Below are 142,727 nucleotides of genomic sequence, written 5' to 3'. Positions count from 1 at the left end.
TGTGAACTTGACAGAAGTTCTTCATTGTCTGTGAAAATTTGTGTTGGCAGTGCAGACAGAAATTCAAGTTCAGCATATTTATTTTGGGAAGGACTACAGAAAATGAAAGGAAGTAGGAATGACATGAGTGAAGAGAGCAGAATTTGACACTACACATTTAGAAAAGGAATTCTTCAAACTGATTTGGAAATAGAAAAGATGTCTTGTGCTAATGAGAATTTAGATTTCATCTTAGAAGTTTTACCAAAAGTTGCCTAAGGAGGTATTCTGACCCTGATTTTCCATTGTCCTGCATAGCTGTAAAAGTCAATACAAGAAACAAACTAGGTATGAAATACCCAGTCAGTGTCCCTTTGGTTTGAACAGTAATAAGCTCTATATTCCCTACTCCAAGTCAATTAAATTGCACATCTGATTCAGTGAAAAATAACTTTTCCTGAGATTCAGAATGGCAGGATCTTGATGCTGAGATACAAAATCTTTTGCAGAGTTAAAGGAAAAGCTTATCCCTTATTTATGGATTTGTAAAAAATATCTGAAGTCAGTGCAAGTTCCTAGAACAAAAATGGAGACACCAGGATGATACTGCAGTTTTAAATTCTGCAATTAAACTCTAAATATATTAATATTTTAAAAGTTTTTTTCAAGTGTGTCTACTACAGAAGTAATTTTGAGCTTGCTTCCTTCTTGTATTAAAGCTTGCACTATACATGAGGCTTTTGTCTAGAAATACTATCTTTGGTTATGACTGTTAACTAAGTTGTTTCCTGAAGAAACAAAACTTGCAGTCATGCTATCTATGTTCCTTGATGTCCCTCCCCAAAAACTTTCCAACCCAAGAACACATTCTGACCAACTCCAATGGGCAGAGAGGTCTCCATGATATAGAATTCCCACAGCCTTAGGAAAATGGATGACCAGAGAGACAAGAGAGAGAGTGAGAAAGAGCAAACCTTTGTCAGTGCCCCAGTAGAGATCAAAGCTGCAACATAAACTCACCATCAGGGACACAAATGCTCTTGGACTCCTTTCAGACTCCACATAGAAGCACATTCTTGCAAGACAGACGCACACAGAGTCAGACTTTATCAGCTCCTCTGTTAAAGGAACTGCTTGTTCCACCCCTGCAGTTCTGACAGTAGTAACCCTCGATGATTTCTACACCCAAATAATTGTAGTTACAGAAAACAGGCCAGGAGGTGGAGGGATCAAACCACTTTCACTTGGAAGTGATATAATGCTAAGGTGGTTTCCACTGCACTGGTGGCAAGCCCGTTTGGATTACAAGGCAGTTCTACGCAGCGGCTGACATCAAGGAGATGAAAAAATGAAAATCAGAATAATCCAACAGGAAAATTCACCATGTGCATTCTGGCTTTCCTGGCTATATTTGAGCAGAAGCTACCCAATCACAATAATGCCATGTCCCACCCACTTGATCTAAGTATTAGGTGCCAACAACCTCGCTGGCAAGCAGAGGGCCATCAGGGTCATTGCAGAAGTGCTTTTGTCCAAGGTAGTTTAGCACAGGATTGTTTTAAGTATGCGTTGCATTGCATTAAGTTTGTGATGCAGAAAAAAAAGTGGGCCTTTTCCCCCATAGTCACAGGCTCAGCTTTGAAAGCATCTCCACGCAAGCTGATTCTGAGTTTCCATCAGAACTTTGCTGAAACCGGCAGAGCTCTGCATAGGAGATGGCTGTTCAGCTTGGACTGCAAGACTGGGACTGAAACTCATGTAAAGCAAGAGGGAAAAATAGTGACTCTTAAAACATGTGATTAAGTCTAAGCATTTACTGGATAATAAATTATTTGCTAAAACCCTAAGACAAACTGAAGCTTTATCATGATTTTACTGTTAATTCAATCATTCTGAGGTACTTGAAGTTAAGTTAATTAATTGTTGTTGGCATAATTATAAAATATCTTCAGTTTTATAATGGGTATAAAGTTCTGAAATATAAATTGAAGATACTTCACATTTTTAATAGTTGTTCCTTAACCTTTAAGGCATTTAGTTTTGTGTGGTCAATGAAGTCAATGTGAGCTTTTTTCTATTACACAGAGGACATTATCTGAGATATTATTTATCAGGCAACTGAACAGGTAGTGTTTGTGTTCTTACTTTTCCAGGTTTGTCCCTCTGTGATACTTCCATACTGCACACACATCTATCATAGATCATCCCATTTTGACACTCAGCCAATACACTGAGTATGGTCTTCGTTTAATCTCTTTTGCCCTTTTTCAGTTTACGTAGAGTAACCTTTCATAAAAGCTGCAGGACAACTGCCACTCAGTGGTCCAGGAGGTGCACTGGTCTCATTCCAAACATATGCCACAGCATTGTCTAAATAGGTTCTTGCAAACCGACAGAGATAATACAACCCCTTATTCCAGTAACACCTACGAGCTGGAGAAATCATGCTAGAACAAAACAGGGTAATGATGCTTTTGATCTTGCCTCTAGGACCATTACAGCCCACCTCAGGGCAGCGTACAGCTCTGCTATTCCTTTCAGTGTGCCCTCTATCTTGCTGGAAAGGCACAGGCAGCCAGCTGCATCACACAGGCGCCTCTGCCAAACTGTTGCAATAGTGTCTTACAAGAAAGTAGTCAGATTGGCTTCCAGGCAGTTATCAGGTCTTGGTAACATCTCAGTAGCAGTTAGACAGCCTGAATGTATCTCTCTCAGTGCTTTCTATGAGATGCCGCTTCATTCTTGTTGTGGTTGTACCAGTACCTGGAACATGTGCTCAAAAGCCAATTGTTATGGATGGGCCTCCCAAACCACCCATCTCCACCTCACAATGACCACACTAGGGTTCAGAGGCATTCTCCCCACTCTCCTTCCACAATGGTGCTACGATAATTATTTACTCATGAGCAGATCATTTTTCCCTAACCAACTCAGAGCATTGTCAACTTCTTGCTTTATTGCGAGGCACTCCACAACCCTCTGGGGACCCAGTCTTGTTTCTGAAAATCTTGCCACCGTAACGCCACACACCCCTGAAGGAATTGTTCTTCAAGGAACTGAAAGGTTCATAAAAAACTATGAAATCATACTGAGTAATAAGAAACCTGCAGATAGGAGTAGAACATGAGTTAATGAGACCACAAGCTCAAGGAAATACTGACTTTTTCACAGTAAGTGAGAAATTATAACAACCAGTGATTCTGAGGGTTGGTTTCTCTGCTTCTCCTGTTCACTCAGCAGAATGTCAGACAAAACTAATTCTCAAGGTGTTTCTTGCCACCCTGCACCTTCCAGACAATAAATCACATCTTTGGGATCCTTTCCCAAAACATACACTATTCTAGGGATACAATCTCCCCAGTGTGACCCCTGAGAGCTACATTCAGAGCTCAACTTCTCCCTCAAGGGTTTCCTGTAATCCATAAGCTTGTTGTTTAATTGAAAAGTAATGAAGATATCCATGCTTAGCATTTCCCCCAAGACTGTTGACTGCTACAGTAAAGCTTTTTCCTAGACATGTAAAGAATGCTTAAGAGTGCTTATGTCCCTTGGGTGTTGCCAGGCAGCTTTGTTTACTGGCTGTCCAGGAAATAACTCTATCAGTCAGAGGTGGCTGCAGAATCTAAAAACCTGGACGGTACTTAACTTGACTATAAAAAAAATTATTTATCCATTCTCCCTTCAGATCAGCAGGGATGGATTTAAGTCTCAGCTCAGCATATGAGCTAGAAAAAAAATCACATTTTATACAATCATATAAAAGAGAGCAATGAACACAGCTCATTACTACTTTTTGACAGGGCTTGGTACATCAGCAACCAAATCAATGTGAGAAGTATAACATTTTGGAGTAAAAGACACCAAAACCTGTCTGGATTGATTTGAAGGGCAGTGTGCTACGATATAACAAAGAATCAGCTCCCTGTGATAACTGCCATATTAAAAATAAATAAATTTCATAGTAGGTCCTAGTAGCACCACTTCCACAGTTTAACTTCAGCAAGACAATGTCTCTGCACTTCTCACCCAGAACTTATCGTTAAGTGCCATGCAAAAGAGTGCATCCAGACTTCTCACCTATTGCTGTTGTTCAGCTTTCTTTTCAAGCTTCAAGCATAGTGAAGGATGTCCTTGGATAAGCTTTGACTACAAGCTGCCCCTTATCACAGTGTTCTTACCACATATCAAGAAAATATGGCATATTTTATGAGTCTGATCCCCCCTCACCTGTGGTTAGCTTGTCTTACAGCAAAGGCATTACATTTGTCAGTGTCACCTTCCAGGCATCTCACACCAATACAAAGTCCTATGCTGTTGTTTCTTCCAATACTTAAAATAAATGTTGAACAGAGATCATCTTTCTAATGAAAAGCAAAAAGCCAAGAGAGATGGGCTTTCCTGTTCCTATTTTCTCCTGAGCACGCTAAGCCTTAGGCCCACTTCTGGGTGTGTTAACCACCTCATCTGTCCGAGAGAAACACCAGCCAGTAGCACCATTAAAGCATTGTCCCCTCACACACTGAAATTCATTACAAAGTGATGTTAAGTAGAATGTCTTTAGGATTGATGCTGGGTTTTTTTCACTGCCAGGACAGGAACATAGTCTGTTCTAGGTCACAAATAAAAGAAAAATGTATAGACTTTCATCAAATTATTTTTGTCTTCCCCCCTCCAGCTACAGAATATTCTCAAGATCACAATTAGTAGCAAGAGATCTGAGGTATTTTCCTTTCATCCATGCATCTCCGTCTCCATCCATCACTGGCAACAAAGTCACAAGGTTCCATTAGCCAAAGATATCAGTGCATTGATGAGGCTGTGGTAAACTATTCTTTACTGAAAGCTGGTGAGACTGGCTTTTCTGACTATGGAAAGCAATACATTGTATCCTCTTCATGCTTAAGCATCATTAAAAGTAGATAAAAACATACTATCAAACCAATTTTATAATTGCAGAAAAGAATATGACATGGACTAATCAATAAACCTCACAAGATACACAGGGAGATGATGGAGAGAAAGCCATCAACTACAGAAGAGTTGAGGTTGTTCAGCCTGAGGAGGCTAAACTGGAAGTGGGACATAACAGTCATGAAATATATTAAAATTTTGCTGCAGACAGGGAAGGAACAACTTGTTCTCCACTTTCACAGTGGATAAGCCAAGAAAGAATGGCTATAAACTGCAAGGAGAGAAAAAAAGCTTAGATGAAAAAGCTTTCTAATGGGAAGGATGATGAAGCCATCCAACCGATCACCTGGACAGGCTGTGAAGCCTCCAGAAAGGGCCATCTCTGAACTCTAACTGAACAGACATCTGTCAGGAATAACAGAAGTATCGCTGAGCTGAGAAATGGAGAAGGCTGCTTTTAGCGATCCCTTCTGCTCTGTTTTTCTACAGTTTCTGTGGTCAGTTCAGGAATGTAGCTGGGGTAAAACCCATGGCAGTGAAAGGGGGAAATCCTCTGCCTTTTTTAGGGAAGGAATCTGCAGTGCAGCTGTGTCCCAGTGCTGTGCCTATTCTGTGTAGAGGGTATGACACTACAAATAAAGTCTAACAAGACCTAACATTAGTACTTCATCTTAAAGTTGAGAGAACACGCCATTCAAATTTGGATGCCAAATGCTCACCCTAGTTTATCTCAAATACTCTACTGGAAGCTGTATAGCTACTTAGCAAAGACAATTTCTGCTTACAATCTATGCTGAAAGAGACAAGTGGGGAATGGATACACAGCAGGGTAATTGGATATACCCTGGGACACAGGCAGCTAGGTAAGACCTCAGGTCTCTTTTCAATAGGCCATATTCAGGGGAAGAGGACTACAGAGGTTTGTTTCATCCAAGAAGGTAACCGTGACTATTTAACCTGTTCTGTGCACCATATAGCATGTCATGATACATTTTCCTCATGGTGACCTCTACAGGAGCTTCACTGTTTTTTCATTTGAAAATTTGTTTTGTGTCCAAGTACCAAGGCTGTGGCACAGCTGTTGGCTCTTGGAAGTGCCAGAAGGGCAAAGGTAAGATTAGTGTTGATTGACGTCCAGACATTTATAGTTTTCTCATGCCATCACAGCACAGCCACTGGCTCAGGTGTACACACGTATTTTCTGGGTTGCAAATAGCTCAGTGAAAAGACTGTATCTAATTACCCCTAGCCTTGTATTTGTACAGCACCGAGCACAACACTGCCAAGACCATAACTAGCTTTCTCGATGGTAATCTTTAACAGAAATGTGAAATACCAAGTTAAGTGAAGAAGCAAGCATTTAAAGGAAACCTGTGACTGCCAGAAGCTGTAATTTGATAGTATATACATTTAGTGCTCTGTTCATTTAATTACATTTAATAGTCAACGTTTCTGGATGGGAATCACTGGCAAAAGATGTTTGGGGACCCATATGAAGACCTTTTTAGATCTGTGTCAAAGAAACAAGTCAGGCAACAAAAATATCTCCTCCACAGGAAATGTTTATTAAAACCTCTTTGGGGAGTTTGAAGGGCCCATTTTATGAGGCTTCCAGGTCAAGGCTCAGAAGAGAAGCAAATTTTTAAAATGCTAAGTAGGCAGAGTTGTCCATTTGACTATTTGGTTCAAGAAAGTTCAGAGGTTGCTCTTGTGACGCACTAGGCCGAGGCTATCACAGAAACCATGATAAATGTGTTTTCCAATGAACTGACCTGGACGTTAGCATATTTTTTTGCTGAACATTATGGGGTACTTTGCCTACTATATAATTGATTTTCCAGTAAAGCTTAGACTCCTTTCAGATTCCAACAGAAGTCTGCAAACCGTTTTCTTTATTATTATCATTCAGCACTGGGGCAGGGCTGGGGGGTGGTGGGTATGGTGGGTGGGGGAAGCACATTCTGAAAATCCAGCAGCGTTACAGAGTACTACTTTAGTAGCTCTGAGAATAACCTGTTGAGTCCTTTGTGTGAGTGCACACACTCACATATTCACCTGATCAAGGAAATCTGCAAATCCTTAGAGGTCTTTGCAAGCACAACTGGATGTGCCCCAGCACTTACTCAAGTATTCAAAAACATTGGAATGAGACCTGATTAAAACTCACAGCTGATACTTCTTTTTTCTGTTCTATGTATGTTCGTTTTTTCCCTTTATCCTCTCACTTCCAGCACAAATATGTTTTCAATTTTTAGAATCTTTCTGCACAAAGCTATTTTTTATTCCTCCCAAGTTCTTCTCAAAATTGAACCCAAACTATCAAAGCTCTTAAGAGTAAATAAAAATAAATAAAAAGTTTTAAAAATCAAGGAACCTTGGTATATTTATTTGTTTTTTGAAACATATGAAAGACATAATTTGGAAAAAGATCTCAGGGCACACAATAGGGAAATATAGCATGTACAATCCAACTTACTTAACAAATGCCACATACAGTTATGCAGTGTGTCACCTGCCTGTAATTAGATCATCTACCATATGTAAAGTTTCCCATATAATATATACTATAACCTAGGTCACACTGATAAAGAACTCTACCTCCTATTTGATATATTCAGGCTGCAGAATCTGCTATTTCAAGAGTGCTTTCACCCTAGGCACTAATACCTATATTCATCCTGCTGCCCTTTTAGGGCAGATGCCCTCTTCAGGCATTCAGAGAGAACTTAAGACTGCCAAACCAAAAGAAAGGTGCTAAGTGTAATGTCAGCCTGCCAGTTGTCGGATTTCTTTGCAAAGCGTCATCAAAAGCTAACTGGCTGCCTTCTGGCCTCACACGTACATCCCTCTACTCGCACAAGCCCACATACCGTTTCTGTGACAGTATCTAGATATGCAAGACTACCCCGTTCTAGTAAAGGGACACAGTGCTGATCAAGGAAGTGGCCCTCAGTGCTCAATGAAGGCTTGCTTGTCACTGCTAGTAGTACACCACTAGCATGATGGGAGCCATGAGGCATACAGAAATGCAGCTGGTTTGCACTCTTATTCTTTGAAGAGTGGGTCCAATTACTGCAGCACTTAAAATGCAGCCTGCAGAAAGTAAACAACAGCCACTAACACTAAAACTGCAACAGGGGTACATGGCAACAAATCAAGGCACCTTCCCATTTCATTAGCCTGCTCAACCCTCAGGCTGACCTACCCATGCTAACCGATGCTTTTTCCCTTAGGATAGTCTGAATTAAAACTATCCCCCAATGTAAAAGCCCATCAACATTTTTACTTCTTTCCCCTCTGTAATAATTTACTTTGCAATCATGCTTTTCTCAAAAAGACCATAATGTACATGGGAAAAAATGAGCATATGAACAGCAGTAATATGCGAAGAAGGTGAGAAGAACACACCAAGTGCATCAGTGCATCTGTGGGCTTGCCAGAGTCCCATTTCTAAAAAGGTTCATCATATTCCAGCAGCAATGGCTTTGACTGTTTTAATTCAGCAGTATGTGTCCAGGGGCTAAGGCCGCCTTGTCATTGATACACTTGACTGGCAGGCATGGATCTTCCCTGTCAAAATACCGAAGTGTTTAAGTAATGACTAGTGCCACTTGAGTGGAAAAAACTAGGCGAGCTGTCAATACAATGGGTGTCAGAAGCACATTGTTACTCATCCTAATCACAGTAATTGTACACAGGGACAGGCAGGGAAGAAAAGGAAATGAATGCCTATCTGCTGGCAACAATGCAACTTCATTTAACCTTAACAGACCAGGCATTGATATCATTTCTTCCTGGCACTCTCTGCGATCCTGATGTCAAAACAGCTTCTCATTTGCAATGTATGACAATTTCCTCACATCTGAAAAGACACTGCTGCAAGTCAATAGACTATAAATTGCACTTGGAAATGGGATCATCTTAACTAAAGCCTGCCTGCTTTCCCCAGGAGGCCCAAGCCCACTCCCCCCTCCTTTTAATAATTTGTATGTTTAGGTGTTCGGTCAATTTACTCTACACTTGTAATGTCTTATAGCCAAGACCATCAATCAGATTCGGTGTGACAAAAATATCCTGCTACGATATTACAGGTTATTAAAGGGATGATGGGAGAAGGCTGCATGCATTTACTGGCCCCCTTTTTTCTCATCTCGGGAAACCTGTCACAGACCTAAGCTGGTGATTCATCTTCTCTTCACTATCAACAGGTAGCAGTCAAGAGTGGACTTTGATGAGCTGCTTTTACTACTCTTTTCGCCCCAACCTCCATCCTCCTCTAGCTACCCGCCCCCACCCGCCTGCATCACATTTTTGCCCATTCCTGAAGGAATGCATGGGCCAATTGCTCCTGTGAAGCCCAAATGGGTAATTAACTCGCAGCTTCCAACAAGGCCAGTGAAGAGCCCCAGGAAAGGTCAGTGCCCATTGAAGGGCTTTCAGGAAGGCACCTGTCAGAGCCTGGAGCACCATATTTTTTCAGTGAGCTAGATTCACCCTGCAAACATTTTGCATAAAGCTCTAAACCAAACGTTGATTAAATGCTACCATTCAGACACTCTTCTTAAAGATTTTAAAAGAAAAAATAAGCTAGATTATATATAATATTCTTACAGATGATAAAATATATACATAATTCTATTTATTAGGACTCATGCCATTTTTTCTGAGCTTTACAGCCTAGGACAAAGCAGGGAGGAGTGGAAGGGCAACAGCTTGATTTCCCAGACTACTAACTGTCTGCACGCAGGGTGTCTATTTATGACACTGCACATCACCACCAGAGCCACATGTCAATCCCCAAATTGAAAAAGATAGGGCTGAAATAAAGTAATAAGCACAAAGAACAACGTGAGGCCTACACACTACCCTGGGATTTCTACAAGTGACAGCCTGGGTCAGCAAGGGTCTGAAGGATGCAGCAGCCAGCACACAGATGCTGAAGAGGGATATGTGATCTCTCTTCCCATGTTTAGTTCAGTGGGAGAGAGTGTCACCCTGACTGTTTGTGATATACCAGCAGTCTTAACATTTTAAGCCAAGGGTCTTATTCCAATATCATAACATTTCCTGTCTTCCTTTGGAATAAAGATGATACTATACACCTGACCCATAACATCAGCGCAGCATCTCCATGCTGGCCCATCTGACACACGGAGAATCTCTGGGCAAAACAGCTGTTTATTTTCTGCACCACATCTGTGCTGTGGTAATGAATGGAGACAGTGTTACTCTCACAATAAAATACATGACTGAACTGGTAAAGCTCTGCTGAAAAGCAAGATATGCACAGTCCACCTGACCTGTGTATTAAAGTATGATTATTATGTACATACAGAAATATTTAAGTTAAGAGATCAGCTTAGGCCCCATTGCCTTTCCTCATGCTTTGCCATATTCTGTTCCTCTTTAATAACCTCAGGCTCCCATCAACTGATCACACATAAAAGCTCCAAGCCACGAAGGAAGAACTGTAGCTGCACCCAGTGAGTGATCAAACTGCAGAAATCTAAGGGAGACACACTGGTACTAGTCCTCCAGGTTTTGGCACACTAGAAGAACACTGTCATCATGAGATACAATCTGGCTTAGTACCTAGGAAACATGCTAGGCAATCAGAAACCTTTTAGTCTTAAAATCTTTTGGGGCCTTTCTGGACATGGTGTCTATTAAATGTTTGCCAGTTTCTCTGAGGGACCTGATACAGTGATGCCCATGATCCTTAAAACCCTGTATTCCTCTCTCCTATAATCTTTAAGAAATCCAGGACTGCTTTTGGAACTTATAATTATATCTTGTTTATAATTCCATTATTGTTCTCTATTCTAATTTAAGTATTGTCTTCTTAAAATCAATTTATCCATTTGGGTTGGTTTTTTTTTTAGCACTAGCTGTCCTGCAAGTGTGCAGAAACATTTAGGGAACATACACAGCATTAACCCCAAAGACTTTCACTGCACTTCTGACCACTGACCAAAATGGCATCATTGACTGGCTGTGAACAGTTCGTGAGGTGGCACGATTGCACTCAGCTGAACCTATGCTATCAAGCATTGGATCAGGCTGCCTAGGGAGGTGGTGGAAACACCATTCCTGGAGGTGTTTAAAAAAACTCATAGATGTGGTGCTTAGGGACACGGTTTAGTGATGGACTTGGCAGTCCTGGGTTAACAGTTGGACATGGTGATCTTAGAAGGCTTTTCCAACCTAAATGATTCTCTGATTCTGTGATCCTATGGCAGGAAACCGTGGGTTTCCATGGGCTGGTCTGCTGCTTATTCATATTTTCAAGAGGCAAATGCCTACTAATAGCAGTCACACAGCTAAATTAATGTAATAAAAGCATAAAAAAACCCAGTTACATCGTTTCACCACATTTAAGCCTTTCAGTCTCAGATGGCTGTTTTACTGCGTGCCCATGACTCAGATTCTTCCGCAGATAGCACTGTTTGTGTAAGAAAGAGGGCACTGGACTAGAGTTTGAAAAGGATATGTTTCTTACCTCCCTGCCCTCCCACCCTGCATGCAGGTTGAAAACCTGCTAGTCAGCCTGCTCTGAAATGCAGTTTCCTACCAAAGAAACGGCAAGGAAACATTTCTCCTGAGCTGTACAGGGCTGGAAGGACTTTTACATGGTCTAATACAGACTAAGACGATGATCATATCATCAGACAGAAAAGTTAGCAGTTTACCTGCAAAGAGGTGGAGCAATCAGTCCAAGAAAGGCCATTAAACAAGTAATGCATGAGTGTGCAAGTTGCACCTAAAGCTTTATGTGGAACGAGTGAGGAAGGAAAGACTGGGAAAAAAATAAGTTGCTGGAAAGACCACAGGGCTCTGCCGATGGCATTGGGAAGGAGTCGGTAGCGCATTCTTACCTTCAAGAAGGTGTTTCAGTTGCAGGACACCAGCTACCTCCCATGTGAGCTGAGCTGGCTGCACCGCCAGCAGGGGCTCTGTGAGACTTCCACAGGCTGGCTGGCAGGGTGGGGGTCACAGCACAGGGGCCCCCCTAGCCAAGAGCCCATGCTGGCTTTCTGCGCATTATGGGCAACTGATGTCAGCAGGGTTTTACTTCCCAGAGGGGAAAAATGTAAAGAGTAGGACAGGCAACAAGAAAAGAAAAGTGAGCCTAGAGCTAAAAAGTGATGGGGACACAGGCCTGTGTTCTTACCTGGGTGCCTGTCAGTGCTGAGGCTGCCTGGCATGAGCTCCCTCTGTGCCCCCCAAGGTTAGCTGGTGGCATCCTGGGGCACACGGGCCAGCTCTGATACGTCCCAGCCGCATCACTATAACTCAGGGTGTCTCAGAAGAGCTGTGGAAAATCCGCAGAGGGATAGGAAAGGTGAAGCATGACTGTTAGAAGACAGGACACAAGAAGAAAAACAGCAACACAAAAAACGTTTACAACACTAGAGGAAGAAAGCCCATGGAGACTGGCCAGGGGTGGGTGCTGCCAGGACTGGCCTTATGGGGCCAAGCACTGACAGCATCCTCCCTTGCCTGCCCCAGGCCCATCTGGCCAGCAGTGCCCTTCCAGGGCATTGCCAGCTGCTATGTTTTGCCTTGCGAGCTGATGAAGCATTTGGGTTATATTGTGAGGCAGAGCCCCTGCAGCAGGGATGCTTCCCCCATCTTTCCTCCCTGGCTGGCAAAGCCACCTGCTAATCCAACGGTGTTTTCACACCTACATACTTTTTTTCTTCCATACTCATCATCATCATTATCAAAAAAGGTTGCTTGTTTTTGTGCTTGTTAAGAGTGCAGTTCTAAGCATGGTTGGGTTTTGTGTACTGTTTATTAAGAGAAAAGGTCACAGTGATTTTGCTTTGCAAGCCATTAAGGGGGATATACATAAGGCTCTGATACTCAGCACAAATTAATAAAGCTCTCAAACAACCCTCGGCTTCACATTTGCTTTTCCTTAGCACCAGCCTTTTCCATAATTTAGGCAGCGCCCCTGCCCCCCCCCCCCCCCCCCCCCCAAATTGGGCTGCAGGGCAACAGCTTTATCTGGAAGGCTGAGAAGGAGGGGGGATGGATATAGTGAGTGCATTTTTTTTTTGAGCAGTGACGAATTTAAAAGAAGCAAAATAGCACTCCCAAAATTACAGGCAATTTCACTAATTTACTATTACCTAGTGTAGCAGAATTTTGACAGCAACGGCCACAGTATGAGTTACTGCAAGGCATGTTGTAAGATGCTGTGATCTTTGCACAGCCAGCCCATTTTTTTTGTATTGAACTTTGAACACTCTGTAGCGTCTGCGCCTGTGGAGAGATGGCCCAGGAAACAGCTAGAATATTAAGTACCCAGTTATATGTCTCCCAAAGGAGGCTGCTGCTAATATTATACATTACAACAACATTGCCTGAATGGTTTATTAATGGTAGCAAAACAGAGTGAATACGACATACAATGATAATAACAATAAATGTTATTTATACGGTGCCTATCTGCGACAGCGCTCTAGAGGCCTCACAAAAATACACTTAAAATGCTAGCATTGCAGTATTAAAATGTGCCCAAAGCCTCAGCAAATAAAATGGATTTGATGTTTAAAATGTGATTTACTTATACGCAGCGTCCTTAGCAGAAAATTTACATTTTAGATGGACAGATAGACATTTCTAAAAACCACTGATGGTTGTGTTTACCCAAGTGTCTGGAAGCCATCTTATGCTGATATAAAAAGATTTTGAGCCCAAGCCATCTGCACGTTCCTTTTAGGACTCAGAGCAGATTACATGGAAAGTGAAGCTCCTGAAGCAACCAGTTACATTGGATTATGTGTGCATGCAATTATAACTGCTAGGTAAATGTAAATGAACCTGGTTTTAAAATGTAGCTAAAGCGCAAGACAGCCAAGATAAACCAAAATGCCCCTGGGGTCTTTGATCCTTCTTTTATATTGCTAGATAAACAGTGCTGCATATCTGACAGTCCTTCTCGACTTCCTGTGCTTTTCCAGCTTGGGAAACACCTTTCTCATGAGCTTATTATGTGTGTTGGGATTTCCCTCCTCAAGCAGTCTGCTGCTACCTGAGCAGACAAGGTTGTGCTGCAGCTTGTCATAGCTGCCTCCTGGCCTCTGAGCTCAGCCTGGCTTTCCACAAGGGGCTGGAGCTGGTATGTTATCTCATACCCGCACCACCCTGGCTCTCCTTCCAGTGTCCAAAGCCTTTCCTCAACACCATGACTTTGACCTCAAGTATATAAAACACAGCAGATTCTCAGGTGCTGGCATCGGTGTCAAAATGAGCAATGTCTAGAGGAGCAGCAAGTCCCAAACTGCAAAGCCAACGATTTCCAGAGCTCACATCCCTTCCAGGATTACAGGGTCTTTCTTTTCAGTAACTGTAACTTCAAAATTTACCAGCAAAGAATAAAGGCTATAGCTGCCAGAAAGCTCTGCAGACTAGCTTGGGGAAAGCAACTTGGCAGCAGGGGACAGAGACTTTAAGTTAATTCCTTTATTTATACTTGGTGAGGATAGCTGAGTTAACTGACAAATTCAAACCTGACTCTTCATTCTTAAATGCTTTAACTGATCAAATAGCCAAAATCACGTTCCACCATTTTGTCTAGTATGCCATTACAGAGCCATCTTCTATTTCATTTTACGGTGTTACATAGCCCAGTTACCTGACCACACTTGAAAGGTGTAAGGAGACTGACCAGTGCGCCATGTATCTGATAAAAGCCTTTCCATATGCACTTCTGACAGCATCACAGCATAGCTAAAAGGATCCAGATTTACTGTGGAAAAGGCACAACTGCAGGGAAAATCCATTACTTTGACCTTAATGTTACCATTGATAAATAAAGGTTATTAACATTTATATACTTTAAATATACTTAAGTGTATGGTTTTATTTTTCTGGAAAAAATAAAAATCTGAGGTCACCTAGAGGGAAAAGATCTCAGACTCCATGGAACAGAATCTGGCAAATGGGCACAACCTGAGGGTAAAAAAATAAAAATTAAAAAAATAATCAATCAGTAAAATTTCAGTGGTTTGCAAGCATTTTAAACCACCAGAAAACTTGGTCCCAAATTCTCCATAGAGAGTATATAAATAATTACAGCAAAACTGTTCTTAGTCCCAGGGCTTCTCTCTGACCACACAAGGGTCTTTCACCATCCCACTCCACGTAGTACGCACAGTCTCTTTCTTTAACTGTGAACAATGACAATTTCTGCATTATCAAAGAACCCAGGGGAGAAAAATCGTCTTGTCTTTGCATAAAACTCAGCACGTTTTTAAGCTTTATATAAAATAATAATGAATGTGGAAGGATCGCTAAGTTCCAAATCAATCACAGTCTTTTGATGTTATTATTAACTGCACATACTCCATTCTTGTGGTTTATGGTATCATCAGAACCCCTCAATTGATTTATACCCTGGTGATCTAGTTGTCTCTATTCATTATCCCATATTTAATTAATATATGCCTCAGAAGGAGTTGTCAAAAGGCAAAGTTAATTATAGCAGAAAAAAAAATCTAGTTGAAATCACATGTCATATTTTAGTTTAGTGACAGCTCCCACAAAAGATCATTTTAGCTGCTTCTGTAATTTTTCTGCTTCTCTGAATAAATACTATTGTATTTTCCCACCCAAGTAATAAAGACTTGTCTCTACTATTTACAAGGCACTTTAGACTGCAAAAAGGGTTCTTACATAATTAATCTTTTACTAAATATTTGCAATTTTTGAGCTACACTTAAAAACCTGATCCTGAAGAATGCAGAATTTGGCAACAGATTATTAATCTTACTCATCAGGCTCATATAGCATCCTTTATGAGGGAAAGCAAGTATTATACAACCTGTAGGCAAATACATCAGAATTTTTATTCAAAATTATTCCAGCTGTGTGGGCAACCTTTTTTGAGGTGCTTTCACCATGTTCAAACAAATGACTCCTTCTGGAGGAATGTTTGTAGAAACAGTACTTTTTAAGTTCATGTTGGAAAATATTGATATAAAATGAACATTTTAAGTCTTAAGTATAAATCTTCACTGGGGGAATTTGATTCAAAGCTTTACACTCATCCAATCAGAGGTGTGAGGCTCACATATCCAAAAAGAAGTTATTCTGCTTGTCTTGAGTTAGGTATATTTGAAATTGTATCAGTCAGAGCCTACTTACAAATAATACTGATTTCAAGACACGTTTGCAGAATTTTAGTGAATTTAAAAAAAATTGTAATATATTGAGGAGATCCTATCTATTCCCAGGTATAACTTACTAAAAGAAATAACAAATATTAATCATAGTAAGCTGGGGATGAATGCTGCTATGTACACAGCACTTGCACTCTTTACGTTATATATGCTGACACAAGGAAACTATTAAACCAATACTTTTTAATACTTGTTGTATAGGATTCTATTCTCATATATCTGTGTTCATTCTGCTTTCATTCTGACCTTTTACTTGAGGTCTAATAGTAGAATCTCAGAGGGATGGCAAAGTTAGAAATATAAAACATGTAAAAAAATTATCTAAAACTATTCCACCCATTTACAACTCCTTTATTCCATATGCTCATACCTTCCATTACACAGAATTTTACTGTATACAGCACCTGCCTAGATTCCTTTATAGAAATCCTTTTACACGACTTCACCAGACAGCTGATGTTCCTTCACTACAAAGATTCACAGATGTTTTAGACTGATGATTGCTGTCACCCCCCAGATTTTCTCCACCACCAGCACTATTGCTTAGAAATCTGTGATTATATATATTCCAGGTTACAGGTCTGGAGACATGTAACTATAGACCACTTATCATGACCTTATGGACTGCAGACTACCATTTATGAACCAGGGCTTTGAGACTCATCTTCCAGCTGTATGGAATAAATAGTATTGCTGCAAAGCATTTGAGGACACCCACATCAAGAGGCACAACTCTGCTCTCGATTACAGCCCATATGTATAAAACCACTGTAACATACCTATTTTATTTCCTGAAAGCTTTCAGGGGAAAATTTTGTCATCAGCAGATTCTTAAAGTGGAATTTCAGACTTCAGTTTTTCCCCATCAGAACTGACTGCAATGTTTCTGGCTGCCATTCTGCAACACTGTCATTCCGGAGTAACACAATCCTTCCTTCGGAGTCCCGAAATTTTCAGAACTCTTCTGAACGCTGTTTCTGATTTGGAACCTGTAACATTAGCATCCATAACAGTCACAGTGCACTGGACTGTGAAGTTGAACAGTATCTGTGCCTGTGAGCAACAGCAACAATTAGCCCATCAAGCAGGAAAACACACCCTAGCAGCCTCATTGTCCTCTGCAAGATTAACACTGCTTTACCAGCCACCTGAACAGCATCATGTCCCAACCAGGGACACGGCAAGCATGTACTATTAATGAAGACCTGACATTCCTCAGCCTCTAAAGCTAAAATTTTCAAAACTGAGTGGACAAAACTGAATTCCTGGGTCAACACTTCAATACTGAATGTTTTGATCTTGCAAAACACGTACTCATATTCTTTTCTGTTTGGCAGTATATTTCACCTCAAGAGGACCGCTGCTCTACATACAAAGTTGATCAGAGTTTTCAATGCTTTGCTAAATTTCAAAAAATTGATCTAAGGATACTACTGCAGGACGTCTGTGCAGGACCCACAGAGCCTCCACCCAGCTCCCTATTGTTACAGTATCCCTAAAAGGCATCATCTTGCCCATCCCCTGCCACCTGCAAATCCTAGGCGATGCCATTTCTGGAGAAACTATGAATGTCTAACAGAGCTGGTCAACTTGTTCTCTGTGAGTTTTCCAGCAAACCGGGTGACATTATGTTGGTTCATTAACCATTTCTGAGCAGATTTCAACTCTTTACCTATCCATTTACTGTTTGTAGCCATATAACGCAGCTAATGCAAGTTTTAGCAAGCAAGTATCTAAGCCTCACTGCTTATTTAGATTTCTTGAATGTGACTTAAAGCATTTGAAATAATGAACACAAATAAAGAACATAAGAAACAAGTATAGAACATAAATATGGATATATTCTTCTATATAATATTTAGCTTAAATAACTAAAATAAATCTATAAATATTGTTTCTATACCTAAAATAATACCAATATATAACAAATAACAAAAGTCTATATACAAATAAAGAACATAAAAATCAAGCTAGACCGTATTAAGTATCAAAAAAGGAGGTGTATCACGAACAAGTAATTCAGAAAGAAATATACTTTTGCAACATTTGCAATATGTGACCCACTATAATTTCTAAGAGCGAGACTGACCATAGAATACCACAGTTTATAACCATTCAACCTACATAAATATATTTATGAACTTTCAAGCTTATCTTAATTTTTACCATCATACAATACTTTTTGCCTTAATAAGCATGCATTCACAGGTTTGGGATTTTCTATTACAGCTGTTTAAGCTGGCTAATTGGCATATATCAGTGAAGAAAGTATTGTGCCCTTTAAATTATATCTCAGCTGAGACAGTATAGCGACCAGAATCAGAGAGCTTGTCTGTCAGGGAAATTATATCTTGGCTGAGACAGTATAGTGACCAGAATCAGAGAGCTTGTCTGTCAGGGTGGGGAGCAAACATCTCCCATCACCTTCCCAGAGGCAGTCCCTGCTCCAGCAACTGTATATTTAAGGACAGAATATGATTTTCTTGCAGTACTCTTTTCAAGTTACGCACGAATACACACTGGCACTCAGGTACAGTGATAATGGATATAGGCTGAGGAAAAAAGAAAAACCTGTGTAGGATGGAGGGTATAGATGTTCTTTCATCAATACAAGGACACTAAAAACACACCTAAAAAAGCTTCATCAGACCACCTCTGTGCATTCTTGCCACAAATCACCACTGTTCTCATGAATTTACAGAGGAACCTAGTAAGTAAATACCTCTTCTTCACTTGTATAGTAAAAATGGTAGGGAAAAAAAAAAAAAAAAGGTTGTAAAGTGTCTGCTTGGGAGTATATACAAACTAAATCAAAGGTATTGTTCAAAATTTACAGCAGGTCATCTCTTCTTTTTTCCTGTTTCTTTTCAATATCGAATGAAGGGCTGACCAGCAAGGTCAAACTTTCCTTATTAATGAGGCATTGCTAGAGCTTTGTCTCATTAGGGCACTCAGAACTATGCATTTACTGCAATTTGCAGCACTTAATAGAGAAAGGTCAGAGCGGGTTACGTTCAATTTCCACTTGGCAGAGGGAGGGAAAATGGAAGCAATTCATTTGCACAAATTTGAATAATTCTTCTCAGTCTCCTTTTCTTTATCTATGTCTAGATAATTCGTGCATCTTAGCCCACTCACAATCATCCCAAACCTGCCAACAGCCAGCTTTCTATAAAAACTGTAATGGAGCTGACAGATTCTATGAATCCAGGTGTCAAAATAAAGCCATTCAGCTCGCCCCCCCCTGCCCCGCACACAACAGGGAATAGGAGCTGCCTCTAGTGAGCTCTTAAACTTATCATAAATGTATCAAGATTGCTGTGGGCCATGAAACAGCTGTAGACAATTAATCTTTCCACAATTCTTCGGCATAAGAATTGCTTTCCCCGTGAAGTAACATCTGCCATGCTGAGGTGATTATTCATGGGCAATGGGCGCCACCATAGTTTTATGCATAGAGCCATCAGTGGCAATGAAGCAAAATTTATAGTTTTCCCTGGTTCAGTAAAAATAACATTTCAGCTGCATTAAAATGTCATCCATCAGCATTGTCCCAGAGCACAGGGCCCCATCTCATCCAGAGAAATTAAAAAGTATTCATTTTAATGGTAACTTGCGAAGCTTGCAGTGACATTGCGCTTCCCCCCCCCCCCCCCATCTTTTTTGTAAGCAATATTGAGGAGGAGGAGGACTGAAGGAAAAGGTTATGTGGTGCAGCGAAGCTGAGGATTAAATGTGCTACTAGGGAGTAATGATATACCAATTACTGGGCTGCTGGTTCTTATTTATTCATAACCCCTGAACGTTTAATCAAAAATCCTTGAATCAAATTGAACAACTAAAGAAGGAAAGTTATTTCACAGAGATAATGTAATTCTTCAACTTAAAAAAAAAAATGGAGAAAGAGAGAGCGCCAAATGGATGTAAAGGCAAGACATGGCTCTTGCCAGAATGACAGTGTTAGTCTTTTAAAACATTAGCTTAAAGGAGTAGGGAAATTTAAGCCGGAAATGTAATGGTCGTAATTTACAAGTGAGTTTCTATTCTAACTCCTAGAGTAAAGCTGATTAATGTCTGCTTTGGCAGCATGCTCAAGAGAGAAGTGTGCAAAAACTTACTGTGTGAGTTTAAAGTGCTCTGTGTTGCTCACGTGTCATGGACAGACCCCAACCATCAGGCCGTTCTGGCAGCACCTTGCTCTAGCAAGCACTGACAAGTCAAGGACTGCTTAGGAACTGGGGTGCCATTCACGTAAGCAAAGACAACACAGCCCAGATTTAAGACTATTTGGACACTTACATGGATGAAAAACATTTTTCCTTGGTACAGAAGTGACTGAAACAAAGAGCGGACCACATCTGCACCTCTTGGAACTGGATCTGGACATACGGGCTCCACAGCCCCCTCTCAGGTATTTTTTTCCATAGCATTTCTGTAGAGAAAAGCTTTCCCTGAGGGTTCAAATCCTCTGGTTTGTGTTTCTCTGTCTTATAACCCACCTCATTAAGACATAAGGGCCCAAAACAGAAATTCAGGCTTGGACCAGGAGACAGATCTCAAATCCTTCAGAAAGTTAAGTGGTACCAAAATATATGCTGCTGAGTCTGGAACACCTTTAATTTCAATAGAACAACTATAGCAAGTAGATGGACATTTATCTGTGAAAGTATAGCTTATTCTAATAAAAATACCTCCTTCTCTCTTCTGAGAGTCTCTAAAAAATACCAAATGCACAGTGAGAGGCAAATTCCCAGTCTAGTGCCTTTATCTGAGAAGGCAATGAATTATGGTCTAAAAGAAAAACTACATTTCCTTAAGTGAGAGACAGGGCTCTCAGGAGCTGAGTGGTGGTGAGCAACTCCAATGAGGAACAAGCAGGCTTGTGCTAAATTGTTACCTGAAATGTTTGGGTTTAGCTTCATTCTTCCGTTTGCTGTGCAGTAGGAGGACTGACTCAAGGCCCACATCTAGGTTGAAGGAGGCTTGAGCTGATCTCTAATGGATCCTACACTTTTTACTGTTTGCTGCAGGAAAAAAAAAAATTGTGACGCTATGAGACCTATCCCCAACAGGAGAACAAACAAAATCATTTTGATGGTTTGCATAAATTGTTTCAATCCCGCTGCTGATTCATTGGAAAGGACAGGTTCAGCTCTTGGGTCCTGACCAGACCTCCCTTGAATTATGAGGGGCCTTGGCTGGAAAAAATATTACTGTTGGCAAGATCAGAAAACAGTAACAGTGCCTGCCAGGCCCTCTTGAGACTTCAGCGATCAGCTTAAGTGGCATGCTGAAGGACAAGACTCAAGAGCAAAGAAAATACTGAAGGGGAATTACAAGTAACAAATCCTGTATGGATTCAGAGAGAGAAGGTAACAGCTAGCGGGAAATTATCTAAGAAATAAATTTGACTTAAGGAGAAAATACAGATCGATTCATCAGTGTGGTAAGGAAAAGATACCCAGTGTTTACTAGACTCCTTTGTTGAGGGAGAAAGATGAAGTTTAAGGAGGCAAAAGAAACCCCTATGAGAAGAAGCCAGAGAATAAAAGCAGAGGGAAAGGCTCTGGGAAAGTTGGGAAGACAAGGTATAAAATTAGGGACCAAAAAAATAATTAAAAAAAAAATCACATGAAGAACAATAAAGATAAAAAAGTAGCAGAGAAAGCATGCACCTGATACAGTGAATTCCCAGCAGCCAAGGCTCTACAGTCTGCAACCTTACACTCAACTTAAGAAATTCCATTTAGGAAGCACTGATCAAGATCCCTCCCAGTTTCCACAAGTAATCTGAACTTTCCTGGATTCAGCCTATGCACAGAAATAGCAACCTTTGGGTCCCGCTGCAGCTGAGAAAGCACAGTCATCCAGAGGAAGTACACACTTTGCTTTTTCATAGAAATTTTACTTTCATGTGATCTTGGACTGCATTCCTTATCTTAAAAAATACAGGGTTTGGCTTATGAATATGCAGCTCTTTATGAACAGAAAAAGTCCACAGACTGTGGATGACTACCTTTAAAATAATACAAAAAAAAAAAAAAAAAGAAAAAAGAAAAAAAAATACAAACTCCTCCTCTTTTATTTTTTTCAGTCAGAGAGGTAAGGATAAAACAACGCAGAAACTTCAACAAACAAAGAAGTCTGCTAAGTTTCATATGCTTAACTCCTAGAAGAAAAATAAAGCAACCTTTATTTTGTGTGCTGTGGAGCTGCCTGGAGGCTTATATCAAACTGTTTAGTTACAAGGTTAGAATTGAGTTTCACAGGTACTAAGAACAGACTCAAGATCCATTCAGTACTGCACCTCTCTCTGACAGCTACAAGTAGCAGACTCCTCAGGAAGCTGCATAAGATCAAGACGGAGTATTTGTTCTCCTGGGTGTTATTCCCAGTTTCCAGCAATGAATATTTCAGGGATCTCCTGTACCACAGGCTGCCTCTTCTACATCACTTGTAATAGCCAATCCTGCTCAACAGTATAATTGTGCTTTCGATGAACAGTTTCAAGCAGCTCTGGAGAGCTGCCCTTAACTCAGTGCTATGCCTTCCCCTTCCCACTACCTCTCACTTCTGGAGAAGGGCGTTAAGACAGATGTTGGTCAGCGCTACTGGCAATGGCCCAGGCAGATGAGCATCATGTCAAGGACTCACAGAAACCAGGTCTCTTGTGCATTCAGAGGAGAGACAGAATCCTTTGAGCCTCAAGTAGGGAAATTGGCCGAGGTGTTCAAGTAGGTGAACCCTCTCCTGGAAGTTAGCAATACAAGGATGAGTTGGCTTTCAATTTAAAAATGTTTCAACTCAAATGGTAAGCCACAAGGCTTTTAAAATTTGGCTCTTTTTTAAGCTGTACAATTACCCTTCCCAAGAAATGTTAGGACAAGACAATTAACCATGTTATTGATTTTCTAAAATAGCAATCTTACTGTGACTTCATCAGGAAATCTGCTGATGCCTGGCCATAACTGCATTCACTGGCCACACCAAGCTGTCTTTTCCAATTGGGAAGGTCTCCCTCACCTTGAAGATGCCTGGGTTTCACCATGACACAGGCTGGATATTTTTAGGGATTCATGAAGGAGTTTCAACTATCATTTATCACCTGAGGCCCAGAAAGCCCAATGGAAGCTTATGCTCATAACAGAAATCTGCACAGCATTATCCAACATCCCTGTACTAACTCGCTCTAACAGAATAAAAATGTGCAAGGAAGCACCGATGTCATAAGCTGCAGCACACACTCACAGCCCGAGTATGTACCCAGGGTGTCGAGGGAACCGGCATCTGAGTCGCTCAGCCAGGATGAAACCGAATCTCTGTTCTCCCATCTGAGGTCAGTCATGTATTGGATTTAACTCACCAGGCTCCACAAAAAAGTACAACTGTACTTCCCTTTTGCTGGGCAAATTTACCAGTGCAATTAGGAACAGTGTGTCAGCTTCAGCCAGAGGAGTCACCCATAGGCAAAAAATAGGGAAACCCTGGCAGGTAAGTACTGTTAGCCACTTGACAGGTAAGGTGATGAGGAAATTACAGACAATCTGCTTAAAGTCATGTAAGATTGCAACCAACCTGGGAACTGTCCTCAGATCTGCAGTCATACTCATCCATCAAGTATTCCTTCACACTCATCTTTTTTCTTGGTACATGGCGAGATGTACTACCGTCCAGCAATTTCTCAGCAGCTATGCCCATGTGCACTGAAAGAAGCAATTTAAGGCGAGCTGAGGGTCTTCTGTTAATTTAGCAAACCACCATTTTTTCTATCCTACCAAAGTCATAGCAAGGAGAGAATCTGCAGTGAGAAGGAACAACATGTTTCTGCAACATCAACTCTCAGCCAACAGCACCCATTCATTCACTTTCTAGCAATAACAAAAAATATGAGGTGCTCACATTTGGAGCCAAGGAGAGAGCAAATTAAATCTTTTCTCTTATTCTTCCCATAGAGCTAAACACCTTTTTTTTTTTTTTTTTAAATGTGGTTATTTACTATAACTTTACTTCATTAGTGTTAAAGACATTATTTCATGTTAAATGTTGTGGGTCTTTTAAAATAGAAGATACTGGGAAAAAATGGAGGGTTGCTTTATCAAACACATTAAACTCTATCTCTATCTGATTTTAAAAAATTGTGAAGCACAAATTATCCAGAGCTTAGCACTCAGTGTCTCTTCCTTGGCCTATAAAGTCAGCAGTTATGGTGTTAAAGTTTAATCAATCCCATAAAATGTTACTCAGAAAGTGACCCTGGTGTTATGGCTGAAGTACATCTCCTACATTAAAAAGCACTTTCGTGGAAGCCAGAGCAGTGTTATTGAAAGAGAGAGCTAATAGGTATCTAGATGAGGTTATGAAAGGGAGGTGGAAGTAAAGGGGAGTGTTGGGAAAGGCAGTGGAAGGAAGAAAGTAAGAGGAGAGGGAGGAGAAAATTCTTTTTTTCCAAGTGGTTCCCCACATAGCTAAATGTAAATATGTCAATGTTCTGGTTAGAAGGATAAGAAGTTCTTCTGACCATTGCTCAAAAGCAGAGTTCTTCATGAATTTCATAGTAAAGATGGATGCAATTTTCACAGTCAACATGGGAAGATTACAGCAAACAAGACCGATGGTTACATCACTGTAGACAGATGACAGGTCATGACTAATTTCTGCAAATAATAGGGTTTTGGATAGTGTTAAGATGAGGTTAATAAAACTATAACTTCATTGGAACATTATTTTTGTTGGCAAAAAAATAAAGTCAGATCACTAATTATGGTCTATGAACACCCTTTTTCATCATTATTGTCCTGACTATTGATTCATTTCCTGACATGCAGATATATTCCGCTGCAAATGTAAGCACTAGGTAGGATATAATAGGTCTTCCCACATGTTCTAATTAATTTATGTTTTGGGTCAGAACAGCCATCATCCTTTGATACTTATATCACAGCGCATGATAACTCTGTTTGGATATTGTCATCGATGAAGAAAATGAAAGCACATAAACACTTCTGAAGGAGGTAATACGGCTTAAAATCAGAACAGTTAAGCCTACCAAGAAGTTCAAAACTGCAGAGTGTGCTGCCAGATCTCTGTATTTCACCCAGCAGATTTTAGACTCCATCATTCACCAATAGATTTTCATAAAATTCTATCAGACTTCAGGTCAAGATTATTAACCATGCTGGTGCAAGATATCATGTCTTCTAGACCCATGTCCAAGCACATGCAAACAACTAAGATTATCAGAGGCATTCAGAAACTACTTAAGTCAGTACCTTACCAGAAATAGTCCCCTCTGTTAGATGCTATGCAAGAAGAACTAAACAGAGACAGATTCTGAGGACAACTCAATTTTAAGAAGCAGCTGAACAAAAACTATTTTAAGATGGAAAAAAATATTCCTCTTTCAAAGGACTCTGTCTCTAAATTACCTGCTGGTGATTAGCAGGGTATTCCCAAACCCTAAAGAAAACAACATTTGTTTGCTTCGTACCTATGAGAAATTTCAAGTGACTTTTTTTCTCAAGGCTATGGGTGAGGAGAGGGCCATATTGTAAAGATCATTTGAAGTTAGTTATACCCTGAAGTGTGAACGTCATCTGCAGCATCATAACATAGGAATGTGCTAGTGTTCTAGCCTATTTTTACTACAGTAGCTAGTACTTGCTATTTTATTAAAAGATTATCCAAGCCTGACCTGGGGTGGATTCCAGTACTGCTTATTCCAGAGTGTCTTTAACTGCAGTAAGGATTAGCATGTAGTTCTGAAGAGGAAAACAGGAAAGCTCTCATCTTAAGGACAGAAAAAAATTAATGTAAGAATCACCACTGCAAAATTCATGTAGAAAACATCGCTGGACAGCTCCCTCAGCCTGCTGGGCCCTCCAAGACAAACCAGTTGGCAGCCAGCCTTCCTGCTGCGGCTGTTTTCCTCTAGAACGTGTTACAACATCTGAAAGGAAACATTCTCCAAACCGATTTGAGTTAAATCTCAAATAACCATATGTTCATTATCAAGTGAATAATTTACAAGGAAGTAGATACCTGCAATGACTTAAACAGAAGATGAAGATTGACTCTGAGGGCTTTGTAGATTAGACTGAATCTCAGAAACAAGACCACAACCTAAGGAGTAAATGACGACAAGTTATTCACAATTCCTACATGTTCACAGTTCTGCGCAAACTAATCTGTAAAGGCTATTATATGCTAGAGCTCACTGAACAAACTTAAATGTACAAAGGCATCAGAATGTATTGTCCAGGCTCAAACCAAATGATATTATTCTGAATTTCACTTTGAACCTCTCGGTTCACACAATGTGGAATTCATTCAAGTTTTTTAGTGTTTAGAGCTGAGGCTTTGACTATTTTAATCTTGGAATGTATTGCAATGCAAGAAATATTTTAATAAATGTAGTCCTTTAATCAGAAGGGAAATTATAGTAAGAATTCAATTGTCATTCCTAAGCAGCACTCACAACTCAAACATGGAGGCATTCTGTACAGTTTTATACCTAACTATGCCAAAACCTGTCTTTGACATAACCATTCTGACTGCAAGGCAAAGGTATTGAATAAAATTATGAGAAAACCCACCTTATTAACTCAAAGACCTTGAACTGTTCAGGTGAAATTTGCGAACATGCAGAAGTTGACATCAATCAAACACAATTTCTAAAGTCCTCAACTTGCTAATTGGTCCAGATCTCCAGAATGACCAAAGCTGCAAGCACAAAAGACTGGTTAACTTACTGTATTAATCTTCCAGTCTTCTGGGGCAATTGATGTGCATTTTGACGCCCAGGCTATTTTTAAACAGCTTTGACCACAGGCTTTCCTCCCTGCTGAGAGACTACTGCAAAGCCATGGCTGCCACCAAAGTTTTCCTTCAGTATTTAAACTAAACATTTTGCCCACCTTTTCATCTTGCTGCTCTGATTTTCTATGTCCTGTATACAATACATAATTCCTTTCCCTTTTTCAATTTTTTTCTGATGAAAAATATTTATAGACAATGATTTCTTGCTCAAAATTGAGATGTTTGTAAGGCAAACAGTAATTAATTTGTCTCCCTGCCATGCCTCAGAATAACAAAAATCAAATTGAATTTCTCTCTAAATAATTTCACACAAAAATAAAGCTCTTTATCATCATCTTGACTCGAAACATATTGCTAGTGAACACACGTATAATCTGCAATGGGAGGAAGGTCTAGTATTTAGCAGAGATACAATAAATTATGAATAAATAAATATAAGCATGTCTTGACTACAAAGTTTCAATACAGATTAGTGTTTGAATCTCCCCAGCACAGAGGAAGGGTTGCTATTTCAGTATTCTTCTGACCAGTCTATTCAAATTATGAGCTAAAAAGGGCTTCTTTTTTTAGTTCCCTTAAATAACTTATTAGTTAAAAGGATGTGAATTAACTTAGAATGAATGTTCAATTCATATAGTAGAATCGCCATCATCATTATTACAGGAAGCTCTAATCATTACGCAGCCACTAATATAAGACATTCTGCTAGCTTGCCTTTAATGAACATGACTCACATTTCACTTTAATGATTCCTGCACCCGTCTCCTCTGTGCCTTCTCCTTCTACACAACCATGGGGGGAAGGGTGGCCTACATAGCTTTTTAAAGATGAAAGGCTACCTTTTAAGAAGAGAGTCACTTCCAGTACCTTTATTTTATAGGAGCTCACACTGCAAAGCCTTGGAGAAATCTGACATCCAGAGAGTACTCGGAGCCATCTCCTTTCAAGGAGTCTCCAACCAGGCCACCCAAAATGATGGCACGCCGCAGGAGTGACCTCCTCAAGGGGGCTGAACAGTCGGCAGCACTTCCTCCAGAAAAGTCACCTTCTCATCTTGCCCAGTCAATTCACTATTTTCTACAAGAGAATACAGCAACTTCTGCAGAGCAGAGCTCAAAGAGAAGGGGCTTGCAGAGGTGGCAAAACAGAGACACAGGTGCATTGTGTTAAGGACATGCAACTCCAAAGAGTCTGCAGGAATATTCCAAAAAGCAGCCCAGCACCTCACACCCTCCTTCCTCACCCAAATCTAGCCTCACTGTAAAAATCAGGTTTTGACATACTGAAGCTTCAGATGGCTAAAACAACCCATGTGATCCACTTACTTCTACCTCCTAGGGCCTTAAATATCTTCACAGCATAAATCATTTCTCAAAAATCAATCAGATCACAGTCAGAAATACCTCTGTGGCACCCATAAACTATTGTTTGAGAAGCACTACTAATAACAGCCAGGGACAATCACAAAGTTAGCTCTTCACGTCTGCTACAAAAATACCCCACCCAACTGCATTCATGGAAACCCACCCAACTGCATTCATGGAATGAGGGATAAATAAAACCGCTAATTTTCACAGGATTTACATTACATTCCTTCCAGTTTTGTGGCCAGTAGTTACACAATTGAACCGCAGAATTAATTTCACTACAAAGCCCATAATTTAAACAGAATCCTACTCCTATTACCCTGACTGCTAGAGCCAATTCTATGCCATGTGTTATCACAGCCTTCCCAAAGGATAAGACTTTAATAGTTTGATGCAGTCAGGTTCTGGTTTTATGGGTGGTGGTTACAGGTGTAAATAAATTACTTCTTTACACACCAAGAAATTCTCCTCAGCCAGATAGACTAAATAGACTAAAACATTTTACAGCATTCCTGGGAACCAGATAAAGGAAAAGCAGAGATTATTTCACAGAAGTTTTCCCACATCCACCCCATCCAGGTGTGATGTCTGGCACAGACCCACAAAGCCCCCAGCCATGTGAGGCCAGGGCTGCACAATACTACAGCCACTTAAAACACTGACGTTAGTCTAGGGAGGAATGATGTCATTACTAAAACTGGCTGAAAAGTTTAACATTAGTGTGCTTCCCTTTATTTGGCAGTCTTTAGGTTTTTTAACTTTTACACACACCAATTCCTTTCCTCTTATCACTAAATTTACAAAGTCTGGCAAAGTTAAATCTAAGTTTCTTAAATTATTTTAACTGTCCAGAACCTGTTTAATATCCAGTCTTACAGGCAGCACCATACAGGAATAAGGTTTGATCCACTCACTCCTGACTTAGAGGCTCCAAAGTATAACTGTCATTCAAACTCCACAGGGTGCTCCTAGCAAGGGACACGGAAGGGGCACAGAGTGCAGTTCCCATGTCAAGAGGCTTGATTGCAAGCAGGGGGGACATAACATTTTAGGAACAGCACATTGAGCAAAAAGGGCCCCTGATCCTAAACTAAAGCAACAAGGCACCCCCTTCTAATTACCAAAAAAAAAAGACAAGATACTGCCTTTTCCCAACAGTCTTTGGCTACCGCCATATGTGACACACGCCCATGCCTAGCTCCTCAGTTTCATTCATTATCTGTCTACAGCACATCCCTTTATGCCCAGCACTCTTAAGAGATGCACAACTTTCTTCCATTTTGGTTTTGGAAGACCATACCTACTATTTCATGCATTCTTCTCTTCTGCAGTTGCTTCCCTTTACTCCTTACAACTATACAACCTTTTCTCACTCCTTGGTCTACAGCACACAAGGATTTGCAGGATCACAGCTGAACTATTCCTGAAAATGCCAAACATCTTATGCCCAAAATTCATCCATGGTGTAGTTCAGCAGCTCAATCCATCACCAATGAATATGGCCCAACATGTCTGAGTACTTTTCTAAGAGGAATGGAACACCAAAGTCAGCTAAAACAACATTTCTGATCTGAAATGTTGACCAAAGATTTTAGTGGTCCAAGAACAAAATGTTTTCCTGTTTGGTTTTCATGGTAACAAAATTAAGATCCTCCCCCCAGAACTCACTTTTTGCTGTCATCCTGCTTCACATTATTACAACCAAGAAAAGAAGCAGAACTGCTGATTACCATCAGAAAGACTTTTCTAGGTTGACTGGCAGAAGGAAAAAACAGTTAACCCAAAAGAAAACACAGTACAAGTTCAGAAGCCTGCAAAACCACCCCAAGGCACCCAGGCATTGCCCACAGAAAGTCCCTGAGTCTTTTGAGTCAAATTCACACATTTCAGCTGGTGCTGAAGAGCATCTTTCTCAAGTGGCTGAACAAATGACTGTGAGCCCGTGCGTTAGACTCTGACCCTCACAGGCTTGCTCAAGTTTGCAACGATCCCAAAATTTATTCTTGTCAACACCACACAATTTTTAATACATCACTTGCTTTTCAAGTAAAATTAACACTTCACAGTCCGATCCTGCTTCCTAGACAACTCTATCCTAATTGAAACTTCCGTGATTTTATTCCAAGAGAGCAAGAGCTTTGTAATTTTAGCTGCAGGGATAGATAAATAATGAACTGCATAGGTTTCTCCAAACAAAGTATCACGTCCCCTGAATGCAGCTACCTGACAAAAGACATTAGACTACAGGAGCTGGGACTGTGCTTAAGCTCAAACGTGTATTGTTAAATGTGACATGCTCAATTTATCATTAGTTATGAAGTGAAAACGGATGAATACACATTCAATTTAGTTCAGCTGCTTTCTTCATTTATCACACTCTTTCATCATCCATCATTCTCTCCCGCCACCCTTTTGATTTGAACAAATAACACACTTTCATAAGTTTAATCTAATTAATCATAATTGTAAGGTAATGTTCCCTTAATGAAGCGTATATTGGGCTTTATAAAGTTTGTTGCAATTTTAATAAAATCTGTTCCAGATAAAATCTACAAATGTTTTCAATGGAGCCAAAACCAGCCCTATCTCTCTCCCACTCATTACTAAGGTTGATGATGATGTATCATTACAAAGGATTGCACAAGCATATTGTGCTTTTATAGAACCACTGTTTCAATAAATTGGAAAGCGTTCATCATTTTATGAGACAAGACATGCAGTTAAAAAAGTTAATTGAAGTAGAAACAAATTAGAAAACCAACCTAAAAGATTTTTCACACATTATTGTTAGGAAATACACAATACTCCCTATCTTCTGAGGGCATCTCACATGCCAAAGATGATATGAAGAAGTTGTTCCTTAGCAGCAGAAGTGGTGTACAGAGCTACTAAGTTTTGTTGCAGTTCTCCAACTGCAGTTAACCCAGAAGAGAGGCTTTCTAGCAACATCAGTGAACGTGTATCTTCATGCATTAGACCAAGGTAAGAAATGCCAGTTTTTCACAGGAGAACTCAGTTTTGTTCACTGAAAGTTTTTGAGCCATTATGACCCCAGATTTCATTCCCCACCCCACCCCCATGCCCCGCCTATGCTAGACAAAATTTCTTACCTCATCTTGTTGTGATTTTCAAAGGCTCATAAAGCATTTTGGAGCATCTGGGCAGAAAGTGCTGTGGAAGTCAATATTATGTATGATGATTATTAAAGAGCAATTTTATTTGATCATTAACAACATACATGGACTCTTCATACCAAGATTAACATAACCTCCATTTGCTAACATCATAGCATACTCATTTGTATCTGTTTCACTCTTATATTGGCAATTATTTCTAAGTTGCAAAAGCAGAAATAGCACATTAGAAAATTTACTTATTTTCCCACTGACAGGATTTAACAACTCTGAGGCACTACTGACAGATGTCTGTCCTTTTCAAAATCTGGTTGAAAGCTGTACTTCTTTGATCCAGTGATTTTTTCCCCAAATCAGTACCATTGTCATAAAGGTTGCTGCACAGGTATTGGCGATTCATACTCCACCCACCCAACCCTTTTTCCACAATGTAATATCCATATTTTCATTTTCAAGTGCAGTTTTACTAGCTTTAGTTTAGCCTTTTCCCAAACTAGTGAGAAATTTTGGCAAGAGGAACAATTGTAACCATTATGTATTACTACCACCACCTTCATCAAAATGAAGGTTCACCTGGCTAGATGATGGGTGAACAACCCAGAAAGCACCTAATTCCAGCATCTTATTCTGATGCAAGTCATAGGATCCTTTCTCTTTTCATCAGGAAGGAGTAAAGACAACGTAGTTCTACAGATTGTTCCCTGGTTTATGTCAAGGAGTTGCAGAGCTTTTCCCTTCCACTTTGTGAAATGAATGTGTGATGGTTTCTGGCAGACTGTTAGACAAAATGTGATTGTGACTCTCCCTTGTTGCACACAAGATTAGAGCTGCACAGCTGCCAGTGCTCCCTTTAGACCTGGCAAGTTATTTTACATACCACACAAACAGTGGCAGAAAATAGAGATTTACTGGTTACAAACAAACACAAAGGCAACACTAAAAGGAACTAACTTCATGTCTAACATGGACTTACTGTGGCCGATTGCCTCTTAACAGCCACTTATTTCTGTAACTCACCCCTTGAAACACAGGAGTACAGGGCTTAATAATCCACCAAGGACACAGAACACCTGAGTAGTAATGCCAGGAACAGGAAATAACACAAGAGCAGTAACAAGCCCTTGTAGCTGGAGCTCACTGCAGTAAGTTCACCTGTAAAGAAGCAGATACCCAGGAGAGATACCTGGGTCAGCCTCTTTCTAGACAGAGGCTGGTACAGTGATATTACGTGAAAAAAAAACTTTAGACATTTAACATAGTTCCATATTCTACTGAAAAGAGAAAAACTGAGGTCTCAGCTGGTAAGGGAGAAGGATGCAATGCAAGCTCTTCTCTCCAGACAGGGGGAGTTTCTACATCTTCCCAGCTGGGAGCATTCCTGCTGTAGTCCCCTTTCCCAACTCTTCCCCTTATTCCCATTTTACTCACAACAATTACATGGGCCAGTGAGGTGGTACTTTCTGTTCCTTGTCTTATGCCCCTTCAATTTTTAATATATTTTTTTTTTACTCAGAATGAGTATATCCTCTAAGGCTAAGTTGCTACACCAGCCAGTGTGGCCAAAGCACTGCTACCAATTAAGTTAAGTACAAAGTATGAGATCAATTAATCATTCATTATCTTTACAATGCAATAGCTGAAGCTTCCAATAGCTGAAGGCAGCCCAATAATCCTTACAACCCCCAAGGTGCTCATCTTCTCCTAAGTTGATCATTCATTATCCAGAGCATATCAGCACAGAAAATTCTTCATTTTTCAAGGCAATCAGTCCAGTAGAAATGACAAGCCTTTGAAGCTCTGGTCCACCTCAAATATATGAAGTTTAAAAGGCCTGTAAACACAAGTTCAATCTTAAAACAGGTTTAAGACCTCATCCTGCTTTCAGTGAAAGCAAAGGGAAAATTCTTACCGAGCACTTGGAATTCACATTCATTTCACAATACTGACAAAACCAGGTAACCTTTACAAATGTATTGGTCTGCCCTAAGTGCTACCTCTGTCCCAAGGCAGAAATATATAAGAATCCAATCCAAGAGATGCATATGCAGTGAAGAAAGGTGCCTTTGGTAAATCGAATATAGGCAGGAAGTGCTTTCAGGCTTCTGGTGTATGAAAGCTAGAAAGTACACGTGCAAAATATCCCAGCTCCTGCCTTCCTTGCTCTGAAATGACCTGCAGCCTCTGCCACAGAACAAACAGCAAGATGGCAGCACAAATCACAGAAAGCCCAGGAGGTACACACATAAGTTAATTCCCTACTAGAAAACATTCAGACACAAAATTATGTTAATTCTCTTGTGGTGTGGTGCACCCATTCACCCTTTTAACAAAGATGTATTTTATGATAAGCCATGTCAACTTTACAGAGAAAGATTCTGCAGGAAAGAAGGCAATGCAATGCATCTCTGCTCCTTAAAACAGAGCAGTAACAAAGAGAAGAGAAAAAACAGCTCTGTGGAAATGGTGAAGCCTGTGACCTTAAGGTCTCAAAACAGGACTGTCCAGAGTAATATAGAGCATGATTTAGAGAAAAGTCATTGCCAAAAAAGATAAATACTCAGATGATGGGAGCGTCCAATTCAAAGGAACATGCTGGTCAGCGCTGACTTTAATTTACCCCCATAAGATCACACAGCTGTCTCCTCCTACTTCCTTTTGCCCCCAAAACTTCCTTTCTTTCAGACTCCAACCAAGGCCTCCCACAAAACCTTGCATCCCAGTCAAAGTACAGTTCCTAACATAGAAGTTGCTGCACAGGCCACCAAACGGCCAGAGGGTCTGGGATCCTTCATGCCAGGGCACAGCAGGCATCAGGGCAGGGTGGTGATGGTCTGTGTATATGTGTAGTCCATAAGCACCATCTGCGGTGGAAAATGATTTAACCAAAAAGTGAGCCAGCAAGCAAGGAACTAGCATTTTCAGTGCTGGGGACCACAGGCAGCTCACAGATCTGCAGGGGCAGTAGGTCTTGGAGAAGGGGTTGTACACACTATCCAGAGATGGCTACTCATCCCAGCATTATACAGGAAAGCTTACACAGCCCTGGATCCTACGCAGCGATTACCTAGCTGTGTCTTCGCCACAGTTTTGGAAACTTTTCAGATGTAGTATGGCATACAAAACCCACTCAGGCTTAAGTTTAAAGAACCTTGCCTCCAGTCCTTTCCCTCTCTCTGTGGGACCTCCTTCCATACAGCAGGACTAAAGAAATTTGCTCGCATCCGGGAAACATAGATGAGTAGGAATGATAATCCCCAAACTGCTAAAGAAATCTGGTCCAACTTTTCTAAATAAGAGATCTTCCATGCAAAAGAAAACACCTTTCTTCTTCCAAAATGAAAAAATACGACAAAACCTCAGAATCTACTTACTTTCTATATTTTCAAAACTTTTTTGAAGGAAACTGATGACTGGGAAGATTTTTCTGTTTATCAAAGTTTCTTCTCCTACTTTTGCTTGGAAATGAAAGGGGAAGAAAGGAGAAATCTTAACACAGCTGAGTTAACATAGTATTTTTGCTAATATCCTTCCAAATTCAACTTTTTCCTTCCTGCGAATCATGTAAGAAAAGGAACTTTGTAGTTCTTCCATGGCAGTTTCCATAAGATTTCCACCAGCTCTCATGCAAAGAGGTAGCATTCCCAAAGGAAACTGCATCCCACTAAACATAGCCAAGTTAAGGTTCTAGGGGCACCTTCTCCATCTGAACAACAATACTGCCCATGTGTGCTTGAGACACAATTGTTGCAGCAGTGCTGCTTCTCTTCCAGTACAGCAGGCAGCAAGCAGGCAGGGGTTAGCCTACCCACTTTTGACTTCACCCACCCAGCAGACACTGGAGCTGCTGGATGGTTCCCCTCAGAGCTAGACTTGGCCCTTTCCTCAGAGCCAGTGGCCAAAACAACCTCACCCCTTATTATTTTTTTAGTAATTTTCGCTTCTGGTTTTCCCAGCCCTACAACTCACACACCGCAAAGGCTTTGAGGCCACACAAGGGCTGTTGTGTCCTACTTAATATTGGTAATTGTGTCCACTTCAGTGCACTCATTGAGTCAGGAGGATTCATCCAGTGAAACTGGTGGAAGACCCTTCTATTTAAGAACTGATTTGTTACAGAGAACGATCTCTTGCATTTGGTTGTTGTCTGTCCAGGGAGTTCCTTTGTCATTTACTTGCATGGTGCAAGGTATTTACTGAGCACTGCATTCCTGGCAGCAGCACAGAAACTGCTCGGACTCAATTCATTAGCATTTAACGTTATATTTGTAATAAGATCCACCACTTCAAAAGCCCTAGCAAATGTTGCCACCATATTATGCTGCAAGCACAAGGTAGGAAGAGGAGAAAATGTACTTAACATTATCTTTGTTACATATATGCCAACGTTAACTTTGCTGTATGTGGCCATTAAAACCTTGCTTTCAACTCTACTGAAACAGCTTGTAAAATCTGCTGCTGCTATACAGCACTGTCTGCTCACTCAGTGCTAATGTTTAATTACATGGATACTTCATAAGAAAAACACAAGAAAGGACAAGTACCTTCCAGTTTAGGCAAGACAATAACTCACTCGTATACAAACATATCCGCAGCTTCAAGTTTATGAGTGTGTAACAGCACAGTATCAACACACCCCAGCTCCTGAGCTATGCAGATGCATTTGTATTTGTTCAACACCCATACTCAACGCAAGAAAGCATTTCCTTCGGGCAAGAGCCTGACTTAAAAAATAAAATAAAATAATCATAAAAATCTTAACAGCATGTTACCATTCAAATTTTCTTAAGCAAGCAATTATTTTTTCTTTTCTTTTCCAACTTTTGGTTAAAAAGGTGTTTTCTTGGAATTGTTTAAAAGAAAATTGCTAGGGAACAGAGCTGATCAATTAACACCAGGAAAGAAGAATGGCGTGCATATGGATAAGCAAGGAGGAAGCGCAGGGAGAAAAAGAAGTGGTAATGAAGGGGTACAGAAGGAAAAGAACTGAGCATTTCCTAGGAACTGTCTTCCATATGTTGGCACCTAATCCCAGCTTTTAAAAGGAGAGACACAGTCTAGAGAGAAAATTCAGCAGTGTCTACTTGAAATCTAAGAGTAAACTTAGGCCCTGACAATTACTAAATAAGAACATAATTAATTATTCCTTCAACTGAATAGTCCTGAATCCTACCACAAATCAATCAGTTCTTCTTGCCTAAGAAGCTCTGACTCTATTTTAGCTCAATGAAAACAAAATCAATGAAGGCCAATTATAGCCCATCTCGTTAGAGTATGCAAATAGTGCACCATATAGATGAGCTGCTATTGCTCACGGCACTGCCGAGGAAGACACTTATCAGGCACACGCAAACGTGAGCCGGTGCTGGCCCCTAGCTGCCTCCGCTGTAAAACACCAGCTCCTTTCCAATTCATTTGAAGGGGACGCAAAAGTCCCAGAGACCAAGTGTGCCCAACAGCAGTCCATCAGCTTCCTACTCAGTAATTTCAGGCGCAGAAAGCCGACCGATGTGTCTCAGAAAGCAGATTTAAGGTTAGTTACAAGTAATGCTGCACACAAAGCTACAGAAAACTGAGCAAGCCTATCTTTCTTTCACTGCCATCAGCCAGGTTGGATGGAGCTTTGCGCCACCTGGTCAAGTGGAAGATGTCCCTGCCCATGGCAGGCGGGCTGGAACTAGAGGATCTTTAAGGTCCCTTCCAACCCACTCCATTCTGTGATTCTACGATCTTATGCCAAGAAGAAAAGGCACTTTAAGCAGCACATATCTATATCGCAAGGCAAGGATTTCATCCAATCACCACTCCATCAATTAAATATCTTGCCCTCTCAAATGACAACCAAGAGTTCTGAGTCTCTTGAACACATTTCTGGCTACGCACATAGACAGCGGTATACAACCACCCTGCCACCACTCTAATCTGAGCTTGCTTTTCCCCCCACCAAACCAAAAACAAAACTGTAGCATTTCAGGAAGCTTCATCCTCTTCCCTGCGAAAATTTGAAATGTGAAGGAAAAGTTTGCCAAAATTTTCACACACACAATATACGTTCTACAGCTGTCTGGAGACACAAGACACAACGAACTGTTTATAGTTGAACCAATGCTCCGCAGCTCTGCATACCACAGCCATGCAGGAGTATTGACATAGTAGATGGCGACTGTATACACATCCTTGCAGCATGCATGCAGTGGGCGTGCGCCTGCCAGACTGTGAGATCCAATTTCACACACAGGCAAAAATCAGGCCTTCCTGGGTCCCATCCATCCTGACCGATTTTCCCATAGTTTGCTCACAACAGACAGGATTGATTCTTTCAAGGAGTTACCTACAGGGACTGAGTTTCCCAGTTCTCTGGCTTCAGCCCAAGCACATTTTTGGCCAAAAGCCTCCTGCATAGTGGCTTTCTTGCCCATGTAGTGGGACTCTACCCTTGGTTTTATAAAGACAACTTTGACAGACAGTTTCATCTTTCCATTGGTAACCTAAAAATTATGATGTAATGCTTACTTTACTGCCACGCTTGTCAATGTAGCCAGGACTTGGAGTAAACTACATAACAGCAGCTACAGAAGGACTTAAAATGAAGTCTGCGACTTTTGCAAGATCAGGGTGCCTCCAATTTTATTTGTGGTGTTGAAACTGATATCACAGCACAGCCCAGGCTTTTGGGATGTGCATTTTCCAGACTTTGGGTTTGGAGGGTTTTTTTCTATTTTTGTGTTTTGTGTTCTGATTTCTAAGCTAAAACTGGACATTTGCATTTTTGCCATTAAAAAAAAAAGTCTTTTTATTTAAATTTTGTACATCTCTAACTTCAAGAACTGAAAGCATTAGAACTGAAACCTTTAAAGCAAAAAAGTGGAGAAAAAAATTGTTCATTACTTCATAAGCAGCTATATGCAATAAAAAGCATCCTCTTCAGACAGTTTTGAAAACAATGAGCAAACCCTTGTGGCAAAGTAACATGATGCTCAATAGCATAATAGCCTCCTTGAAACAGTATCCTTTAGAGTTTATTTTACCTTTCTGCTAAGAGAAGAGTGCAAAATAACCACCCTCATTTCAGGATGCACACGTAAATGCACACAATTAGAAGGCTTTCTGAGATGCTGCAGCAAGGAAATTCTGTAAGCTGTAATAAGGTCTGCTGGAATTGTCATCACAAGCCCATGAAAAAAAATTCAGGGCTATCAAGGGCATTCTCAAGACAGCACTTCTCCTGTCGCATCCTGGGATGTATTTCTTCTGCTTTCTCTCTGGGTCACAAGCAATTCAAATAGCAATTTTCTTAATGGCTGAGAGTTTTACTCCCTGCAGAGTCCATCTTCTTAAAGAACCACAGTGACATATACAAGCAACCTTATTCTTTATCTATTTACTGATATCTCTCTCTCTCCTTTTTTAAGCCTCTGGGAAAAGATGTTCTGCAAACAGCCAGAACATAACAGCAGACAAGATGAGGAAGGCTGCCACACCGAAGGAAAATCCCAAGGACAGCAACAAGCCTGCAACAAGCCCAGAGAATTGGCTGGAGTAACATAACCTGCTGTGAGACAGGTGGCCCAATATAGAAGGGGCTAAAATGCAACACCATGTAAGCCTCAACAGTGGGTCCATTTACACAGATTCCATCTCTACCCAATTTCATTTCAGTTGGTGATGTAGCAAGGCAAATAAAGCTATCTCAAGCAAAGATTAATCCAGTTTAAGGTCTCAAATTGTTAAGCCACGTCAGCTCTGAAAAGCTGGACAGTACAGTCTTAAGTAAACAGTTTTAGCTTTCTGACAATAAGCCTGCACTTGGCTCATTTCCTAAACTGGATTTCTATAATACGAGTTTATTATGACTTAGCCAGATCAAACTCAAACTCCGTGCAAGAAGCTGATGTGTATTTCCACCAGAAGGAGCCAAATGGTCTTATTTGCTCCTACAAAGTCAAGTCCAAAGTGATAGTAGCAGTACCACCAGTATTCCCAGCACCAGGAACTGGTGCTGGCATCAGCAATGACTAAAACAGCTACACCTGATGCACAGTGTATCAGAGAAGCAATGTCTGAATTGCTACATACAGATTTGAATATCATTAGAGTATGAAAATCCCCATTTCCCTATGTATCTGATCATCTGCAATACTGCTTACACCTTTGTCATCTTTAAATTATTGGTGCACACAACACTGAGGTTGGGGGTTGGGGGGGGGAGGGGAGGTTTGGAGGGTTTTGGGGGGGTTTTTTGTTACTTTAAAGCCTCAAGAAATTCCAGTGCAAATTCCGAATCTGAATGTCATTAGCATAAACCTTCAGGCCACATGGAAAGCATGTGGATCTGCTTTTGGTTTTTTTCTCATGCAATTGTTTTATTCTTTTTCAAGAAAATTTACAATGAATCGTGTCCCCAAAAGTTGTTTATCTAATGAGCTGGAGGAGTTGCTAATAAGCCTCAAATGGTCCCAATGATAGGAATTTTCTTTATCTAGGAGTGCTGACAGAACATGAGGTAATGCAGATTTCCAGGAGCTTTTTGCCAAGCAATCAGGCAGGATGTGAAAATGGAGCCTGGCAATTTTACACCATGCATATGATGGCACTTATGTCAAAGGTACATTCATTTTTCATGAAACATGGAGGATTCGAAGAGGTAAAACTTATCTACACAGTTCATGGTCTGGATTTTGCAAATGGATTCTGGCAGTATTTTGGGTTCACAACCACTCTAGGCTCTGTGAAATAGAGATCAGTAAGTGGAACTTGAAACATACGTATATGTCATATATTTAAAAAAATGCCAGACACTCACTGCTAATGTCCTGCTGGAAGACGCAGTATCTGAAAAGAACCTAAAATGAGGAGTATATGCAGTTTAAAAGGATGTGAAATTCATTTGACAGAAACATAGTTATACCAGAGGCTGATTATTGTATAAAAATGGGAACAGTAATTTAAAGAAACTAGCAGCATGCCTTAACTTTGGCAATTAGAGATGGCACCTGTAGTAGTGATAAAGCAGACAGGCTGGTTAGTACTTGCTAGTACTTGCTAGTGAGCAAACACATGCATCTAACCTTGATCTTTTCTTTACACTATATGATAACATGACAGTGATGCCACTCTGCATAAAAGTTAACTCTCAGTCTTAGCCCCTAGTATAAACCTTAGCCCTTTTGCCAAACTACCCCAGCCCTCCCAGTGTGCTCTGAAAACCTCTGCAAATACAGCAGCAAACACCCTGTTCAAATAACTTAAGGACCAGAAATCAACATGTCTATGGAAACTGGAAATCCTAGTCCCGAGATAGCACGATAGCACTGGTTATCAACTCCCCAAGAGTTTCCTTAAAGAGAGAAATGAGTGAACGAGATTTCAAGAGTAGCAGGATGAAAGACAAACACTGCTGCCATCCTCAAGGTTTATTTTGAGCTCCTTTGAAACACAGCAAATCCTGTACTGATTTAAGAGGGAGCACAGGTAAATCCCGAGACCAAAACACATTCAAAACTGTTGAGGACAACATCTCAAGCTTGAACACAAGCAAAGGTTTTGTCCTTTTGGTGCATGAAGAGTTGGTCATTAGACTGCCCAGCACAGCTCTATAAGACAGAGATGAGTACAAACTAAAGATGCAGTCTGGCTTGAGCACTGCATTTTCTGAGCAGTAAATTACTTCAAAGTCATAACTGCAACCCCTCCCGAGTCATGTCTTCTTTTTAATTCATGTGTTATTTTAGTTTCACCAAACTAGTCCAAGTCTGTGTTATGTTTGGGCCTTACACCTTTCTCATGGTGCCAGGGACAATTTCCAAAGATCTTTTGGCACCTGAAGATTAAGATACAAGGTTTTCAGGCATCCCAAGACAGTATCTAATACCCACCAGGCACTTCACAACCTTAGAAGCCTAGAGTACCCTCCCCCACTCCCTAAACCCTCCCCAAACCACAAACAAAATATTTAACTTTTACCCTAAGCCAGCCCAGCTAAATAAACGGGTGGGTTTGGGACTTAGGTTGATCACTGTTTTCTTCACATGGCCAACTTGGGGGTGACCACCTCCTAAGTAAGATTCTTCTTCTCCCTCCCCAGCTGATATCATTATTATTGTTAAGCAAGGCATGAAAGAAATTTCTGCTGCTGACAAGAGATGATGCTTCTGAATTCCCTTCCCCTAAGCACAAACACAGGATTAGGAGTCGAGTGCATGAGTGGAAGTTTGATTGCAATTGTTGGAAAGGATTAATCCCTGCCCAGGCAGCCGACTTCCACAGTGCAATAATTAAGTGGAACCGTTGCACGAGATGAAGCATGAGAAATAAAATTAGAGTATACCATGCAAGGGTTGTTTTGTACTAGAGCTGTCCCCACCTGGGTTTGCACTCCATCAGGCTCGCTTTGTGCAATGCTGTCAAGCATCTGGACTAATCCATTATTCTAGGATGAAGTGAAAAGAACAGAGGGCCAATCTCATCGTTCTTCTATGTAATTGCAGGAGACAGTGACTTGCTATTGCATGGGAATGGAGGTAAAGAGACAAAGTCCAGAGGCAAGCAATATAAGATCAAAACTGAAAATACATACAGACATCATTCTTCAGTGACAAAACTTCTGCCTTCCTTTTGAAAAAGAAACCCAAAACATCCGGCACAAAATTGAACAGCCACAGAACATTTAAACAAAAATAAAACCTAGGTTACAACAAATGCATGACAAAAAGCACAGAAATGTGGGAAGTCCTGACGAACAACACACATAAAAAGCTGCTACTGTTCAGTAAAGCTCTAACTCATGTCAACAAGTCAGTTCAGAGGCAGAAAGTCTTGGCATGTCTAACCTAATACTGACACAGGGCCCCAAACTGTAGTTGGCAGGCAGTGCACTGGTAAGAATCCCCTCTACTTGAACTCTTAAGAACTTCAAGGAAGACTGACTGGCAAAATGCCCGAGTCCCCTGCTCCCATCCTAGTTCAGCACTGGTTCATCCCAAAAGCCCGCTCTTCACTGCCCAAAGCAAGAGCATTTCCACTGTTTTATGGAAAGATAAGGTTATAAGTTACCCTCCAGCCACTTCATTGCACAAGGATGTAACCTGACCTGGGGGTAAAAAGACCCACAAAACCCAATAAACCTCTATGCAGTCATCAGCTGAAAGATGGGACTGCTTGGCAAGGATGTTTCTGTCCTGCAACACATTCAGTATATGGCTGGATTAAGGTGATGGCCTCAAGGTTTCGAAGCAGATTTCCTTTAGATTTCCATGCAACTTGCTTTTATGTGAGGCAACTCAGGAATTATCAGGATTTAAAAGCTTAAGTACTAAGATAGGGCACTTATCCAAGGTATAGCTAAAAACATCGCTCCCGAGATCCACTCTTGTTTTAAACTGACATGACTCCAGCAAAACGGACTAAGTTAGACCGGTGGAATAGTGTCAAGACATCACATGGAAGAGCAACTCACAGAACTTAAGGGTTATTAATCTCTCACGTTCTCTCCAAAATTAAAATCCCTGCAATGTTAGGTCTCCAAGACATGCCGTGCACACAGAACGCCATCTGGTGTGTGAGAAAAACTGGATACAGCCCAGCCTGAGTTGTACTCTACCATGGCGTAAGAATGCAACAGAGTCACCGCTGCTGCTAAGAACACTGGAAATGTCCTGGAATTGGGCAGGGCAGGTGGCCCTTCCCACCACAGAAGTGCACAAACTGCAACCTGGCTGCCTTTAGCTGAGTTTCCACCCCTGTGCCATGCCTGGCCTACAGAGAAAACGTAGGAAGCTGCTAGGGAGATTTCACTGGGCTTCCCCACAATGTTGTGGGGCAGCTTCACTGAAGCTTGGATGCAGATCACTCCATAGCCCCCTGCCTCAAAGGGAGTCCCAATCACCCAGCAATTTTGAAAACTGAGCCAAACACTTGCCCATCTCGTGCTAGTTAACAGAAGTATCGGTCTTATCCATGGAACTATCATATCTTGTGACTGTCTTGTATTTAAAAACAATATCATTTTTCTTATTAGCCAAAGGGTAAAATGAGGTCACACAAACCATTATAGAGCCTAAAAGCCAGATATTAATTTTGAAAGACTGTAATAGCTTTGTGATCTGTGAAAAAAAAAAAAAATAATTCACCATCATTCCAGATGATGTCTTACATGCACTGCCTTCTCTGTAAAATGAATTTACCTTTTCATTATTATTTACTGACTGTGTTTGTACTTCATTTGTATGGATTTTATCCAGCAAACCAGAGGGAAAAAAAAAAAAAAAACGCCTCAGAAAATCTAATAAAAAGATGGAGACAGCGAACAATCATTAGAATCTGTATCTTGACTCTTGAGGTCACATTTCTGCCTTTTTTATTATGTTCACTTCAGGGAAACAAGAACAACATTCTGAATGGGAACAAATCAGAGCTGGTAATGGCGTGGACACATTCTTCAGGAACGGCAGCGCCACAAAGCACAGCTGTGACAAAATCAGGAGTTCACCATCACTGTTAGGCAATATTAAAAATCTCTGAGACTTTTCAGTAGCTTCCTAACACAACTGCCTATGCTCACATATGGCTGAGTCAAGATCCTTATTTTGCAGCACATACTGTCCTACACCCATGCTCCAAGTGGTGGCCTTCAGGGGGCTGTACTGGGAGCAGTACTGTTTAATATCTTCATCAATGACACAGTGGGATCAAGTGCACGCTTAGCAAGTTCACAGATGACACCAAGCTGAGAGTTGCAGTTGACAGCTGAGGGATGGGATGCCATTCAGAGCAACCAGGCAAGCTTGACAAGCCGGCCCATGTGAACCTTATGAGATTCGACAAGGCCAAGTGCAAGATCCTGCACCTGGGTCAGGGCACCACCTGGTATCAATACAGGCTGGGGGGATGAAGGGATGGACAGCAGCCCTGAGGAGTGCTTAGGAGTGCTGGTGGATGAAGAGCTGGACATAAGCTGGTAACGTGCACTCACAGCCCAGAAAGCCAACTGTATCCTGAACTACATCAAAAGAAGCATGGCCAGCAGGTCAAGGATGCTTCTGCTCCTCTACTCAGACCCCGCTGGGAGTACTGCATCCAGCTGTGGAGTCCTCAGCACAGGAGACATACACCTGTTGGAGCAGGTCCAGAACAGGGCCACAAAAGTGATCATAGGAGAGGGGTTTCATACTTCTGAGGACAGGTTGCGAAAATTGGAGTTGTTTAGCCTGGAGAAGAGAAGGCTCCAGGAAGACCTTGTTGCAGCCTTTCAGTACTGGAAGGGGCTTATAAGATGGGGGACAGACTTTCTAGTAGGGCCTGTACTGATAGGACAAGGGGTAATGGTTTCTAGCTAGAAAGTAAATTCAGACTAGATATAAAGAAATTTTTTTTATGACGAGGGTAGTGAGACACTGGAACAGGTTGCCCGGATAAGTGCCAGATGCCCCATCCCTGGAAACATTCAAGGTCACGCTGGACAGGGCTCTCTCAGAGCAACCTGATCTAGCTGAAGATGTCCCTGCTCATTGCAGGGCAGTTGGACTAGATGACCTTTAAAGGTCCCTTCCAATCCAAGCCATTCTATGATTCTATGAAAACACTGCATTACACCACAATTTCAATTGGAGCTTGCAGTCTAAACTGAGACACAACTGCATATAAAATCAGGCTTCCTTAGTGCTAGTACTGACAAATGTTCCATTTATGCAACAGCTACTTCATGTCCAACACCCACACAAAAAAATACCTAACTAGGAACCTCCTTCTAGGGCATTAATACTAGAACCTGGGACAAGTCTTCATAGCTGAAGTCTGCTTTCATCATCATTATGTGTCTTCAGGGTGTAATTTGGTATTTTCCTTTAAAACCTCAATGCTGCTTAAAATCCTTTCCTTCCACAAGCAAGAATTTGCTGATTTGGATATATGTGGACTCTCCAATTCTTGAGAAATACTTTGCCAGCCTGGTGCTTAGTCTTCTACAAGTCATATCAGATAAATATTGGGGGGGTGGGGGGATAGAGGAGAATGTGACCTAAGTCTAAACCAGAAACCTCTAGCAATCTGTTCAGTAGCGGGGAGGACAAAGACATTTTAAGCAGCTTAAATCTCAGGGTATAATATAATTTAGATTTTGACCCAGAAGCTTCCAAAGCCAATACTGAGTTTTTTCTAACAAGTTTGCAAGGACTGTCAGTTTGAATATTTTCATTAGTCTCCTTCATATCAAGCAAGAGTTTCCTATGACAGCCTGCCTATGTTTAATGCATTACAGGCAGAGCAGTTTAACAGGATGACCCTTGGCTACACCCACTGTGTACAAGATAGAAACAGCATGTAGATTTCAGCAATAGGAAAACAATTAATGACATCTGAACTGGATTCCACCACCATCTTTAAAACCAACTGTTTCTTTGCCCAAAGCCAGCGAGGCACATACATTTTTTTGTCAGAGGTTGAAAGGGGCCGCTCGTTCTCTGAACTCAAAGATCTTCCTTTAAATCTAAACAAAAATAATACGTACTTAGACTGTTAAATAAGAATCTCTAGGAACTAAGACTTCAACTGCTGCATGGATTTCTTGAGCTGTCTCTACTGATCCAACTGAATTCACCTGCAACATTTCCCAGTTCTATAAGGTGGAAAGGAAAAAAATTGCACAAAAAGCTTTCCAAAGGCAATAGAAAGAAGACAGTAACTTAACTGGCACCGAGCAAAATGGTATCTTGTATTCGCTGCCCTTCTGCTATTAGCCATTGTGGTATACATCACTGCCCTATAAAAATACTTCTCCAAAGTTAATAGACTCATTTCCAAACCACTCAAAGAATGTAGATCTCATGCTGTTACAAGTTTGGGACATGGCCCAGAACCATCTATCAGTAGCCACCATTGCTTACACAGACTCCCTGAACACAATATTTTCAGAGACAGATCAGTAATATAGGGACACAACACCAAAAACCTATCAAGTCTTGCAAGGAATGGAGTCAAAGAACAAGCAAGACAACATTTTGCTTAATAAAAATGTATAAACAACTGTAGGTTCAAGAAACCTCATCAGCTTATTCACTCACCTACATCTTCTCCACTCATGCAGCAATTAAGAATGGAGTGATGCCTCTTCTCATGGCCACACAGATATACTCTACTCATACAGCTAATCTACATGTTTTCTTGATAAATCCTCTCCAAAATAAAGCAGATTTTGTTTAACAACGAGTTCAGTAGAGGCTATTTCTAAGTCTGCCGAAATCACAGATTCTAAAAGAAAGTAAAAACATCCCATTTGGCTTGCCAAACAACATTTCATTACAATGTCACTGAATAATCTTATTGTCATCATCCTCTGACTTACAAGGGTTTGGGGTTTTTTGCCTTAAAATTCAGTTTTGCCCTAAGCAAGAAACAAATTGCTTTGACACTTTTCCCAAAGCTCACAAATCTGTTGCTGTAAACATGTACACCCCAGCAAGCACAGTTCAGATTTCAAAAACCACTGCAGTTCAGTAATTGATGACTGGACAACTCCAAAAGCAAGAAGCAGAGGAACATCAGCACATAAACTGACTGTGAGGATTCTCTTAGGAATCATATATTTAAGCCTTCAGCAAAACAATTCTTGTTCCATCTACAGAGGAATACATCACAATCTATAGCTTAGAAGTATTTTCTTATATAGATATACACACCAATATTTATACATAAAAGAGATTTTTAAAAGTTGTATTTTATGTGAGTATGCATGTGCACACATTCAGGCATGTTTTAATAAAAGGTAAGTTGTCCTTACAAAGCTTCCTACTGTAAGTGAAGTCCAGGAAAGCTCAAGCTCACAGCTAATATCTGCAATTATGAAAAACAGATTAATTAGCCCAAAGCTTGCATGGCTAGTTCATTTTCATAGTGTAACAGTTCAAAGTTGAACTAGGTTCACACTAAAAAAAAACACCTTTGCTTTGTCTCATCACTCCAACCTTTTTAATATAAATAGTTTTGTTCTTAAAGGCCTGCACATTTCTCTAAAAGCCCCTTCCCAGCATTTTCTTCCAAGGTTACATACCTGCCACAGGCTTCAAAAGCAGATTTCAAGACAAAGTACAAAATGCTGCATGCCTATGTAATAGTCAATAAATAAATATATTTGTCCTTGCCTAAGTGCATGGACTGAGATATAATGGAAACCAGAACAGGAACCCTTTTTTGGTAGGCTATGTTCTAACAGGTTTTTAAACTTTATTATTAGCTGGGGAACAGTAATTTATTTTTTTTAGCTTTAAATTAAAAATCTCTTTGCTACAGGAAAAAGAATACTTACAAACGAACTTCGTTTGTTACAAGTTTAGAAGCTCATAGTTGTTTCCAAGTTAATTACAGCTTAATTAGTTGAGTCTCCCTAATGTGACTTCATGTTGTAATTTCAAGTTCAGTCTGCATGATGAGTCACTCCTACTCTAGAAAGTATAAACATGAAGCCATATAAGTTCCTTAGAGTCTGAGAAGGGGGAAAAAAAAGAACAAAAAAAAGGAAAAAAGTCAGGTTAGAAACAAGGCAAGAGCTAAACTACAATTTGTCCTTTAAGTCACAGTGACTGAAGTTTCCAGGACCCTAATTTTACATTTTCAGGAAGTATAACTGTTTTATTTATACACATTTAGAGAAGAGCATAAATGTCACACCAGACCCATTAGAAATATAGAATTTATTTCTCTTTACATTCAGACAGCAATATATTGCAGATTTGAACATGCCACTTCTTGTATCATACGTGACTTATGGATCCTATGCTTATAGTTGTGATAGCTATTGCTATCTTAGATCAACACAAAATGTGTTTCTGGACTGGTTCTCTTAAGATCTTTAAGCGATTACCAGCAACTTTTGAAGAAGGGTAGTCTTGAAAACCCACTTCATAAAAATTAATCTGTCATAGCCTACATCATCCAGCTGCTTACTGTTGTCTTACCTTTACAGCTCCAGATCTCAGGAAAGTAATTTCAACAGTAGCAGTGGACAGAGAGATTGAGGACTTGCCCCTTATCTTCCCTCAGGTAGCAGTTCTTAATAAGGCAATACCATGTTATAAGGCCACCAAATTCCTCATGGTCCATGAACTGTGCTTTTGGCAGGGCAGCTCCTTTCCCACCTGCAGCCCTTGCTTCCCTTCCCCCCTTGCACTTCCAGGTGCAAGCTAACCACAAGAGTCAATCTTAACAGTCCTGACAACATCCTAAAACATGTTAAGTCATCCACAACTAAAAGTCTCTGAAGTAACAGGGAAAAAAAAAAAAAAAAGAAAAAAAAAGTGTTATGTTTAAACCTTCAAAGTACCATGAACAAGAGGTATCTTCATAACCAGTGTCCTGACAGCACCTGTTCAGTGTACTTCGCTTCATCTTTACAAACTCAGAAAAACTGTGGTGCTTTTTTCCTTTTGCCTCTTAATTCTCCACACATTCAGCTCAAGAATACCAGGAGCTGCAGTGCATCACCACGTGAAGATGGGGAGGGGCAAGGGAGTAAGAAGAGTGAAAAGGGAGGGAGCGCTACAGAGACACTGCCCCTTGGCAGGCTCTGCACCAGCCATACAGAGAATATGCATACACATGATGAGAGATTTTGTTGCTCCAGTTTATGTGGTGTTTTTTGTTGGGGGGTTGGTTGTTGTGTTTTGGTTTTTTTTTTTAATTAAAAAACATTATTCCCACTAAGGCTGGTTGTGCAAAGTTGGTTTTCAAGAGCCACCGTTCAGTCTGACTCTGTTCCTGTAGACAGACTTCCTATGGATCCATTTCTCACTAGCATCTTGCTGTAGTTTTTCTGCTGTTCTTCTTTGAAAGTATCTTTGACTTTCGCTCGTTTCAGACCTCCATCCCTGGAAAAGAGCAAGAAAGAAAAGTAACCCATCATGATCGCTACCACTATTGTTATCAAACTATGAGCTGTATTAACTATATTAGTCAACTCTAGAGCCTTCACCTAAAAGATTATTAAGAAGGCTTTTCTTCAGAATTTTCAGAACATCCAAGTTTAAGCAAGTTTATTAAATTATGGCCTTAAGCCATAACGCTTATGCAGTCCAAATTTTGAGTCTAGCCCATTAAAGCAGCCTACTCATGTTGGTAACAGGTTGCACCTACCATAGAAATCTTTGCCAATCTGGGATGCTATTTCCCTAGACTGTAGAAGCAGTCAATCTTGCGCAACGCCATAGCTGTCTCTTGCCTTACATCGTTCAGAGGGCCAGAGCTGGGCCTCATAGTTGAATCCGCTTTCCTGTTCTCTTCATCAGAATCTTGCTCTCAAGTCTGTTTCATACAGTCCTATGAAATCTAGGTATTATGCTGCTACTTACTGAGGTAGGACACAAGAAAATCAGAGCAGAAAGCCTCAAGCCCTGTGTTTTATTTGTTGTTGTTGTTCATCAGTTTAGCCAAATAACTTCACTTCTGTTCTTTAATCTCAGCATGTCTCAACATGAGAAACAACTCCGAAAGACTGATCTTCAAAAGCATCAAGCCTTTAGGTCAACTCACTGCATGAGAGCTATGTGCTCCAAAGACTTTATGTATCTTTTTTTATTTTTACTCTCTCATACACATGAAGTTACTCCCTGGTTTTCTCCGGAGTGGAATAAAGTCATGTTAAATGTTACCTGTCACAAAGCTAAGGAGGAAGAATATCTCAATCAAACTAACAACAGACAGTCCACGAAGTTCAACAAGGACAGCACCACTCACCAGGGAAGTTCAGTCAGTCCTCCTTGGCGAGCAATGGCTGACCTCACTCTGTTGGCAAACTGAACAGCATCTTCGCCTTCCTTCAAAGGTCATAAATTCAACATAAGCAAAGCAGAGAGAAGTGAATTGAAACAGACTTCCGTAACACTTTTCATCTGCTGCCTCATCAAATTAGCTCACTGCCAAATGATCTGTCCCCTACCATTCCAACACGATCTAATGTTCCAATACAATAATAATTTAACTCATTTTTCCCCTAAAGTGTTGAAATTAAAGGAAAACTTTGCTATCAATGTCCCATCCTCTTGGAGCATCGCTACTGTGAACAGCCCTGTATTTACTGCTATCCTTTGTATATATGATGCACTGCTGATGGTACCAAGCTGCATGAGGAAAAGCTAAGTCCAATCATACATCAAAGTCAACACTAACAAAAGTCCAGTATAAAACTTTGAATTTGGAGACATGGGGTGGGTAGGAGTTTTGCAGGAGAAAAAAAAAAAAAAAAAAAAAAAAAAAGAGTAAGAAGAGGCACTTGCAACACAGTCAGGTTCTTCAATAGTTAAGAATCAAACAGATGCTAGATTACCTTTCTAACCATTGGTGGCATGTACCACACGTTGCAAACAATGGCCCAGCTGGTCATTATTCGCAGAAGATAGCTCACGATGTTATATTTGCTGCTGTTCCAGAATGCATCTCCAAACTGAGGATCATACTGTAAGGGACCACAAAAAAACAAATGATATAACCCTTTCCCCACAGATCTGAGACAGGCTGTGATGTTCTGAGGTGGATGCTTTCAGTCAGATGCCGGAGTACAAGAAGATTCACAACTGACATGTTTGCTTAGAATGAGGCTTTAGAAAAAGTAGCCTGTGCTTATTAGCAGCAGATGTCACCCATTTGCCTGAACTAAGAGAGCTATGTCTGCTGCAAGCTGCATGCTTCGCTTCCCTTCCGCATCAGTGAAGACTAGCTCAATCTCCCTTCCTTCCAGCTTTCTGGAGGAAGAACCTGACCCCACCAGGTCCTACCACCCAGGCTCCATAGGCTGAATGACTTCACGTTCTCATTTTAGCCACTCATACGCTAGGAGTCACCCATGACATGTAGCCAACTGCCAGGGCTCCTGTGCTTCCATTAGCAGCCATACTGAAACAGTTTCCTACTGCCCTGACAAAAACAGATCCCAAACTTCGATATTCAGCAGCTAGTTAGTTCCACTTACTTTGATTGCAACAGGATAGATTGTCCCTCCTATCTCAAAGCTCCCCTTCTTGAACATCATCACAGATGTATTGTTTATGCAGGTGCCTGTCCAGAGAAGAAACTTGGGTCATTACTTCATATAGCCTACCACATTTCAGCAGCAACACTACATCAACATACAGGTCTTACGCTCATGAAGGAGCAAATGCAGGCCCTTTATGGCTAAGTTAAGCATCTCTCCCCTGCTTGCTTTCATTCTCTGTCTTGTGACTAACTCCCTGAACAAAGTCAGAACATGTATGAGACAAAAAACACAAGGCTGAGGTTACATCTGTAAGACAGCGAACTGACATTCACAGCACAAAAGAAACAATCTTCCCATTCTTCTGCCTACAGCTTCTGTCAGGAGATCCAACAGCCAGGGACCGTATTGTGTTGTCTTCCTGTAATCTCATATTAAATTAGCAGTTCCCTAATAAAATCTAAGCCAGAGGTACATTTGATACACCAGACACATTTGAGCACCAAAAGCCATGAAAGAGAGAACAGGGATGAAATCTACACTGAATGGAGATAAGGAGCAGTTCAGCTTCTTACCTTCTGGAAAAATTAAGATCGGGAGCTTGCTTTTGTCCGCCACATGTTCCCTGAGTCTGTGGAAGCAGAAGGAAAGCTTCAAAACCAGCTCCTTTCCACTTTTTTCCCCAGGCAGGTCTATTAAAAATATCTTTACGTAGAACACATCTGTTTGACAAAGCCTTTTACTGGACATTAATTTGCACTTGCTTTTCTGTTTCTCACAAACCTGAAGCTTTGGGCAGGCCACCTCTTAGGCCCCAGTGCATTACACTGAGGCAACATCCTGCTTGCTTTCCTCCATATTATTTTATTAATGACTGCCAGGGAAGCCAACAAATGTATGCCATTAAGTCAGTCAGATTAATTCTAATCAACTCAACCTGCAAGAAGCTGTCTACATAAGAAAAAAACCAAACAAAAAACCAAAAAGCCTTGTGCAGCAGTCCATCCAGGCTTTGCTTGCTTAGCAGCAGATTTCTTAAAAAGAGGACTCTTAAAACACCTACAGCTCACACTACTTGAGTTAGCACTTGGATGACATAGCAAAACCATACTGCTGCACAGAGGCCAATGAGGTGGTGAAGTAACCTGCTAAAGTTAACCTAAAAGTTCTTTAAAAATTAGGAGGACTTTCTATCACTTTTACTACAGTGTTCGTACTGTAGTGATAGTTTGGTGATAATTGCAGAAGACTACCTTTGTAAGCAGCGCAGTTGTATAGTTAGACACATTTTTGCCCCTCATCCAAACAAGCAAAGCTTATTATTTCTAGCTCACAATTTCAAATTAAGTTGAGACAGTTCATGTCACAGAAAGCCCGCTTCATCAGTATTTCTTTTCAACAGAAAGTCCCAGAATTTGAAGTATATTCACAGCCTTTTAGAAGTGTATCTGAATTCATCAGACATTAGTTATTATGCTGATGGTTACCCAAATGAGATGTTTTGTGACAGTCTGCTGCAATCCAGACCTTACCAGAACCTTTGGTCTGCACCATTTCACCCTGTATAAACCTTTCAAGCCTTTCTTGGTGACCTGGGAACCTAACATTTTGATCACAGCAGCAAGCATCTTCAGGTCATTGTGAATGATCTGGTTTGCTTCCTACCACCCCTCCAGCTCACTCCACTAACTGCTGTTGAGCCACTACTATACTGATTGCTTCCACTCCTGCTGACATCTACCAATTTGCAATACCCTGCATCATTCCAGCCTACAATAACATGCAATTACAGATAACTCGTGCCCTTGTGATTAGCATTTATAAGCAGCAGTCATCGTTTGGAATAAACCAAGTAGATATGGCTCCTGTAGATGTAGTGCTTAGGACATGGTTTGGTGATGTAGTTGGCAGTCCTGGATTAACAGGTGGACTTTACAATCTCAAAGGTCTTTTCCAACCTAAATGATTCTAAGATGCTCTTGCAAGTCAGCCTTTTGCCCTCCTGAGATCCCTAGGTTCCAACTACCCTGTTTCCCAGTGCAACCTCATCAGCTTCTTGGGCTTCCGTCTTTCCAAAGTTTTAATTCCTCATCTGGGTCTTTGTTCAACAACTCTTCGAGGATTACATACCTGGGCGTGGCCTCTCGGGCACTAGCAGGTACCAGAGTTGCACTAGCAGGGCAATCCCCTGCTCCGACCCACACCTCACCTTTTTGTCACTAGATGGCGGTCTTTGATTTCTGAGCGTTCAAACCAGACGTGAGGACAGGCCTTGACCGTGGCTCTCTGAATGACTCCCATTAGTCCACCGTGAACCTGGCCAACCTGCAAGCCCAATAAGGCACATCAATCAGCATATAAGACACCTGAAAAGCAGAACTTCCTCTTCTGCATCCCCCTCAAAAAAACCCACAAGCACACCGGAGACCGCAAACCAGGACTGGGCAGTGCCCAAAAGAACTATTAAAATGTTTGAAAGGATCTAGATGCAAGTGTGGAAGCATCTCTCAAGTATTTCATCAGGTGAGGAGCCTAGCATTGACACTGCCAGGACAACTTCACCAACATGTAACTTGTAGACCAATTTCAACACAATTTATACTTTTACCCACTACCTAGTGCTTAAGTTAACTTTCACAGTAGAGATTAACTGAACTCCGCAACCAATACCCCACAGCCTTTCCCTTTCCTGGTCTCTCTCCCTCTGCTGTGGTCATCGTGGATCTCCTCATACCATTGCATAGCATCCATCATTTGTCAAAATGATTGCATCTATCGGTGATGTGTGGTTGGCAACACAAATTCCTCCTTTCTGAGGTTTGTTTTCCCTGCAATTACATAAATTTTTTGTTAGACTACTAGTGCACTAACCACCACACTACACACACAACAGTTCCATAAAGCTGTCAAGTGAGTCAGCATCTAGCGCGACATTAACCTGCAGGTCAGGAAAGAGCTGCCCCATTTCAAATAGGATACTCACACATGGAAGTATACACACACTTTTGCTATAGTAACATCAGCTCACTCACTTGTTATGGTAATGGATGGTACCAGACAGAGCTCTGACAAGGATGCGGGAGCACGTGAGGTGGACCACTTCACTCAGATAGTTTTTCACACTGAAAGAAATCACAGGCATCTGGAGCATCCTGGAAAGCAGCTAGACAGACACACAATATTCTCCAGCCTCAACACAACTCAGGGCTGAAATTTTCCTGGTACTCTGGAGCACAGAGGAACATTCCCAGCTCTACCACTCACTTGCTACAGCAGCTCAGCCAAGACATGCGAGACCCTTGGTCTCACTTACTGAGGCAAGGCTGTCATCTCCTCACCAGGTACTTCTTTGTCCCATGATGTCCCACGACAGTAAGAGGAGCCCATCAGAAATCACCAGCCTCGATGCTAAGCCTGGCAAGAAGCCAACCTCTGCCCAAGTTCAAAATGCCACTAAAAGCAAGGCCACAAGCTTGTGGGTGAACCGTCAGTAGTCTACCACTTGTGAAATCTGTCCAGTCCTAATCTTGAGCTGTTTGCACGGATGCCAGTTGGCAAATTTGTCCCTCACACACCACAACACAGTACCTACCTGCTGTTTGGCAGCTGTCCGACCATTGTTGTCCCCACAATCATTGAGATAATCCCAATGGCAGCCAGGGTAAAGCTACAGGGCAAAATAGAGATTAAATCAAAATAAGTAGTTTTGTTCATTTTAGTATCACTCTCCCCTTCAAAATGGAAAGGGATTGCAGGAATTCAATTATTCCTCAGATACTCGACATATCCAGTTCCGTAACTCAGTAATTCCCCAACACATTGCTCAAAATCATGGTCTAGCAAAGGCAGCAGATTTAGATACCCCAATGCATGTAGTGTCACGGAGTTTTAGAGCTTGCCCAACTTACACTTACATTGCAAATACACAACTTACAGGAAGCATTCACAGAAAAAAGATGACCACTAGCCCTAACCTACTCTCCACAGTAAATGGCAAGATAGAAGTGTTCTGAATGGCTTCTTAACCATTCAAAGAAGAATTTAAGCAGGTTCATCTTTCTTTATCTACTAATGCTGCTTTTGGGTTAAAAGAGCTGAGATGACATTTCCCAAGAAAACACACATTTACGTTCCCAGACTGACAAAACCCCTCAGCACCCATGAGCTTACCGCAGGGGCAGCAGTAAGCAGTACCGCACTATAACCCCAACGACCCACACAACAGTCAGCCTCAGGCTGATGTAGTGGAAGTTGACATTAGTCCTTGTGAGGAGATTCCAGGAGACCAGCTCTTCAGAGGAAAACCTTTGGGTGACTTCATCTTCCACAATGGCTTCAAACCCTTTTCTGCAGAAGTAGAATATGTCAGAGAATTCGAAGTCCACTCGATGCAGACGTGCGATTTCTTTCTCCATAGGCGTTTCATCTCTTTCAATGATACCTTGGGAAGGAAAGGGTAACCCTATAAGGAAATAATTCTATACAGTAACAGTCATCCTGCAAATCACTTACCACTTTGCATTACTCAAGGAGACAAATTCTCTGTCGGAGCCTCTCCTATGAAAGCAAGATCAGGTGGGTAGTTGAACACAGCATACTGGTCAGTAGGCCAGTTCTGGATCCCCTTCCTCACATAAACACCTTGAGCAGCAGATATATCAAGTTCTGCTGCCTCCTGAAGGTGAAGCAAGAAGGTAAACCCTTTCCCACTGTCTGACAAGTCTTCAACTCAGCAACTTTATTCAAGACCATCTTACACTTCCAGAGCAAACCAAGCAAGACCTTGGCCTTTCCATTCCCTTCTCCTGGTGCTCTGTGTATTTAAGGGCATTCAGCATCCTCCATGGATAGTCATAGGCCCATCTCTCATCAGACATTCTGGCATCCCACAGCCACATCCAGCTGAGATGCACTCCACTACTACCTGCCAAAGCCCCAGACCACAACTGCTACCTGACATCTGTGCATGGACCAGCTTTGAACCAAATGTACCTCCCTCCCTTCTCAGCACAAGTGTTTTCTATAAGCAAAGACAGGATCACACTAATTTTTATTTAAGTCAAACCAAGAAAAACCCTCCAAAAAACACATCAAAGAAAGTTGTGTCTATTGCTGCCTTGATAAAATTTAGTTCAGCACTAACAGTTGTGTTTCAGTTGAACTGTGCCCACATAATGCCTGGCAATAGAAAAGAAACCTGGAGATTTCAGAATTGCAGTACAAACAGCAAGTATTCCCTCTCCTCCTCCTCTTTTCATTTTTTATACTTATGGTCTGACAAGCACCAGTTTCCCACTAGAGCTTACAAAGGCAAGGAGAAACTGCGTAAGCTAAATATAAAGATCAAGTAGCTGCTTTCAAGCAGGTCTGGCTCCAGAAATTGATGACCAAAGGAATCCAGAATAACATTTAACTAGAACAACCACCCCATGAGACACTGAACTAGGATTAGAGGTCCAAGTTCAGGTTGTCACTCTGTCAGACACCTCTCACAAATTGCATAATCTCTCTGTTTCCGTGTTGAGATTAAAAAAAAACAGAAAAGGAGGAAGCATCTGACTGTTCCAAGCTACTTGGCAGTTTCCCACAAATACATGTTCCACAATGTGCAAATCTGTACCTAAGAAAGTCTTTCCAGCAGGAGAAACTTTGTGAATATATTTGCTGTACAAATCACATGCAACATTTAAATTACAAGTGACATGGAAAAAAATCTTTGTATTGCACTGTTGCATACAGACGGGATAACACAAGAAGCTCTAAGATACAAGTCCAACAAATCACTGAGGTAAACACTACAGAACAACATGCAAGAGAGATGTTACACTGCAACAAAACCTATTAGCACCTTCAGCTCTGAACCTGGCAGCCACGACTTGCAATTCTACCATTGGACCATCTCAGTGCATTCTGAGCATGACAGCACTCCTATCACTGACCTATAAACAAATTGTTAATATGGCACACCCAAACACTCGCATGCCCTTTGGGATCTGAATTATAAAACATGTAACACATCAAACATTTAGCAGGATAGACTACACTCCTGTTGCATTTTAAACACAAACCAGAGCTCTACTCTGTGGTTCAATTTTTCCTCTCAGTCAGTCCCTTAAACCTCTAAATTGTGAAACATCCAGGACTGTAGGTGAGTCAGCCCAGCCTGTCAGCTCCATGCTGCTGTGGGGTGTGAGGCAGGTCATAGCCAAGAAACTGGCCAGGGAAACTCTCCAGCACTGATCACAGAAGTACCACTCTTCTGTCCAGTTCCCAGGAGAAATGGGAATACTTCCTCCTTATCCAGCCCCTAGTTCAGCATCAGCCAAGCAGTTGGCTCCCCTGGCTCCTGCTTCTTGGCTGAAACCAGCCCAGGGTTCAATTTTAACACACTGCTGGCACAGTCAAGAATAGCACAGCTGTAACGTCTTGCCCCACCACCCTGTGCTGTCATTGTCACATGACACCCCATGTGCAAGCTGCTTTGCAGCCTTTGGACAAGCTACTCCAAGCCAAGTTCTCAACAGCACCCGAAGGTATTATGAACAGAATTAAAACACATGCTGTTCAGGCAACGTACTTAGCCTTCTTGTAATCTGAAGTAACATTTAACAGCCTTTAATCCCTTGGCCATGGGCAGAGCTGAGTTTGCCAAAAACAGCATTATGCAGGAGTACAGCAAACCTCACTCCCAACTGAAAAAAAAGCCATAGCTGCTGCTTTCCTCAGCGTCACAGCACAAGCCCCAAGCCTCCAAACTCATATGCTCTAGTCAGCTAATTATACTAGGCTTAAATTTAGCACTATTTACACAAGCTTTTCTTTTAGTGGATGTCAGTTTTAAAACTCTGACTTAACAGCATCTTTGTACTTTTTAAACCCATCAACTTAAAGAAGACTGCTCACCAACACAGTCAACACCCACCCAGACAGCTGAGAGCTGGTTATTCAGCTGCAGTAAGATAGACATCTACACTGCAAGTGTCTGCTCAGCCAAGAGCTACCATTGAGCCTGGCACATAAACACGCTGCCCTCTTAACACAGAGGGACCTTGAGGTAATAGCATCAGGTAATTCTCCACATAGCAACTACACCAGCCAATTTCTTGGGACTATTTCCTATCACACCACCAACGCAGGGACACTGGCTGCCATTTCTGCCAACAGATGTGAAATACACTGGATTTGGTACTGCAGAGAGAGGTGGTGTCCCCTCAGTCATGCACTCTCTCTTTCATACTGAGCAACACTGGATTTTCAGGTCTTTGGGGAGGACCATTTTTGCTCTGCCTGGGAACAGGAAAACTTGCCCAACTTGCCCTTGCACATGCATCTGCAATGCTCCCTCCTTTCCTGACTCATCTCCTAGTGAGGACTGAATGGTCAGGAAAGATGAAAGCGGTATTACACATTCCCCGCCCCACCCCCAGCACTCAACATGCATATGCATACACAGACACCAACACCTACCTTTACCCTGGTTTTATCAGATACTCCACCAGTTATCACTGGAAATGTCTCCTCCCTCAGTAAATACTGTGTAATGCAACGGCACCTCTCTGCCTGCTCATGCTCTGCCACCTCAGAGAATGCCAGAGTATATGCTGCACTGTTAGATCTACACCTACACCGACCCCCAAGTACTTCCATTGACGTACAGGAACCCAGACTCCTAATTATAAGTCAGTCAGTCCTGTGGTTAAAAAGGTCTAAAGAGCAACATATAGAGCACAGCTTGGTGCTGCAGAGTCCACATCTCCCCTGCTCCCCATACCTTCTCAAGTAAGGAGTAGTTGAGACTCTAGCTTACTGCAGTAAGAGCCACCTACAGTGGGGAAAGGTTAGTTTTAAATTAAAATATAAAAAGGATATTAAAAAGTGTATTTTGGGCCACTGTTGTGATTGCGTATCCCCATCCGTAAAGACCACTTGAACACAGCCTGCATGCAATCTATATGAATTACCTCAGGCCATTTTTACTACCATTAACGCTCCAGACAGTAGAGCGCAGTCGGATTAGTCCAAGTTCTGATCTACAGCATGTATTAGCACTTAACGCCCCTCAGTCACACGTACAGGGGGAATAGGTACTTGCAGTTTTATGGAAAGATAGATCATAGAGCATTACCTACTAGGTCCTCTCTCCCTTTACCTTTCTTTTCTAGGGGAAAAAAACCCTATGTGCCAGAAAGATCAGATGTCTAGGAAGACAAGAGCTCCTACTGTGCAGCTCAAGCAGCACAGTTTGAGATCTTGCCCTCTCACTGACCCGTGACGTGAAGGAACACTATCACCCTTACAGGAAGAAAAAGGATATCTTGCTGCATCACTGACAACCTGTGAAACACAGAGAGCAGGGAACTGACATTATTTGGAAGGATCACACACCTTGCCTTCCCCCACCCACAAAAAAACCCACAACTTTCAGGACACTGGTGAGTGATATGGGATATACTTTTTCTCAGACACTTTGAAGTCAGGAATTAAATAAGACCTGTTTCAAGAGCTGATGTGCAGTACCTCCAGTTTATTATTACAGGTGCTAACTGACAGTTGGATCTGCTACCATTGAAGCCTGTTTTGTGCCTGGCCTGCAGACAGTACAATACCAGTGTTTACACTATTGATAAGAATACTCCTTTGGAGGTGAAACACAGCCAGCTCATTCAGCACATCAGTCCCCATCTCATGTTCGCATGAGCTAACTCATAGACTCAGGCAACAACTGACTTGTCTGCTAACTGGCAAGCTGGTTCTGTTTCCAGCTGTGCTGCCTAACAAGGGAGCACTCAGAAAATGCTGTCAAAAACAAGCAAATCAATACCAATACTGAGGCTGTCAGGAACCAAACGAAGCACTGGCTGCAATGTCTTGTTCAGCCTTCTCCTATTTCCTGGGCAAACACAGACTGCTCTCACCACACTTGTAGCTCCAAAGTCTCACAGCCAACTCTGACCTAGTAGAGCCTATCATGACACACACACAGAATGGGTTAAGATATAGTACAAGAACCAATTTCAAAATTAGGCTAGAGGAAGAAATATGAAGCAACTCTTCAGCTGTCTTTCTACAGATGATGAGTGTAAGAAGTTCATCTGGCAAACACCAGGATAACTCCAGAGGACAAAAGGTGAATAGCAGCAGACTGAAAAAAGGGAACAAGTGTAACACCACACACTCGCATCCAGCACTCCTACAACAGAAAAAAGCATGGAGCTTGGGAAAAAAGTGCTGTCCACTAAATATTCAGATCTTGTTAGAGATTAAGCATACTCTGATGCTGTTAGGACTGTGACAGTTGGCCAGCAGCCCTGCAAGCAGCAACCTAAAGACAGATTTCAAGACAAAACAAAAAAAATCAAGTTCATAATGTAACTCAAAAATCTCTTTCAGCTGAGGACAGTCTCCATCTTAAGCTCTACTCTGTTTTGTTAAACAATGTTCTTTCATACCCTTCATTTCCTCACCCCCAGGTTTTTCAACCATTCAGTACAAGCCACTAAAAGCAGCATTTCATTCTGCGGGAACAGTTCTTGTGCCAGCAGCATTGCAAAACAATTACATGTATCTGTTAGCTTGTAACCACCCCACCTCTTTTCCAGCTCTCAATGTAACTTCTCTGTTTGAAAAGGACTCAGTTCTCCTACTTTAGAACATTAGTCTTATCAATTTGACTTTACCCCAAGCTCTCACCATTAGCAGCAGGAGTCTTTAGCATCTGTGGCTGCGGCTTTTTGACACCTTTTTCTATCCGTATAGTGGCCCACTGTTGAAGAGAAAAAAAAACATTAATTTCACAAATGTAGGATTCACTTAAGAAAAAAGTCACTGAAAAAACCAACAGTTAATCAAAGTAACTTTCAAAGAATATTGTCACCAGATAATCATCACTCATCTTCCTCAGATGTGTCCACAAACCCCCACACAGTTCCTCTAAAGAAACGCTGAGGTAATGTCCTAATAAAAAAACCCCACTCAGTGCTAGTTAGTACTTTCCAACTCTGCTTGCCAGTCTTTGGAGAGCTGACTCAGTGCTTCACAGTTGTTTCAGTTCCAGTTCAGGTACACAGCCACCAACACCATGACAGGCCTCAGTCAGCCTTACAGGAAGCTCCAGGAACTGAGCTAGAACAGCCCCTGAGCACACAGCATGTGTTCAGTACCAACAGACACATCGCAACTCACCTTGTCTACTTTCAGAGTAGTTTCACCATACTGAAGCAAAAAAAGCCCTAACTGGATTAAGTCAAACTGAGGCCTGCACACAGCTAACTCTGCTAAAAAACAAAAACAGTGTTTGTAGTCATGGGAAGTCTCATTTAAGTTCAGTCTCAGTCCAAAGAAGATTGCACCTAGGATTTTTCCAGGCTGAACAAAACTGAAATTTCCCTCCACTCTGCAGTTTCTCATTTCTTGGCATTTTAGAGGTCTGAGGAGCAGAGAAACAGGCCAAATCACCAGCTCTAGTGAACACCTGCAGAGCCCCTTCCCCTGCCGCTGGAAAGGGCTGCCAGCTCACTGGGGTTAACTGCTCTTTTCTAGTGGGTGGGCTGAAAGAATTCGACTGAAGTAGGAGATAAAGTAAGCTCTGCTCCCCAAGGCGTGTCAAAGCTTCCTAGCAGTTCAGCTCCCTCCAAACCCCAGCGGCAGAACCACAAAGGCATCAGGAGACTTCCTCTCATTTCCAGCCCTTATTGGACTGGAGCCAGTTTAACCTGTTCTCAGGCCAAAAGGTTTTCTTGACCTTCAGCTGACTCTGTTCCACACAGTGCTTTTAAATAGCCCTTCTACCTCCTACGTCAGGCTTCATTTTTACTGGGTTAACGATTACAACCCCTTTGCCACCCCAAAAGCCTGCCTGTGATGACAGAATAGCCCTTCTGGCCTGGATCCTTCCTTTCCCTACATGGCAGCTTTGCAAAGGGATGGAAAGCTCAGCCAGCGGGGACTGACTTTATGGCTCCCCATTACGCACATTAATTCCTCCCTCATGAGACTTAATCCTGTTTTAAGGAGTACTGTTATAACAGGCATTTCTAAGACAGACAGGTGACCTGGCAGAAATGAGCTCATATCAAAAGATCAGGATATTACCCTGATTATTATACAACTTACGCAGTATCAAAGGCATACTTTGTTTTAACAGCGTACAGATGGTCCACTGGTCTGCACAGAAAGGACCCAGACCAATGTTAAACCATGCAGCTTCCACCTTTCCCCTCCATCAGAGCTATAGGGCATTTGGTGATGCAGTTCCCTTTTGAAAAGTCACTATCCTGACTCACAGCATTATCTCTACCATGTAACTTCCGAGGAACAGCCAGGACTGCTTATTGTATCAGGTCTTGTTGAATCACAACCTAACCTGACAATATATTCACTTGTTTTCTCAGTTCTGCTGCTGCTAAGGCAACAGGTGTTCCAAGAACTAATTTCACCTGTAGGAGTAACCCAGTACTTTCTGGCTACATAACCTCAGCAGTGCTATGGCCATAAAAGTTGTGGGAAACACCAAAACAAAATATTGTTCAAGGAAGAACCTATACACAATACCTCCATTTCTACATTTCTTCTACTAAATGGATTTGGGGGTACACAAACCAGCAAATACATTGACAAAATCGTTCTCTGACCAGACCTGAACCACTGTATTCAAAAATTAATATCTCCACAAGCAGGTAAGTCACTTATTACATAGGAGGGTAAAAACAGACTTTGCTAATGGTCTCAACCATATACACTAGCTGAGAAAATAAGTTTTCATCTCCCAAATCCTCTCAAATGGGTTATCAAAACTTAGCACTGCCACCTTTTGCTATGCAAAATCCACAAGAACAGTTTCTGTTTGATGCTCTGAAAGAGCATGCAACAGTCCCTTCACAATACTCTTGCCACAGAGATCATGCTAGACAGTGCCAAGAAGTTTGAGCCTCAGCATAAGCCATGAGGACACAGGCTATTGAGACATGCTTTTGTAATGTTCGACAGCTTGCAACATCCTACTGCATTGCAGTATCTTTTGATACTTTGCTATGCAAAGGAGGCAGCGGACTTTTCCCAAAGTAGACAGAAATTGTAGAGTCATGCTACCCAAGTAAGCTTCTACTGCTTAGAAGCATTTATCTACTCTATTCATAGAAGTACATTCCTGCTTCCAAAGTAGTCTGACCTTTGGTCCACCGGTTCATCTAACTCCAGAAAGCTGCAGTACCCTACCTGGGGGATAGGGATGGGGACACAGACAAAAAGAAAGACAGGAGAGGATAGTTAGCTCCTTTTACTTGTGGATAACTGGCTAGCTGAAAAGGGTCACATAGACATAGTCCAGCTGGCTGGACAAAAATGCACATCGCTCTCAGCTTATCTGAAGTAAAGCAAAATACACTGTCTTTGGCTGTCCTTGTTACACAGTAACAGGAAGATTTTGGTGGGAAAAGAATGTTGCAGGTGGGAACAGAAAACTACAGAAGAGAAACTAGGGGCGGGCTTGGTATTTAGGCAACTAACCAATAATGAGCTTAACTTTTGTAATATGTATGAGCTAATTATAAGAAGGCATAAAAGGTGACTGTAAGAGACAATAAACGAAGTCTGCTGATCACTCATATTGAGTGACTGTGTCTTCCCTCCGTCGCGACATTTACTCTCTACCCATGCCTTCCCAGGAGATGGAAACACTGCCATAAGCTTGACAGCTGTGTGGCATCTTGTACAAAGCGTTCCAGGGGACAGCTGACTTGTGCTCCACATGTCAATAGCTGAGGCAGTTTTACTTTTGGTGCCAGATCTCCCAGTGGATTTAAGCATGTTTCATAAAACCAGCAAGGACGACACCAGTTGACCCTCTTGCTGCCCTCTTGGCCAGAAGCCTTTGGGCATTCCTAAGGGCCCACATCTAACACATGCTACAGCAAACCAGTTTTAAGTCCTCTGTGTCAGCTTTCTTCCCTCAGTCCATTACATTTCCAAAAATTATGCATGTTCCAGCAACCAAGCAGCAAGATATTTTTACTTATTTACTTAATCTAATCCTTCCACTTATTCTCAGGCACCTGAAATAAAGGCACTATCATCAATGCCGAAATTTGAACTCTGATCAAGTAAAAAGCTTGTTTATATCCAGTCTGGAAAACAAAAGAGAGACCACATGCAGCAATGAGTAATCTCCCTTCCTTCCTTCTAGCTAGGGATTTGCGCCATCCATTGCCATTTCAGCTGGTTCCTATACTAAAGAACAGCTTTATGCTACAAAGAGCTATCACAATGTAAGCTGATTCATCCCACAGGTAAAAATAATGTATTTGTGTATCAGAGATCAAAAAACCATGAAATAAAATTTTAAGCCATAGCCTCTGTTCTACTCAGGAGATGAGCAAAAAGGAGGATGGCACATATTTAGGGTTTATCACTTACCAGTTACATTGACACAAACCTAACCAGCTTCTCCCAGTTTGCAAACTGGTGCTGAGCAGGCAGGCTCAAGTACCTTGTTGCAGACCTAAGCCTTCAGCAGGAATCCTGAACCACTTTTGGGGAATGACTATAACACACCAGGCTCACAAAGAAATTAAAAATAGTTCTGCAGCTGGGGCTACCCACTGAACTAACACATAAAGTTAGAAAGCAGCATGGTCACAGAATCTACACAAATACTACCGCAGGTCTGATTTTGAAATTTTGGTATTCCAGCTGCTCAAGGCAAAGTAGCTTGGATACTTTGATCATACAAGGCATAGCCTCAAAAAACCCTACACTTTACTAGGCAAGGAAAACATACCAACCTTCCTCACAAGAAAGGCTTCTAATTTATCAACACCTTAAAAAAATCCAAACCACCACACAGCAAGTCAACAGCCTACACAAAATAGCTAAAAGATCAACTTCAGTTATGCATCACTATGCAATTCCCATATACATAGGGCCTAGGCAGTAATTGTGAAAGATCCAGTAGACCTCAGAAGCAAAAAATGTATGTCATTTACAACAGATGACAAAAAAAACTTCTTATCTCCAGAAAAGCTGCCTATCTGGCAACTATCTCCAAAGCCAAGCTTGACATGTTGTTTCATGAAAGCGTATCTAGAGATGCTGTGTTAGAATCAGTCACAAGTTTTTAGGATTACTTCAGGGACTTCCCCCTTTTCCTTAAAGGATGGAGCTTGGCCTTTCACCCCATTTATCACCTTTACATCACCTCTGGCTTAATAGCAATGCTTGACAATTATTCAGAAGAGAAGAGAATTACTGATGATGACTGAAATCTGCAGTCATATGGAGTTAGATCACTGTGTTCCCCTATTTAAAGGCATTGTCAGGTCATGTTCAGAGCAAGAGTTCATACGCTAGTTTAGCTAAGCATTCCTCCTTGGAGACTTTCCAAACCTCAGTAACAACAGAAAGACTTCGTAGCACCTCCCATGCAATGCTACATTGTTTAATGCAACAGCATGCCAATTATTGACTTATTTTGTGTGAGGAGGAGAGGAAAACACCACCACCAAGAGAAGCAATTATTCCCGAGTGAGGGCAAAAGGTCCTCTGTGGTCACCTATTCTGATGGAACATCCTTGTCACTGCCTCCAAGCATCTTTCCAAATCCTTCTGCACACCTGGGCTGTGTAGCAAGTCCTTCCTGGTGGACAGGTATCCAAAGAACAACCCAGCTTTACAGAAAAACACCACAGGCATCAGCAACAGAAATGCCAGACAGCCTCTTTCACATCACCTTCACAAAATGTTACTTTAAGGCAAGCTCTGAATAGAGCTGCTGTTATTTTTTCAAGCAGCATTTGCTTATCAACAGTACCAGAAATCCCAGCATTCACATGCTATGAAATTGAGAGCAGTTTCAGATCAGAGTTGTTGACCAGAAAGATGCTGCATTAACTAGTGATGCAAATCCAGCAGAGGGTAACCCCCAACTCTGCCAGCCTTACTTAATGTACAAGAAGCCTTGATTATTAAGTCTGTGGAAATGATACGCAACAGCCTTCGTAGGACTGGGGTCTAGGTTAATACAGCCCAGGGATATACTTCAAGATTATGCAGCAGATTTGCTAAAATACTACTCTGAAAGTCAGTCAAAGCCCTTAAACAAGGGCACATCATTCACATCAGGCACATCTCCAAGACATGCTTCTTGTTAGCATCTGAGCTGAGCTGGCAGCCCTCAGAGCTGCTCTCTCACTTCAGAGCTCTGTTTCTCATCTGCCCAGCAGCCCTTGAAGGATACCAATTACACAACAGAGGCCTTCATTGACACTGCGCAACAACATTAGTCAGCAAAGCTTGCTTCAGAGGCCAGTGAGTTAGAGGAAACCATCAAAACCCCACAGTGATTCACCAGTTACTAGCTTACACATTCTCCTTTTCTGTTCCCCGCTCTTATGCCCAGCACCACATGCAACCCTGACAGTGGTTCATGAGAAGAAGCTACAGCGTGGCGTACTTGGGACAGGATGTAACAGCCCATCCCACTCACACTGCACAGCCACAGGCACCAAAGGGTCCTGCCCCACTCCCCACCCCCCATATATTATTCTCAGTTTTAGGTCCATTCACATTGCCAGGGTTATCTGCAACGCAAGGAACTTTGGCTTGACCTCCTAGCTGCTAAATATGTTACACCCTTGCCTAGCAAAAGCACATTCCCTGCAGGGCAGCATAATAAGCTATTCGAAATTGCTTCTGTTACAAGGGGCCACTATTAAACCCAGATGGATCAGTTACAGGACATGAAAAACACCTATGACTTCAAGCATCTGCTGTGCATTACAGCACAACCAGCAAAACCAAACACTCAATAAATGCTTTTTCTGCAAGCCCCACAATCTGAGAGCCTAGGGAGACCGGGGTAGGTGGGTGGGTGCATGCCCATTCAAGGTGCTTTGCAGCCATCAACAAAACATTAGCCCAAAAATACACAATAATATGGTGTTATTTTATAGCCAGATTGTTTCTTAACACAAGTGTGACCTAATCACTTCCCTCAGGCGATCACATTTCTCAGTATTTCCTAAGTACCAGTTTAAAAATACAAGAAATGTTTTCGCATTAGAAAGAACAAGCAGGGCAGTCTGTACAAGTGTTGCTGACAAGTCAACTCTACTGCCTCAAGGAGCTAGGCACATAGGCACACCCCAAAAAACCCCACCAGCAGACGGGGGGGGGGGGGGGGGGGGGGGGGGGGCACAGAGAAAATAAAAAAAAAAAACAACCCACAAAAAACCCCACAGAGTGTTGGAATTGGTTCTTAACAAGGTGAGCTGCAATCTGTCAAGCAAAGATCATCACTCAGGGGTGCTCATTGCTACTGCCAAATATATAGGCACACAGTCAAAAGTAGTCCTCCAGATTTTCTGCAAACTGATGGAAACAGAGAAATAGATTATTACTCTGTGGTAGTGGCTACTCTATGGGCCTTAATGAAAGACAAATCATTTTCTGAAAGGCTGGATTTCCCCACTGCTTGGCAAGAGTGCTCAAATGGCATGCTTTCAGGGGACTTACCAGCCCCAGCTCATAGTAGAGCTTATAAAAAAGGCAATGGACTACAACAGAGGAAAAATGAGACCAAGAGGTAAAGATGCACTAAATTCAAAATTGGAAGCTATCCGATGATACTTAAAAACAAACAGGGAGAAATGCAGCATGTTGTGGTGATTGCCATATGCAGTCCCCAGCACTTCAGCAACAGGAAAGATTTCTGAGATTTCTGTGGCAAGTGATTTCACAAGCAACAGCATGGCAGGTGACTAGCTCAGACTAGCTTCTTGTAGGAGCAAGCAGCTGCTGGAGACGCTGTTGTAGCAGTAATCCAACATTTAAGAAAAAGTACGCTAACATTGTACCAGAGATCCTTCTATTAACACTGAAAGGCAAACCGTGGGCAGAAGCCAGCAGTTTCCTAAAAATTTGCTTAGTTTGGTAAGGCAATTCAGAATCAAGTTAAGGTACTTTAAGGAATAACTACGTGATGGGGGAAGTAGGTTTTCTAATAGCAAGTAGCCTGCCTGCATTCCTCAAGTATTAGCACAGCTGGTTATGCTTTTCTGCTCTTTTTTCCCTATTGCTTTGGAAAAAATGTAATCATATAGGAAAAAATATATACTACATATAAAGCTGGTGCAAGTACTTAAGGGTCAAATGCAACCCAGCAGAAGCACATCCTCAACACTGCTGTCCGTACATGCTGCATCTTGCTTAGAAGCATGTGCCTTGCTGAGGCAGCCCAGTGCAGAGAAAAAGCTATTGTACACCAACCGATCTCCCTTGTCAGTAGTGTCAGAGAGTCAAAGAACACTTTGTTCCTAAAAGTTTTCCTCCCTCTTTTCTTGGGTCATGCTTGCAGCACTAAGAACAAGCTTCTGCTCTCCTGAAACCAGTGGGAACAGATATTTTTTTTGACAGAAAAAAAATTCCAGCACAAGTCAAGTAACATCCTCAGTTTGCTCCACACTACAGCCTAGACAACAATTGAACACCAGACTCATTTCTATATGCCTTCTGTCATCTGGCATAACAGTGGACCAGCAGACATACCACAGCAAACTACAGACTCTCCATCTACTTAGTCACTAAACTATGGTGCCAAAGTAGACAGACCTGGACCCTCACAACAGATTAGCTTTAATAAGCACATGTTATTACCTGACAACATATGCTGTGTGGGTAACAAACCACATAGTCACTCCCACCGGTTGTGTCCTCCCACTATGCCAACACATGGGATACAAACAGACAAAGCCAGAGAACAACCTGGTATTCAGCTGGGGGTATACAAACAGCCACCGCTTCACAGTTCCTACAATCTAACCCATCAAAGAGGCAACGAAGGCAGCAGGAGCACCACCATCCTGACCGAGCACTCCGCAGGTAACCATGGGCAAAAGTAAGCTGTTCCCTAAAAATTTTTCCACCATCCTGCAAAGAGAAAAGGAAGACCACCTGGGTGATCCAGGGCTGGAAGCCAAAGGGGAACCTTAAGGAAGCTATTAATTTAACCACTGCGCTGAAAATGCCTCAGCCATCAGAGACTGCAGCATCCTGTGACTCAACATAGCCACAAAACAAAGACTACTGCTTCTCAGGAGAAAGACTGCATACTCGATTCAACAGCCCAGGAAGTTTCAGACACCTAGGAAGCTGTACAAGGCTAGCAACTATGTATTTAACACTTTCCATTGTTAACATGATTTTTGGCAGGGAAAAGTCAGGTGCAACCACACATATCTTCATGCACTCTTCAGGTGCTGCTTCAGCTGGCTGGCAGACTATCACTCTGTCTCTGCCAGGCTGCTAACCAAGGCAAGTATGTGAGCCAAGGAACAGGAGACATTTTACAGCAAAACACTTTCTTTCAAGGACTCTCCTCATGCAGGTATTCTGAGGGCATAAAGAATTCACAGGCAAAACAAGGCCAAGCTGAGATTAATTAAAATTAAGTAAAATAACTTACTTAAATTAAAAAATTAAACTTTTCACTCTCCTGCAGCAAGTCCAACTTACCACTCTTCTCCTCAGAAGACGTCCCAATTTGTCATTGGCTTTTCTTTTATATAGATATAATATTTTATAGAGATAATGTTTATGTACAATATAATCATGTATTAATATAATATAGTTTACTATAATCAATGGCACGTAATTCCAGAAAGTATTTAATGCAAAAGTAATGACAACTCTCACGATAAGTCATTGTTTCCTCCCTTAGGCATCAGAAGTACGCTTACAAGTCACCATCACTGATATGCTGTCAGCTGCTTCTCCATGCTTCTACCCAAGACATTGTGAACCACCTCTTGTCACAACATTTGATGACACTAAAAAATAATGATTAATGAACTAAGAATAAAGAATGTAAATTGTGGTTAATCGCAGGTGAAGGCAAATCATCCAAACAAAACTATCTTACTAGGCCATCTGGATTGCTTCCTCAGGCCAGTGTGACCTTCACCTCCTCAGCTTCTGCTGTCTTTTTTTTGTTTTCCAGTAACAACTGCATCTTCTATCCTTAACAGTTATCCTCATGGCATGCAGGGCCTCAGAACACACTTCAGCAGGTTCCTTTTCACCTAAAGCCGTAAAACATTTTAACTTAAGATGTATTTAACAGATGCCATTCTTATTAGGTGGCTCACTGTTTTTTTTTAGCCAAACACCAGGGATCTTGAAGGCACTGAAGTACACCAGCCAGATTTGACTGAAAAACCTCACAGAACAAGATGAAATCAGACAAAACCTACTTTCCATAGCCACATACTGACATATATTGAATTGCCACAGACTGTGCCTTCCATCATTTTACTTTCCCTCCTTGCAACTGTTCGGTTGGTTTGGGTTCCCCTCCTCCTTGGGCAAAAAGTGTAATAAAGATTTAACCAGATCACTTCCACCAGCCACTTTAACACACTCTTCCTCACCACCACCACGACCTTCAGACAAAGCATTTTCACACACTTATGAACTATGCCACATCCAGAAAGCAGTTGTTTTGCAAGAAACTTGCTTTCCCAGAGAATCTGGAGGAAGATGGCAACCAGGGTGCTGGACATGCTCGACTCGACTCGGACGGGAGCCCATTATCTCTGAGCATCAGCACTGCTGGCACTTGTCATGGCAAGCACTGGGCATGCTGCCAGGCACTTATACCCTCCAAGGGCATGACCTGGCAGGGTTTCTCTCAGGTGGGGAACAGCTGACACCCAGCAGAGACAACCACACCCAGGGCATAGTACAGCCTGAGGGAACAAGGTTTGTTTTGCACTCCTCCAGGTTCAAAGAGCGCATGCCAAAGTCTGCACAACCACTGAATTCACAGGTTTAGGTTCCCGCCCCAAGGGCTTGAACTCTAAAACTACAGCTGGCCACCCGATAACGCCAGACAGGATGTAACCCACCACCTCTCCTCCACAGCCCTCACCCCCCGAGGCAAGCCCAGGGCACAGGGGTCCCCGGGCTCCCCAGCGCCGGGCAGGGCCCCAGAGGCGGGAAAGGCCGTCCCCGTCCCCTCACGCCTGCCCGCGGGGCCCCAGGCGGGCTGCCGGCGGCCGCCGGGCAGCTCGGCTTCCTCCAGCCCGAGGGACCGTGCCCGGCTGGCGGAGCCCGGCACCCTCTCCTCAGGGCAAGCACAACTGCGCCGGCGCGGCCGGGCGGAGGGGCGCCGGGGAACTGTGAGACGGAGCCAGCGCGCCCCCCGCCTCACGCCGGCCCCACGTAACACCTCAGCGGGGCGCCATTTTGAAGCCCCCCGGGGCTGCAGGCCAGGCCCCGCTCCCCGCGGCGTGAGGAAGCGCGCCGGGCTGAGGGGACGGCGGCCCCCGCCTACCTCCAGCGTCTTCACCAGGACCCACATGTAGGCCTCGGAGATGCCCAGCGAGACGCCCAGCGCCGAGGGCAGCACGATGAGGCCAAGCACCAGCGCCAGCCACACCGCGCCCACCCGCCCCGCCACCGACCAAACGTCCTCCATCGCGAATCAGCGCCCGAGGACGCCGCCGCCACCGCCGCCGCCACTGAGCGGGCGGGCGCCGCCACCCGCCGCCCCACACCCCGCGCCCGCCCCCGGCCCGCCCCGGGGCTGGGCCAGGGCGGCGGCACAGCCCCGCCGCCCCGCGGAGGGGGCTGCAGGCCTCCGGTTTAATTGAATTTATTACATTTACCGTTGTTTAGTTCATTTAAGCACATGTTTCTCCAGCGAGCGTCTTCCCGTTAGGGGGAACAGAGGGTGCTCCTTACCGAAGACCCCCTTGGGGGAGCACAGGGCTGGGGAGATGGGGCTTTGCCTCAGGAGGTGACGCTGCGGGGGGCAGAAAGTGGCTGAAAACAGGCCACGTCCACGTTAAAAACTACTCCTGCAGGAAAAACATCTCCAGCGGAGCTGGTGCCACAGCGCAGCGCTGCGCGTGAGGCAGGTGTGTAGGTAGAGGCCACAGGGAGCCCGAAAACAGCAGCTCAGGAAGTAAAAGAGAGAAGGAAAATTGGGTAACGCTCCTGGATCCATGAATTGATAAGGAGGACAGATGAAGAAACAAGGCCTGCGCTTTGGCCAGCAGTGTCTGTCCACACTGTGTCCCATGCATTGTGCTGGGAAGAGGGATTCGCTGAGGGACCAGCCCGAGGGTACCTGACCAGGCAAGAGAAAGGAAACTGTGGAAAATGGCTAGAGGACGGTTTATCTGCCAGGGCCTGTGCATGGCAGTCAGAGCATGGCCTGACACAATCTCTACCAAGAAAGCAGTGTTTAGCAGGAGGAGGCTGAAGTAGAAGAGGGATGGCAGCCTTGCTGAAGCATCCTAGGGGAAGAGAAGAACAGTTTCCTGTAGGAAAAAGGCCTTCAACCTCATGTCTGCGCACATCTTTCTTAGGCATTTTTAAGAAAAGGGATTTTGATTTCCCTTTCCATATTTGAGAGGTCAGAAATGTATCTAAGAGCCAATTTCTTAGGGTCCATGGAAAAACCTGAATCAGACCCCAAGCCCTTGAGAACTATTTGCAGGAGAGTCATGGGAACAAGGGTGTTGCATTCTGCCTGCTATTTTTGGCTCTGGCACTGCATCATTTGGACGAGTCTTCTCTGGTCTCAGCGTCTCACCTCTCCTCCCACAGTTTGCTGCACATAATTTCTCTCAGGCAAAGACAGGATGATCCCTGATGAAGCCTCTGGGCACAACCACCACAGAAACAATCATCCAGCTAGATCTGAGATTGCCAGCCAGAACTTCAGTATTTTCATCCCTCTAAGTGTTTAGTTGCAGTCATGCCTGAAAGGCTCACTTAGAACTGAAGGCAGTAGGCTGCCAGTGCCATACACACATTAATGCAAGACTCCCTACTCTAACGAACTGTACTACAAGTGGTGTTCGTACGTTACAGGGGTGTGTGGATCCAAGCCAATTAAGAGTGCCCAAAGTCTGGAACAGAAACAAATCAAAAGAACATTACTTTCCAAACTGGATGATATTCACCACACATACACCTGTGGGCAGCTTACTTTAAATTTGTATTTTGCCTGTTGCTTCACAAGCAGAAGATGATACAGGGCATTTAATACTTGCTCATGAATTTTCATCTGGGGTGCAAATGGCAAAGGCCAAAGGCTTGGTTGATCGGTTTGGTTTTACCTGGCATTAAGGAGCAGAAGTCTCCATCCAAAGGACAGATGTAGCCCAGGTAGCAACAGTGGACGCTGCCTAGATCCTGAGGAAAGCAATAAGGTGTTCACAGTAACATGCCATACAGTTTTAATCTCCATTACATTTCAATATCTTAATTTAGATAGTAAGATATAAAATTGCCATCTGAAGCAAGAACTGCAATACAGATAATCCTGTGTGCAAGGCAGTTTTTTGCGTTTGTTGACAAAACCTTGAAAACTGAAAATAAAGAACTTGTTTGACTTAGTCCACATGTTTGTTAACCTCTGCTTTAGTAAAATGCAAAAAAGTCTTGACTCAGCACAGTGTATGTCAGATTTGGTGGCATATGGCAAATTCCTGAGTCTCAGAGGGCTGAAATCCATCAGTGTCCATGAAGTATCAAAAGAAAATTCTGGAGACTCCTATCATAACATTCATCACGCGGAATTAAGGCATTGCTTTTTTGCTGCAATAGCCTCACTCTTGAACCTACTGCTGCTGTCCACAGGCTCCGTAAACAAATAGTAGGAAATGAGTAGTCTCTACCAACGTTTGTGTTTTAGAGCAGGGGAAGTTGACTGGTTTGATCCCTGCTGTCACGATACACCAGTGGGGAAAAAAACGCTGGCAAAAAGGTATTTTGGCAGGCAGCAGTTCTAGGCACAGCCAGCCATTCTGCATACACTGAACAGAAGCAGGACAGAGGCAAGACTCACGTAAACAGAAACTGTTGTTTTATCACATCCAGGTTTCCCCTCCACACTCGCATGAATAATTCACAAAGCCATTAAAGCTAAATTGGAAAAAAAATCAATTCCATTCTTGAGCTGCTTGAAGAACCACCCTCGCTCTCTGGGACAGCAGAGAGGAAACATGCCTGCTAACCTGACAGCCTCCCTCTAGTGACAGAGCTGCTGGCAAAGTCTTATCATGAACGGTCTGAAGTTCATCCTTTGCGCGTATCTCGCATTCCCGTCAAAGCTGGCTGTTATTGCAGAAACTGTTGACGTATTAAAAAAAAAAGAAAAACAAACCCAAAAAAAACAACAACCACCAAACCAAAAAAAAACAACACAAAAGCTTGCTGTCTTTGCCAGGTGGCCTTGTCTTTTAAAATACAGCTATTATAAGCCACTGATCACCTATCTACTGATAAATCAGTTTCAGATGAATTCCATCATTACATTTTATTTGTTTCCTTTGTAGCCTGCGAGAACATACAATTTCTCTGCTTTGCTTTTACCAGTAAGCCTGTTTTCCTAAGAAAGGAGGATTTGCTTCATTCAGGCACTAGGACCATACTTTCAGCATGGGTAAGACGGCATGATTCCACTCAAGACACTGAAAGAGTGCTAATGTTAATTTTCCATGCTTTCATTTGTAGAAGGCCTGTTTTATACCCAAAGGCTACATGTAGTCATGCTTTCTAGTGGATTATTTTTCCAGTAAAAAGTGCAAACCATAAGAAAGAAACATCCCATGAAAATATATCAGAGTTGATAAACTTGCAAGAGAACATTTTCATATATCCTTATTTTTCAACTTATTTCACAAAGTACAGTGCAAACAAAAAAAGCTTCAGTTGAAATTATATGCTTCAAGTTCATCTAAACCAGGTACTCCAAATGGATACAAAAACTTTGGGTTTGTTTCTTTGTGAGAAGTTATCAAGATTCTTAATTTTTGTTCTATAAACACTAGTAATAGTGTATTTTATGTCTGTATTAAGAATACATTTACACTTATTGCCTTCATACGCACGGCTGTGTAATGTAACACACTATTTTAACAGTGGGCTGGATTGAATCAAAGGCTGAGAAAAATCATGTGTAAAATTCTCATCAGTCTTACCACACTGCTTTTCTGAATGATGTATCTTCAGGTTCCTTTGGTTATACTTATTTTATCCAATTTAATTATCAGAGCCCATCAGGTTTTGGCGGTATGGAGTGTGCCTGCAAATGTGGTTTCCAGGATGAGGGAAATCTTGTTGAACTGACTCAGGAAGAGAGACAGGACAGCGTCACTTCACATAGCAGTCACAGTCTCCCTTTGCTAGGTTATTGCACACGTTATTGGCTTCTGGTAGGTCAGATCCAATAAAAAGTAGCTTTTCATTTGTCTCCTGTCACTGGAGCTGGGCAGCTTCAGAATATCGAACAGTTTCATCTCATGTAAATATCTGTATTTTATTGGAAATAAATAGGGTCATGGTAGTTATCCTAGTACTCCCTTTTATCTTCTGCTGTTGAGGAATGGCAGGAAGCCAGCAAACCACTCGGAGGAATTCTGTACTCCCTCACCTGTCTTCTAGCTGCAGGCAGGTCATGCATCCTCTCCACGACTGTATTTGCTATAACTCACTGTAAAAATTGATACCCTCTACACAAGGAGTCAGGTTCCCAGATAAAAAGTGAAGCTGAAAACATATAAGTGGAACGTTACCTTCTGTTGTCGTGGTCCTCCAATTCTTATTACACTGAAAATAAATTCAAGTAGCCTGACTCCTACATACCCTTTAAGCCTAGCAGTGTGTATTGACAGAGCCAGACCCTCGTGTTTGTCTCCAGGAGGGATGAGGGCTCATAATAAGCACTGTGCACTTCAAGCAGTGTCCAGGTATGCCCCACCTCAAAAAGTTTAACTTCCATAATTTAGAAATTTTGGTTTCTACAAGTTATCAGTCCAGCTACAATGAAAACCTTGTTAAAAGCCCTGAGCTTATCTTCCCCTTATACGTGGGGAAATGTGAACACAGGAGGATATGAACCAAAGCAAGCAGAAAGGGAGGGGATTCTGGCCAGAAGAGCTAATTGGAAAGACTGTGGTGGAGATAACTGCAGGCCATTGGAACTGCACACCTCCCACACAACCCAGAGGTGCCTCAGCGAGAAACTGGTCTTTAACAATGGAGGGGGAAGAGGGAAGAGAGGGCTCTTCTCTAAAGCAATGGTCATATGAATAAATGCCAGGGGCAAATGCTCCCAGGTGTTCAGCATCCAGCACTTTTCATTTGGATGCCCTAAGCACAGGCATTGTGGTCATTTGGCCTCCCACCTACAGCAGGACTGTATCACTTGGAGCACGGCAGCTGAGACTCCTCGTTAGTCTTGGAAACAAACAGTACTTTGTGACCATTCTAGCAAGAGGTACGCTTGCACATTTTTGAATGAGACATCTCAGTGCTTGTTCCTGCAAGTTGCTAAATATGCTGGCCTTTATACAACAAAATATTTAAGAGCATACTTAAAGCTTGGTTCTGTGGTAGAGGAGCATCAGAAGGCAATTCAGTATGGGTCTTCCTTTATGACCTTAAAAGCATTTGCACACAACTGACCAAACCACCCATAAACCTTCAGCACTGTATTACGCAGAGGGGCTTTTGTGAGTATCCGAGCACTTCTATGCATCAAGCACCAGAGGAGATGCAGACACCGTCTTCAGAGCAAAAATGCTACAGACAACCCAGCAGACGTGCAAGAATCTGCAGCATCAACACAAGGAGCATGCCACGTGGGTGGTACCTCCTTTTACTGTCTACCATGACCTGAAGCCTGGCTTTCTATTGCACTTAGAGAGGAGAAAGAGTCAAGAAAAAAATATGTAAGTATTACTCCAGAACGTCATGATCTTTTTAATGACTTAAGTTTCCAATATAAAAAAATTACCACTTAACATGATACTGTACTATTCTGTTCATGCCAGTGTTTTAAGGAAGAAAAAACCCCATGCTGATGTCTAGTAAATTGACTTATCTTTTCGTCTTTTTTCTAAACTGATAGGAAGGCTTGTACTTCCCAAAAGAGCATCAATAAGGTTCTAGTCCTCGCGGCAGTGTTAGACACGCATACAGCACTGCCACCTCCTGGTCCCACAGCAAGAGTGACCCATCCCCGCTTGACACGTGAAGCAGCCAGTGCGGTGTAACGCCCTTGGTGCACCCACCACATTCCCCTGGCACACCTGCAATGCAAAGAGCGAGGACGCAACATGCAAAGAACCACTTAAAAGCCCAAATGTTTAAGACGGCATCTGGATAGAAACCAGCCACAGCTCAAATCTAACATAAATTTATTTTTTATATTAGATATCTCTGCGTATAGTCCCTTGTAGGTGTATTTTATAAAATCATATTCATAAAGACATGGCAAACAGAGTGGTTACTTGAGGTGTAACACAGTTTGCTTTATTGAACATGTCTACATACATCTTATGTAAAGTGATAAATTATATGAGTAAAGGAGACTGCCCATAGCCATATGATAAGCATCTTTTAAAATCTGTTATATAATTGATAAACACAGTATTTAATGTATGAGCAAATGAATGTTTGTGATGTAGTTCCAAAATAAGCTGTTTAATAGATGCCCGTATAAACCTGAAAGGTAGGATTTAACAGCTATCCCATACAGAAAGAAGAAATATACTTATTTCTTAAAAGTCCAGTATGCAAGTATATAGTGTTTTCCCCAATATTACTCAATTTAATATCCACCATGTAGATATTAAATGTCTTTCACCACATGCATCTTTCATATAGTCAAACACAAATACCAAGGGATATCAACTGATGTCAATAATCTGCAATTGCACACAAATCATGACTACCGATTAGTAAAGCAATTATCATATTAAAAGAGTTCAACAGGGCTCAACATACTGTAAAATTAGAAATCAGTCAATACCACAGCCATTATATAGAACATCATTGATTGGATGTACTAAACGCTAGCCTTGATGACAATCGATCACGATGAACCCTGCTCACAAAGGAGTCTGGTACACTAATTGAGGAGCCATCGTTAAATAGAGTAATAAATAGAGGAGGAGGAAAGAGGAGAAATGGCTACAAAGCTAAAGTCCCTCCTGTCTGTACAACGACAATAAAAGAGCAAAGAGCCAGGAAGGTGCCTCTCTACACCACATGTCCACTAACTTCTAAGCCTACTTTTCCAAAACCAAATGAACCTGTGAACCCCTCAATCCATGCCACAGCTGGGAAGCACACTCAAAAGAGCCTCGGCAATTGGTATTTCACCTCAGCACAAACATTTCCAAAAGCAAATCCCACAGAGGACTTGAAAACCCAGAGGTCCTGTAACACCTCTGTGAGCTCTCTCCGTCAGCCTACCTGAAATCAGGCCTCAGACCGCACACATAACAGAATACACCCCTTAGAGTGCCCTGGGGCTCACAGCGGACGCCACTGAAGAGCTGCTTTCCTCACTTTCGTTCAGGGCAGCTGCACAGGGAAGAGGCTGAATAAAACACTGGGCCATCGAGTTTGGCACTAATTGCTTGTTGTTCTCACTACAGCTCAAGGAAACACTTGCTGGTAGAAAATAAGTTCAGAACATCTCCCTTATTATCAAGAAAACACATTTGCTTCTGAAAGTGGCCCCAGACCAGCAGCAAACAGCATCAAGGTACTGAAGAAAGGTACACATCACAGCAAATGCAACTGTTGGACTGCTTTCAGGAACATCCCAAGCTTGCCCCCTCTATGGAATTTTAAAATACAAATAAAAGCTCAGGGGTGAGACCCATACCTGATTTTGAAGCAACTGAAGGACAGAAGTATTTCTGATTTTGGTTTGTCACAGGGAAGAGATGACCTGGGGAAACCCCACGCAACACCGCCTGCTGAAACTCAGAACAAGCTCAAGCTTTGCTGGTAGTACACCATGACTCATAACCAAAGATCCGGTGTTTGGGGTATGCAGAGTTATTTCTACGTTTTCATGGTTTCCTGGAAATGTAGGAGGAATAACAGGCTCGTTCATTGGAATTTAGGGCAACTCTGCATTCAATGAAACACGCCGAGGCGACTGTGCAAGGGCGTTTGCTACTGTTACCCAGCCGCCACTGGGAGGCACCGTTTGCACTTTTCTTATAACGATCGCCTGTGCAATCGCTGAAACACGTTTAAAAACAGCGGGTTAGGAAAAACCAGTGTCTCCCAATAACGCAGAAGTCAGCAGAAGTGGGAGAGAGAAGAGCATTTCAGACCTTTCCAAAGTAAGACAGATACAGCTGTAGAAAAAGACATTTGGAGTCAAGAGAATAAAAGGATTCTAGCTACATAAATCAGACTTAACGTGCAGGTACATTACAGTGAAATATTAGACATTTCAGCAAATTCCCATTCAGCTCTCACAGAGTACAAGAGGTCACTATGTCTTCTAATAATCTGTAATGTTTCTATTGTTATCATTAACTCCTCTTTCTCATGTTCATGCTATGCTCCTAATTGATAGTAGGCATCTGGGCGTCCCTTTATATACGTACAAAGTGAGTACATATATATACACATACACACACACAGAGAGAAGAAAAAAAATGTATATTTATATATATAAAAAGAGACCTCAAAAACTCTGTCTTATATTGGTTTTGAGTCACATATGTTCTTGGAGGCCCAGGAAATTTAGAGAACCTGTCTAAAAAAATGCTTAAATACATTAAGGCAATGATGGTCATTTACCCAGAAACTCGCCTTACACTGCTTAACAATGCATAGTTACAACCTGATTCAGGTTACTTTACCCTTGTAGCACAGCAGCACAATATACTTTAAACATTAATAGCGGTAATGTCTAAATAACCTCCCCACAGTCCAGGGATGAAAACTCAGAAATACGAACCTGATGTTAAAGCTATTTCAGACAGCGTATTTAGTTTAAAGGGGTCAAAGCATAAGTCATCTTTACGTCTTCTACTCCCAACCAAGGAAAATTTAGTAATGCAACCACCCAAAAAAATGCTTTCAGATTCCTTCTCAAGCTCCAGTTTTGGAAGCCTGCTTGAGGAAGAAGAGGCATGTTAGACACAGTGACTCAGCCTTTACGGCATTCTGAGAGCTGCCCTCACTTATTCAAGGTTCAGGACCTTAAATACGGGGGACAGAGCTCCAGCCTTCAGTCCAGTGCAGAAGCAGCGTAGCACCCAAGTGACTTAAGGTCCCAGACCACCCCAGGACCCATGTTGTGTACAAAGATTCTGCACTGCACCTTGGGCATGGTGCACAACTGTCATTAAGGACCTAAAGGTGGGGTTTATAAGTGTATCTGGCTTTCCATGCACCAGCTGATCAGACAGTAATGTCTTCAAAAGTCAGCATAAGCAGCTATTTTGACTCAGTCTCTGACAAACCCACATAGCGAGAGGGTCTGATTTCATTCACTCGTTCCAACATACACTTACTTTCAACTCATGGCCCACTGTCTTAGGCATCTCAGAAGTTCAGGATGAATGTATCTAGGACTTTGGTTTGCTTCAGTTGCACCAACATGATGTGTTACTGCCACAGCAACAGTTAGCATCACTTAGATGCTCAGTATGTAGGTATTAGCCAACAGCACCAAACTACAAAGCAAGGCGACATTTTATAACGTACATCTTCCCTACACTGGTTAGCCGTATCACAAGGCCCTCGTGTTTTATTTGAAGAAGCGACCCAGTCAGAAGTGAAAGGCTCATTCGATAAGGAACTGAAGGGTAAATACATTAAATAGTAAACAATAGAGGAAGTTTGTGCTCTTGAGGAAGACAGAGCCACAGGCTTCTCCAACGTAGCTTGCACAAACAATTAATAAAAAAGCCAAAACCCCTGTTACTTAGATATTTTTTTAAGGTTTTTGGCAGGGGGTTTGAGTGTCTGATCCACTGAAATATTTATTCACTTCCATCTAAACCTATCACTTGGCACCAATCATCATGAGACTGTGATACACTTGATCCTGCAAAGGAACAGAGAAAAAAGGAGCAAAAACAGTTCAGAAGCCTGGCTGCTGCAAGACCAGTGGAAGATAAGCAAAGAGGAGGAATAACACAAGTGTGAGTTCTTTGATTGTGAAAAATAAGCTGCAGTTTACCAGCTTCCCACTCACATACTATCATGAGAACGTGTTCTTTTTACTGTTACCTTATCCTCCTGTTGGAGGAGAAAGAGACACTTATCTGTGGTGTCCTTTTGGAAAACAATCAATTCCTTCACAACCTCAGTACTCTAAGGGCAGTACACAATTTCAGTTAAAAGCAATTACAAGGCTACTGCTGATAAATGCAAATGAAATACAGAATAGAAAGAGAAAGGAAAGGGGGAGATGGGAGGCAAGTAAAGAAAGCACGACCAAAACCAAGAAACATTTCTTTAAAGCAGGGCAAGACAAAAAAGTTTAAGTCAAGTTGGCATTTTTACTGGCAGCTAACAAACCCCACTTCTCTTGTTGACAAGCTCATCACTTGCTTTAAATTTCCCTATTCTATACGTAAGCACTTACTTCGCAGTTTTTCACTTCTTTTGTTAAGACAGCCAAAAAATGGCAGAGAAAATACAGACAACATCACCACTCCTCCCGCAGCTCAACAGGTGACCTGTAATACTCGTACATTCAGAGGTCTGAGCTATACTTTTTACAAGAGTTGGAGTCGTAACCATAATGAGGATCACACATTCAAGGGCTCTTCTGCTCTTGGTGAGCTGGGGAAGTATTGCAGGACAGGAAAAGAGGCCCGTCATCTTCTAATGTCTTACAGAAGCAAAGCCCAAATAAGAAAACTGCTGTTCCAATAGTTCTTCTTTATCACCCCATCTTTTCCTGTCTCTGGTCCCTCTTTTTGCGTGTTCCGTCTCCCCTTTTACCTCCAAGCGGGAAGAAAGCATGCAGTAGTGTGGGAAGGATGCTCCCAACACTTGTCTTAACCGCTTGCATACAACTACAATCTCTGTTAGCAACTCTCAGACATCAGTCACACAAAAGGAAAAACTCCCAATTTTAAGCTCTGGCACACTGAAGAGATTTACCAGTTGTCAGGATAGTCTGTGACATTTCTTCAGCTTTTTATACTTGGAAACCAAATCAACAGCTTCAACAGACATGGAAGCACAGCTTACTACGGTCAGGAGCAAGCAGAACCTCTTTCACAATAGGAGAGTCTGAAGCAACTTTCCTCTGTAGGCACACTGCTAGCACTCTCCCTACCTGGGGAGCTAACAGCTTTTTAAAAGGGCAGTTTCTCCTACTGCTTACCTATGACCCCAACATTTGAACTGACTGATCCACCAAGAGAATTCACATACCTGTAGCAACTAGACCCAGGGATGATACACCAGGCCTGGCCACAGAAGAAGAGAGCTCAGTTCTGTGCCGTGCAGCCTCAGGGCCGTTACCACCTCTGTTAGCTATTAGTTTCCTAGACCCTCCAGGGCTGGGCAATGCAATGGAACATCTGTGCATCTGTCTTTCTGCAGGGTGTATTATGCTCACCATGACAGGTCCTCCATCTCTGCTGAGACCTCAGTCAGGGGGCTGCTGTCACGTAAACTTTATTAAGTGTCCTTACCAACTCATTTGTCTTAAAGCAGCTTGGGCAAAATAACACCTATCCATGTGTGCTTCTTTAGTGATGTTCAGATCATTAAAGAAGCCAGATTCTTCCACGTGGGAGCTACTCAACAGGAGAGCAAATATTTTATACAAAGAAATACGATGGGTGACAGAAATATTTCCATCTCAGATTCCTTAAGTGCACTTGCTCTGTATATTTCTGGAGGGTGGGCTTGCCAGAGAGCAAATCAGTAGCCTTCACATCAAGCATTATCACAGGCAGGTCGCTATCCAGAAATAAATACGACAGAGAATAACAGAGGTCACGTCATAGGTTTTCTTTAATTTGTGTAACAAAGGGACATGGCAAAATCAGAAGACAAAATATATTTTTTTAAAAAAAATATGTATTTTTCTACAACATTGTCCTTTCTTGTGACTAATTTATCCCAGCATCACACACCCAGGCATCAGGGACAGACTGCCCTGGACACTGTTCTGCTGTTTGTTAGTGGGACCCTGTAAAATTTCCTACGTTGCCATCACGGGTCTTGCGATACAGAGGGGAAAGTCAATGACTGCCTCTTTCCCTCTGACAGTCAACACTTCCTCTACAACTTGCAATTCAGAAAAAAATATTTTAGTGAACTCCACGTCTGACATCAGGACTCTCTCTCTCCAGCAACACAGTGACTGTGGCACAGAGGAAAACTGCTAGTCTAAGTTGTTGAGAGAGGCTAGTACAGTGGTGTTTTATTACAAGTTGAGAAGTTACTATTTAAGTCTTCAGGCTAACTCAAAGGTTTAAAAAAATATAATGGTATTTTAATGAACCTAAGTAATTTTATTGCAGATTCTTCCCACTCAACAATGCAGAGAATTTTACTAGTAAACCTTCCTATTTATAGGATAATTGTATATTGTAAATCTCATTTATAAAATTATATCCTTATTTAATGCAAAATACTATCTCTTTATGGTTTACCTGCTGTGTCGTATGCAAAATATCTTACAGGGACAGAAGGAAAATACGTTGGTTTTAATATTAAAAAAATAGCCCACTGTCTGGTGGAGATAAGTCACAGAAAAATGAGATAAACCAACATTAAATAATACAAAATTAACAAACATTTCTGTTTCCCACAGATCCATTTTCTATTACTATCTGGCAATATTTTTTCTGTTGCTCTTCCTTGAAAGACTCTTTGACCTTTTTCCTTTTCAGTCCCCCATCCCTGAAAAGATACAGAAAAGAAACAGCCCTGAGCTCACCTCAGGGTCAAGGCAGAAAAACGTTACAATAACTAGACTATGTAGTCAAAGCACTTTTCACCCTAAATGTTGGCTCTTGCAATACAATGCTAAATAGTCTGCGCTGCCAAGACTTACCACAAAACACAAAAAACACCTTTCCTTTAACCCCACGTTTAACAGGCAAATAATTTCTTTTCACCAAATACTACCTGCTGGCTAGATCCACATGTCAGCACCATTTCTCCTTTTTATGGTATATTATTCTATTTATTCTAGTGGAACCGTTCAAGGAATAAAGTAGTGTTTTCTGACTCACAGTCAGTAAGGGTGATGGACTACAGCCCAAGCAAAGCAAATCTGGAAGAAGTTTTAACAGATTCCAGGCTAATGCTTCAGAATACAGAATGCCTAAACATACTTTAAACGCTAACCTCAAAAGTGTTGCTTCTTACCAAGGAAGCACAGACATTCCTCCTCGAGCAGCAATGACAGCCTTGACTCTGTTGGCAAAGTGAACAGCATCTTCTTCTTCCTGAAAAAAAAAAAAATGAATAATTTGCTTTGCAACTTAAACATTTTCTCCATGTCTCACTTAAAGAGGTACTTTCTGCCAGACAGCAGGCACTTGGGTTTCTGTCAGGCCCACAAGCCAAACGTGACCTGCAGGGCAGTTCCAGCTAGCTAGTCTTGGGGAACACTGCCTGGTTTGCCACCATCTGCTGCCAAAAACAACTAAGAGGGAGGCTCTGCCGTTTCTGAGGCAATCTCAAGCAACACACAGGGTGAGGTCACAGATTAGGCCAGAGCAGGGGATGCATCTGCTCCCAGTATTTCAGTATCAGTCCAAAGCTGGGAACACACCAACGGGATCACCCTTGGAGGAGATGGCATGCCTTGAACATGGGTGGGGCCTGGTGCATTCAAGACCAGTGAATTATTGTGAGTTCTCAGGAGCCTGTTTGCCCAAACTGCAAAGGACTGAAGATACATGCATTACAGCAGCTTCCTTGCCAAAACTAGGGCTGAGCAAAACCAGAGTAGGCAGTACCAAACTGGGGCACTACTGGAGCAAAGGCCTTGACCACTTCATTAGTATCAGGTCAATACCCACAGGTAGTAGGCAGAGAAGCTGTGCCAGGTTGTGGGGTAAAGCTGCTGAGCAAAGGATCAGCTGGATATGCTGCAGAGCTGAGAAACACGGAGGTGGGAGGAAGCTGTGCAGATGGAGGTAAAGGGGGAACACAGAAGGCAGAAGCACCCCAGGACAAAGGGAAAAGAAGGCCTGGATCTATGTATCACTTCTGAAATAAAATAGGGAAGTCTGCACCAGGCCGAGGGACAGGACGCCCACAGCATAAACCCACAAATTTATCATCTTTCCTAGTTTCTGGGAGAAGAGGAAAGCAAGGCAACTGCACCCAAGTAAAGATGCTGTTTGGGAGCAATAGGAAGCATGGCGCAGAAATGTCTGAATATCTGCAAAAGTAGTTTTTTCTTGAAGGTAGCTAACCCACATAAATCCATGCCTGCTTACTTTTAAGACTACAGTGTTACTTTCTGGCCTTTGTCCGTTAAGTTGTCAATAAAGATTCACAAATATAATGCCAACACACTGTGCGCAGTAATGCAGACTTTCTACCAGACAACACTTTCTGAGCATTTCCAAACCATAAAAAAAAGAAAGCGTAAGTACCTCTTTGATCATCGGTGGCAGGTACCACACATTACAGACAATAGCCCAGCTGGTCATCACATTAAAAGCATAGGTCATCATGGAATACTTTGTGCTGTTCCAGAATGCATCTGCAAAGCGGGGGTCATACTGGAAGACAAGAATAAGGAAGGCATAGTATATAAACCAATATAAATACCTTGGTTTAAATCACATAAGCTGTTCTTTTTTGGCCATGAAGTCACAGTTCAACTTGTTAAATCAGGGGCAAATCTAATCACACTTCCTCAAAGCAGTAGTAAATCCAGAGTAAAGCTCCACATTTCAACATTTATTACAAGTTTATAACAATTAACCTTTAAAAGCAATGCAGGACCCCAAACTGTGACAGACCCGTTGAAACATCTCAACTGTAACAAGATAGATCTACTCAAAATGTAAAGACTTGTCATCTACAGGTATGCTGACTACTAAGGTTTCCTTGACAATGCTCACACCAGTTATAATGATTTTTGTAAGATTAGGCAACGTTATAGTTCCAAAAAATGTAACTAATCTATCTAAAGCTAGGGTGACTTGGCTAAACCTACTCAGAAAGCCTTGGGAGTGCTAAGAAAAGTGCCTTTATCCCCAGAGCACACAAAAGCCCTGGGACAGAAAGAGCAGGCTGAATGATACTGGAGTAATTTTATCAGTGTGCTTAACTGTAAATGTTGCGACTAATGTATCCATGACATGGCCGAACTGTACAACGCTGTATTATGTAGTTTAGCTACTAGTAGAATGCAGCATTGTATGGTTTAGTTAAGCAGATAGGAACCGAATAATGTCCGAAATGAAGACATGAGCCAAGAGAGCTGAAACAGGGCCAGAAGAAGAAAAGGTCATGAAAAGGATAAGAAGAAGAGGAAGATGACAAAGAAGATGAAGATGTCCCAAACGACCACCAGAGGACCCCCGACCCATCAGGCCACACATGTGTAGCAAAGAGTGTGGATATGATAGGTAGTTCTTGGAACTGTAATGAATATGCCAATAGTTTTTCAGAAATGTCATTAATACGTATAGATCAGCCGTATAAAGATAAACAGCAAACAAAGCCTGTATGCACATGGGGCAGAACTTGTCCCCCGTGCATCCAGCTCCAAAAATAAAGCATGCTGCTTTCTAACACTCCAAACTGGGTATTAAGAGAGTTTTGTATCCGATTTTTCGGTATCAATAACTGAACACACAACACCGTAATTGCACCTGTGCTTTTCAGGTTCTTCGTTAATCAGTTGTAAAAATATGCAGTGTTAACGTTTGCCATACTGCACTGACCTGCGAGATATTGAGCACCATGAAAAGAATCCATTTTCTCAGGCTTATTCAGTACCCTATTCACACAGAGCAAACCCCTGTTTAAGGTTTATCCGCAAACAGCTTCTCCGACATGAGAAGTTTCTGTGAATAATCCTTCTGTGTTTGGAAACATGCAGACACGTTACCTTGATTGCTACTGGATGGATGGTCCCTCCTACCTCAAAGCTTCCCTTCTTAAACATCATTACTGATGTGTTGTTTATGCACGTACCTGCCCAGAGTTAAAACAGATTAAGTTTTAATCCACTCTAAGAAAAATATCATCAAAAGAATCCTAAACTATCTTTAAGGAGACTTTAGTTGCTAAAGGAGAAAGTAAGTTTTAGTTCTGAAACACAATCCCAGAGCCTGTTCTCTCTTCCATTATGCTATAAGCTAAAGCAAATAAGACTGTCATAAAACTGTTGCAAAATACTAGAATCTCACTTTCAATCTCTCACAAGAGCTAGTTAATTCTACAGAGTAAAACCTAACATCTCACTTGAAAAGACTGGGTATAATAAACTCCACTCAGTGGCAAGAGCAGCAATAAAATCAATATATTTGTTTCCTACCTTCTGGGAAAATTAAAATGGGTAATTTGGCCTTATCTGCAATGTGTTCTCTAATTCTGTGGAGAGAAAACAAAATTTCAGTGTATACTTCATATTTTTATTTGGCCAAGAATCTAAACATCCACTACTTCTTACATAGGACAAGAAAAGCCCTTGCCCAATTGCCCTTTGCCAGTCAGTAGCCTCAGCCAAGACGTGTGCTAGTTTCAGGCCTTTATCCCAGAGGTTATCACTTGCTAACTGCAGAAGCAGGTCTTCTACAAAACTGTATACAGTCTTTATTTCACCATTTTAATGCAATTAACATGAAGTCAGAGAACAGTGGTACTTGGAGCATGTAACAATCACTTGCCATTTATTTTTGACAGGTTCCAGCTACGAACACAGTTGAACTTTTTTTTTGATTGAGGTATATTCCATATTTTAAGTTTCATGCCTTCTAGGTTCATAACATCAGTTTTATGCTACCTAATGATTCTCTGCATCTAGTTAAGAGATAGGCCACTATTTCACTATATTTGCTGCATCACTTAAAACCAAATGTATTACGAGTAAGCAGATTACCAACACACAAAATCTGATGTTTTCTGAGACACCTCTCTTGCCTATGACTCAAAAGCATGCAGTTCATCTCCAGCCTGCATATAAAACCAAAAAAACCCCCACCATCACACCAAAGAAAGCAGAGAACAATCCAGCATGGAAGGGACCTTCTCCATTTTTCTAAGAAAAACTGTTATAGACAGTTAATGTTAGCTGTGTTGCACCCTATTTCATGAAGATTTAGGATGACTACGAACAGCCTCTGTGAACACCTGAGAATACTGACAATGAAAGAACTGCCACACTGAGTCAATCCTGTTCACGTCCCTTAAGTCCAACATGCTGTCTTTGCCAGGAATCAATACTGCAGGCCCGGAGAGCAGTATAGGCAGTAAGCAAACACGCTGACACTTCTCCAGAGTGCTCCTCCGGTGTTTAGCAGCTAGGTGGTACCCTGGGTTTGGGTTTGGGTTTTTTTTTCGGTTGGTTGGTTGATTTTCTTGCTACAGTCAGCCTCCCTTTAAGCTCTACTCACAGCAAATATAACCAGATTCAATGCTCAGAGCCAATGAAAAATGTACCACGATCTGGGAAGCAGATGTGCTAACAGAACTCAAAGTTCTGTCCTGATGTCCCAAATCATCAGCCTCAAAACTGAATGAACAGGCTCCTTCCTGTCTGTGGAAATTCCCAGAGGTTACAGGGCAAATGATCAAAAGTTCAGTAGACAATTGCTATACCCTGCACCTTCACTGGTGGAGCAGTTCCAAACCTTACACTGATGACAACCTACAGCTGTCCAAAGAGAGATGCGGGGTGAGAACAGTCTCAATTCATGCTTGGACCTCACAATTACTAGGCCTGACGGGACAATTAAGCAAACTTACTTACTCACTACCTTACTTTTTCCTCACCAGATGACGATCTTTCATTTCTGAGCGTTCAAACAAAACATGCTGACTGGTTTGCATGCAAGATTTTTGAATGAGTCCCAGAAGCCCTCCATGTGCCTGGCCAACCTGCAAGCCCAAAAGAAACTGGTTACTGTACAAACACACACACACTTAAATAATAAAATTATGAACACAGATGCACCAGTTCTTAAGCTCATTCACAAAGTATAACAATCTTGGACAAAAGTGTGCACACACCTGCCTGTATCTATTATCTTGCAGTCTTGAGTGCTATCAAATCCCACCTTTTCCACCTGTAAGTTTATCCTTTTACCTAACACTACATCCACAGGCACCTCAACATTAGCAATATTTACCGACTCTCTTGTTCATACCAAAGAATAGCATCCATCACTTGCCAAGATTAGAACATCTAATGGAGATGTGTGGTTGGCAACACAGATGCCTCCTGCTCGTGGTTTGTTTTCCCTGCAACAACCATAGAAGTAATTACTTAATGTTTATTCTCCAGACTACAGGCCCCATCCAATGACCATACATCCACAATCGAGACTCTCTGTGACAAAAGCATTCCAGGAACATAGCTTATCTACAGATCCATAGTAAGTGGAAGAACACAAAGCATGTTAAAATACTAATATTACTATGATATATGTTAAAACTTCTGGCAGCACTTTACAGCAGATAAGTCATCCTTCCTCATACTTTCAAGAGTCTGTTCACATTTCCATCGTCTTGGCATCTCACCAAAACCAGTTTCCTTTAGCTGAGAATATAAGACTTCATTGGAGCAAGCATTTTAGCTGCATGTATTCATAGAGGCATATATCAAAGATTATTCGGACACTCAAACCCTTAACAGCAAAGACACTAGAGCATGATTTTACTTGTTTTCTAAAGTATAAACAAAAAAAAATATTTCAGAAGTCTCCATTACATAAAGCTCCATCAGTAAGCAAGCAAGATCTTATGAAAACTTACTGAAATACCATCCATAACTTACTTTAGGAGAGAGCATGAAGAATTACTTACCAAATAGATCAGCTAATAGAACAGCTGAACATTTTACGGTGATACTCTTGCATGTGATTATAATACATTCATAACAAACATTGAGATAAATTTCTAAGGGTATATTTAACCAAGAATACAGTACTACTTCCCTTTCACATACCCTGCCAATACACAACAGAAAACACAGTGGGGCATGCAAACATCTCAACAGAGTCTAGATGATCCAAACAGCTTCCTGGATCAAATTGTACCATCATAGTATCTGTGCAATAATGGAATAAGAATCCCACTCTGAAACTTGATACACTGAGTACTGTAAGAAATCAATACCAAACCAACAAGAGCAGGGTGGCACACTCACCTGTTGTGGAAATGAACAAGACCGCCCACACATCGGACACCTAATGTGGCACATATCATCTGAACCTGGTTGCTCAGCCAGCACTTAATTCTGTAAGAAATAGACATACATACATTTTCATTTCTATGTAGTTGCTCACAGAACAATGTAATGTAAACTCTTCAAATTATTCCCAATAGCTGTTACAACAAAGACCATACTAAGCAGATTACCTGCACTAACACCTCCATGCAGGAGGAGCTTATCAGGTATCACAGATACTCTTGTTCCGTTCTTCTACTGTAATCTATGCTAAACCCACCAGATTCAAATCAGAGAAGAAAACAATCAGGATTTTGTTTTATAAACTTTCTCTGAAAGCCACTGCTATTGACTCATTCATTAACATTAATAATATAAAAATATTTAGCTGGTAGAACACATTTGAGGTTTTTTGCACTGACAGGACATAACAGTCTCACAGTATTAATATGCAGTCGCTCAGGACAGATGATTTACTTGCCCTGTTCTGACTCAAATAGAGCATACTCTATCTGGGTTACATTGCATGTCCACTTTCAGATGCCATTGCCATACTCTCTCTCACAGTGCTCTGAGTTTACAGTAGAGAAAAAGTCACCCCATGATAGTCCACATTAACCCTTTGGACTCAAGCAGATTTACACACCACACTAATTCAAATCCTTAAAGAAATAAAAAAAAAAAAAAAAAAAAAAAAAAGCGGAGACCTCAGCAAGCACTTACCTGCCATTCGGAAACCGTCCTACTACCGTAGTGACTAAGACCAGCAAGAGAATGCTGAAAACAGACAAGCAGATGCTACAAAGCAAACAATCAAAATTAAATGCTAAGAAGCAAAACTGGGAAAGCAACCAAGAAAAGGTTTTATTTAACCCTTTGATCCATTTCAAAATTCATCCCTCCACTATTAATAGCATCTAACTAGCAATACAAACCAGTTAAGGCCAACCAGATAATATGAGCACGTTTCCACTCAATCCTGCTGTATTAACTTATATATTGTGGCTACAAAGGCCAATGATATCCTGGGGTGGGGCATGAGGAGGAGCATGGCCAGCAGGCGCAGGGAGGTGATCCTGCCCCTCGGCTCTGCCCTGGGGAGGCCGCCCCGGGAGTGCTGTGCCCAGCGCTGGGCTCCCCGGTTCCAGAGACAGGGAGCTGCTGGGGAGGGCCCAGCGGAGGGCTACAAAGATGATGAGGGGCTGAAGTATCTCCCTGACAAGGAAAGGCTGAGAGAGCTGGGCCTGTTTAGCCTGGAGAAGAGAACACTGAGAGGGGATCTTATCAATGTCTACAAATATCTTAAGGGCAAGTGTCAAGAATATGGGGCCGGGCTCTTTTCAGTGGTGCCCTGTGACAGGACGAGGGGCAACAGGCACAAACTGCAAGGCAGAGGGTTCCATCTGAATATGAGGAAGAACTTCTTTATCTGAGGGTGACAGAGCACTGGAGCAGGCTGCCCAGAGAGGCTGTGGGGTCTCCTTCTCTGGAGACATTCAAAACCTGCCTGGATGTGATTCTGTGCTACTGCTCTAGGTGAGCCTGCTTTAGCAGGGGGTTGGACTAGATGGCTTCCAGCAGTCCCTTCCAACCCTGACCATTCTGTGATTCTGTGAAACCTGCATTGAATACAAAACCTTGTGCTGCCTGGAGTCTATCTTCCAAAAAGCACTACACTCTGATCTGAAGCTATCATATGGTAAAGAAACGATCATGTTGGAAAAGAACAGCAAGTAGGCTAGTGTTCTTTAACGCAGATGACATTTTTCAATGCCAAAAGGGACTTGTCATTTCATTTTTAATAACCTATCCAGAAATTTCAATATGTACTTCCACCCCAAGCTGTAAGCTACTATATAATCACGAAAATTAAATGTTATTCGTTACTAATGGCTGAGCAAGACCAATATTGAAGCTATTTGTACACGAATGTTGTATTCTTAAGCTCCATATCTAAGCTTACACACAGGCACATGTGCTCTACTATGTGACTGACTGTATGAAATCCCTGTATGTGCTGCAGCTATGTTTTAAATATACTGTCCTCCCATCAAAGGAACAAGGAAATTTAAAAGCTCCTGCTCTTTACAAGAACACATGAATATTTGTAACTGTTTCGTCAATATGATAAAGGCTGGTTTTGCTTAATAGAAAATTTTAAAAGTTTGGAAACATAATACATTCCAAGTAGATGTCTCTCTTTCCCATCCATCCCTGTGCTCCCTCAACACTGGCTTTGCTTCAAATCCCAAGTGTTCAGCATACAGTTTCCCTGTCTCTTAGGCAGGTAGGGCCTGATCCTTTCAGTTGAAAAAATCGTTACTTTACATAGCAAAAAAATCTTCAGATAGTTTCTGTAAAGTTTTGCTGGATTTTAAAAACAAATTAATTACTAATAAAACATACAGAACTTGAGAAATGTACAACTTCAGCGCGGTTTTTTCTTTTAGCAATATTTATGTTTCAATGACATCTTGGAAAACAAAGTAATGCTAGGTTCTCCTTTCTGCACTAGTCAACAGCATATAATTTCACATTTTTTATAAGTAGTAACACAAAAACCAGATCCCAACAAGTTACACCTGGCTTACCGGAAAGGCACCAGAAGACAATACCGAATTAGGATCCCAACGACCCACACAATGGTCAGTTGCCAGCTGACATGGTGTAAGTCAGCGTTGGTTCTGCTGAGGAGATTCCAGGACACCAGCTCCTCAGAGGAGAACCGCTGGGTGACTTCATCTTCTGCAACTGCCTCACACCCCTTCTTTGAGAAGTACATAACATCAGCAAGGTTGAAGCATCCTTGGCAGTGGCCAGCAATCGCCTCTTCCATGGAGGCTTCCTCTCTCTGGACAATCCCTGCAGGAGGAAACGAGTCTTCCTTCCACACAATGGAATGGACAGTACGGATTCCAAAACGAGCAAAATACACATGCCTTTTAGAAATAGCTCTCCTCCTACTCCAAGCACCATAATTGCATTGTTATGCCTCATTTACATACTGGCTTTTAATTCCACAAGTTACTTGTCTAATCCTGTGCCACGTAACACCACTCAATGGTTGAGGAAAGGAAAAAAGCATTCAGAGCAAGCTGCAAATAAAACCTTGAGCACAACACCTACTTCATTGTCATTTAGCAAACAACATATGTACACACACCCAGAAATGCCAATAGTGCACTGCTAAGATTGCAGACCCCTCCTGGTCCTTTGACTCAAATTCAGGCAGTGTTTCTACAGTTGTTCTTGCTGCTGTTGATTAGTTTTACTTTTTCCCAGCAATAGCAAACATCTTTCTCTGGTATTTTTTCTCAGAGCCTTCTCTCTTCACATATCCCTTCTCCTTTAGGAGTCACTTCACTACCGAGAAACTTCAAGAAATGTCTAGATTTTTCCACTGAGATATACCTAGTGTAACACAGTAGTGTTGTGCAGGAAGAATGACAACACATTCATGCTCCATATCTCTAAAATTATACCTCATAGGCCAGCCACACAGCAAGTCTCAGTGATGTTTGCTGTGGCCACTCTGAGACCAGATTCTTACCTAGCTGGTTACAGTGACTAAAATTTTATTGACTCATACCAGCTAACACCTGGGGGTTTTGTTTGCCTTTTTTTGGGGGGGTGGGGTGGTGTAACTGGAGGACATTAGATATGCATTATACAACATACATTTAATTTGCCTTAATCAACATGCTACCTTCTGATCAAAATCACAAAACCTTCCTCCAGCTGCACTTTGATCAAACCTTCAATGTTCAGAAAATCATCAGACCTGAAATTCTGACAAACCAAACAGTCCACATGACTAGTGACTGAAAATGGCACTACAAGTAAAAGGATTATTATGAGAACTTAATCCAGTCCCCTTTGGTCAAAGAAGAAAGGAAAAATAGTTGGGAAGAGAAAAAAAAAATAAATTGGTCTTTCAGATTTTAACCCCATGCTTAGAGAAGAATGCAAATTGTAACTGTGATCTGTGGGACAGTGTAGCTTCTTTACTTGAGAGACCCTGGCTTTTTGCATGCTAGGAGTTACAAGAAGCAAGAGAGAATCCATACAGAGGAATGTCAAGGGCAAAGAATACTCTGTTCTCCTAATCTCTTAAAGAGAGGTGATGAAGTCAGAAAGTACAAAATACTCATGAAAACAGGGACAGCTTCCCAAATGCTTATCGGCAATGTCCTTCTATACCCACACTGTCTCTAACATCTTTTATTTAGAAGACTCCATTGTTCACTGATTGTCTTGCTTATAACATACTTAAGGTCTCTTTGTAGTTTGTAACCTCAGCAGTTATTTGCACAAAGTCCATTTTGGCCATTCCAGTTTTCTTACTTAACATCAAATGCAATTTATGTTTCTGCTTACTCTTTTCTAGGTAAGATATTAAAATAGTTGCCTTTTTACAAGACAAATAGTGCTGTGTCACCTTCATTCAGAGATCTTACCAGTGGAGATTAAATTTTCAAGTGCCAGCGCCTTCTGCTTTTTTACTCCCTCCTCAATCTGCAGGGTGGCCCACTGTTCCCAAAACAAGAAAAGTAGATGTTGATGGTTTTCATTTCATCATTTCCAGGCATTCTGTAATTACCTTAGGTGAATTGTCTGAACCTCTCTTATTGAAGCCAGGTCTTAGATTTTCATTTTTCAAATTCAGCCTGAAGGCTGTCCTGCACACCTCCTTGTTTCATTTGTTACATAGATTACCTTTGAGCCAAACAATTTTTCCTGAAAATGACAAAACTTCTTTTCAGGACACAGGCAGTTGTTTTTTCCCTGGGGTCCCACAAATTACTGTACTACCTAAGAGACTCTATGAGGTCCACGGGTCCAAAACCCTCTCTTCCCCAGTTAGTTTCAGGCAATAGAATGATGCAAAATACTATCGCTGACATTAGAGACACGCCGGAAAAATAGATCTAAAAATGGATTTTCAGAATAAAAGACATTACCACAGTTTTAGGGCATTCATGCAGTTTCTCTTAATAGAAAACAGAGGAGGGATCATTTCATATCCGTAGTATCTCTGTAGTAGTAGCTCTGGTAATGAGCTCTCACCCTTCCCCATCTTCACCTTTCTGAACTAAACCAAGTTTCTCCTCCCTGCGCACAGCAGCATAAAACTTCTCCATTAGGCATATTGGTATATTTGATTTTGCTAGTTTTTGAAGTTTTCATAGTTTTGAATGTTTCCATCATACACATATAGACATACAAATAGTAGCTCTCATGGGTACTAGATCCTCCCATATTTACATCAAGATATCTGCCCTGACAAAGGACACAGGACACTTGTGTGTAAGCTCTTCTCATTATTAAGGTATCAATGACCCGCTCAGGTTATGTCCTCACCTGCTATTAAGGCTTTCCCACCTACAACAGATAAGGACAAACTCTTGCTAAACAGTTTATTCCCCTCTTACTGACATACGCAGCGATTGAAGTCACCATGAAGCATGATCTCAAAACAGTCTTTACCACATTACAATGTGTTGCATGTGCCAACATCACCAACTAGCTTTTTTGCCATCCTTAAGTTCTCTACCATCTCCTTCTGTAACTATTGAAGTTTAAGTCAGTAACAAAAAAGGGACACTTTAGCTCAGCATAGTTAGGATATTTCAGTTACTGTTAGTTGACTTTTTCTGCTGGCCATCTGAAAAGAAAAGAGAAAGCAGAACAGGCAGTGATGCTGTATTTTAACTCCATGCAAACCATCTGTTATAACACCATAAAAAACCAAACCCAATCAAACAAACAAACCAAAACAAACAACAACAACAAACAACAAACCAAAAAAACCCACCAAAATCCCAGACCTTCAACTTGTCTATACTTCCCAATCATTCCCTAAGAAAGGTAAACTGCTACATCATCCGTCTCGATCTTTTACAACACATAAAGAGTTGCTCAGAACTGGGGAGACAGGGGATGTCATGAGAACAGCAGCCCATACACTGAGAAATGAAAGAATATATGGCATAGGAACAAGGGTATCGCAGAAGAGAGTAATGGCAGACATGTCAGACTTAATCACTTCATAATGCACTGCTGGTCTTCACCCCTTCGCAAATATCCTTTAGAATAGTTACATGGTATGAGGGAGGAAAAAAATAAAAATCCCCTAGTTCAGCAAACAAAGCCTCACTCCCTGCTTTCATGTCTCCTGTCTACCACCCTGATCTTGCCCATCTCAGTCCTCCTACATGAACAGGCACCTGCCAGCTAGCAAGCACTGCCAGAAATGAGCTTGCTGATACTATCGCGGAGGATCTGGAACACATCGAGGAGGCTGGCTTCTGAAGCACAGGTAGGAAAAGGGTGATAATCACTGACCAAGCTGACTCACAATATATGTTAACCAATTCAAATGAGCAAGACAAGTCAAAACCAACAAAAAAATTATAAAGTTTACTAGTGAAGTATAAAGTCCTGCCTTATAGCACAGTGTAACGGTGGGACAAAATACAAGAACTGGGGAATATCGTATGAAAGTGTTGGGCAGAGTAGGTTATGGACTTCACTGTCCAGGACATATTGCCAGAGATCATCAGAAATTGAAGCAGTTGCATAAAAATATGGATGAAAATCATCACAGGACACAAAACTCTCCTAACTTTCTAATTGGCATGGGAGGCTAAAGCAAGCATCTGGGAGGGTATTCCTGGCAATGTGGCATACAAGCACTCAGCTCTTAGGCTTTTCATCAAGCAACTGAGTTGATGCCTGCCAAAACCAGGCTCTGTCTGGGTGAAAGTCTGGACTGACCCAGCAGAGTAGCTTTTATGCTGTTCTGCATTCAGTGGCATCTGTATGTTTGATTTGTTTTCAAAAAGGCTTTGTGATTGCCTTTGTTTTGCACAGTATTGAGACAGAGCTGTCATGCTGGTCTTTGTTGCAAAACAGTAATGAAAGCATGTTTTAAATACCTTACAAAAACATGGATGTTGCAACAAACACAGAATTTAAGTGTTAAATGGAGCAACTTAATTTCTAAGTTTGCTGACCAAATGAGAACTCGGGTGCTGTACTTGCCTTCCTCCCATTTCTGAAGTGGACGCAACATGTCCAAACATCCAGCAGGTGATCCCAGCTGGAATACTGAAGACTTGACAGCTTAACTCCAACAGCCCATTTGTTTGAGGATTCCTCTAATTAGATTCTGAACAAAATAAGGGTACCTAATACTTCTTTTATTAATTACTTTCTTCATAGTACATGACACGAAGAGCTATACATTATGGAATGTTCATTTAAAAAAAAAAATATCTCACTTCTTGTGTTCTTTCCTCTTAAGTACATTTTGGGGTGTTGTTTGGTACTCCATTTTTCCATACTGTAATAATTTGGTTTTGCCTCTCTCCCTCTACATTCCCATAGTTTATGGCCTCTTCTCCTATGTTCTCAGGAAAGCTTTTTCTAATCACTCGTTACATTGGCTTTTTTCAATCCTTTTCTTGACTTTGCCCCAAGGCCTTTGTCACGCATGAGAACAATTACTCTATGTAAAGTCTCCACATACAATTACAAAGAGAAGGTCAATAGTTTTTTACTGCAAGCTAAAATTACCATCTAAGATCAAGCACTTAGGACCTTTTCATCCAACAGCCCTTTCTGTCCGGCCTCATTTCCGCTTCCACTTCCCAGACAAGAACCCAGATCAAATGAACTGTGTATTACATTGCATGTCTGAGAGGATGTGCAAGCAGCAACTTGTCTGTAATCAGATGGCAAAAAGCACTCACAAATCTCCTGGCTGCTCTACTGAAGGCAGATGAAATGCGTTGAGAAGGGTTCCAAACATTTATTTGGGATAAAAGCACAAGTATGAGTTCTTTGTTTTTTGATGCAGTGGCTAGCTCAGGATAACCATGTACTCCAAAGCACGCCAATGAGCTGCTTCTACTAGCTTAAGTGGCTGCAACACCTGGTACTCCAGTGGGAGCTAACAGCATACCAGCTACCTCAATGTACAAGGGAGCTATCAATTCAAAGAATATCCACAATTATTAGATGGCTGATGTCTTTCCTACACATGAATATTTCTCAAGAAACAATACACCAATTTTATACAGAAGCTCAGATCACAACATTCCACAAGATTCTTGGCAAATGGAGCTACAGCAGTTTAACATATTTATTTGACTCTCCACAGGACTGTGAGAGTATGATGTAGATTTCATTTTAGCAAATGCATTTTTTTTTTTGCAGCTGCAAAGCTAAAAAGCTAGAATCATGTCCCTAGCATAGCTTTGCTAGTATCATCACTTCCACCAAACCCTGTTACAGACAAACAAATACAAAGCTTAGAAAAAAGACATTATTTCACAAATAAAAGCTTACAGGCGTATTGGAAACCAACCAAATTTATCCTTAAAATATTTCCCAAAATTATGAAGATGAACTGATGGTAGTAATAATAATTATGGGCTAATAGTTATGCAACTGAGAAATTACAGTCTTGGAGATCTTTTATTATCATACTATCCACATCCTCAAAAAACAAAAGCACCCAAATACACCAAAACAAAAAAACCCAAAACACAGAACCAAAAACCCCACAAGCAATCACCCCCAAAAATTTCAAACCTTGAATCTTGCTTTTGTGAAAAGGTTTGTTTTGTTTCTGAAAAATTAGTATCTAGATTTCTCGATGGAGAAGCAGCAAAGGGTACAAATTAATTCCATACATATAATACATCTTACCCATTTGTTCAAGTCACTGTTCACACTGATAAAACACTTCAGTGAAGTCAGGAAATCAAAATTACTTATCTCATCATATGCCACCATTACTCACTGCTTAGTAATAGATCTGCAAATTTGGGCTTTATCCTAAAATACCTAGAGGTCCCATCAAATTCAGTAAGGGCTACAGAGATGCTTTCTTTGAAAACACAATCTTGAAAAAATATCTTGTGACTTTAAAGTCCTTGATTTCAGTCTCCACTCTTTTTCTCCAACTGACAAAACATGGAAGAAAATAAAACACATTTTCCCTCCGCCTCCCAATGTGAATAGTCAATTACATCTGTAAGAAGCAAATACGAACCATTCTCAGGTGAGCAGTTTTCTGTTAATTTCACTGGTCTACCTAACAAACTAAATCAAATGCAACACAATAGAAAAATCCAGTTACAGTGCTCAAGTTTGGATTTTTGGTGAAACATCAACAAGTTGTTTGGTACTTCCTAGAGCACTGATATTCCTGTAATACAGTCAGTAGTGTGCTAATACATGGCTAAGCATCTTCTTTCAGCATTTTCAGCTTAGCTATTTGGTAAGGCATCCTATTTCACCATTCAGGCTAACAACAGGAATCAAGGATGGTCTTTGTGCATTACCCGGTTAGCAAGATCTCAGGTAGATAATGTCACAGCTAGAAACAAGTTGACACTTCACTAGGTTATCAATGTCAAGTTGTTCTTCTCTTGAACAAAGGGCACGTATAAGCCTGTTTTAAAGCTAACTGTATCCCAAGCAGCAATTTCAGCCATGTTCCGGTGAACCAGCCCCAGGACTTCAAGATTAGGCCCAGCAATTGCATGCACAAGCTCTAACTCAGCATTTCTCAGCCCTACCCTTACTTGCAAAGAGCCACATGAGCCAAAGCACGAGCAAATGGGACCTAACACATTCCCTCCGTTCCCTCTCTCTCCCATTTCCCATCAAGATAGCTCTTAGTACTCATTTTTTGTCACTATGAGACACATTTGAACAATACTTCAAAGGAAACAGTGGAAACTAATTGTAAGATTAAAACAGAGGAAACTGCTTTTTTGCCCCCAGGACAGTTACGGAACAACTTTAAACTAAAGAACAAAACAAGCCAGCCTGACCTGCAGTATATGGAGCTGTGCTCTTCCTGTTATTAGTTGCTATAGTAATGGGGAACTAGGCATAAAAGGCTGTATCTGATCAAGTAACAATTAACTTAATTAATTCTATTTTGATAAATGAATCTTCCACATTGTGAATACAAAATTATCATGCTCATAATCGGTTACGAAAACTGTGGACAGAAAAACATTTAACGTGCTTTTCCAAAAAGAAGTGCCTTCCTATATAAAACACCCACTGAGTGGGTCAAACATCCTTCAAAGTTGGGAAATGCATAGGGGAAAAGATACAGAAATTATTTTAATGTCTGCCAACTGCAGCAGCAAAGCTGTCCAAAGACCTCCTCATGTTTGTGTTTGACATGAGTGTGCCTGATGAAATCAATTCCAAGTGCCACAAGCCTCTGACTCAAGATACCAGTAAGAACTTAATTAGCATACCACTGCCTGATTTAAAAATAAGTATCACATAAAAGCCATATTAGATATAGACACTGCAGGCAGTCATTTCACATTGACATCAGTATCTGAAAAAAAAAGTAACCCCTAAAGTTTGCAGTCACGTGCACTATGCTAAATGATGTTCATACAGCTGAAGACAACCCCTGCCCAAGAGCTCTTAGTATGCGCGAGAAAGAGCAAATTACGAAACAGAAATAGCAAAGTAAGAGGGTCATGATATTAACAGTATTACATTATTATAAACATATTCTACTACACAAATAGATGGTTCTAACAACTTAATAATAGTAATAATACCAGTAATAAGGTTTCTGCCACAAGAAGAAAGTATATTCATGCAGAACAGGTTTATGCCAGAAAGACAAAGTTAATCTACCGGAAAATGGAAATGTTTCACTGTTCAATATGATGAATTCACAGCACCTACTTTTGGCCACTGATGGATATGAAAAGTCAGACTTGAAAAATTAAATGCAATTGTGGCTTATTAAAAGCCTCTGAAAACTTATATCGGCAGAATCACGATCTTAGCCATGACCTGTTCATCTCTAAAAAAATTATACTTTTAGAAGGTTACATGGATTCCTCAAGTCTCATACAGCAGAAATTATGACTGCTGCCTCCACCAGATTGTATAACTGGAAAAAGCAAACACACAGTCAGTATTCTTACCTAGAACAGTGCTCGTCAATACCATGTAATTAAAATAATCCAAATAAACCCACAGAAACTTATGTACATCTAAAACACACGTACTTGTTACTTACCAACTCCCATGAACTACTGCATCTTTTTATTTATATTTGACTTGTCCTGAGTATAGCATGAAGTATTCTAACCAGCTTGAACTAGAAGCTACATAACATGGAATCTCTAACCCAAGAAAACCTCAAACTGGTACCAGATTATAAGATTATAACCCAGAACATAACTAGGTATCATTAAAGACACCATTCAAAAGAACTACCAAAAAAAGTTCAAGCTGCAGACAACAAACCCAAGTTAATGGAATTCTTTCTGCTGACCTCTACGGCATCTCTACCAAATGTACAAATTTTTATTTTTTTATTAAACATGTTTTGTAGTAAACATGTACCTCTTTAACCCAACTCCCAACTTACCTCTAACATTTTAATTACAATTTTCACATATAAATGAGAAATCCCCAATGACACTCGAAACACCGAAGGCAACAAAACTAACACCACAAACAAAATCATCCAGATAGACAAAATCTTGCCCTCTGCAAGGCCATGACCTTCTCTATTTTCTTCCATGCTTGCTCCTTCAAAATGGCAACCCACTGCTTCTCTGAAAATACATGCTCATCTGTAGTGGAGAATCCAGCAAGCTTTAAGAGACAGAGGCAAATGAAAATTGCACATCCTGAGAGCCAAAGCTTTCTCTAGGAGAAGGCTGCTGCCCTCTGAAGCCTGACACCACCAATGCTCTCAATGATAATGTAATTTCTACCTCTTGTCCCGCCCAAATTCAACCCACTTCCTTTTAATTGATAAGCATTTACTCACCAAATATAATACAGGGGAGAAGAAAGAAAAAACATAAGTAATAATATATGTTAGGTAATAAAATGCTGACAATCAGGAAACTTGTCAATGTGTCAACTAGTTTTCAAAAGGTGTCTCGCTGATAAATTACAATACAGAACCACAAAGGTGTGGTTTGCAGACTGCCAAACATTTTCTGTTCTAAAACTCATTTAATACACATGAAGCACTTCTCCAACTGGCACTTGCTCTAATTAGTGACTTATTTAGTCAGGCTTTCTACTTCATGATCTAATGACTGCCTCATTTTGGTATTTGACTAAAGGAACCAAACTGAAGCTTGCGATAAAAGTCAAGTGTTTTTATTTTACTTTATATTTCAATAGCACCTGTGAAATGGAGATGCAAATTTCAGCAGGCAGGAACTGACAGTCTGATAAAACCTGCTCCCTCCACTGCTCTACAAGAAATTACCCAAACCGTGTTACAGCGTTACAAAATGTACTGTGATGAAGTAACAAGTCATCTGCCTCTGTATTTATTCAACTACAGAATTTAAATACAATAGATAAGCAGTTTTCTCCCTCTATCCTATCAAATACCAACCATATAGTTCAGTCTCTTTCACTGACCCCTCTCCTGCCTCTGTATGCATCACAGAAGAAACAAACGTAACTGAATCTCTAGAACCTAAGAAGAGCCTATCAGCTGCTCATACAACCTTATCACAGAATAAATTAACTAACCTTGGTGAAACGAGGGTCTAGGGGCATAACTTCCAAGACAGTGATATGCTGGTCCATAACAGATCTTTCCTTTGCACATGCTTATTATTAGCATGTTTGTCTAAAGTTGGGGCTATTCTTTTCAAAATACACCCATTCCCATGTACCTTTGGTTTGTGTGGTACAGCAGCCTTGGTACAGACAAACTGGATTCCTTAGAAATTAAAGTAGACCCAAAGATCCTCTGTAGAAAGTGCACCCAATACACACCAGTCAGTAACAGCAGCACAGGTATCAGTGGGCTACACCACACCAAGTCCTCTAGTTTATACCATGCACCCAGGCACTAACAAGCAGGTTCCTGACATGTTTACAAGCTCACGTGACACCATGGCATGCTTCTTGTGCCATATAATGAGTCATATAGCTTTGCACCTTCAGATTTGCTGCCGAATGCCATCCCTCAGATCTTTGTAACTACATCGCATCTTCAGCCATCTGCCTGCTTTACCTTCTTTCCCCCTGCTGACCTCTTTTGGAGCCTTCTGTATCTTCTACAAAACCTCACTGGTTTGTTTTTTAATATTTCTGCCTGACCATTGCTTTCTTTCACTGGCAACCTCAAGCCCCACACTCTCCCACTTACACTGCTGCTGCCAGGCACATCATTACCCACGATTTCTAATGCACCTCACCAAGACTCTAGTTCTAGGCTTCTTTAGGAACAACGTTTCATTATTTGTAAAACAGCTTTGCTCAGCCATTTCTGTTTAGCTGCCATTCCCTACATTCTCATTTGTGGTCTCTTCCTCAAGTGGCTTGCACTGCTAACACACATTCCTGAGGGTGGCATATGGTAGAGAGCTGGATGAGCGGGGGTTGATCCTGTGGCACAACACAGCACATCTCCAAATAGCTACCTTCAGCCTTGGCACAGGCGATCAGTATGCATGTCGTCTGGGTGCTAAAAACTTTGTGGGCGGGAGGGTGGAGGTAGTTTCTGGGACCTGATTTGAGGCTGGAAAGGTGGGTGAAATGAAGTATTGATAGTACACCAGGAATTAACAGGAAGGTGTGGTGACTGTCTTAATGGAATGTCTTAGCAATAAGCCTAGGCACAAAAAAAGAGGGACCTTCTTAAAAGGATAGAGGGAAATACAGAGTTCCCTGCCTTGGGGGGAGGAAGGTTTCCCCTTCTGAATGAGGAAGAATTGTTTTCCATCCTGCAAGACTGTATCATTTGCACTGTCTGTCTAACCCTTACAAAGTCATATTCCCCGCCACACCAGTAGCACAGACACTGTAATTCTTCCCTGCCGCCTTCTAAAAAACCAGTAAGCAAGCCAACTCCTCCCATGAGCACCCATCCATCATGCTGAAGGATGGGACTGCAGCCCTTTGTCAGTTACATTTTTCCCTGGCAAACCACTCAGTCCAAGTCATACGACATTTTCGGGGGGCTACTGAGACAACTATCACAGGCATACCCAAAAAAAAAGCAGAACAGGTTCGGAGGGGGAACAAGTAAAACAGAGAGGCTTTAGCAATCTATTGCTTTTCACCCAACATGTCACATTTGCCACAATTACTACACCCATTCTACTCAGTGTGTTCCTGGACATGCAGCACTGCAACAACGCACTGCAGTGAAAGCATCACTTTGAGTTCCTGGGCCAGCCTGGGAGGCCCAGCCCCTTGCAGGGCTGTGAAAGGGGAGGCTATAGGGATGGCGTTCCCACATAGTGAAATATGAAGAGTTGCTAGCAGCCTCTCTACTGAGGTAGCCAAACTATCTAGCCCAAAGGTACTACAAGATTTAGAATGCCAGGTCTCTTCTGATCTTTACTTTATCCACTTTGTACCTCCTGAAATCATGCAAAATTTCAGTGTTCTTACTGTTCTGTTGCAAACCTTCAATGTCACATGGTTGGGGCCGCACACACACACACAACCAAAACAACAAAGCAAAAACAAACACCAAAACCACCCAAACTGGGAATGACACAGAAATCACAAAGATTCCAATCAATTCTACATCTGCCTATTAACAATACAGAACAAAAAACCTAATGCAATGGAAAACTGTCCCAAAAAGCACTAAAGAATGAGCTTGAGTACTGGAACTGGTCCAATCATGACCAAGTTCAGTCATGGTTAATTTTCTATCAAAAGTGGCTGGCAAAGCTTCTAAAGCATCTTTCTGCTCTTGGGATCATGAGCATGGAAACAACTGAGACATGGTCAAAGCAGGTCTACTTAACTGCAAAGCACTCAGGATTGCTATAGAAGTAAATCTGGACTTGAACTGTATCTCTGTATAAAGGTGATGCACCCGCTCGTGATGTGAAAAAGAAAGGAAATTCTTTATTTCTCCAGACAATTCATATCGCAGCTTCCTATTTCCAGCCAGAAAGCTGGCATAGCTTATTACACTGCCATTGCAATCATTGAGGGGTTTTATTATTTCAAAAGAACCACTGCAATGTATGTTTGTCAAATTCCAGTGTAAATAGACATGCATCCAACACTACGAGCTGAATAACTACCATTCGTGATGGGGCTACAGAAAATTCCTCAGCATTAGGACTTTCTTTATAAATTAATATTAATTAATTAAGAAGTATTAGGTTTTTTAAAAATTAGCTCTGCCATCCACTGACTTAACAGACCTTCTGCATGTCGTTCCTCTGCCCTTCTTGTGTTCATCCATTTTACCAACAGCCAGCTGGCTGAAATCATGTCCGTTTTGAGGCTGGAAGAGATACTTTATCCAGCAGTGTGAAGGTATTGCAAATAATTTAAATAAACATGCAGCAGCAGAATGTAGCTTCACTCATTTGTAAGGTCCAGTAAATAACAGCTGATTAATTTATACCAAATAACTACAATCACTTCTTTATGAAGTACCCTATATGTCAGGAGAAGTAGCAAGATGATGCATAAAACTCTCTGTTCATTTGGAAGAATGAAATCCAACTTAGAAGAAAGGGATGCTGGTAACACAGGAGGAATTGAAAAGCAAAGCTCCATTCAATTTAATGAATCCCAAATTTACACCTGCAAGCATAAGAAATTCACTTGAAACAATGAAGATATTCCTGTCTCCTAATGAAATGAGAAGGAGATAAAAATGGGTGTCAGCTGCCTGCTCTTGGCTCTCCATCCTTGAGGTCATTCTGCTAATTTCTTATTATTAGGCAATGTTTTGCAATTGTCTGAGGGAACCGGAATTATGACCAATTTATTTTTTCACTGCAAAGAGAAGCACTGACCTCTGCCTATCTGTAGTGCCTTACACGGAAAAGTTAAATCATGCATAAACTGCCTTTTCCTGCATAGGAGTGGCTATACAGCAGTCATCTTTCAAGCAGGTATATATACACTGTGAACAGATAAAAACTACAATAGGATATAGCTTTCAAAGAGCACCACTATGGTTTTGCCTTCTGTTTGGTATGCTACGTACTGTGGACACAGACTAGAAAGAACACTCAGCGTGGCCTATAAAGTGAAGGAATCACAGTCACAGAAATTTTGGGAACCGCTCTTTCCAGATATGTCTCCTTCCTGTCCAATACTAAGTATTCCAGTGACTCCAAAGGATGCCTGGAAGGATGTCATCATAGAGGAGAGTCTGCAGCCAATACTGGCCTGCTTTTCTTATTAACTCTTTTTGTACCAGACTACCAGAACGTTGTATGTCCCTAGCAGATACTATTCCAAAAGAGCACTGACATACCAACTTTAGTCAGGTGGTGCTTCAGATGTTGGAAGCAATACATTCCCTACAGGTTAACAAAGAGGTATTTCTACCTGAGGCAAATGACAATAGTCTCCATGACTATCAATCGTGGTCAATCTTCCATCCGTTTATCTTCTTTTTTACACTAAGTATACAGGGTATATTGTTTACTTGTTTTGAGCTGCAACATGATCAAAAGTTGCTTACAGCAAGAAGTATACACCCTAGCTGTTGTCATTAGGCACATAAAGGTGTTACTGTTGCTAAAATTGTTCCTCTGACTCCAGTTGTAGGGCTCCTTAGTATTTCTATACAAGTTTTGCCATGCTACAAAGACAGCAAAGCAGACTGATCTACTCAGAAAAGCCCTGTAAGTCAACGACACAAAAGTCAAGAGAGCAAACCCGGGCTGATTTCCCAGCATCTCTTAACATCCAGGGGTAACAGGATTATGTTCTGCAAGGTAAGTTTTTCAAACAGGACCAACCTGAGCATTCTGCACTTGAGAAATTCTGATGTGTGTACTCGTATGTGGAAACTACTGAGAAGACCTCTTTTTCAATTAAACTTTTACCAACTATAACGACAAAAAAAAGGTCCTTTTGGTTTTTGCTTGTATCTTCTCAATGTTTCAACCCCACATTCAGCAAACTCCTCACCTGATTACTACTTGAGGGTGAAATAATCTCTGGTAGTTTTGTTTTCATTTTTATCAAGACGGAGGTTCACACTTCACTTGTGAAAAATCCTCCAAAAGGCCAGAATAATTTTAACGATCACCTATTGCATGGTAAGCACTGTCAGGTGCAATATTTTTTTATGGAAACCACACTGTCTTCACATACTAAAGTGCAAATATCCATTCCTCTGCATTCATACTCTAACTGATCTATGTCTTCTGCTCTTCAGGTCTGCACAGATCCTGTCTATGCCACTAAACAGATCTTGTTTTATATCTGGCTGCGGCAAGATTGTGCTATTTACAGTTTATCTTTGGCCATCAACAGCTGAGTTATGAAAACATTGAAGAAGTATGTTTAAGTATTGTATCACTCACTACGATGACTGTAACACATTTAGCTCTGACCACACAGCACTATTGTTTCCACACCAGATAAATGCAACAATTACAGAACCTTATTTATCATGTCCTGTAGCTTACAAAGGGCTTGTGGTTTTGTATCACAAAAGCGGGAAGTCCACTACACATTCTGACTGCATTTGTTTGCCTCAGCAATGTACAGATACCCATCAGACTTGTAGGTGTCCTGGTTTCAGCTGGGATGGAGTTAATTTTCTTCTTAGAAGCTGTGCAATGCTGTGTTTTGAATTTGGTGTGAGAACAGCATTGATATCACAGTGATGGTTTTGGTTGTTGCTAGATAATGTTTATACTAAGTCAAGGGCTTCTCAGTTTCTCAGGCCCTGCCAGCAAGGGGGCTGGAAGAGCACAAGAAATTGGGAGGGGACACAGCCAGGACAGCTGGCCCGAACCAGCTAAAGGGGTATTCCATACCATGGGACATCATGCTGAGTGTATATAAGCTGGGGGAAGAAGAAAGAGGCCGAAGGGGGGAATTTGGCGTTATAGCATTTGTCTTCCCAAGTAACCATTACACATGATGGAGTCCTGCTTTCCTAGAGGAGACCTGCCAATGGGAAGTGGTGAATTAATTCCTTGTTTTGCTTTGCTTGCACACATGGCTTTTGCTTTACCTGTTAAACTGTCTTTGTATCAGCCCGTGAGTTTTCTCATTGTTAGTTACTCTTCTGATCCGATCCTCCATCCCACTGTGGCAGGAGGAGCAGCTGCATAGTGCTTGGTTGCCGGCCAGGGTTAAAGCACGACAGTATTGGGCATTACATGACCAGCAACACACATCTCATATATTGTCAATATAACTCTTGCATATGGATGGTGTATCATCAATGCTGAATGCAATAAAATTCTTTGTCAATGCCCAAAATTTATTGCCTTGATTAAATGCATAAAATTTTCTCACAGTTCTGACTTAGGAGTGACTGCAATTACAGCACAGGGTTCTTTGGGGCAATTTCTGAAAGATGTCAGCATTCATGTCTGCTTTCATCATTTTCTCCACAAATGGCTATGGAAGCTGGTAATATCCATCTGTTCTTGCTGCCTCCACCATGGCAATGCGCTCCATAATGGAGTCATCTGTTGTAATGTATCACTTCAGTTGTGTTGTACTTACTACCCATTCATTTAGTAACACATGGCCTGCATTGCAAGAAATGCATACTAGCTCTTACCCATTAATCTTGTTAGTCATTCCGTATCATCTGGAGACTCGTCACCCCCTTATTCAGTGACCTAGATCGTTTATGAGCATGCTGATCATGCTGAGATATGAAAGTCTTAGCTGGTCCCTCTCTCCACTGTGACAACAGATAAGCATAACAACCATTTTCATCTTCTAAATACTGGCACCCATCACATGTATTTTAACTAATACTTAAGGAATTTTATTTAAATGTAAAAATGCCAGAACTAACCACTCTCCTTCTAAATCCTGCCAGCAAGTTTTAAGGGAAAAGAAATTGCACTAAAAAGATTGATTTTATATGCAACCTGGAAATACATGCATGAGACACCAAAACCATGGAAGTACCTCTTCTTGAAAGACCACAGGAACATAAATCCTATTTTGAGAGTCAGAAATGAATGACTAAGGCTAAGAATATGCTTACCTATAGCTCTGGTGAGGGATGAAATCAAACATTCGCTCTCCTGAAGCGAAGGGGAAAAACTCCTGTGGTCTTTAGATGGGATCTCTGGTCATGTTTCGAAGAATGCTGTCATTTTTAACTCTCCCTTCCTGAAATTTTTTTCTAGACCTTTCTTCTGGCTGACATGATCAGGAACACCTGCTAGAATGTGAAAAAACATGTTACTACAAATATTAAAAAGAAGTAAAATGTGACGACTGAAAAAAGACAAAACATGCATTCTGCAAACTCAGTGCGTGTCTCAGGAAGAAGCGGTACCATTTACTGCTGTCAAATCATTGTTTGGCATTATCATTTTATTACTTCATTATTACAATTTATTAGGTTATTAACTCAGAAGATTCTCGTCACAATCTTAAACAGTACAGTGCATCTCCAGGCACACAGCTGCATGTCCTGTTTCAAAAGGTACAACCTTGTTATAGAAAGGAGCTCAGCCAACACCATGCCTTATCACCTCCTCCCCTTCCTTCACTGACCTTGGTGTCTGCAGAAATGTTGCTCTCACATAGTTTCTCTCCTCTCTCCTGGTGGCGCAGATTTTTTTTTCCCCTTTCTTAATATGCTATCACAGAGTCACTACCACTGCCACTGATGGGTTGGCCTTGCCCAGCAGTGGGGCCACCTTGGAGCCGGCTGGCTTTGGCTCCGTCAGACATGGGGGAAGCTTCTCACAGAAGCCACCCCTGTAGCCCTCCACCACTACCAACAACTTGTCGCTACAACATTGCAGGCTTGCATGACACAATCCTCCTGCTCTGATGACAGAAATACAGCTTGCTTTACCCACACTCCCAGCTGGATAATGCGGGCCAGGCAGCTCTGTTTAAATGCTGGTTTGATGCTTTACTAAAGCTCTCAGTATACATCAACAAGGCGCTTCTACAAGGGCTGATCCCAGCCTTTGGCCTGGAGCTCTGCATGGAGCTCGCAGGCAGGGACTGGCTGCTATCGCTGGGGCCAGACAACCCACCTCGCCCTCAGGAACAGCCCCCGCTGCCTCGCCTGCCACCCATCCCTCCAGAAGCCACCCATGAGACTCAGGGGACCCGAGCCGCCTTCTTGAATCGCAGCATTCTGTCACCTTGAAGGGTAAAACCGAAATAGGTATTCAGAGTTCAGAATTACGCTGAGACCAGCCAAAGGGCTGGTTTTGCAGCGAGCATCGCCGGGCTGGAGGCGGGAAGAGGCTGTGAGAGGCCTGAGGCGGGCGCGGGGGCGAGGGCGAGGGCAGGCGGGTGAGGAGAGCCCCTGGCTCGGGCCCGGGCCGGGCCGCCGCCAGAGCCCCGCACGCCGCCGCCGCCGCCCCCCCCGCCGCTCCCGGGGATCGGATGTGCCCGCCCGGGCCCTGCCCTGCCACGGGCGGCCGCTGGGGGCTCCCGCCGCCGCGGCGCGGCCCGCCATTGTCGGGGGCATGGAGGGCGAGAGCACGTCTGCTCTGCTCTCGGGCTTCGTCTTCGGCGCCCTCGCCTTCCAGCACCTCAGCACCGACTCGGACACGGTGGGTGCGGCGGGCCCCGCCGCCGGAGGGGCGGGAGAGGCACGGCGGGCGGGGGGAGCGGAGGGAGGGTCGGCTGCTGGTGCGGGGGCAGCCCGCCGCCGGGCCTCCCACGGCCCCGCCGTGAGGGAGGGTTGCCGCCCGCCGCAGGCCCGCCCCGACCCGGCCGTTGAGGAGGGCCCGGGGCCGTGCCGGGGCAGGGTTGGCAGCGCCCATCCCTCGCCGCTGTAGCGGCGGCTGCTGCCCGTGCTGGTAATGGCAGGAGAGCCGAGGGGGGTCTCTCGAAACGCTGAGATGCGGGCCTGGTGCGGCGGCCTGGGTGCCGGGGCTGCCGGGAAGGCTGCCCGGGCCTGCGGGCCTCGGGGGCGGGCACCGGCTGTGCCGCCGCAGGCTGCTCACCTGTGAATGAAAACACCAGGAATGGAACAGCCGAGTACACATTCCAACCTTTTTTTTCCCCTTAAATACAGGCAGGTACTGAAAAATGAGTGAGAACCTATTCTGTTAAAAACAACCAACCCACGTTCATTTTGACAGCATTTTCCCCCTCCTGAATACATTTACACTGGTAACAGAGAGAAAGTCCTGTTCAATGCTACTGGTAATGCAAATGTGGTTTTTTTTTTGTCTCCCTCTATAAAGGAAGGTTTTCTCCTTGGAGATGTGAAAGGTGAAGCCAAGAACAGCATTACTGACTCACAGCTGGATGATGTTGAAGTTGTTTATACCATTGGTTAGTCTGTCTGCATTTTTTAATACCAATCTTGGTTTCAGGCAGTACATGACTGCTTACAGTTTTGATGAGGGCAGTCAGCACCTTACAGCAAGATCAAAGCTGCTAGATCCTGGGATCCATGTTGACATAAAACAAACATGGAAAAGTTATTTTATAACAATTGATTAAAAAAATTACAATTTTACTGTAGAAAGTACAATAATTTAACAGAAACAGTAGCTCTTAGTTCCTTGAATAGCTCCTCTTTGCCAAACATCTTGTCACAATAAAGTTAACTTAGAGTTTAGAATCCTTATTTGTCTTGGCCATGTTATAAACTCTCCTGGGTTTCAGTTGCCCTGGAAAAATTTGGCTTATTTCAGTGAAGCGAACTGTAATGTGTTAGCATCCATTACCTGCGTATAAAATACTGTGTGTGAAGGCTGCAAACTTTATATATTTCATTGAACAGGTGCCAAATGTGTTTTTCTTTATAGTCTTCACAAGATTCGATTGCATGGGCATTTTCTACTAGCTCTTAACAAAAACATATGTATATGTGCCCACATATTCAACTCCATTTATTTAAAATGCAGTTACACAAAAAGAGAACAAGGTTATACAGTATGGGCCTTCTTTCCAATCTTCCTGAAAATATGGTAGGGAGAACCTGTATGCCTTTTTCTAGTTCTGCTCTAGGATACAATTAAGGTGAACGCTTTCCTCCACTGAGTGCCACAGATGAACTAAAAATGTGGGGAGTTTTTTGTGGTGGCATTGATCAAGTCACCCAATCACCACTTTCTTGTAGGCAGAGTTAGTTCCTCCAAAGCTTGGGGTTTTTTTTAGTTTACTTGTGAAAATGAAAGTAATGGAGACTTTAGGTAAAAAAAGGATTTAGATTGCCATTCGATCACCTACCATTTTTTTTCTGGTAGTCAGTCTTCCAGTTATCATTTGCCCTATGGGTTTCTGTTCTCCAGCTTCATCCTCCTAACAGCATTCATGCCTTGCTGCAGAGCAACTCAAGTGAAATCTTTCATGTTACATACTGCGGTTCTAAACAGAAGGAAGTGAAAAATAAGTGCCCAAATTGATTTTTCACTTGACAAAACATTAAAAATACAGTTTATGTAAGTGGTTCATTCCCTTTACTTTTGAAAAATGTATTAGAATCCTTTTAAAAAATACTTCCTTTCTTAAGCATATTTAATTAGATGTTAATGCATTTGATCTTAAGAAATTATATAGAATTCTTTCTTGGTGCTTCTATCAGATTAATTCTGATCATAGCGTGTAGCATACATCTTGAACTGATGAACCCAGAGTAATATTACCGTCTCTTTCCAGATATACAGAAGCACATTCCATGCTACCAGTTGTTCAGGTAAGAATCTTAATCTTAAGTAAAGGGATACGAAAAAGTTAAAATTCACCCTAACTTGAACCCTTTAGGACCTAAACTTGTATTACATTACTGAGAAAACAACCCAGCTGTAACTACAGTACCCACGTCAACCTCTTGGAATTAAGATGCAAAATGCCTTATGTTATTTCCATGTTGGTTCTGCATGTCTTTTTTTGGTGTTTGTCTATACATATAGAATAGAGGTATAGCATGTTGCAACTTCTGGTGAGTTATACCATACGAACTACAGAATATTGTCAACCTTCTGAAAAAGAACCATTGCTTTTCTAAAAGCATACATTCCAACCCCACTCCCTCAAATAAAAAAAAAAAAGAGAGAGAGAAAGGTAGCATCAGCCATAGACTTGTAAATGGGTCAAGAAAAAGAAACACTTGTTAGCCCCACAGCAGCAGTAGTTTCAAGGACTAATATAGTTACCTCATAGATGGGAACACAGCTGTGCAGGTTTACAACCCTGTAAGGGGAGAATCAGCACGATTTCCTTCTCAAATCCTCCTGAAAACTAATGAACCCAGATATTACTATAAAGGAATTTTGTATCAAATTGACCACATCTTACCATTTCATAGCTGAGAGAACATAGATGCTACCTTTAACTTCTGTCCCAGTAGCACTTGATGCCAGAACAGCATCTGGGCTGTACGAGACCCCCTGCATAGCTATTTGAGTAATGAAATTAACTGCACTGTCCTAGCAGAGAAGCTGTGTCAGCATATCTTTATGCTTACCAGGGGGGGAAAAAAAGCTATTAAAGTGAGATGATTGCTCCACTGCTAGGGAGTACTTATTTCTAACGTAGCATTTTAGGTTTTAACAACAAGAAGTGCTGGGTCCTGGGCTTGGGTCAGAACAACCCCACGCAATGCTACAGGCTTGGGGCAGAGTGGTTGGAAAGCTGCTTGGTGGAAAGGGCCTGGGGGTGCTGGTTGACAGCCAGCTGGGCATGAGCCAGCACCGTGCCCAGGTGGCCAGGAAGGCCAGCAGCATCCCGGCTTGTGTCAGCAACAGCGTGGCCAGCGGGACCAGGGCAGTGACCGTCCCCCTGCACTGGGCACTGGTGAGGCCGCCCCTGGAATCCTGTGTTCAGGTTTGGGCCCCTCGCTGCAGAAGGGACACTGAGGGGCTGGAGCGTGTCCAGAGGCGGGCAGCAGGGCTGGGGAAGGGTCTAGAGAACAAGTCTTACAAAGAGTGGTTGAGGGAACTGGAGTTGTTTAGCTTGGAGAAAAGGGAGGCTTAGGAAAGACCTTATCATTCTACAACTGCCTGAAGGGAGGTTTTAGACAGGTGGGTGTCAAGGGCAAGAGGAAACGGCCTCAAGTTACACCAGGAGAGGTTTAGATTGGATATTGTGAAAAAATTCCTCACTGCAAGGGCGGTCAGGCATTGGAACAGGCTGTCCAGGGAGGTGGTGGAATCACTGTCCCTGGAGGCGTTTAAAAAACATGTAGATGTGGTGCTTAGGGACATGGTTTTGTGATGGACTTGGCAGTCCTGGGTTAATGGTTGAACCTGATGATTTTAAAGGTCTTTTTCCACCCTAAATGATCATATTTTGTCTTCTAATTGCCCTAATTTTCTTCTAGCTTTTATAATTCTGCAGGAGAACTGAATGAAGTTGCCTTGAAGAAAATACTATCAGGCTGTAAGAAGGTATTTTATTTTCAAACCTAAATCTTACCAAGGAGCTCACTCAAATTTTGAGGGCTGTTTTGGATACCTCTTGTACCAAGCTTTTTTTTTCTTTTTTAAAACTTGTATGTAGTCCCTCACTGCTGGTCAAGGCACCTGCATCATGTTTTCCCCCTGAAAGATGAGTTTAGGTTATTTTTTACTAGGGTTTGCTTACGTATATGTCACAACTTCATTTCTTTCTTATTAATTTCTCAAGTGAACAGTTCAAATATCCCAAAGGAATTCTACCAATTTCTACCTTGAGATCAGTTGAGGTCAGCTTATTCAAGCAGTTAAGCACCACTTGACCAAAAAAATGCATCTTCTCCAAAGAACAAAGTTTCACAAAGGGAAAGTAGAAGCTGGAAAGAGACCAACAGCAAAATAGCACAACAAAGTTTTCAGCTTGAGAACAAACTCAGAAAACAGGCCAGTTCAACATGTGGTTTTGAAAGAAAGAAGCTGTCACACTGGAATTAGGCTTTGATGTTCTAAGGGTTTCAGGTTAACTACCTGCTTGAATATGTATTTATCACCAAAGAATTCAGATTTGTGACTTTGTACTGAATCATCTTAATTTGCTTCAATGTGACACCAGGGACAACATGATTCAACAGTAATAATAAATTTTCTTTTGCCTGCAGAGTGTAATAGGATGGTACAAATTCAGACGTAACACAGACCAGACCATGACATTCCGGGAAAGACTTCTTCATAAGAATTTACAGTCACACCTGTCAAATCAGGGTCTTGTATTCCTTTTATTAACCTCTAGCGTGATGACAGAAAGCTTCTCTACTTACAGACTGGAACATGCTTTACATCGGCCACAAGAAGGGTAATTTGTTTTTTCTATAGTTTTAATAAAGCAGGAGCATAGCATTTGGAACAGGTGGGGGTTTTTTCTTTGTTGGAACTGAATTAGTTAAGACTGTTTTATTTTATCCTTGAAACTTACACATTAAGTAAGATTACTCCTTATATTGCTACAGCCCAGCTGAAACCTTACCCTGGAGTTCTGTTCAGGGATTTGCCTTTATAACTGTCTGTAGTGCCAGTGTCAACATGCAGACACTATTAGTTCATCTGTGCACATAGACCATTCTTGGTAAGTTTGGGTTTGTGTATAGGACTTCAACTACACATGGTGTTCACCTTCACCTATCATTGAAATATTTAAATTGGTGGTAACCTCCAGTTATCTTCAGAGACATGCTGCCCATAAGCTAGGCTTGACAAGCAAGTATTGCATTATTGCATGACTTGTACTCAGAAATGGGGGGAAAAAAAAACCAGCTCAAGCCTCTTGTTGCTCTTGCAGTTTTCCTTTAGCCATAAGTAGTCATCTGTGTGTGATACAATACATCCAAGCAAGAACTATACTGTCAACTTTCATCTGGCTTAATGGTCAAGAACCTTTAACTATCAGAGAGGCCTCTGTGTGTTAAAAAGTCATGTTTTCATACTCCTGCTTTTTAAGTCTTTTCCAGAAAGTTCCTCTGGTGGTTACCAACTTGGGTATGGCAGAACAGCAAGGTTACAGAACAGTGTCTGGTTCCTGTGTATCTTCCGGGTTTGTCAGAGCAGTAAGACAACACAGGTACAATATATGCCACATTTACTGTTAGCTGTAGCCTTCAGTTAAGTATAGTTATCTTTAAAAAGTTTTTTTTAAATGCTTTTGCAAATGCTACAGCCGTACCCTGCTCGCTTGTTGACCAGTTTCCTCCAATTATTTACCTTTCCAAGCTACTTGGAAATTAATCCAGGCCCATACTTAGCCACCAGGGCAGCTGTTTGTCTCAACACAGGCACCTAGTGTTGAAGCTCAAAATGCTTCTTTATTCATTATAGCTCCTACTAAGCAAGCACTGGGATCATTAACTTGCAATTATACAATCATATTCTTGGTCCACAGGTCACAGTTCTTTTATGAAGATGGATCCTTAGAAGAGGTTCATAAGATAAATGAGATGTATGCCACCTTGCAGGAGGAACTGAAGGTAAGTCGGGCATGCCTGCCAATACAGTTACAATTACAGATTTCAGCAGTACTGCAGAAGAAAGTCAAGCAAAAGGTACACCATGTTGCACCACATGAGAAACAAAGCTGTGTCTTGGAAAAGCATATTGAAAGATCAGTGAGTTCAACTTACTATTAGTAGCCATATACTAAGTTCACAAAGTTGAAGCCTTGAGTTTCCATTTGATCAGAAGTACACTAATAAATCCTCAAGTCCACTAATAATTTCTCACAAGAAGATTATTTTGAAGGAGTACTATCTGTAGTTTGTTAGATCTTCTTTGCTTAGTTTGGAACAAATAAAATGTCTTGCACCTCATTCAGCACAAGGTTCAACACAACACTACTTTGTATCCAGCTTGAAGTCATGAGTACCTTTAGGGATTTTGCAACAAGGTTAAAGTCACTTCCTTGAATACTGTTAATTCCATCAAATGCCTTTTCCTTGCAGAAAATATGCTCTACAGTAGAAGTCAGTGAACGATCTGTAGAGAAACTCTTAGCAGAGGTGAGCCAATTAAAAGAAGAAATAAAGCGGAAAAAGCAACAGAGTTGTTCAGGTAAGTGAAATAAATGTAATGCAAATCTTAGTGAGACTTCCAAAGTTGTTTCAACTTGCAGCAGCCAAAACAATTGTGTTAGAAGTGTGCAGAAGGGACTGCAATTCTCGCGCTTTTTTTTTTTTTTTTTTCAGAAGACAGAGATGACCCAGGAGAGCCAAAGGAGAATGTTCTCCTTTGTCAGGCACTGCAAACATTTTTCCCTAATTCTGGATTTCAGACATGTATTGTTTCCTTCAAAGGCCAACAGATATCCAAGAACTGCTGTAACATTGACCATAATATTAATGTCATAGACAAACTGACTCTTATGGTAAAGGAAAGAGACTTCACTGAAGCTGAAACAAGACACCTAGCCAAGCGTAAGGTCAGAGGGACCATAACAGGATCAAAGTCATTCAAGAAATCCAGATCACTGCACCTTCACCAAAAATTACTTCAAGACCAAGAGGACAGTGACCAGGAAAGGAAGTTTATGCTGATGAGCACTGAAACAGATGAGGACATCTTTGAAAAGGGAGACACAAATGAAATCTCACTCTCTCCTACTTTTTGATCTGTTAATGATTTGTCCAGATGACTTTGCACCAAAAGCTACTGCCAGCATATTCAAGTGACATATCATTTTATAGCAGGGATGAAAATAACAGTGCGTTTTTGCAAAACATACAGGTGGTTTGTTGTTTTTTTTATTCCAGTGCACAAATCCTGTCTGGCATAGAGACAAATTGGATGACATTCCCTCATTTTGCCTTCTAGAGTTAGATCTGTGTATTCTCTCTCAGGGTTTGAAGATTGCACTAGCAGCATGTTAGCAGTCATAACTAGTTGTCACATACTGCCTCAGAGAAATACAAACCGAAGCTGCTGTTGAAGGAGCAGTACTACCCTCAGCAGAAGCTGAGGCAGGGAGCATCAAATGAATACAGGTAACATGCTTAACAGAATTAGCCATCTACATGAAGTGCCACAATTTAAATACTTCAATTTATCCTTACATGTCCAGCACTTGTTTATTTTCCCCTCCCCCTTCCAATCCAGCAAGGGAAAATACAGCCACCTCAACTTTAGCAAGACTTGTAAGCAAAGTGGTCCATACAGCTCCCAATTTCTGTTGCTGCTTTCATCTTTCATACTTCCTTCAGACAATGAATTTCAGAGACCTGACACTTCATAAAAAAGCAGCTGACACCCACCCTTCAGTCAGTGATGCATTATGTTAGCCAACCACATTTCCAGTAAACAAGTATATAAACAAGAAAAGTAGATTTATTGTTTATTTCTTTACAGTGTGTTACTCTGAATACTTGATATTACATATCTTGGGGTCTGTGAGAAATGATGGGCTCTTGTACATAACTGGCATAAATCCTGTAGAAAGATAAAATGGAGGTTTTCTTAATAGAAAAGTAGGCTTGACTTGGAAAACTCAAAAGCCTTATCATACTTACCAAACACATGAGCTCTTTTAATGGCTTTTGTAATTTCCTTCTGCTTCTTGTTGCACAAACCTAAAGAGATGAATCATTTTTAGTCTCTTAAATCAACAATAACCAAATCATTAAAGGGTGAAAGGCATGTTACTGACAGCTCCTTCTAGCTTTGTGTGTCTTCCTACACTAACACACGTGCTTATACTGTTAAATACAAAATACGTATAATTAAGGTATATTTTCATTCCTTTATGCATACTACTAAGAATAATGCTATTACAAAATGTATAGAGTTAATAGTAGTTATTTGGAAAAATAGCTGATATACAGTTACTTTACGAGTCTAAGAAGAACATCTAATAAGAACATTAACCAGTAAATTATTTAATTTAATACTTCACATACCTGTTATATGCCTGCCGTAAATGCAGCCAGTGTGCGGAGAAACAAACTGGGAAAGAAGCTATGTAAAATTCAGAAATCCAAAGTGAGTTTAAGAACTTTTTTCAGAGAGCATTAGTTTATTTTACTACTTGCATTTTATTTTTTGGGGTTTTATTTGTTTTTACAAAACTCAGTTCTACCTAGAGACAAGAAGTATGGCTTGGAGCTAGACAGTATTTTATGTGCCACATCATTTAAGCTATATCACAGTGGAATTGGAATCAAAGACTCTTTGGTAAATAACAAAGTCGTAACACCTGCATATAGGATTAGTAGATGAACAGCTTATCACAGCTACATTATTTGACTTTTATCTGCACACATTCTTACTCTTAAGTTTTAAACCCCTACACAGATAATTTTTTTTATTTTTGTGGACTTCCTACACGCATATTTAAATATAGTGAACTAGTTACCTTCATCTAAGGACAGGTATTTTCAAACTCACCTGCACATTCTTATAGTCCACATTTATTCCACATAAGACACATCTTTTTGGAGGTTCTTTATAGGGGTTCTCCATTTGTATGGGCTGAAAGTAGAGAATTAATATAATCTGTAAGCTTCACAAGAATATAAGGAACATATATTATTTTTATCCTTTGGGCAAAACATGCCTTGGAACCAAAAGCAGTATTTAGTGCGTTACTGAAGTTTTTCCAATACCTTTATCTCCATTTCTCTACACAGTGTTCAGTACCTAGCAATCTAAATGGTGTCTCACTGCTACACAGCCTTTTAAATCTCAGTAATAATGACAACGTAACAAGTCACTTAAAGCAATCAGTAGGATAGTGCTTACACCCTTTACTTGGAAGGCAGTATCTACAGAAGCTGGTAGTAAGGTAGTTCTGTCTAAGAAGCCACAAGGCTTTCCTCAAAATAAAATCAAAGCAAATGGCCCGAGGGAGCTCCTGCCCACACACACACTTTAACAGGGAGGTTCCCAAAGGCCTCCCAAGCCTCACAGCACACCACCCAGCACCAAATCCTTGCAAGACATGAGCAAAAGGAGAAACTGTTTTTGCAGACATAGCTGGAATTTGGGCAAAAAAATGTTTTTTAAGGTTTTCACTGGTACCAGACAATATGTTCTTATGACATAACAACTATACCTACTGCATTCTCTCAGGTTTTCCCAGCTATATACAGGAAATCAGTTAGTACTGCCAAAGGTTTTTTACTCCAAGTTTGAGTTACTGAGAGTTGCTTTAAGTGACCGCAGGTAGATACAGGGCTACAGAGCTCCAGCACCCGGTGACAGACAGACACAGACACACCCCCCAGCACCCGGTGATATGCCCCCACCCTCCCCCTCAGTACTCGGTGATATGCCCCCCCCAGCACCCGCGGGGTACTGCTGGGGCCTCACCTGGTCGGACGGGTCGAGCGACCGCTCATGCTGGAGCCGCCGCGGCTGCTCCCACAGTGCCGCTACAAGGTAAGAACGATAGGGTTAGCGATAGCACGGCGGGAGAAGCGGCCGCGCACACACCCCCACCCCGAGGGGCACGGCCGCTCATCTGACAGGGGAGGGACGAGGAAGCAGAAGGAACACACCCGGCATCAGCCGGCGCCAGGGACTCCACGTCCCCACCGCCCGCGCCGCCATGACACCCTCCACAGTGCCCCGCCTCGGCCGCCCCACTTCCGCCTGCGCGGACTCGCGGTGCACGAGAGCGATGGCTGGCCAATGGGGCCCGGCCTGCCCTACTTGAGGCAGGCGATTGGCCACCACCTGCCGCTCTACCGGGGTAGCGCGCGGCCGGAAGCGATGCTGCGGCGACTGGCTGCGGGGAGCGCGGCGGTGCGGGGTGTCCGCTCTCCTCATGGCGGCCCTGCCTTCCCCTGGGGGCTCGGCTGGCGCTCGCCGTGCCCTGCCGCGACTGTGACCGTCTCTGCGCCGCTTACGCGCAGCCCCAGCCTCGGGGTGGAGGCTGATAGCCCTGCAGTGGCACGAGGCGGTGGTGATGGCCGAGCCCGGTCCCGCAGTACGGAGGAAGAGCTGCCCCGGCTCTGTGCGCAAGCGGCGCCAGGCCCTGGTGCCGTGTAGTACTGTCTGCTCGCCGGTGGCTTGCAAGAAGCTGAGCTCCGGTGGTGAGGGGCCCGCGGCAGAGGCCACGGTACGGGGATGGCAGGGTACGGGCATTCTGACGCTAGGCGCTGTGGCGGGGTGGCTGAGCCCAGGCCGAGCCTGTGGGACACTGACCGGGGAGGGCCTTGCTTTGTGTGAGAGGGGATGCGTTTTGGCCTTCACTAAAATACATCACTACTGAGTAGGTATGCAGGCATCATGTCTGCTTGTAGATTGCTGTTCCGTTGAATTAAAGTATGCATTGCTTTAGAGTTAAGCTGCATTTTCCTCACAAGCAGTGTCAGAAAAACACTTAACTGTCTTGTTAAGTTGGAGAAGAGTTAAATTGCATCTGATGTGTGTGGTGTACAAGTTATGCTTGCCCTCTTTGGTGTTACTTTGGGGTATTAATACTTGTGTTTTTTTGCAGTGTAGTAATGATAGTGAAGAAGACATGTTTGGCGACTATGACAGCTTTTATGGAAATGATTCTTTGCTAGCTCAAATTGATGATACAGAGCACGAACACCTACAAGATAAAAATAAGGATATTAAAGCAGACGGAGAACTCATACTTGGCAATCTTCAGTCAGGAATTTACCAGGAAAAGGACAATTTTTCTACTTCAGAAAATATGGTTATCCTTAAAGCTGACAAAGAGGATGCTTTTGAAATGAACAGAAACGACCTGTTAGACAGCAATCAAGAACCAACTGAATCTATTTCGGATGACTTGCCATCATCACAACTTTTGTATTTTGCAAAACTGAATGAACTTTCTTCTGGTTCTAGAACATCTCCACTCTCAGAGAGAAAGCGTAAATGTAAGAAGTCTTCAGACAAAATCAGGAGTCCGTTGTCTTTTTATCCTGATGATGAACACAGGAACAGACCTACTGACTTGTCCTCACACTCTAACTGTGCTTTATTTAAAACTGACAGTCTCAAAGATAATCTGAAAAGTGCTATGACTGGAAATGCCAAAGCTCAGACTCTGCAGGTCTCTAAGACCAAGCAGCTTAAAGAAGCTGTTTTATCTGAAGAGATTTGTGTTGCTAGGAAAACTATTGAATCATCTTCTGTTGATATAGGCCCTTTTTATGGATTACCTAGCAAAGTTAAAGATCTATTCAGACAGTTTCGAGGGATTGAAACACTTTATGGTAATGTAACTAATGTTTTGTTGGAAAAAAATTGCTAGTGAATTATTGCCTATTTTACCTATTACACTGTAAAAATACTTAAGGTAATATTTATTGTAAACATGTTAAGAAAGTTGTTTTATTAAGTGGTTATTCTTGGTTTTTAGGTGGATGGGAAAGGTTGATATGGCTTAAAGAGTACTTTGTAAGGCTCAATCACCAAAAGCTTTTAGCAGTTTATTGAAGAAAAATAGACGCTAGTCTTAAAGTATTCTATATCAAACACAAATATTTTGATACTGGTTAACATGGCCCTGGAGGCTGCTAATAATTCTTTTTTAATTTTGCAGAATGGCAGCATGATTGCTTAATGTTAGAATCTCTGCAGCAAAGAAAGAATCTAATATACTCATTACCAACCAGTGGTGGAAAAACACTTGTAGCAGAAATAATAATTCTACAAGAATTACTCTGCAGGCGGAAAGATGTTCTCATGATCCTGCCATATGTTGCCATTGTCCAAGAAAAGGTCTGGATACAGTGTTTCTGATACTGCTTATCTTTTGTGATATACCTTGTTATTTGTCTGGTTATAATACTAATTCTTGCAAACTCAATGATTTTCATAGATAGATGGTGGTGAGTGACTTCTCCTAGATGCTGCTCTGAGGGTCAGTAATATTGCAATAAAAGACTTAAATTGAGGTGAAGATGCTGCATTATAAAGTGTGTTGGATTTTTGAAGTAATAGCTTTTTGCAATGTTACATATAGTTCTGCAGTCTTAGAGCTGTACTCCCCAACTTGCTAAAGAAATGGTCTTGAAATAAAAACTTAACAATTTTTTTGATATAAAGGAAAAGTTAATTTTAGAGAACAGATATAACCCAAGCTTGATAATTTTTGTAAGCACTTCAGCTTTACAATTGGAAAAGGTAATCGTAGCTCGTGTGTTTTCAGGATTTCAGCCAGTTCATTGTGATTTGTGTTGGTTGAGTTCTTGAGGCAGGTCTGAAATCTGAAAGGAGTGTGAGTTTGTTCTCTAATTGATCTTTGGGTTTTTACAGGTTAGGGGGTTATCAAGTTTTGGGATAGAATTGGGTTTCCTGGTTGAAGAATATGCAGGAAGTAAAGGAAGATTTCCACCCATCAAGAGGAGAATAAAAAGGTCTCTTTATATTGCTACTATAGAAAAAGGACATGGTCTAGTGAATTCTTTAATTGAAACAGAGAGAATTGATGACCTTGGTCTGGTTGTAGTAGATGAGGTATGCTACAAGATTTATTCATATTTATAATATGCAATTTTTTTATATTTACAATATGCAGTTATTAGCAAAGAGCAGTTTTTTGATTACTTGGGGGTTTTGTGTACTTATCAAATTATTACTAAAGTTTTTTCTGTATTGATACATAATTTCGTAATACTTAAATCATTTTTCTTTAACTGAAGCATTTGCTGCTATATCAGGACAATAGATTCTATTTTGAGAGATCTACTGTGTTAGTGGTTGGTGTTGCATTACTTAGTAACTGCTTGTCAATTAGACATCTTTAATGGATTAGAAAAAAAAAGAATTAATTTTAATCATACTGAATGTATTTATGAATCCCAGAACTGAACTCCTAAATGTGAAGCCTTAATACTTTGCCTCTGGTGTTAATAATCACTAAATGGAACATCAAAAAAAAACCAAACCAAAACCAAGTTACATTTAACTGTGACAATTGCCCTTTAGTCTCCTTTTTAGTAGTGTGGCTGAGTTGTGCTTCTAAGGGTTGTTTGTGGGGTTGAATCACAATGTGTTACATCTAACAGAAATGTTTAATTTATGGAATGATTCAGGCTGACTGGCCTTACTTTAGCCTAATAGCTTCTAAACACAAGGCAGCTTAAGAGCTAACTTCTATTTTTTCTGAAAGTAGCTGGCTGCTACAAAATTTTTGATGTTAACTTGCCCTGTAAGTGTTGCTTAACACTGTTTACAATCAAAATCACTTTATACTGGTTGCTACAAAGATCTCCGCACTGTTTACTGTCAGGAGTTAACTGTTTATATCAGTTATGGTCTAGTTAAATGGAAGGTAGATCTTGTTATCTATGTTTGCTTTTGGGTCTGTTTTTCTGTGGCTCTCAAGTGTTATTTCAGTGAGGCTGTACCTCTGGAAGAGCTTAGCAGTCAAAATTTACCAGAGGGGTGTCATGAAGAAGCTCAAAAACCACATTCCTGTAATATTTGTTTAGGACTACATAATTTGATTTGTTTTGTAGAAGTATTCTAAACTTAGTAATATTCTTGCATTTTCTTTTTCCTTTCTTTGCACAGTTGCATATGCTGGGTGAGGGAAGCCGTGGAGCAATGCTGGAAATTACTCTTGCAAAAATTCTTTACAGTAGTAGTAAGTCATGGCTACACTTAATGTTATTAAAATATTTTTGTGACAGCATCTCTAGGGAGAAGCCCTACTTTAGCTTTCTGGATTTGTGGTGTTCTGGCTGCTTTTGAAAAGCATGGTATGACTCCATGCAGTAACAGTGTTTACTTGTTTAAGTCTTAATCAGTTGACCCTGTAATGATGGGCTGGATGCTTTTGAAGCTTTTTTGATACTACTTCTCCAATTAAATGCTTCCATAGAGGAGGATTCCTTTTTTTATGTTTACATCTCGGGTAATATTTCTTAGCTATATCCCCCTTCAAACCTGGTACTTTGGTATTTAAAAAGATTAATGATGGAGGCTTATAAATTAGATACTGAGCAGAAGTGTTAAAAATTGTGAACATGGCAATAAATTCATGTCAGTTTCTGTTTTACAGAAAACACGCAGATCATTGGCATGAGTGCAACTTTAAATAATGTTGGAGACCTGCAGAAGTTCCTGCAAGCGGAGTACTATACTAATAATTTTAGACCGGTCTGTATGCAAAAATACCATCAATTAGTAAAGAAGATATTTGGCTTTAAAACTATAGCAAATCTGTTCAGGATTGTATTGCAGCTTTTGTGTTTAATTTCATGCTGTAGTGTAATATGATGCCTGCTACTGTTGGCAATTGTACCAGTACAATAAATAACACTATGCACAAATGCAGGTACCTTTATATTGTTGTGTTAAGCCATTTGTGTCATTTTATCTAAATCAATTTCTAAATTACAGCTACTGTGATAAATCATTGCAGTTCATTTGATATAACTAGAATCTGTACTACTGGTACTTGAATGATGTCATGACAATGGTTTATGGATAGTCCATGGGATATAATATTTGTCATTCTTTGTTAAAATTAGACATTTTCTCAAGTCAGATAATTAAAACAAATTCACTTAAAAAAAAAAAATCTTACTGGAGTAGAGTCTGTGCTTGTCTACATGGAAGTATGTATATGAAATGCGATGCTTAAAAAAAAACATGAGCTGTACATCAGTAATAGCTTAATCTTTAGAGAAGGTTTGGTAATTCAACTAAAGTTTTTGTTTATGGCTTATGTCTTCCTAGGTAGAATTAAAGGAATATGTAAAGATAGGAGGCACAGTTTATGCAACTGACAGCAAAACAGAAAGTGGCTTTACTTTTTCGCGTTTCCTTAATTTCAAGGTAAGACTGAAGTGCTTATAACTAATTCAAAGAAACTATGAAATGTATTATTTTTTACACTGATTTGTTTACAGAACTTTTACTGAAGAAATTACTTAAACATGGTCATTCATTTGTAATACTTACGAGACAGAAAATAGTAGGCTTTGGGGAGGGAAAAGGCTGTTAAAATAATGAGCACTCAACTTTATTTTTCACTACTTTACAGCTCATTAAAAGATTTCTTCAGTATTTTGACATGTGAAGAGCAATGAGTTTGAGTGTTCCAGATAAACAATGCTTTATGGTTTGGGATAAATTTCCTCAATAGTTGATCACTCTTAGATGATACCAAAAGACGACATCTCTTTTTGATTTTTGTCAGTTTATTACTGCCTTGTAAGGATTCATTTCAACCTTTAAAAATAACAGTGTGTGTTATGGTAGGCTGGCAGTAGCACAAGTAACATCACTATGGTGTTGCTGTAAAGAAATTGTAGTATTAAGAGGAAGAAGCAAAGCATTCAATTCTTGCATCCGTTTATCCCTCAGTTAAAGATGTCTTAAACTTTCAAGTGAGGATTAGGAGAAAAACTTCTTCTACAACTTCTTACAATTGTCACATTAAAGCAAGTGGGAGTGTTCTAGTGAAGGTTGAGAACAGGTATTGAATACTTGGTTTCTGAATTAATTTCTGTGTTTAAATGTTTGTCAATCTGTGATAGTATTCTAGTAATCTGCAGAAAGCAGATCCTGATCACATCGTTGCACTGGTTACTGAAGTTATTCCTAAATATTCCTGCCTGATCTTTTGTCCCACTAAAAAGAACTGTGAGAATGTGGCTTCAATGGTGTGCAAGTACCTCAAGAAGTAAGTGTGTCGTGACTTTTTAGTTGTATATGGAATAATTGGTCAGAAGTTAGGAATTGTCTTCACTAGTTTACAAGTGATTTTCCTTGGTTATCAGATGTAAGTACTTTTAATATGGGATCATGTGGAGTTCCTGACTGCATAAAGGATGGCAAACTGCTCAAGGCTCATTAAACAAATGTTTTAGAAAAAAAAATATTTTTTTTAAACAAACTATTTGAAAAAAATGGTTATTTGAGGACTAATAATGAAGAAAAAAGGAAAAGCTTACTAAATTAAGCTAACCTTGTGTCCCTTTGGCACTGGTCTCTGCAAGCTTAGGAGACAAACATTCTTCTCTATAGCCTGGTATTTGATCATGTGTTACTAGTTGATTATCTCTGTTCCATACCTACTTTGTGAATGTAAGTTTTACAATGTAAACCAGGCTTTGTTAATTAAAGGAAGTAAGACTTAAGTTTGGTTTCATTTAAATGTGGTTTGATCAACTCATAATGGTCTAGCAAGTTACATTTTGTGTAGGAAGAAATTAAACAAAACTCCTCCCTTGCTATCAAAATTGAAACCATTTTTGATGTATCTATAATCTTCACTATAAGCTGATACTGTCCCTATTTCTGTTCTTCAGTGTGCTCAATACCCACACCCAGTCAGTATTTGGTCCTTTCTGTACCTGCGCTTACAAACAAGAAGAGTTCTGTTGCAACTTAATCAGTCTCCTGTGTATTGCTGTTTTAAAGTTACTAGAAATAACTGTTTCTCTAACCTACATTAGAGGAATGGATAATGAACAGAAATAGACAGTAAGCATGTCTTGATATTTTTTTAAAATAATTAATGATTGATCAAAGTCTGAAGAAACACTTTTCCTCCTAGAGAATTTAGAGCTCACAGGGAGAAAGAGAAACAAGATCTCATCAAACACCTCAAGAACATTGGAAATGGAAGTATCTGTTCTGTTCTGAAGCAAACGATCCCTTACGGCATTGCCTATCACCATAGCGGCCTGACAAATGATGAAAGGAAAAGTGTAGAGGAAGCATATTCTGCGGGTGTCCTGTGTCTACTTGCTTGCACAGCTACTTTAGCTGCTGGAGTCAACCTGCCAGCTAGAAGGTTAGTAACTGGAACATATTTCATTGTTACATTGATGTTTGCTTTGTGAAAAAAATTGCTTTGACAACTTGGAAACGTCGGTGCTGTTTAAAGTATGTTTCTGCTTTTACTAGCAAATTGGAAGTGTAAGGGGTTTTGTGTTCAACTCGGGACAAGAGTGCAACATTGTTACATAGGAAATATCAATCTGTAGCAAGTCCCTTAGAATGCATAACTGAAGAATACTTACTTAAATGGATTAAGGAAACGCTTCAGTATTTTAGTAATGTTATCTAGAAAAACAAGGAATTCATGGTGGTTTCTTTACATGTGGTCCTAAGAACAATGTTTAAATTGTAAAATAAATCGTTTCTAAGGAAATGATTTTGAATGTGTTTTAACGCAAAAATGTGTTATCTTTTCTTATACAAGTGCTGATGATACATGGCTTCTGTACTGTGTATGGCCAACAACTGTTTGCCAAGAATCCAGTTTTGTGTGCGTGTATGTTGGAATAATGTGTCTGAGGGGAGAAAAAAATTCATACAGACAAGTGTTGTCTTTCTAGCATATAGCTGATATATGGTCAGTGTTGCTTAGTAGAGTTTATATCTCAGTAATTTTCTCTCTTAAACTCAAGCCTTTGAATAGATCTAAAGACGAGTTCCAAAGGTTCTGCTAAACATAATAAACATGGCTTATCATTCAATAAGCCTTAAATTGTAAATTGTGTTGATTTACACAGCTGTTCAAACAGGTGCATTTGATTTTTATTAGTTGCTGAGCAAGGAGCATATATAAAGAATGCATTTGTAAAATTTTATTGCTACTTTAATAATTCTAATGTGCAGCATAAGTTACTGAAGATTTCTTTACAGGGTTATTCTCAGAGCTCCTTATGTTGCTAATGACTTCCTGAAGAAGAACCAATATAAACAAATGATTGGCAGAGCTGGTCGAGCTGGTATTGACAGTGCTGGAGAAAGTATTCTCATAGTGCAAGAAAAAGACAAACACTTGGTAATTTTTACAAAGCTGTTGGTAATTTAAATTGTTGGATTAATCTACTGGTACAAACGGGAAGAGCTGCCTGTCTTAATTTTTGTTCACTTAACATTGCAAATATTTGACTTATATAGTAATACCTATAAACTACATTTATGTGGGTTTTTTCATATGTGAACTGTGAACTTCAGATGTCTGCGCTTACTTCCTTTATAAAGCTGAGCCATGCATATCACTATCTTAAAAATATTTTTTTTAAAACTAATGAATAAGTATTTTCCCTGAACTAGTATGTTTCTTGCTCTTTATAGGCTCAGCGTTTAGTTAACAGTCCTTTGGAGAACTGTTACAGCAATCTTCTGCTGGAGTTGACCAAGGGAATGCACAGCCTGTTGTTGTCTTTGGTTGGACTGAAGGTATTGGTTGACTCTTCTCTGTGAGTAACTTAAGTGCTTGGGAATGGAAGGAAAAGCTTCTCTATTGATTCTATAGAAAAAAACCCAGACTTCTAAAACAGATGGCCTTACAAGTTCAGAACAGCTTCTGATCAAATAAGGACAAGGATTTGATTAGTCTTTTAATTTAACTCCGTTACCAAGTAATCATGTAACATGACGATTTCCTTATGTGTAAAAGCCAAAATTATATCTACCTTATGGTTCATTACAGTACTAATAATGTTTCCATTTCTGATACTAGATTCAAAATACCAACAGAAACAGTGGAAACAAATTAACACGCAGTAGCTAGAATAGTGGAATAGATGGAGACCAGTCTCATTAGATCCATCATAGACTGTCTATTGTTCTGTTGTCATCTATTTCTGTAGAAACACATGAACAGGATATCAAACTGCTGCTCCATTCTGTAAATTTTTTCATATAGCTTATGAAATATGTGAAATGACCACTTTAAAGATGCTAATTGCTTACAAAACTGATGCAGATAGCAGTTACCCGTGAGGAAGTCAACACTTTTATGTGCAGTACCTTGCTGGGTGTTCAGCAGCATCTGCTATCTAAAGAGAAGAGCCTCTCAGAGGTAATTAAAGATGGACTAGAACACCTAATAGAAAAAGGACTCCTGGAAGGAAGAATGTCTGGGAAGAACCGCAATTCCAAATATACGTTAACAATCACACCGTTGGGTAGAGCTACATATAAAGGTAAGACTTCTTTTTTTTTATTCTTGTTATAATCTATTTCAACAAAACCTTTCATCTCAGCCTTATCTCAATTTGATATGCTTTCCCATCTTGTCTGAAACTACAATGAAAAATAAGTTGTAGAGAGACAGTTTTGATTTACTAAATTACGTTCATCCCCATTTTCGGTCTAGCACAAGTAGTGCACGACTGAACATGATAGGAATGAAGTGTCATAACAGTGGTCGCAATGGAAGTAAAACCAGAACTGTACCCCTAAAAGATGGAAAGATTTGTGTTGGGGATTTCTTGACCTAGAGGGAAGCTTGAGAGAAGGAAGTATATGACATGTAGACCAATTGCAATAGGGAGTATATCAGAAAGTTCTGATATACGCAAAAAGATAAGGGGTGTGGGATGCAGTTGGAATAGGATGAATCTCTGAAAGATTCCTTCAGTCTACGAGATTGTTCCAGGATTTCATTAAAGCCAAGGCAATTCACAAACATTACAAAACCACACACAGAACAGACTGCCTTTCCTCAGCTCCGTTTAACTGCTCGTGTTAGAGTAATTATTCAAGTTACATTTATTTTTCTTCAGTTCATACAGTATAACTAGCTTTGATGGAAGATAAAGGAAATATTGATTCTATGTTAAAGTCTGTTGCACTTAACTCTGTATGCCTGTTTAAAATTGCAATACGTTGTGTGCTTATTATAGGATCTATAGACTTGGCATACTGCAATCTTCTTTATAGAGAATTGAAGAAAGGTTTGGAAGGGCTGGTTCTTGAGAGCAGTCTTCATCTTCTGTATCTGACAACTCCATATGATCTGACTTTTAGCTGTAACCCGGACTGGATGATATATTTGAGACAGGTGAGAATTTACTAGCAAACATGCATTGGGGCATGTAGTAATTCTGCTTATTAGATTTTAAGTAAGTTTGTACACATAGGAAGTTTAGACAGTAGGTAACAGCTTGATGAAAGTTAAGATATGCTACTTTATTTTAGTACCAGGGCAGAAGTGTTTTCCTGAACTGCATAAAAATCTAGAGTTCTCTTTCGCATTTATAGTGTTTGACCCTGTTTGGGGGAAACAGTGATGTGAAACACTTCTCTTGAGTTGCCAGCACTCCAAATCCTGACTCTAACCTTGGTGCTAGTGTTGCTGTCATCAGAGTCTGGTTAATCTCAGACAAGACTTTCCTATAAACTAGTTATATGTAACCACATAGTCTTGCAAGAAAGCCACTGTTAAATTAATCAATAGACATATTTAGCTTCGGATGCTTGCTGATTTAATCTGTAGTTTAGGAAGCAAAATCCACTAGAGGATATTAAGTCTTAATGTGTTTTATATCTAATGATTAACACCAGCCATGACTGCAACTATTACACTGTGACCAATACCTTCCTACAGATTACTATGCTTTTGTCAGACTTAGCAGCACAGTCCATGCTCTGTGCAACTACTCTTTTCTATGAAGTGTTGTAAAGTACAGGTAGTGCTAAAATCTATATTTTCTTAAAATGTGGCATTCGGAGATGGACAGTTACAGATAAACAAGTAGGCAGAGAAGCTGCAGATCTGACTGTCTAGTAACTAGCCTAGTGACAAAGTACTGCATAGAGATATTGAAAAACACTGTTTCATTTTGAGTAACAGATTTGTGTTTTCTATAATATTAAAATAAATATCTGAAAGTTCTTTATAAATTTTTACTTTAGTTCAGCCAGCTCAGTGCAGCAGAGCAAAAAGTAGCAGATATTTTGGGAGTACCTGAAAGTTTTATTACAAAAAAGGCTTCTGGTCAAGCCGTCAAAAAGGTAGGCTGGAGATTTCTCATACCTAAGATGACAGTTCAGTCATTTCAATTGATTATTTACAAATTCGAGATTATTACTGTTCTACTTACTAAAGTTCTTTTAACCTCATTGATTGGTTTTCTTTAATGTTGTTTAATGTCTTTAGGTATAATAGACATGTTTTAGAGATCTGAAGGACTGTAGTGCTAGCAGTATCTTGAATGTGATATTGACTTTGAATTTTAATTTGCTTTATTCCTAGAATGTAGACAGTACTGTGGCAAACAGGCTTTATCTGTCATTTGTCCTTTATACCCTACTGAAAGAGACAAATATATGGAGTGTTTCAGAGAAATTTAATATGTCCCGAGGATACGTGCAAAATCTCCTTAATTCTGCTGCCTCATTCGCCTCCTGTGTTCTACACTTCTGTGAGGTAGTGTGTTAAATGAATTCCAGTAAAATCATTGGGATTGGTTTTGCAAAATCTGGACGTTTTTTTGCTTTGATTATAACAAAACACAGGTGGTGTTTTGCATAGAAAAGGTGAAATACTTCTTTTTCACCTTTCAAAATTATTTTTCCTGTTCAGAAAAGCATACTTGTACAGTGATACTCGCTATAGCTAAAGTAACCTGTATGCTGTGAGACCGTGAAAATATACAAATACAGAGCATTTAATCAGTGTCAGTGCGACTGGTGAAATAATTGCCAATTTTACCTTTCTGTTGGAAATCAGGCTATCTGGTTGTGCAGTGTCATCTTGGGAAAAGAGCTGACTTGGCTTGGGTTTGGGGTTTTTTTTTCTGTATTGAAATAATGCATTGCTTATCCTTAGAACTGCCCCACCTTTGGGATGTTCAGCTGAAGAGTGCTGAATACAACTCTGCAACCAGCTGAAAGGATAACTAGAAACAATAGTGCTTCCCCTGTCTAAAAGACAAATATATGCTTGTTGCCATAGCAGAACTCTTATCAGCCATACCCTTCAAATACAGAGCGTAGGATCTGATTCTAGTCATCTTTGTCTCTGCAGGAATTGGAAGAATTCTGGGTTTATAAAGCCTTGCTGACAGAACTTACCAAGCAGCTGACATACTGTGTTAAGACGGAACTGATCCCTTTGATGGAGGTAGCAGGGGTTCTAGAGGTTAGTAAACCTGGCTTTGTGAGATATTTTAATGTAAACTTTAATGCTAAATGTTACTGCTTTCAAGTATATCTGGAAGACCAAGCTAGTCTTTTATTGAGAATTTGGTGTAGTGCAAATTTTCTTGAAAAGAGTCCTGCAGAGTAGGGAAAAAAGTAGTATGTTGAGGAGTTGTGAGCCAGAGCCAATAGTGTTTCTCTTCTGACTCCCACCACAGCAACAGTGAAAATGCTGTATTTGGACAATAAGTTAGCTATATACTCAGTGGGAAAACAGAGCCCGGGTTTCTTTTGTGGTAAGGATCCTTCAGTTCATGGTAGTAAAGAGGAATAAGGATTTAAATATTTTAAGTTAGAAGATCCTCACAGAAGTATGTGAAGTCCTATTGGGAACTTAAGCTTTTACAATCACTTGCAGTGCTGCCTGTATTTAAAATAAGAAACTTAACCAGTCTCTGAACTGAGGACTCTTATTAAAGCAGAAAATCTTTTAGGGCTTCGGTGCAAGGTTATAAGTAATCACTGGACCTCTTGGCAAATTACCTAACTTGCCTGTCCACCCTGTTGTTAGAATCGGTTTGTCAGCAAACCACTGTATTTTTAGTGGCGGTACGGTTTTATTCTTAGAAGCCGAACAATGATGAAGACTTAAAGCCTAATCAGATTTTCTGAATTGGATGCAAAAGCTAAGTAGTCTTTTTTTCCCATGGCTTACTCTGTATGGGAGTGTTTCTGTGTAAGGACAAAACCAGCCTGGACAGCATGAATCTGCTGAAGTTGCGTTTTAAAGGTGACTCTTCAAAATTGTTGCTATAACCAGGGTACTTTTGCACTGGAGTTAAAACTATACCAACAGCTGACACTTGTAGCAAGTAGAATTTGATCTTGAACAGACATGATTTGCTTATATTTGTGTGGATGAAGTAACATCAATCTTTAGGTTATTGTAGTGAAAGAGAAAATTATTTCTTGCACATTTACTTGTACAGTTTTCAAAGAGCAGTTTAAAACCTTTTCATGAGACTTCGATCATTATTGGAGGAAGGATCTGTGTCACTGGTCATACTGTGCAATTAACAGCCAAATAGAGCACAGAAAATCTTTGTTGGATAAAAATAACCACAGTTAGTGGTTATTTTTGGTGAAACTAATGACACCTAGTTCACATCAATGAACATGTGTAATCCTCTGTTACCATGGAGGAAGATAATATATTGTAAGCTGTTACCTGTTGGATGCTAAAAAAACGCACATATGCCATCAAACAAATGTCTTTCTATTCCTTGTCACCTCTTTTAAGAGGTGTGGGGGGGTGGAAGCCCAAAAGATAATTGATCAGATGTTTGGAGGTGTAACACTTATTCATCAAACAGGTTTTATTTCATAACGCAGGATACTAAAGCCTTGGGTATACTAAATTACTCCGCTACTGTGTAGAAATGCATTTTAGTTTAAATTTTGTAAAGCTCTAGCAGTATTTGTTTTGCAAAGGAAATGTTTGCCCCAAGACCCTCTGTTGAGAAAATACTGCTTGGCTATTTTACATAGCAACGGGATCAAACCAAGCTCAGAAAGCAAGTAATGCACACACCCCTTGCACTGGTGATAATCAAATTCCAGAAAATCTCTCCTGTGATGTATACCTGTCCTGTATATGTGAGCTCACAGCCATGACTTCACACAAAACGAGAGAAAGTTACCGTGGTATTAAAGGAAAAATCATTTATAAGCTTGAAACAGGAAAGTATAGCCTTTTTTGGAATCTTGTTAAAGCTTTGTTCTGTGAAAATTCTGTGGGGAAAAAAATGGATAAAATCAGCACCCCTTCTGCTTAGACACCTCCAAAGAATGCAAGACAGTCATTCCTGTCAGTGATACTGAATGCAGAAAACATGTAAGAAATGAGGATGTCAGAGTTGGTATCACCTAGGCTTAAAGAAGATAATGACAAATGGGTTCCTAAGAGCTAAGTAAGACTGTACGGGCCAGTAAATCTTAGCGCTAAAGCTGTATTTCTGGGAACATAGATTTTCAGTGATTATTTCTGTTCTTAGAAAGATAAATCAGAGAATTGGATTGATATGCAAAGATAAAAATTGAGTCTGGTGCAGTGATTGGCACTTAATGGTAATTCTTCTTGCCTGTTCTAATAATTTAACACAATTTTGGACTTGCAGGCACGGGCAAAACAGCTTTATAATGCAGGGTACAAAACTCTAGCACACTTGGCTAACGCAAATCCAGAAACTCTGGTCAGGATGATTGAGCACTTGTCAAGACGTCAAGCCAGACAAATTGTTTCATCTGCAAAGGTAAGTAGAAACAAAGTTATGAAAACTTGCTTCAGAACTTCAATATGTCAAAAGTGGACATTTGAATGACATTGAAAGTGAAGGGATGCACTGTAGTAGTAAAAGCATTAGTGGATATTTGTGATCCAAATACTAAAATGCATTAATAATATGTTGAAATATTTTCTTGGCAATATAATTTATCAAAGATGGTTAAGAGTAATGAATTGAGCAATTGCTGACAATCTTCCTGCTCCTAAATGATAAGCAAACTTAAACTTTTCTTGAAACAGTTTCCTATAGATTGGATAGTGGAAAGTTGTGCTCTTTTCCAGAAGGGCAGTGAAGGGCAAAAATGTTTAACAGCTTGTCTGATGAAATGCAGGTATTAAATGACTACCTTAGTCTCTGTGCTGAGTCATCATCACTGAAAATGCTGGATTCTGCCTCAGGATTTACCTTACAGAGGTGCTAGTGGTAGTTGTGATAAAAGAACAGGATTTTCAGGTTTGTACAGATGGAAGCCAACAAGGTGTAGGGTTAACCTCACCTATTTAGGTTGCTATTGCCATGCCCTGGTATTTGCTCTCTAATTGTTTGCCATTTTGATTATGCATTATGAGAAGGGCCTTCACTTAGTATCTGTCTCTAAGGCACACTTAATGCCTTAGACACATGTAAATAATCCAAGGGAAAGAATCTGTAGCAAACATTAGATTGTGCCTAAACAAAAAATACACTTATCAAGTGGTAGTACTTTCTCTCCTCCATTAATCATCCGCTGTTGTGCTGGCATTGGCTTCATGTTTGATTCTGCTAAAATAGCAAGTTTTTGGTAAAGTGAGGGAATGCCTAGAATAAACAAATGAGTGGTTGGTGTGAAAATGATACAGTCAGTAACAAAGTCTTAGGTTTTTTTATTCTCATGGAATAAAAGTACTACCTTTGGGGTTTATGCAATTAACGTTAAATGGCCATGACCTTTTTTGTTGTAGGCTCCTTACTGCTATTTTGCTGCTGTGTGAGCTGAAAGGGAGACGTGCAGATTCTTTACCTACATGAGTACCAAATCCAGCAATCTGCCTTACTCATGCTCAGATATTAAACTGATGGAGTTTTCTAACTTGGAAGTTAAGAGTCCTTGCATGTGTTATGCTACACATGTTGCTGGGGGACTGTTACACTCCAAATGCCAGCCACAAACAGTTCAGGGCAGTAGATTAAACAATTGCTAATGTAGGAGGTCCTATATGTCTGATGTAAAATGCTGTAGTAATTTCATATAAAGCAAGAAGTCGGCATCTTGGCAAGTGCAACTTACAAATGCTTATTCCAATATGGAAAATAAATGTTTAAGTTTAAAAATGTTCTTGTTAACAGTTCTAGACAAAACTGTTTGTTCTGTTAAATTTTGTTTGTTATGTGATGATAGAACTGAGAAAATCATGTGTACTGCATGAATCTTTGTGTGTTTTTCATATGGATGTACACTAAGCAGTAACAATGTTGATTGTAGTACTTGTGAAAATGTTTGTCCTGTGAGGCAAAGGTGGTGTGGCCCTGTGAGCAGCAGCAGGAGGGTTTTTTTACAGACTTCGAAAGAAACACTGGTCTTTTAACCTGGCTATAGCTAATACTTGTGTTTGTTTTCTGATATTTTTTTCCCCCTTGTATAGATGCTGCTGAGTGAAAAAGCTGAGGCTTTACAAGAAGAAGTTGAAGAACTCTTAAAGGTGCCTACAGATATCCCAGGGACTTAGTGACCAGCTGTCATGAAGAAAAATCATGAATTCAAAAATCAGGATATTTTTAAATTACTTTGTAAAGTGCTGTAATTACAAAAGACATTAAAATATTTATTATATACCTCAGTTTTGTGCAAGTTCTGAGTTAAGAATGTTTCTTGGACAGTTGACTTCGTTTGAAGGTTTCGATTATGAACCTCTTGAGCAAATAGGCTAGAATCAAAAGGTGTGATCTTATTTCATTCCTGTGTTTAGACATAGCCCTAGGAGTGCTTTGGGGACTGAACTAACTGCCTGGTGTGTACTTCTGCCTAGAGCTTAGGTTCATAGCTGACTTAATGCCTTTACATTGGATATTCCCTGTAGGACACATGCTTGAGTGAAGTACTCCAAAATTTCTCCTTGCAGGAATCTCTGTACTCTAGGTGTGGCTAATGGAAGGAGTGAAATAACAATTGCATTACATAAAGAAGTTGTCCCAGAGCTGTGTAAGAAACTCTAAATTATGCCTAGTTTAAGCCTTGTTAAAAGAATACAAGAATATCAAATTTGTATTCAGCCTCTGGCAATACCCCAGGGAAAGAATTCTTTCAGGATGTTTATGTAAGTCTTCCAAACAGAAAGTTTACATTTTTTGAATGCTATTAAATTTCTTGCTTAAATGTTAAGGTGCAAGAAAGATGAAGGCTTGAAGAACAGATTTTTGAGAAGCCCTGTCAGCTTCTGAGACTCCATGGGCATGTGTCAGTCACACTAGTTGGGATTTTTAAAGGTATCTGGACCAGATTTGCTCCAGCAAAAGCTTAGGCTTCATGAGAAGAGTCTTGAAGGTACCTGAAACTTCTTCAGTTGTGATACAGTGCGCTCCTTTTTTTCAAAGCTGGTATGTAGCACATGACTAGTACATGCTAGAGCACTGCACATAGAAACACCTGAAAGCTGTGACAGACTGCTGGGTTAAATCATGGTAGCCAGTATACTGGCACACTTAAATATGGCGTTTCTATGTAAAATCAGGTGTCACTTCTCAGTAAAGGAAAAGTAAGGCAAGCCTTAGTTAAACTGTCTTTTTTTTTTTTCATTCAACTTAAGTTGAACACTTGACTGAAAGGGGTTATAATGAAAAACTGATGAAAAGGCCAGTATTTTACTGCTCATTTTGCACTGGAGAAATCATAGGCAGCAATTTAGTAAATTCTTTGTAAGCCTTCATTTAGCAGAAACATGCCTCTGAGACTATATGATAATTCGTAGTGGCCTGCTAAGTTTGGATAAGTAAAATACTTGAGTGCGTTCAGTATTAAATCAGGTCAAGCATTTGAAAACAGCACTATTCAGAGGGAGCATGATTCATTTCCACTGCTAGATTTAGTGTCTGCAGGGGAATCCTTGTTACCAAAACATCAGTGCCTAAAGCACAAGTGGTTTTGGAAACCTGAGAACATGTTCAGTTGGCTCTGACAATAAGGTATAATTGGCCCTTAAGTGCGGAGGCAGTATTTGCTATGACTTGAGGTTATCTAAGTCTGTCTCTTAATTGCCTTACCTTTTTAATTGAGATATATTTTTGACCAAATGATAGATAATATGAAGTTCTCTTGGTTTATTTGTGTTATCTTCAAAAGACACATGATACTTGCTCCAGCATAAATGTGGGTACCTATCTAAGCAGTTGATGTAGCATGCATGTAGGAAAACTAACGATTCCTAGGAAAAAATGATGCCTGTAAGGCCTTACTGGTTGATGTAAAGGTTTATTGGTGCTTGATGGTGTTCCTCCAAAGTCTGAGAGTCTTGGGTGGATTTGGGGTGTGTGTGAGCAAATTATGCAAAACTATTCACTCTGAATACCAAGTTGGTGCAGTAACTGATGTTTTGGAAATAATCTGTTAATTGCTACATTAACTACGGGAGTAGTTAATGAGCCATTAACCTCTGTCATGATACTTTTTGTGACGTTTGTACTTGCATGCTAACAAAAGCGTACACTTTCTTACTATATTGTGGAGGCAAACGGCAGGGAAAAATTGTTTCTGCCATCTGTCTGTTGTTGGGCTGCTAACTGTCCATCCTCACACTTGTACGTCACCGTAACAACCAGCACTGTTTCAAGATCAGGTTCTGATGAGACACGTGTTTAGGAATGAAGTCAAATATTTCCTACAAGTGCTGGGAGCCCCTTGAAAATGTTAGCAAAAGCTGGTTTGAAGTGAGCGGGTGGTTTCAGGTCTGCATGAGGCTGGTCTGGAAAGAAAACAAGGTTGACATTTGTTGTCTCTGCTGCTCTGTTTATACAAGCTGTGCTTTGCCAGATGGATGAGTGCAACTCCCCCAAGGCTTTCTTTATGACATTTGATAACATCAGAAGTGAGATGAACGATACTGCAGCTATCTGCACTGAAACTTTGCTATATGTGTATCTGAAATGAAACTTGTCAAGCAAGGCAGTACAAATCTTTCACATTGCTTTTTCTTGTTACAGTAATAATATATGATTAAATGCTTTTTCACAGAAAGCTTTCTTACCTGGGCTTTTTGCCTGGTTGGAGATGGGAGGGGGGGGGGGGGGGGGGGGGGAGTGTACAACATATGCTGCTCACAGTGTTTTTGTGCCTGCTGGATGATGCTGATGTGCCTCAGTATCAAGTACTGTACTGAGCTCATCAAATACAGTATAATGGGCAAGTGCCAGAACAGGTGTTCATTGGTTTGGTGAGCGTTTGTTATGGGTGGTCATGCTATGGGAAAACTTGCACTAAGGATTGTGTTTGGTGATGTTTTGGAAGGCAAAGATTTCTCCCTTATGTCAATGGGATGTTTATGTCTTAAAGCTTGTGTTGAAGCAAAAGAAGCAACAATAGCTTACCTATGTGAAATAACAACAGGCGCTTCAGTGCTAAAGTAGGTCAAAAAAATATGACCTCTATAGGACCATCTATAGGATATTCCTGCCAATTTCTTCATAACCTACTGCAAATTGGATCAGAGCTGTGGTGCGTGCAAGTCTCTTCAGGCTGCAAATAGTACAGAGTAACTGTTCTTACCAAAAACTTCAGAGCGTATTTCTTAGTCTTTATGCCTATTCACTTCACGTCAGAACTTGCCCACATAGACCAGTTCTTGTGTTTGTGTGACTGACTCCCCTTCCCCTGGGTCTGTAATTCTGTACTCAGGAATCCCTGTGCATAACTTGCTGAAAACTGCCTGGAAGGACTGGGAAGAGGATTGGGCTTAGCTTAAAGTTTAGCTGTTAATTTCCATTGTGTGAACGAGACCTATTGTGTTCCCATGTTCTGGAAAGCCGCTTCCATGTAAGCTAGTCCTGCCTAGGCAGCTCTGGTTTTGTCTTTCTTTTTAAAGCTTCATTTCATCTCTTTCAGCATGGTGGTCCAGCACTGGGTATAGGTTGTAATGAGGGCCAAATATTGTTGCTTATAAGCTTTGTTTTGATGAGAAGGGAGGCTGAGTGATTTTGCAGTGCTCTGGTGTGCTCAGCAGCTTCCGTGGTACCTGAATTCATCAGCTGTAGACTCAGTGGAAACAAAGTATTTTAGCAATATCCAAAAAGCTGTGTGTACTTCGAGGAGAACTGCTAAAAGCTAGACCCAAAGTGTTGTTTCCTTCTCTGAGGAAATGGAGCGTGTGCAGTCAGAGTCTCATAACCGGCTGGGTTCAGAAATAAATCCATCTGGGAGTGCTGAGAGCTGTGTGCTGTGTCAGGACAAGGTCTGCCTGGGGTTTGACCAGCAGGGAATAAGGATAGTTTACAAAAACCTTGATAGGCATCTCTCTGTTTTTTACAGCTTCTGGATTTCCCTTGGCATCTGCTTAGTCTTAGATTCATCTTCCTGAGGCTTCTTATATAGAAACAGATGAAGTGCTGCTCTGACATGGGTCAGCTCTGTTCATCCACCCAATCACTGCTATGTCACAAGAATTGTTTGCCTTTTGTGCCGACAGCTCTTCCTTTCTGAATTCCCTTAATATGCACAGGTAAAAGAGAGAGATATGATATTTGTTCTTGGTTCTTACCCAGGAACAGCAGTGGGTGCTCGCTCTTAGCAACAGCAATGGTGCTGCTGCTGTTGGACAACTGAAATTCCTGGAAAGTTTTATTTTTAGTTCTTCCTAGTTGTAAAAACCTAGTTGGCACAGTGTGCTAATGGTGTCACTGGCGTGGGAGAAGCAGAACCACCAGACAGGAGCTGCATGACTGAAGTGCTTGAATACCACAAGGCAGGCAGGATCGGGTGCTGGTGCAGAGCTGCCTTCAAACAACGTGCAAGTGAGTTTAAGACTAATCCTGGTTCTTACACCCTCCCCTTGTAGCTCACAGGGCACCACTCAAATTCTGCCCTAATTTCAGTGAGAGTCCAAATACCTCTGTATTGATGTCCCCTACTTCACAATATTTAAAAATGGGTGTGATGCAATGTGAGAAATGCCCAAGCAAAAGCTACCAATTGCCATTTAATACCTGTAGCTCTTCCAGGTAGCAATGCTAGAAGGCATTATTTTCCAGCTATGGGTTTTTGTGGGCTGCTAAAAGCATAACAGACCTTTCATACCCACATCCACATGCAGCGATGGAATCCAAAACGTAGCATTGACTGTTTGAAAAACAAACCTCATGCCTCTGTGAGAAATACAGGCCACTGGCAAGTGCCTCAAAGTGCCTCTCTCCAAAGAAGCACACTGAGAAAATTTAAGGGAGTAGTGGTGAATTCCAACAGAAAAAAACCGTGCTTAGGCTGTGTCTTACCTGACGGCTATTAACATCTTCTGTACCTGCCATGACAAGCTTAGCCTGGTTTGCACCAATGATGTGTCACATGCTGAGCCGTGTTCTGAAATCCTGAGTTCTCCTGGGACTGGGTGGTTTGTGTGGTGCTCCAGCCATCTGCTGATGGATGAATTACTCCCCTGGCAGATAGTCACCCCAGCCCTTCCTGCAGGCGTGGGCATATAATTGGTGGCGTACCCCTGAAATGGGAAGCGTTACACTAAGATGCTGAGGCAGTTAAGAATGTCACTGACATTTCCTTTCTGGCAGAGCCACGGATGTGTTTATCAAAACTAGAGTTCATTTGGTCGAGTTCTTCTGGTTCTGGTGGCGAGTTACTTAATAGTACAAAACCTAGAGCAAGCAGGAACAGGAAGGGCCGGGCAGGCGAGCGCTGGAGCCACACTGGTTAATGGCCTGACCCCCCGGGAACTGCTGCACTTGAAGTAACAGATAAGGGTTTGACTGTCTGCATTGTGTTCCAGCAGACGAGTGTTTTGAAAACAAACTTGGTAAGAAATACGGACGCTTCAGGATGAACTGATGCGGATGCTTCAGGATGCTGATGTGGAATGGGAAATGTAACGGTGACTTTAAGTCTGTTTAAAAACTCTGCAAATGTTCCAATAGCCTGTGTATCTAGTAATTCCTGCGCTGTGGCTGCAGGTGGCTGTCTCTAGACAGGGCTCCCTGGCGAGGCTGTTGCCAAACGAGTTTCGGCACAG

At 41.2% G+C, this 142,727-nt stretch overlaps 5 protein-coding genes across 19 annotated transcripts; 2 read left to right on the top strand and 3 right to left on the bottom strand.

The window, feature by feature from the left end:
- Nucleotides 1-48,055: 48,055 nt before the first annotated feature.
- On the bottom strand, nt 48,056-79,108 carry LOC119151810 (glycerol-3-phosphate acyltransferase 3). Of its 2 annotated transcripts, none has more exons than XM_037396146.1 (12): nt 79,029-79,108; nt 61,037-61,109; nt 55,517-55,787; nt 54,939-55,013; nt 54,379-54,468; nt 54,081-54,174; nt 53,556-53,671; nt 51,922-51,977; nt 51,344-51,429; nt 50,702-50,830; nt 50,113-50,192; nt 48,056-49,247 (listed from the first exon to the last, which is right to left on the bottom strand). In XM_037396146.1, exons 2-12 carry the CDS (start codon nt 61,059-61,061, stop codon nt 49,121-49,123), a joined length of 1,149 nt encoding a protein of 382 aa, XP_037252043.1. In that variant the 5' UTR covers nt 61,062-61,109; nt 79,029-79,108; the 3' UTR covers nt 48,056-49,120. The 2 variants fall into 2 exon arrangements, with proteins under 2 accessions (XP_037252043.1, XP_037252038.1); XM_037396141.1 differs by lacking the exon at nt 79,029-79,108 and adding an exon at nt 71,670-71,904.
- A 144-nt stretch (nt 79,109-79,252) lies between these two features.
- LOC119151854 (glycerol-3-phosphate acyltransferase 3-like) lies at nt 79,253-113,082 on the bottom strand. Of its 3 annotated transcripts, XM_037396201.1 has the most exons (13): nt 112,677-113,082; nt 109,504-109,683; nt 94,964-95,036; nt 93,098-93,368; nt 91,230-91,304; nt 90,486-90,575; nt 89,485-89,578; nt 89,100-89,215; nt 87,654-87,709; nt 87,225-87,310; nt 85,756-85,884; nt 84,515-84,594; nt 79,253-84,043 (listed from the first exon to the last, which is right to left on the bottom strand). In XM_037396201.1, the coding sequence occupies exons 4-13, from the start codon at nt 93,340-93,342 to the stop codon at nt 83,929-83,931; spliced, it is 1,086 nt and encodes a 361-aa protein (XP_037252098.1). In that variant the 5' UTR covers nt 93,343-93,368; nt 94,964-95,036; nt 109,504-109,683; nt 112,677-113,082; the 3' UTR covers nt 79,253-83,928. The 3 variants fall into 3 exon arrangements, with proteins under 3 accessions (XP_037252098.1, XP_037252107.1, XP_037252118.1); XM_037396210.1 differs by lacking the exon at nt 94,964-95,036; XM_037396221.1 differs by lacking the exons at nt 109,504-109,683; nt 112,677-113,082 and adding an exon at nt 101,938-102,162.
- Nucleotides 110,601-118,108, top strand: ABRAXAS1 (abraxas 1, BRCA1 A complex subunit). 5 transcript variants are annotated; one of them, XM_037396190.1, is made up of 9 exons: nt 110,601-110,649; nt 111,687-111,773; nt 113,106-113,142; nt 114,769-114,835; nt 115,501-115,694; nt 116,337-116,456; nt 116,775-116,859; nt 117,331-117,439; nt 117,574-118,108. In XM_037396190.1, the coding sequence occupies exons 5-9, from the start codon at nt 115,546-115,548 to the stop codon at nt 117,993-117,995; spliced, it is 885 nt and encodes a 294-aa protein (XP_037252087.1). In that variant the 5' UTR covers nt 110,601-110,649; nt 111,687-111,773; nt 113,106-113,142; nt 114,769-114,835; nt 115,501-115,545; the 3' UTR covers nt 117,996-118,108. The 5 variants fall into 5 exon arrangements, with proteins under 5 accessions (XP_037252087.1, XP_037252061.1, XP_037252068.1 ...); XM_037396164.1 differs by lacking the exon at nt 110,601-110,649 and adding an exon at nt 110,910-111,043 and having other exon boundaries at nt 111,683-111,773; nt 117,577-118,108; XM_037396156.1 differs by lacking the exon at nt 110,601-110,649 and adding an exon at nt 110,912-111,043 and having other exon boundaries at nt 111,683-111,773.
- Nucleotides 118,109-118,690: 582 nt separating this feature from the next.
- Nucleotides 118,691-120,978, bottom strand: MRPS18C (mitochondrial ribosomal protein S18C). Its single transcript, XM_037396228.1, has 6 exons — nt 120,877-120,978; nt 120,689-120,750; nt 119,765-119,848; nt 119,278-119,335; nt 118,891-118,950; nt 118,691-118,810 (listed from the first exon to the last, which is right to left on the bottom strand). The coding sequence occupies exons 1-6, from the start codon at nt 120,926-120,928 to the stop codon at nt 118,734-118,736; spliced, it is 393 nt and encodes a 130-aa protein (XP_037252125.1). The 5' UTR covers nt 120,929-120,978; the 3' UTR covers nt 118,691-118,733.
- A 98-nt stretch (nt 120,979-121,076) lies between these two features.
- Nucleotides 121,077-137,364, top strand: HELQ (helicase, POLQ like). Of its 8 annotated transcripts, none has more exons than XM_037396071.1 (18): nt 121,077-121,439; nt 121,821-122,553; nt 122,883-123,061; nt 123,599-123,799; nt 124,859-124,931; nt 125,349-125,446; nt 126,029-126,127; nt 126,832-126,977; nt 127,854-128,093; nt 128,951-129,092; nt 129,389-129,493; nt 130,023-130,242; nt 130,945-131,102; nt 131,957-132,055; nt 132,297-132,470; nt 133,071-133,184; nt 135,361-135,495; nt 137,151-137,362. In XM_037396071.1, the coding sequence occupies exons 1-18, from the start codon at nt 121,287-121,289 to the stop codon at nt 137,232-137,234; spliced, it is 3,153 nt and encodes a 1,050-aa protein (XP_037251968.1). In that variant the 5' UTR covers nt 121,077-121,286; the 3' UTR covers nt 137,235-137,362. The 8 variants fall into 8 exon arrangements, with proteins under 8 accessions (XP_037251968.1, XP_037251986.1, XP_037252011.1 ...); XM_037396105.1 differs by having other exon boundaries at nt 121,323-121,455; nt 137,151-137,361; XM_037396097.1 differs by having other exon boundaries at nt 121,324-121,439; nt 121,826-122,553; nt 137,151-137,361.
- The last annotated feature ends 5,363 nt before the right edge of the window (nt 137,365-142,727 follow it).

Source organism: Falco rusticolus, chromosome 1 (assembly GCF_015220075.1).
Source record: "Falco rusticolus isolate bFalRus1 chromosome 1, bFalRus1.pri, whole genome shotgun sequence".
Lineage (NCBI taxonomy): Eukaryota > Metazoa > Chordata > Aves > Falconiformes > Falconidae > Falco > Falco rusticolus.
The sequence above is the reverse complement of the archived record's forward strand: the minus strand, read 5'-3'. Positions and strand labels throughout refer to the sequence as shown.

Bases quoted from the DNA above. Each gene is read 5' to 3' on its own strand.
- LOC119151854 (XM_037396221.1), bottom strand. From the start codon at position 102,093: ATGGAAGAAAATAGAGAAGGTCATGGCCTTGCAGAGGGCAAGATTTTG. The intron at 89,579-90,485 runs GTGAGTGTGCCA...TGGTTGTTGCAG, and splicing joins CTTGTTCATTTCCACAACAG to GGAAAACAAACCACGAGCAG. The intron at 85,885-87,224 runs GTAACGTGTCTG...CTTGTCTTCCAG, and splicing joins TCCATCCAGTAGCAATCAAG to TATGACCCCCGCTTTGCAGA.
- LOC119151810 (XM_037396141.1), bottom strand. From the start codon at position 71,813: ATGGAGGACGTTTGGTCGGTGGCGGGGCGGGTGGGCGCGGTGTGGCTG. The intron at 51,978-53,555 runs GTGAGGTGTGGG...CTGCTTCCACAG, and splicing joins CGCCATCTAGTGACAAAAAG to ACTCAGGGAACATGTGGCGG. The intron at 51,430-51,921 runs GTAAGAAGCTGA...TTCTCTGGACAG, and splicing joins GATCTTAATTTTTCCAGAAG to GCACCTGCATAAACAATACA.
- MRPS18C (XM_037396228.1), bottom strand. From the start codon at position 120,928: ATGGCGGCGCGGGCGGTGGGGACGTGGAGTCCCTGGCGCCGGCTGATG. The intron at 119,336-119,764 runs GTGAGTTTGAAA...AATTTTACATAG, and splicing joins TGGACTATAAGAATGTGCAG to CTTCTTTCCCAGTTTGTTTC. The intron at 118,811-118,890 runs GTAAGTATGATA...ATCTTTCTACAG, and splicing joins TAAAAGAGCTCATGTGTTTG to GATTTATGCCAGTTATGTAC.
- HELQ (XM_037396071.1), top strand. From the start codon at position 121,287: ATGGCCGAGCCCGGTCCCGCAGTACGGAGGAAGAGCTGCCCCGGCTCT. The intron at 132,056-132,296 runs GTAGGCTGGAGA...CTTTATTCCTAG, and splicing joins CTGGTCAAGCCGTCAAAAAG to AATGTAGACAGTACTGTGGC. The intron at 132,471-133,070 runs GTAGTGTGTTAA...TTGTCTCTGCAG, and splicing joins GTGTTCTACACTTCTGTGAG to GAATTGGAAGAATTCTGGGT.
- ABRAXAS1 (XM_037396156.1), top strand. From the start codon at position 110,957: ATGGAGGGCGAGAGCACGTCTGCTCTGCTCTCGGGCTTCGTCTTCGGC. The intron at 113,143-114,768 runs GTAAGAATCTTA...ATTTTCTTCTAG, and splicing joins CCATGCTACCAGTTGTTCAG to CTTTTATAATTCTGCAGGAG. The intron at 114,836-115,500 runs GTATTTTATTTT...TTTTGCCTGCAG, and splicing joins TACTATCAGGCTGTAAGAAG to AGTGTAATAGGATGGTACAA.